The sequence below is a fragment of the Leuciscus leuciscus genome, assembly GCF_965113295.1.
Source record: "Leuciscus leuciscus genome assembly, chromosome: 1".
NCBI lineage: Eukaryota > Metazoa > Chordata > Actinopteri > Cypriniformes > Leuciscidae > Leuciscus > Leuciscus leuciscus.
In genome coordinates, this window is record NC_138725.1 from 18,850,511 (window position 1) to 18,978,912 (window position 128,402).

General features: G+C 40.6%; 2 protein-coding genes and 1 long non-coding RNA gene across 7 annotated transcripts in view; 2 read left to right on the plus strand and 1 right to left on the minus strand.

The window, feature by feature from the left end:
- The window catches only part of LOC309503622, a 2,058-nt gene extending 1,905 nt beyond the window's left edge, over nt 1-153 (plus strand). Inside the window, exon 2 of the long non-coding RNA XR_014207782.1 lies at nt 1-153. This exon is cut by the window's left edge and continues 734 nt beyond it. This is a non-coding gene — a long non-coding RNA (uncharacterized lncRNA).
- Nucleotides 154-14,043: 13,890 nt separating this feature from the next.
- LOC309501321 (uncharacterized protein) lies at nt 14,044-70,243 on the plus strand. 3 transcript variants are annotated; one of them, XM_082173359.1, is made up of 2 exons: nt 14,044-15,340; nt 70,050-70,243. In XM_082173359.1, exons 1-2 carry the CDS (start codon nt 14,165-14,167, stop codon nt 70,053-70,055), a joined length of 1,182 nt encoding a protein of 393 aa, XP_082029485.1. In that variant the 5' UTR covers nt 14,044-14,164; the 3' UTR covers nt 70,056-70,243. The 3 variants fall into 3 exon arrangements, with proteins under 3 accessions (XP_082029485.1, XP_082029486.1, XP_082029484.1); XM_082173360.1 differs by lacking the exon at nt 70,050-70,243 and adding an exon at nt 45,749-45,779; XM_082173358.1 differs by lacking the exon at nt 70,050-70,243 and adding an exon at nt 15,765-16,323.
- Nucleotides 70,244-97,603: 27,360 nt separating this feature from the next.
- Nucleotides 97,604-119,757, minus strand: LOC309499934 (uncharacterized protein). 3 transcript variants are annotated; one of them, XM_082171487.1, is made up of 3 exons: nt 119,427-119,757; nt 117,899-118,153; nt 97,604-99,719 (listed from the first exon to the last, which is right to left on the minus strand). In XM_082171487.1, exons 2-3 carry the CDS (start codon nt 117,954-117,956, stop codon nt 98,230-98,232), a joined length of 1,548 nt encoding a protein of 515 aa, XP_082027613.1. In that variant the 5' UTR covers nt 117,957-118,153; nt 119,427-119,757; the 3' UTR covers nt 97,604-98,229. The 3 variants fall into 3 exon arrangements, with proteins under 3 accessions (XP_082027613.1, XP_082027614.1, XP_082027612.1); XM_082171488.1 differs by lacking the exon at nt 119,427-119,757 and adding an exon at nt 119,216-119,405; XM_082171486.1 differs by lacking the exon at nt 119,427-119,757 and adding an exon at nt 118,433-119,073.
- Between the last annotated feature and the right edge of the window lie 8,645 nt (nt 119,758-128,402).

The following is a 128,402-nucleotide window of genomic DNA, read 5'->3' on the forward strand; positions in this document are numbered from 1 at the left end:
TATCTTATAACTGTACTTTCTGATATCTCATAAAATCCTACTGTGGTTTTGTAACAGAAATCTGCATTTTCTGTAAAGCTGCTTTGAAATATGTATTGTGAAAAGTGTTATACAAATGAATGTATGTATGAATTAAATTGAATTGACTTGAAAGAGCCATTGCATTGTTACTGTACATTTTAAAGTTATGGACCCAATCTGACAATACAGAAGAGTTATCACATTGTTGGCCCATTTGGGGGTGTTTCACTGATGCTTTATCCTGCATCTGTGCTTGAATATAATCATGCACAATTTCAGATATTTATACTGTAGAATTTTGAAATTATGGACCCATGAAAAAGGCCAAAATTACCCATTGCCCATTGGGGGATCTATATCTCAGCTGCCTTTGAGGGTGCGTTAAAAGTTGCCTCAATTATACCCATTGTGCTTGACTGTCACCATAAACAAATTTAGACATTTTTACTGTAGCATTGTGAAGTTAGTAGAGCTACTACTCTAACGAAATCCAAATTTTAAGCATTTTTTATTGTAGTATTATTTTTGTATGAATTTCTGAACTTAACATTTTAAAATGGAAAATAATCCGCCTATTGCATTTTCTGCACAATTCGCGGCGCTGTTTCTCGGCAACCTCAGAGGGTGCGTTAAATTGGACATTATCCCATTATAGTAGAGCTACAACTCTAACGAAATCCAAATTTTAAGCAGTTTTTACTGTAGAATTATTTTTGTATGAATTTTTAAACTTGGCACTTTACACAATGTATAATAATCCGCCTATTGCATTTTCTGCACAATTCGCGGCGCTGTTTCTCGGCAACTTCAGAGGGTGCATTAAATTGGACATTATCCCATTATAGTAGAGCTACAACTCTAACGAAATCCAAATTTTAAGCAGTTTTTACTGTGGAATAATTTTTTTATGAAGCTTTAAACTTGGCACTTTACACATTGCACAATGAGCCGCCTAATGTATTTTCTGCCCATTTCGCGGCGCTGTTTCTCAGCCGCCTCAGAGGGTGCGTTAAATTGGACACTGTCCCATTATAGTAGAGCTACTACTCCAACGATATGCAAATTTTAAGCAGTTTTTACTGTGGAATTATTTTTTTATGAAGCTTTAAACTTGGCACTTTACACAGTGCACAATGAGCCGCCTAATGTATTTTCTGCCCATTTCGCGGCGCTGGTTCTCAGCCGCCTCAGAGTGTGCGTTAAATTGGACAAGATCCCATTATAGTAGAGCTATTACTCTAACGAAATCCAAATTTTAAGCAGTTTTTACTGTGGAGTTATTTTTTTATAAAGCTTTAAACTTGGCACTTTACACAGTGCACAATGAGCCGCCTAATGTATTTTCTGCCCATTTCGCGGCGCTGGTTCTCAGCCACCTCAGAGGGTGCGTTAAATTGGACATGATCCCATTATAGTAGAGCTATCACTCTAACGGAATCCAAATTTTAAGCAGTTTTCACTGTGGAATTATTTTTTTATGAAGCTTTAAACTTGGCCCTTTACACAGTGCACAATGAGCCGCCTAATGTATTTTCTGCCCATTTCGCGGCGCTGTTTCTCAGCCGCCTCAGAGGGTGCGTTAAATTGGACACTGTCCCATTATAGTAGAGCTACTACTCCAACGATATGCAAATTTTAAGCAGTTTTTACTGTGGAATTATTTTTTTATGAAGCTTTAAACTTAGCACTTTACACAGTGCACAATGAGCCGCCTAATGTATTTTCTGCCCATTTCGCGGCGCTGGTTCTCAGCCGCCTCAGAGGGTGCGTTAAATCGGACATGATCCCATTATAGTAGAGCTATTACTCTAACGGAATCCAAATTTTAAGCAGTTTTTACTGTGGAATTATTTTTTTTATGAAGCTTTAAACTTGGCACTTTACACAGTGCACTGCACAATGAGCCGCCTAATGTATTTTCTGGCCATTTCGCGGTGCTGGTTCTCAGCCGCCTCAGAGGGTGCGTTAAATTGGAGGGGTTGGGCAATTGGACATTATACCATTATAGTAGAGCTACTACTCTAACAAAATCCAAATTTTAAGCAGTTTTTACTGTGGAATAATTTTTTTATGAAGCTTTAAACTTGGCACTTTACACAGTGCACAATGAGCTGCCTAATGTATTTTCTGCCCATTTTGCGGTGCTGTTTCTCGGCCGCCTCAGAGGGTGCGTTAAATCGGACATTATCCTCTTATAGGAAAGCTGTTCCTCTAATGAAATCCACATTTTGAGCAGTTTTTACTGTAGAATTTTTTTTTATGAATTTTTGAACTTGCCACTTTACACATGTACAATCCGCCTATTGCATTTTCTGCACAATTCGCGGCGCTGTTTCTCGGCAACCTCAGAGGGTGCGTTAAATTGGACATTGTCCCATTAGAGTAGAGCTACTCCTCTAACGAAATCCACATTTTGAGCAGTTTTTACTGTAGAATTTTTTTTTTATGAATTTTTGAACTTGGCACTTTACACAGTGCACAATGAGCCGCCTAATGTATTTTCTGCCCATTTCGCGGTGCTGTTTCTCGGCCGCCTCAGAGGGTGCGTTAAATTGGACTTTATCCTCTTATAGGACAGCTGTTCCTCTAATGAAATCCACATTGTGATTAGTTTTTACTGTAGAATTTTTTTTTTATGATTTTTTGAACTTGACACATTACACAATGTACAATAATCTGCCTGTTACATTTTCTGCACAATTCGCAGCGCTGTTTCTCGGCCGCCTCAGAGGGTGCGTTAAATTGGACATGATCCCATTATAGTAGAGCTACTACTCTAACGAAATACAAATTCTCAGCAGTTTTTACTGTAGAATTTTTTTTTAATGAATTTTCTAACTTGGCATTACAGTGCATAATAAGCCGCCTAATGCATTTTCTGCTCATTTCGCGGCCCTGTTTCACAGCCGCCTCAGAGGGTGCGTTAAATTGGACATTATCCCATTATAGTAGTGCTGTTCCTCTAATGAAATCGAAATTTTGAGCAGTTTTTACTGTAGAATTATTTTTTGATACATTTTCTAACTTGGATTACACAGTGCACAAGCCGCCTAATACATTTTCTGCACATTTCGCGATGCTGTTTCTCGGCCAACTCAGAGGGTGCGTTAAATTGGACATTATCCCATTATAGTAGAGCTACTACTCTAACGAAATCCAAATTTTAAGCAGTTTTTACTGTAGAATAATTTTTTTATGAATTTATGAACTTGACATTACACAATGCACAAAGAGCCGCCTATTGCATTTTCTGCACAATTCGCGGCGCTGTTTCTCGGCAACTTCAGAGGGTATGTTAAATTGGACATTATCCCGTTATAGGACAGCTGTTCCTCTAATGAAATCCAAATTTTGAGCAGTTTTTACTGTGGAATTATTATTTTATGAAGCTTTGAATTTGACATTTCACAATGCACAAAGAGCCGTATTGCTCCTTAGGCCCATTTGGCGACGCTGTTTCTCGGCCGCCTCAGAGGGTGCGTTAAAGTGGACATTATCCCGTTATAGGACTGCTGTTCCTCTAATGAAATCCAAATTTTGAGCAGTTTTTACTGTGGAATTATTGTTTTATGAAGCTTTGAACTTGACACTACACAATGCACAAAGAGCCGTATTGCGCCTTAGGCCCATTTCGCGGCGCTGTTTCTCGGCCGCCTCAGAGGGTGCGTTAAAGTGGACATTATCCCCTTATAGGAGTGCTGTTCCTCTAATAAAATCCAAATTTTGAGCAGTTTTTACTGTGGAATTATTATTTTATGAAGCTTTGAACCTGACACATTACACAATGCACAAAGAGCCGTATTGCGCCGTAAGGCCAATTTATACTTCTGCGTCGAGGGTACGCCGTAGTGTACGTCGTAGGCTACGCACGTAGGCGACGCCGTCGTGAGCATTTATACTTCTGCGAATGTCTGTGTTGCTCTGCAGTTACACCGCCGAAACGCTAGTTGGCGCGGGTGGGTTTTAATGTTCCAGTTCCACTGTGTTTACATTCCTCGCGGCTATTTTGAGTTTAGGTTTCTACGAGCAATGGCGACTGAAGGAGTCATACAGATGGCTGTATTTCCGCACTTCTTCAAGCAATCTCTCAGTCACTTGGTCTTTTTCCATGGCTCTTCACTGATCTTCGGAATTTAAAAATGGCGGGCGGGCGGTGCAGAGTGTAGGAGGAAACGCGATGCTATCCAGCCGACCAATCACAGATCTTGCGGTCCGCGTCGCCGCGACGCGTAGTTACATTTTTGAGGAGGTGCGCGTCAGGGTACGGCGAAGGGTACGACGTATGGTACACGTCAATGCGTATGCTACGCCGTACCTTCTACGCGCGACGCAGAAGTATAAATTGGCCTTTAGTCCCATTTCGCGGCGCTGTTTCTCACACGCCTCAGAGGGTGCGTTAAAGTGGACATTATCCCGTTATAGGACAGCTGTTCTTCTAATGAAATCCAAATCTTGACCAGTTTTTACTGTAGAATTAATGTTTTATGAAGCTTTGAACTTGACATAACAATGCACAAAGAGGCGTATGTGTGCATTGTGTAATGTGTCGTTAATTGATTGATTGGTTAATGAGTATGCTCCTAATTATTGTGGATTCCTCTCAGGTGTGTTTGTTATGTGTCCATGCCATGTGATGTTCTATTTAAGCTGCACCTGTACCAATAAATGATTGATTGTGTGTTCTCACTGCAACCTGTGTAAAGCATGTTTATTCTCTGTCTTTAGCTCTGTTTAACATGTCAAGTTCAAAAATTCATACAAAAAGAATTCCACAGTAAAAACTGGTCAAAATTTGTATTTCATTAGAGGAACAGCTGTCCTATAACGGGATAATGTCCACTTTAACGCACCCTCTGAGGCAGGCGAGAAACAGCGCCGCGAATTGGGCGGAAAATGCAATAGGCTGATTATTGTGCATTGTTTAATGTGTCAAATTCAAAGCTTCATAAAACAATAATTCCATAGTAAAAACTGGTGAAAATATGTATTTCATTAGAGGAACAGCTGTCCTATAACGGGATAATGTCCACTTTAACGCACCCTCTGAGGCGGGTGAGAAACAGCGCCACGAAATGGGCCTAAGGCGCAATACGGCTCTTTGTGCATTGTGTAATGTGTCAAGTTCAAAGCTTCATAAAACAATAATTTCACAGTAAAAACTGGTGAAAATTTGTATTTCATTAGAGGAACAGCTGTCCTATAACGGGATAATGTCCACTTTAACGCACCCTCTGAGGCAGGCGAGAAACAGCGCCGCGAATTGGGCAGAAAATGTATTAGGCGGCTTATTGTGCACTGTAATGCCAAGTTAGAAAATTCATAAAAAAATAATATTACAGTAAAAACTGCTTAGAATTTGGATTTCATTAGAGGAACAGCACTACTATAATGGGATAATATCCAATTTAACGCACCCTCTGAGGCGGCTGAGAACCAGCGCCGCGAAATGGGCAGAAAATATACATTAGGCGGCTCATTGTGCACTGTGTAAAGTGCCATGTTTAAAGCTTCATAAAAAAATAATTCCACAGTAAAAACTGCTTAAAATTTGGATTTCGTTAGAGTAGTAGCTCTACTATAATGGGATAATGTCCAATTTAACGCACCCTATGAGGTTGCCGAGAAACAGCGCCGCGAATTGTGCAGAAAATGCAATAGGCGGATTATTGTACATTGTGTAAAGTGCCAAGTTTAAAAATTCATACAAAAATAATTCTACAGTAAAAACTGCTTAAAATTTGGATTCCGTTAGAGTAATAGCTCTACTATAATGGGATAATGTCCAATTTAACGCACCCTATGAGGTTGCCGAGAAACAGCGCCGCGAATTGTGCAGAAAATACAATAGGCGGATTATTGTACATTGTGTAAAGTGCCAAGTTTAAGAATTCATACAAAAATAATTCTACAGTAAAAAATGCTTAAAATTTGGATTTCGTTAGAGTTGTAGCTCTACTATAATGGGATAATGTCCAATTTAACGCACCCTATGAGGTTGCCGAGAAACAGCGCCGCGAATTGTGCAGAAAATGCAATAGGCGGATTATTGTACATTGTGTAAAGTGCCAAGTTTAAAAATTCATACAAAAATAATTCTACAGTAAAAACTGCTTAAAATTTGGATTCCGTTAGAGTAATAGCTCTACTATAATGGGATAATGTCCAATTTAACGCACCCTCTGAGGTTGCCGAGAAACAGCGCCGCGAATTGTGCAGAAAATGCAATAGGCGGATTATTTTACATTGTGAAATGTCAAATTCAAAAATTCATACAAAAATAATTCTACAATAAAAAATGCTTAATTTGGATTTCGTTAGAGTAGTAGCTCTACTAACTTCACAATGCTACAGTAAAAATGTCTAAAGTTGTTTATGGTGACAGTCAAGCACAATGGGTATAAGGCCCCAGTGCAACTTTTAACGCACCCTAAAAGGCAGCTGAGATATAGATCCTCCCAATGGGTAATGGGTAATTTTGGCCTATTTCATGGGTCCATTATTGCAAAATTCTACAGTATAAATATCTGAAATTGTGCATGATTATATTCAAGCACAGATGCAGGATAAAGCATCAGTGAAACACCCCCAAATGGGTCAACAATGTTATAACTCTTCTGTATTGTCAGATTGGGTCCATAACTTTAAAATGTACAGTAACAATGCAATGGCTCTTTCAAGTCAATTCAATTTAATTCATGATACATACATTCATTTGTATAACACTTTTCACAATACATATTTCAAAGCAGCTTTACAGAAAATGCAGATTTCTGTTACAAAACCACAGTAGGATTTTATGAGATATCAGAAAGTACAGTTATAAGATAGAACAAATTAGTATTTACAAACGCATGAATTTTAAGCAAAATTAATGTGCAGTTTAAAGCAATGATAAAATGATAATTTATATATATGTATCATATAATCAGTCTTCATCAGGGCCTGGATCCAAGCTGGAGCATAATCTCTGGTTACCTTGTGAAATTTTTATTTGTAACAATAATAAAAATAAAAAATAAAAAGTATTCAATATATTTATTTTTAAATACATTCAAATTATGTTATTTGCAATATTGATGTATAGGCCTCATTATATTTTTTACAGTCATTTTATGTTATTATTATTTGTTATTTACCTTTCAAAATAATGTATTATTATTTTCTGAAAATAGATAGGCCTACAATATAAACAGGGTCCCCAAAAAGTGTAAATAAGAGAAAAACCACATGGTCCCTAAATTGAGCTGATGACATGTACAATTATTAAAGAATACTGTAGCCTAATTATGTGCCTTTATATTTTTACAGTCCATTTTCGCTGATATATCAGTGTTATTTGCATTTAAAAAAAATATTATTCTTTTCTTCTAAAAATAGACACAAAAGTAACACAATTCCGTTAAAAAACGCGAAAAAGAGAAAAACCGCACGGTCCCTAAGTTGAGCGTCAATAAGAAGCCAGCAAACGCGGAAGTTCGCGTCATTTAAGGTGGAACGGATAGCGTCAATAAGAAGCTGCGAATAAGAAGCTGGATTCAGCCTCGTAGAAATGTGTTTGGGATATGAGTGGACCGTTTTAGTGAAGTAATTTTCGTTAGGGTCTTTTTCTGATTTGGTTTGTAACGAGTTTGAAACGAGAGGGCAAAGTCCGGCAGAGTAACTGTCTAACTTACTGACAACGCACACATTACGTTAGAGAGCAAGTCAGCTCAACACACACACTTTCCCACGTGCATATGCACACGAAGATATTTTATGAGCTTGCAATGTTAACGAGTATTGTTTAGCTCACTGTATGTTAACTCCCCACCATCGGTTAAAAATGTTTTTTGCTCAATGATTTTAGACAAGAATGGTTACAGTTTAAAATGAGAAGTTAGGCTACACTTGGAGCACTTTATTAGTTGTGAGCATGATTTGCAGTACTGTATTGACGTGATACTGATAAAATACTGTGAATGAAAGTTTCAAAGTATCCTAACAATATCTGGTGAATATTACCATTGTCTTTACATTTCATTTTGATAAATAGTGTAAAATACAAGCACGAAGAGTGAACATGCATCTAAGTGAACATGCATTTGGTACTTAGAGATTTATTTTATTATGGATTTTGACACGGACACTGAAATTCATTGTAATGTTAAAAAGACACTGAATAATTAATGTGTGAAACATAAAATGACTCTTAACAATAGAGATGTATTTGCTGAAGAAAATTCTTAAATAAATTACTGCAGAGAGCTCGAACCTGACACACTGTCTCCTCGTTCCTCTCATGTGTTACAGGAGTCAGTCTGTTCACCACCAGTATAAAACAAACTCAGATATATTTTATTTTTTTTATTTTGGGCAAATAGTATATATATTTGGCAGAGAAGCTCCTCCCACTAAAATTTACCATAATTGACCCCCCCCCACCACCACAGTAATTACATCACCTCCCACTGTAATTCTCCAATAAATGCTGTAAATTCCCATCAGTTACAAGTGAAGACGAGCATCAGAGCATCAGGAAGAGCTGAAATCTGCAAAGACTGAGTTTATTAAAGAGGACAGTGAGAACATGAGTGATCCAGAACCCTGCAGAATGAAACACACTGAAGATCCTGAAGAACAAAGAGGTTGGTGTTTATTCTTCATTCATTCATGATGCTGAAGAACATTCATGTTAGAAACATTCAAGCACTTCATCACTTTTAGATAAACAGTTAAACTATGAAATGGGTACAAAAGTTTAATTTTTGGTTTCCAAACAATGGTCAGTAAAGAGAGGTTTGAGAACTGTTCATATTTATTGTCAACATCAGGTCAAACTAAATATAATTTTAGCTTTTATTTAATTTAACTTATATCTGGTTCACAAGTTTTTTAATATCAACTAAGTAACAGGGTTGAGTGACACATGTAGGACACAGATAATTCTCAAAAATAGTTCATTTAAAGCCGAGGTCAGCCTAGACTTTCAGAATATGACATTTCTACAGACATTGTCGTGATATGTCGCACTCAGTGTTGGGTAAGTTACTTTAAAGGTGCATTAAGCAACTTTTCATGTTAAAAATACCCGTTTTCTAACCCATACATGCTTAAACAATTGCCTGATGGGCTGAATGAGCCCTTCTCTGATCACTGAGATTGTCTCTATAATCCTGTAAAGTAAAATAAATAAGAGGGATTCGGGCCGGAATTTTAGACTGGGCGTGACGTCATGCGCGTTCACGGCACGCTCACCTGGCTATGTCTGGCAGGTTTGTGTATTCGCCGGCATTCTCCGTAGAAGATGGATTGTAAGAGACCTGCTTGTAGTTCATTTCAAACACCAACACAAACTCCACGTAAGATAAAAAAAAGAAAACTTTTGTCTAGTGAGCGTGCACATCTCTGGCTGCAGTTTCGCTTGCCGCCAGAGGGGGCATAGTTCTGCAAAAACTCAGAATCTTGCTTAATGCACCTTTAAAAAAGTAATTAGTTATAGTTACTAGCAGTGTTTCCCATACATTCATTAATTTGTGGCGGCCCGCCACATATCAACGCTGACCGCCACGGATTGATTCAGATTTTTTAACTATTTAATAATACTATAATAATTTTAAAACTATATAAAATTGTATTTTATTCGCGCTGCTTGCTCCCCCTCTCTCTCACGAACTGACAATGGAGGCACGACTAGCCCCTCCTTCTCTTACCGCACGATCTGAATCAAAACATGAGCATGTAGAGGGTGGATTGTTGCCGGTGCTTAATGCTTATTCCCCCAGCGAAGATTCCAGAATCAATCCGGAGTTGAATGGTTAGTATAATGAACACTGTTGATCAACATAACTCTGAGAAGTTGTCTAGATGTTAAGCGCGGTCGCGTTTCATTACAGATTCGCGCAAAACTTTTGCGATTTTTTTTTTTCTTTTTTTTCTAAATATCAATTAACGTTACAACTATTGCGAAATTACGGCGTTTCCATTAACCGATGTTATGCGACTAAAACTTAATTTGTTCCTCTCGCGATCAGTCATTCCAAAAATCATTGCAACGGACGTTGGTAGGTTCATATCACAGCCACCAGACTAGACATTATATTATTATTATCTCCAGGTTCAGGTTGGTGTGTGTTGGTTTTTGTCCACCTCAATCTCCAGGTGTGCGTGTGTGTGTGTCTGAGTCTGTGTGTGTCTGAGTCTGTGTGTGTCCACCTCCAGGTCCAGTTTGGTGTGTGAGCCTGTGCGTCTGAGTCTGTGTTTGGGTCTGAGTGTGTGTGAGTGTGTGTCTGTGTTTGAATCTGTGTGTGTGAGTCTTTTTGAATGTGTGAGTGTGTGTGAGCCTGTGTTTGAGTGTGTGAGCCTGTGTTTGAGTGTGTCAGTAAGTTTGTGAGTTTGTGTGTGTGTGTGTGTGTGTGTGTGTGTGTGTGTGTGTGTGTGTGTGTGTGTGTGTGTGTGTGTGTGTGTGTGTGTGTGTGTGTGTGTGTGTGTGTGTCCAGTTCCAGGTTTGTGTGTCAGCAAAATTTGCAACAAAAAGTCTGTGGAGCAGTCATAGCATAGAAATGTAGCAATGGCAAAGTCTTTAAGTTATCTGACACTAAGTGTTGGCAATGGGAATGTGTACTTGTCAATAAAAAATATATGATATATATATAAACATTATATATATATATATATATATATATATATATATATATATATATATATATATATATTTAACTTAATCTATCATTAAGTTAATGATTTCTATTTGCAGTATATTAAATCTTTTTTGACCTAATTATTTTGCACTGAAATGAGTCTGACACTCGAGTTTGTCAGCTCTGACAGCGCTGCATCACGTGCACCTGCGCAATATCATAGATAGCTTATGATTTCCGAAAATAGTACTATGTTGTCAACTAGTGATATCATCACAAGAACTGTTGAGGAATATGCAACATAATTTAGACAATTATTTTTGTCATATGTTATAATAATAAGTTATAACTGTCAAACACTATCATTTCACCGTGCATGTCCTCGCATCGAGCGAGGCTGAACATGAGCTCAGTTTTGCAGCTGAGACACGAATAGACTATTAACTTAAAGCTTTTACTCTTAATAAACACAAAAGGCACGTCCACTTTAATAAAAAAATTATATTTATTAAACAAACCAGATCAAGAGCAGAAACGAAATAAAGTGCTTAACTGAAAAATAAAGCATCCTAGGCTCAAAACTAACACAACCAACAGCACAGCGCAATTGCGCATTAGGCTCCAAATAAAATATAAAAAAGTTAGGTTATCACACTAAAACATTGAAATATGCAAATTCTGATATGTTCATATAGCCTAAGTTACTCAAAACAGACAGGGCAAGCTAACGCAGACAAGTGAGCTTACCACTTTTAGATGATATGTCATGTTTGTCGTCGAGCTGTGGAAAACTGTTGCATGCAAACTTTGCATTCAACCTTTTTCCTGTTATCAATTTTAACAAAATGCTGCCACACTGTCGATTTCTTTGTTGTTGACATGTTAGAAGAGGACTGACTATTAAACGCTCTCACAATTAAATAAATAATATTCAGCATCAAACCTTCTAGTTATCGCTCGACGCTCTCTCTTGGGTTGGGCTAATCCAAAAAAGGTGAAAACAAGGGGGGTGTTTTGAAGACAGACTGTTACAGTGAAACAAGGGTACTCTGAAAACACCCCCATTAGCAGTTAGTGCTTTATTCCACCTGATGAAATGAGCGCGCCTCAGCGCGGCAAAACTGATTAAATAAACGCGGCAGAAAATCGACCAATCAGAATTTTGGTCGAACCAGAACGTATCGACCAAATAATCGACTAATCGACTAGGACAGTACAGCCCTAATAAAAAATAATAATAAATACAAAATATGATAATAATAGACAGTCTGCTCAACTGGACTGCAAAAAGCTTGTGTTAATTCAACTAAGAGGCCACAGTGTGACGTTTCTGTGGCAAAAAGAGCGGGAATTGAGTTCGCCAAACTCGAACTGGAACACAGGGGAACTCGCTTTATTTAACTGTAATTAATAAAAATAAAAAATAAAAACAGCAAAACGGTAATATTTTATAGCAGTTGTCTACTTTAATGTTCTTTCACTTAATTGTTTTTCTCTTGTATTATTTTGATGAATAATAATATTTTTCTTTCACTTCAGACCTGATGGACGTGAAGGAGGAGAGTGAAGAACTGAGTGAAGTGAAGGAGGAACATCATATCAAACCTGGAGAAAAACCTTTGAGTCGCTCAAAGACTAAACAGACATTTTTAAAGAAAAGAAGAGCCAAAAAATCTTTCACCTGCACTCAGTGTGGAAAGAGTTTCACAACCAAACAAGGTCTTGAGCTTCACATGAGAGTTCACACTGGAGAGAAGCTGTTTAAGTGTGATCAGTGTGGAAATAGTTTCACTCGATCATCATCCCTTAAAGAACACATGAGGATCCACACCGGAGAGAAGCCGTTCTCATGTGATCAGTGTGGGAAAAAATGTATCTGTGCATCAAACCTGAAGACACACCTGAGAGTTCATACGAAGGAGAAGCCGCATTCATGTTCTGTGTGTGGAAAGAGTTTTTCACAGCTGTGCAATTTAAAATTACATGAGAAAATTCACACTGGTGTGAGAGAGTACATGTGCTTTGAGTGTGAGAAGACTTTTACTACAGTGGAGTGTTTAAACCTGCACCAGAGAATTCACACTGGAGAAAAACCTTACAACTGTTCACACTGTGACAAGAGATTCAGTCATTTAATAAGTCTGAAAACCCATGAGAGGATCCACAGCGGAGAGAAGCCGCACACATGTGATCAGTGTGGAAAGAGTTTCACAACCAAACAAGGTCTTGAGTTTCACATGAGAGTTCACACCGGAGAGAAGCCGTTTAAGTGTGATCAGTGTGGAAAGAGTTTCACAACCAAACAAGGTCTTGAGTTTCACATGAGGATCCACACCGGAGAGAAGCCGTTCTCATGTGATCAGTGTGGGAAAAAATTTATCTGTGCATCAAACCTGAAGACACACCTGAGAGTTCATACGAAGGAGAAGCCGCATTCATGTTCTGTGTGTGGAAAGAGTTTTTCACAGCAGGGAATTTTAAAATTACATGAGAAAATTCACACTGGTGTGAGAGAGTACATGTGCTTTGAGTGTGAGAAGACTTTTACTACAGCGGGCAATTTAAAACAGCACCAGATTATTCACACTGGAGAAAAACCTTACAACTGTTCACTCTGTGACAAGAGATTCAGTCAGTCATCACATCTGAAAAGACATGAGAGGATCCACACTGGAGAAAAGCCTTACAAGTGTTCACACTGTGACAAGAGATTCACTCAGTCAGCAGATTTGAAAACACATGAGAGGAACCACAGTAGAGAGAAGCCGCACACGTGTGTTCAGTGTGGAAACAGTTTCACAACCAAACATAGTCTTTTGCGTCACATGATGATCCACACCGGACTGAAGACGTTCACATGTGATCAATGCAGCAAAACATTTCTTAGAGCATCAGCCCTGAAGAGACACCTGAGAGTTCATACGAAGGAGAAGCCGCATTCATGTTCTGTGTGTGGAAAGAGTTTTTCACAGCAGGGAATTTTAAAATTACATGAGAAATTTCACACTGGTGTGAGAGAGTACATGTGCTTTGAGTGTGGGAAGACTTTTACTACAGCGAACAGTTTAAAACTGCACCAGAGAATTCACACTGGAGAAAAACCTTACAAGTGTTCACACTGTGACAAGAGATTCAGTCATTTAATAAGTCTGAAAACCCATGAGAGGATCCACAGCGGAGAGAAGCCGCACACATGTGATCAGTGTGGAAAGAGTTTCACAACCAAACAAGGTCTTGAGTATCACATGAGAGTTCACACTGGAGAGAAGCCGTTTAAGTGTGATCAGTGTGGAAAGAGTCTCACTCGATCATCATCCCTTAATGTTCACATGAGGATCCACACCGGAGAGAAGCCGTTCTCATGTGATCAGTGTGGGAAAAAATTTATCTGTGCATCAGTCCTGAAGAAACACCTGAGAGTTCATACGAAGGAGAAGCCGCATTCATGTTCTGTGTGTGGAAAGAGTTTTTCACAGCAGTGCAATTTAAAATTACATGAGAAAATTCACACTGGTGTGAGAGAGTACATGTGCTTTGAGTGTGAGAAGACTTTTACTAGAGCGGACCGTTTAAAACTGCACCAGAGAATTCACACTGGAGAAAAACCTTACAAGTGTTCACACTGTGACAAGAGATTCAGTCATTTAATAAGTCTGAAAACCCATGAGAGGATCCACAGCGGAGAGAAGCCGCACACATGTGATCAGTGTGGAAAGAGTTTCACTCGATCATCATCCCTTAATGTTCACATGAGGATCCACACCGGAGAGAAGCCGTTCTCATGTGATCAGTGTGGAAAGAGTTTCACAACCAAACAAGGTCTTGAGTTTCACATGAGAGTTCACACTGGAGAGAAGCCGCACACATGTGATCAGTGTGGAAAGAGTTTCACAACCAAACAAGGTCTTGAGTTTCACATGAGAGTTCACACTGGAGAGAAGCCGCACACATGTGATCAGTGTGGAAAGAGTTTCACAACCAAACAAGGTCTTGAGTTTCACATGAGAGTTCACACTGGAGAGAAGCCACACACATGTGATCAGTGTGGAAAGAGTTTCACAACCAAACAAGGTCTTGAGTTTCACATGAGAGTTCACACTGGAGAGAAGCCGTTTAAGTGTGATCAGTGTGGAAAGAGTTTCACTCGATCATCATCCCTTAATGTTCACATGAGGATCCACACTGGAGAGAAGCCGTTCTCATGTGATCAGTGTGGGAAAAAATTTATCTGTGCATCAGTCCTGAAGTCACACTTGAGAGTTCATACGAAGGAGAAGCCGCATTCATGTTCTGTGTGTGGAAAGAGTTTTTCACAGCGGCAACATTTACATACACATGAGAAATTTCACACTGGTGTGAGAGAGTACATGTGCTTTGAGTGTGAGAAGACTTTTATTACAGCGGACAGTTTAAAACTGCACCAGAGAATTCACACTGGAGAACAACCTTACAACTGTTCACACTGTGACAAGAGATTCAGTCAGTCAGGACATCTGAAAAGACATGAGAGGATCCACAGCAGAGAGAAGCCGCACACGTGTGATCAGTGTGGAACAAGTTTCTATTTTAAAAGTGACCTGAAGCGACACTTGAAGATCCATACAGTGGAGAAACCGGATCACCATGATCCATGTGGAGAGAGTTTCCTTCAGTTATCTTCAGTGACTCACTCAAATGGAAAACAATCACAGTCTGAGATCACAGTAAGTATAGTTCATCTTTATGTGCTGAGCATTAAAGTCTCTCCTGTCTAAGTTAGTTTCCTAACAGCCATGATGAGCAACAGGACATCTTGGTGGTTGCTTGCTATCTGATTCACATTTTTTTTACATTATTATGAGATATTGAGTTATAATTATAAGAAAGTATCTCATTATTACGTAAAATTATCTCATTATTATGACATTCTGATGTTCACCAGATTTACATTGTTTCATGACCAAACTAGTGACTTATAACACAAACATCTTCTTGACATTAAAATAGATCATAATCGTGCACAGCAGTTGTTGACCAGATTTGATGAGATTAAAATGACTGTTTAACTCATCAGGGATCTTGAGCTTCACTTTTCATTTCACGTTTGTCTCTCATTTGAAATCTCATTTGATTTAATGTTTCTTTTAGACCTGATGGACGTGAACAAGAAAGGGAAAACAGAAGCTAAAAATCAGTCACTGCGTCAGGTCTCCTGCCCTCAGTGTAAAAAACGCATATAATATCATTTCACATATAAATCAAGTCTGAAGATTCACATGAGAGTTCACACTGGGAAGAAGCAGCTCAGGCTTTCTCTCTGAAATCACGTCTTCTCATTTTGAAGAAAGACCATTTAACTGTGATCAGTGCGGTAAACCGTTTCATTGGGTGTCAGTCCTGAAGAAACACCTGAAGATTCACACAAAGGAGAAGATTAATTCGTAATATTACAGCAGAAAATAATGTTTAACTCGTTCTTCATTGTTTTTCATCAGAACATCTAGTTTCTCTTCCACTTCTACTCTTCCACGCAAATTCAAGATATACTTTCATGTATCTTTGAAACTGGACACTCTTCTTCTCTTGAGATGCTTTGGCTCTTATAAGTCAGTAAAGAGAGAGATCTGTCTCATTTGCTTTCACTTTTACTTAATGTTTGTATTTGCTTCATGTAATGATTGATTAAACTTTATAATTTTTATCAACACCTCATTGTAATTCTGTTTTTTTTTATTTTCTGCTGATTTTGCTTGAATCAGGAATAATTTTAGATCTGAAAGTTATGAAGTATCCTGATATGATTTCTTTTTGAGCTTTCCATTTTTTAATTTTCTCAAAATAGCTTTTAAATGGCTAATAAATTATATTTCACCCACACATGACTGACACTGAATGAGATTGCTGTCTGTCTACATTATTAACAGTTTCACCCTTGATATCCAGTACCATACATTTCATAGAGTTTGTTCTAGTCAGTTTGATGTTTCATTCACACCATGAGGCTTCATGAAGCCAGAACAATTACTATGAACTTGAAGGTAAAAAAGGTTGGGAACCACTGATCCTGATTCTGTTAATTTGTGATAAATAACGGTTTTGTCTTTCACTAGAGCAGTTTTACAGGTTTTTTTATTGTCTATCCTGACTCAAATAATGTGTTTCTAACAGCAAACACTCAGAATAAAGTGAGATGATCTGCTGATGATCCTGAATGGCTTGTTGAATGAGTGTTGATAGTCTGAAGCTCATCAATAACCGATCTGCTGAAAACACACTTTATTTCATGACAATAGTTCCTGTTTTCACCTCATTTATTATGCTGATGTCTTCAGATCTCCTGTACATTGACACTTTTTGAAATTGAACTGACTGCTGATAGTTCGTGAGCTTAGAATTATAAGGTTCTATCTCCACTTTTGATCGAAATTGAGTTTTTTACATAATCTGATCAATTAGGTGTTTATTAATGCCTGTGTGGTGTTATTTTTGTAAAAAAATTAATAAATTTAAAGTTATTAATAATTAATCAAATAAAAAGGTTCCATCTCACAAAAACAGAAACCGAGTTGGGATTATAAGGTTCTATCTCCAGTAGATTCAATATCCAATCAAAATCAAAAATCCAATCAAGCTGTGTGCTTGTATTATAAATATATAAATTGATTAAAATCAATGGTTATATACATTTATTCCTTGAAATGTGGGGTTTTATTTGTAAAAGTGGAGATAGAACCTTATAATTCCAAACAGAATCAGAGCTCTCAGAATTATAAGGTTCTATCTCCATTTGGGCCATCTTAAAAAATCCCATTTCCAAATGTGCCAGGATTTTGATATTCTATCCTCAAAGTACCTGTAGGGTGATGGTCTTGTTGAGCTATAATAGTAGATTATACTACATAACCGTTTTGCCAGCTGGGATGTAAAAACTTTGATGCTCAATATCTCAGAACTACCCTAAACGGAGATAGAACCTTATAATTCTAAGCTCACGAGTTGTAGTTTTGTTGGTGAAGAAGTTAGCAAAATCATCAGCAGTTAAAGAGAAGGTGGGTGGTGGTGGTGGTGGTGGAGGTGGACAGAGGAGAGAGTTGAATGTCTTGAAGAGTGATCGTGTGTTGGAGGAGCTGTTGATCTTGTGGAAATATGAAGATTTTGTGGCATGAACATCAACAGAAAAGGAAGAAAGAAGAGATTGATACATACTTAGGTCAGATGTGTAAGGCTAGTGCCAATATGTCTGATCGATTGGTACGCTTCACCCCTGAAAACGAACCTCAGGAACTTCTTGTGAGATGGAAGGATAGAAATGTGTTAGTATGTATCCTTTAGATCTATCGTGACAAACCAATCCTCGGGATTGAATTTGGTTCACGATGATATGAATGGTGAGCATCTTGAACCTGAACCTCCTTAGAGACTGGTTCAAGTGCCTGAGATCTATTATTGGACGTAAACCCCCATCCTTCTTGGGAACTATGAAGTAGCGGCTGTAAAACCTGGATTCCCTGTCTGGTGGAGGAATACGTTCTATAGCTTCCTTTACCAACAGGGAGTTTACTTCTTGTTCCAATACCCGACCCTGCTCTGGGTCGACTACTAACAGTCCAGACCACCCCGTTGAACTTCGGTGGGCGGAAACCAAACTGCAGTCTGTAACCGTTTTGAATGGTGGGGGGGGGGCACGAGCAGAAAAAAAAATAAAAAATCTGCGCCGCAAAGTGGTTTTCTATTATCTATCATTTCACTGTGTGGGGAATTGGCAAATTTGCCAGATTGGGGGGCGCTCGAAGGGGGTCTCGCCCAGGGTATAATTCAATGTAGAACCGCAAAAATGGTGACTCCACTTTTATTTACTCTATTCTCACTCATAAAACTAAAGTTTGGGGGATCTGACTCAATAAGAACAGCCGCATTATTACTGTGGTCCAACCATGTTTCAGTTAAAAGCATAAAATCAAGTTTGTGTTTGATAAGATCGTTGATTAAAAACGATTTTCCTGCTAAAGACCTGACGTTCAGTAGGGCTATTGTTGGTGTGTTAAAGGAATTATCTGCATCATTTGTTAGGACAGACTGTGGCTGACGGGGAATAGTTGTTAAGTTGACTGTCAAGTCAAGTATATTTGTATAGCGCTTTTCACAATACAGATTGTATCAAAGCAGCTTCACAGTATTAAATTAAAATAATACAACAAGGTTTGTTTCTAGTGGAATTTATTGATTGATAAAATTAAATTAAATATCCCCAAAATATCCCCAACTGAGCAAGCCAAAGGCAACAGTGGCAAGGAACCGAAAAACTCCATCAAATGACCTAATGGTGTCCTAAAACTCCATCAGGTGACCCAATGGAGAAAAAAAAAAAACCTTGGGAGAACCCAGGCTCAGTCGGGGGCCAGTTCTCCTCTGGCGTTTATTAACTAGAGGCCGGATTGTAATTTGAACTGTAAAATTAAAAATATTATATGAATGCCTGGCTGAAGAGATGCGACTTTAATCTAGTTTTAAACTGGAAGACTGTGTTTAAGTGTCTCTTATTATTGTTTTGCGAATTCACCACCTTGTGTGGTCTATTATTGATTGAACTGGAGTTACATAGTTGTTCTGTGGGCCGATCGTTGGTAGAGGACCCGACATAATGCAAGTTTTGCCCAGGTTCTCAACGGTAGAGGTCAGCAACTCAAACTCCTGCTGCAGTTTCAACGATTGTCTAGTCATTACGTCACACGTACCAGTGCGAAACGATCACGGTGTGCACAGAGGGATGACGCTCACATAGTAGTGGGAGAAAGTCAATTCAGTTTTTGACTTTATCGCCCGGAAAACTGTAAACTATGGCATTAGGAAGGTTGACAAAGCTCTGAGCGGGGACGTCGTGAGACTCGTCGGGGAAGGCCATCGGAGCCAACAACCGGGATCGCTTGTTTCATGGGCTGTTGGATATGGATGGCTCACCGGCAGGAGGTCCGTGATGCGGGGGGCTGATGCAGCAGGAGGAACGCTTCCTCTGTCTCCTGGGCCTTGAATGGACTTCTTCCTCGGATGTTGGTGTCACAATCATCTCTAGGCTTTCCTCAAGGTCATGGCCAGCGAGGGGGGCAAACCGGTTAAACAGCTGCAGGGTCCATCTGTGAGGGAAATTGATTCGATCTAAAGTATTGCTGCTACCGTTTTATTTCTACTCTTTTGACACATTCGGATTAAATTTGTTAGTTACTTTAAGGGACTGTTCGTTTTTTATTTAAGGGGCCACCGGAGGAGTTTTGAGATCTGTTGTCAAAAAAGACATGACCCTCCCTTCGCCAGCAATACATTTTTCTATGACCCTCCAAAATGATTGTGAAAAAAGGCATGACCCTCCCCGATAATTTATTGATTAGCCTACTTCTGTACTGGTTTGCGCTTGGCAAAGATGTTCAGATAGCCATTGTTTTTGTTTTTTAAACAATAAACTCTTGCTTTCTCATCTTACTAGGGCTGTAACGATAGACCAAACCTACGATTCGGTTCGTATCACGATTTTTGATTTTAGATTTGAAAAAAATCATGTTTTCGGTGCTGATGCGGTGTGACTCGATCAACATGTGGGTGGCGCTGCCAACCAAGCATCTAAAAGCTGTCACAAAGAACCGGCAAAAGTAATGATTATTAATAATGTCAAATATAGCAAGGAGACATTTTAATTGTTTATTAATAAACAAGTGTTTTCTGTGTCGACTGCAAAGATGAAGTTGACGATGCGTCGCGATCTTCTCAGAACGCGCCAGAGAGAAATGCACATTTCATAAGCAGAAAGCAGTCTGTTTTCCTTCATTTTGAATTGTTCTGTTTAAAAGTAGACATTTCAAGCTTTCTATATATTTCTCAGGTCTGTGAGGCAAGTAGCATACCTTACGCTGAGTTTCAGTTCATTTATGAGACAAGAGTCCAGTTCACTCGCCCGCGCCTCCGTGTCATGATTATCTATTTTCTACTATATTTACTTCTTATTTATTAAATCCAGATGAAACATTGATTAAAATTAAAAAAGAAAGGCTTGGTGCTGTCTGTTTGAGGTCTCTGTGAAATTTTTAAAGTCGCTTTCAGAGCAGTCATGTCCGTAATGGAGAACTGTCATGCCCGTAACATTTTTATTTATTTTTTCACATAAATGCGAACACAAAAAATAAAATAAAAATAATATTTTATGTTCTGTGGAGGCCGATCTTTATTCATCCGGTGGGTATATAACTTTTGGTTTGCACAGTGTAATTTATAGAATTACTAAAAAATATTTTGCCACCTAAAAGTTAAAGATTTTTTGTGTCACGTCACATGTGTATTTCCCTCATATTAAATATAAAACGCATGTGTAGACTGATATTTTTCTAATGTCTTGACTCCTTTCTTAAGGGAGTATGGATATATTAACAGACGTTTCAAAATATTGGTATTAAATGCATTTTCTGAGAATTTATATTTCAAGTTTTGACTGCAAATGTCACGTCCATAACACTGGAATCGCCCAATTTTAACAAATTTATCCTCAACTAGTTTTTGTGGTGTAGGTCTACGTATTTTATTATGTTTACTTAAATAATACTAATAGTAATTTAAAGATGTGGTAGCCCTACATCTTACACATCGTGGAAACAAAATAAGAATATGGTAGTATTGCGCTACAGCGCACATTCTATCAGCTGCAGTTCCAACACTATTCTGTTCTGACATGATGCACTTTTTCTGAGCGCGAACTGAAGTGCGTGTGCACTGTCAAACAGCGTCAAACTGGATTTTTGTTGGGTCAGACCCATCTGATATCGAAGGGGGGCTGATAACATGAGATCGACATGGAGCTAAATGGAAAAAAATAGCACCAAACAAGCCACTTTGAAATGTTGCTGTTTTCATGAATATAAAAGTTGGGTGACCCTCCCCCTAGACTAAAAAATGTTGGATGACCCTCCCCTCAACAAAGAATAAAAAGACATGACCCTCCCCTATTTTCCTCCGGTGGCCCCTTTCCATAAATACCGAACGGTCCCTAAATTGTTAAAATTAACTGCAACAGATACTGCTAAATCCTTTACATTGAGTATATAATGACTCACGTGAGACATTTTAAATATATACATAAATAATATTCTATCTATTACACTTGGAATAATGTTGCTTGTGGTGCTCTTTATTTGTAAAAGTTGTATGATCGTTTTCAGTTTCTGCACATTTTAATGAACTAATTACTTTATTGTGATGAATGTAGTTATCATAAAATCAAACTTTATCAAAGGCTTTTATCATCTATCCTGACTCAAATAATGTGTTTCTAACAGCAAACACTCAGAAAAAAGTGGTGGTGGTTGAGGAGAGTTCCCCTGATATGATTGTAAAGCGCTTTGGGTGTACAGTAGTGCCTCATTCATTCATTCAAAGTGAGATGATCTGCTGATGATCCTGAATGGCTTGTTGAATGAGTGTTGATAGTCTGAGGCTCATCAATATTAACAGATCTGCTGAAAACACTCTTTATTTCATGAAAATAGTTCCTGTTTTCACCTCATTTATTATGCTGATGTCTTCAGATCTCCTGTAGATTGACACTTAAAGTTAATTTCCTTGGTGTCAGACTGAGGGTATTTGTTGGTTACTATGTAGTCTACATTTATTCTTTAGTCTTTCTGCGTTGAACTGTTTTTCTTACCATTATTTAGATTTGGAATAATTTCATTACATTATTTATATTCTTTTACCAATAAGTATAAAACAAACTCAGTAACTTTTTTATTTTTATTTTGGGCAGATCAGCTCCTCCCACTAAAATTTACCACAATTTAAGCCCCTCCCATATCATTTACATCACCAGTGAAGCTCCACCCACACCAATTCACATCATCAGTGAAGCTCCTCCTACAACAATTACATCATCAGTGAAGCTCCCCCCATTGTAATTCCCCAATAAATGCTGTAAATTCCCATCGGCTACAAGTGAAGACGAGCATCAGAGCATCAGGAAGAGCTGAAATCTGCAAGACTGAGTTTATTAAAGAGGACAGTGAGAACATGAGTGATCCAGAACCCTGCAGAATGAATCACACTGAAGATCCTGAAGAACAAAGAGGTTGGTGTTTATTCTTCATTCATTCATGATGCTGAAGAACATTCATGTTAGAAACATTCAAGCACTTCATCACATTTAGATAAACAGTTAAACTATGAAATGGTACAGATTTTCAATAAATGTTCAGGAGAGAGAGGTTGGAGAAACTTTCATATTGATTGTCAACATCAAACCAAGTATAAGTTTATATTTGGTTCAATAGTTTATGCAACCATGTCACAAATGTTGGACATTTCTCAATATAGGTTACACTTTTTTAATTATATTTAAGCAATAAACAGTAAACTGTATCAAGTAAATTACATTTCCAGAATGACTGACAGGGTTGTAAGTGTAACTTAAGCAATATCTGATTTAAGTTGTGTTTATCATAAATTATATAATTTCTACAGTTATAGAGATCATTCTTCTAACATAACTTTGGTAACAGGGTTGATGAATACAGTCAATGCTACAGTTTGTGTAAAAACTGAGATTATTTTCTTGTCCTCCCATCATGCAGTAGAAAGAGTCCAGACGATGTCACTTACTGGGTGTTTCACAATTTTAGAAATGCTCTGTTTTTAAAGGTGCTCTAAGTGATGTTGGGTGACGTCACTTCTTGTTGACGTTCGAAGTATTGTCAAACAAAACGGAGGCTAGCTAGACCCTCCCTCCTCCTCATCCGCGCACTAACCCCCCAAACCCCACCCCCAAATCATTCTTGTCAGTTATTGGCTGGAACAGTTTGTTATGTTTCGTGGTGCGGGTGAGCCCAGTTTGTTTTTGTTGCTGTTTGTGGAGCCTGTGGTGTCTAGAGAGACCGCGTTTTTTTACAGTGTGTTCAGGGGACAGGCAGCTAGCGGATGGTGAGGAGATGTTTGCTGTATGCAGAGCCGGACAGTAACTGAGTACATTTACTTGAGTACAGTACTTAAGTACAATTTTGAGGGATCTGTACTTTACTCGAGTATCATTTTTGGGGAGTACTCATGACTTTACTCAAGTACATTTGAGAGGCAAATATTGTACTCTTTACTCCACTACATTTCTATCCATAACTGTGAGTACCCGTTACTACTTCTAAAAAAAAAAAAAAAAAAAAAGGAAAGGAAAGGAAAAAAGCAACATCTCGGAAAGCCTCTCAAATGTGATTGGATTGTGCAGGCGCCACTGATTGGGACAGCCTATCAGCAATCACCTTCAGCTTTCCGCCAAAGTCAACTCCATGGTCAGATTTAGATAAGAGACGAAACCATGGGCGAAACAATGGATGAAGACGCAGCAGGTCCATACCGGGAGCGATATTTTTTTTTCCTAGGATGGTAGGGGAAGACTCATGAATATTCATTAGGGAAGTCATCTATTTCAATTTTCTGAACAAGTTAATGACAAGTTAAGTTTTCGCGTCAAGTGTTTGCTGTGTTTACCAATGTAAGCACTGTGGCAGTAGTAATGCAATATTTAGAAAATGTACTCTTGTACTCTTGATCAGTGTTGGGCAAGTTACTTAAAAAATTTAATTAGTTATAGTTACTAGTTACTTCTCACAAAACGTAACTGAGTTAGTAACTGAGTTACATCATTACAAAAGTAACTAATTACCAGGGAAAGTAACTATTGCGTTACTTAAAAAAAAAAAGTTTAATGAATTAAATGGACACTAAATAGAATAAATTATTATTATAAAGTATTGTACACTAATTCACACTATTTTAATGTTAATTTGGTGTGGGACATTGTGAGAGACACCTATTACCTTAAATATTAAAATGTTATCTTTACTATAGAGGAACAACAAAACAATAGAAGGTTTAGAACTTTTAATATTTATTGCACAGTCAACAACTGGCCAAGAAATAGGTCTAAAAATAGATGATGCTTCTTAAGAAATGTACCAAAAATAAATAAACAGTAATAAAAAATATACATACACATACACTCTTTGTAGTGCAAATTAAAATGATAAAACTCACACACCTTTACAACTGGTAGACATACTGTATCCTACTTGAAGTATTTTCTTCCTCACGAAAGTAAGCAGTTTAACAAAATGTGCTCTCAATATAATACTGAACAATGTACCAAAATAAACAATAATAATAAAATATAATTTTGGGGGGGTTTATTTCTATAACCTATAGAGAACGTCACCATCAGAGGTTATTTAAGCCAAATTCTAGTCGTGTTTGCCGCACGTGTTCACAACCGGTCAGATGTGTTCTGGGAACGTTCTCTGCAGGTTATTTTGGAGTTTTGTTTCATAACCATGCAGGGCCGTAGCTAGAGGATTCGGGGCCCCCTGAAAAAATATTGATGTGGGCCCCTTCCACTACTGTAAATAGATGAGCATGGAGGAGAATACTTTTTGTGTGCAAAAACAAACAAAAATAACGACTTTATTCCACTATTCATTTCCTTCTCTCTGGACCTCTAGTTGGTTCGCGTAGTGTTTTTGCGTAGCGCGTCTGTGTTACACGTCACCACGTAGGCTCACTATTGGCCGACGCTGGTCATGTGTGTGATGCGTGATGACGTATAACACAGAAAAAACTCTAAGAGGCCCAGAGAGAAGGAAATGAATAGTGGAATAAAGTCGTTATTTTTGTTTGTTTTTGCGCACAAAAAGTATTCTCGTCGCTTGATATACTTAAGATTGAGCCACTGTAGTAACTTGGACTATATTAACGATCTCTTTAATAACTTTTCTGGGCCAGCAAGTTTGGGCCACCTAGCAGCCTATGGAGAAGTGAACCAGCACTCAGATTTCATCAAAAATATTTTAATTTGTGTTCGGAAGATGAACGAAGGTCTTACGCGGTTGGAACAACATGAGGGTGAGTAATTACTGACAGAATTTTCATTTTTGGGTGAACTAACCCTTTAAGAAAGATGGGGTCTGTTTTGTCGCAGGGGTCAGGTGACCTCTTGGTAGGGCCCTGAGCAGTACCATCTCTGAACCGATCCGTCTTGCAAAACTATCAAATGTTGACTACGTTCTTCCTTTAGTTAACCAATAAAAGGTCTTTGGTTAGCAGACTCTCTGGAGCCTGTGGGTGATTTATGGCTCTGGGTTTGGTGATTTGAGTCTGGGATGTGAAGACTCTGTGTGGGATTATGTTTGAACAAAATCACCTAGAAGCTTCAATTGTGTTTGATTATAGGTCAGTCAAGAATTGTTCTGGGATGAGTTTTATGGATTTTGATAGGTAACTTCTCTTTGTGTTTAAAGTTTATGGGGCTTAAGACAGCCCTGAGGTCATGGGTATGTCCTGCTGAAATCCGTTTTGTTCATCTCTCGTGGGACCTTAGTCTCTGTCATTCTCTTAACCAGTCAGTGTTTCGGCAACAAATCTAGCATTGTCCATTCATTATTTTGTTAGTGCTGGGGGGGCTCTTTTAAATAGCCAGAATGATGATGATCATGACACGTTCTGAACAAATCTTCCCCCCTCATTCGGTGAGAAGCGGAAAGGTTGAATTAATCTTCTGGAAGAAGATTAGTTTGTATTTGGTTCATCCTCGCAGTCGTTACACTTTTTTTTAACGCAGGTGCTGAGGGGGTGTTATATGGAAGTAGAATAATGTCAAATGTTTTTGAAATAAAAAGCCTGTTGAATTGCACTACTTGAAAAAAAATAGGCATTGCATTAACCATGCTTGCATTTTAATGCATTGTATTTTTAGTGCTTATATTTTTATGGGCTGAAATTCAACATGGTTGAATATTTAAGCTGTGAATATTTCAATTAAAAACATTTCAAACACCTTTTCATTATAAAAAATTCAATAATCCATATTCACCTTTCATATTTCACTTCCAAAATATTCAAACTCTTTAAAAATACAACCAATAATATTCAACAGGCAATTTTCGGTCCATTTTATTTCGCTTTGCAAATTCGCTTCCACAAATTCAGTGGTTCAAATTCGACAGTAAATTCAACATTGACGTCCAGGAACTGCAGGAAAAGCAGTAGATTGCCGAGCATACTCTCCATCTGCTGTTAGTCGACCTCACCAGCAGATGGTGCAAAAGCGCTTGTTGCTGACGAAGACATTCAAAAATGAAAATGATTATCTGTGTCAGTATATGCGGAAAAGATGATAAACACAAAAAAGCTGTGTTTATGTTTCATTCAATAACTTCATTGTTACTTTCCCTGTGTATTCTACATGTCATCAGCTTTCTCTACCATGAACAGGATTATAATCGGTTTCCCTCAATACCTCTCAAGGATTTCCCTTCCGTTTATAGTGATATGAAAGACCAATCTTGCACCTTATTAGGGAAGTAGGCTGTGTAGGCTATTATATAGGCTACAGGCAAGAAGATGGACTCAGAATATGAACTTAACGCGCAAAGTTTCATGCTGAGCGTTTCGTGATATACTGGCATAAAATCAACACATGATATAAGTATGCATACGTGTATTGCATTAGCTTAAACTGTCACAGCACTTGCATATTGTCCTCCTATTGTTAGTTTAACTGTAAATCGCTTTGGATAAAAGCGTCTGCTAAATGACTAAATGTAAAAATTGGCTTGATATTGGACATTAGCACATTTAGGGACCGTCTCTAAAGTTGCATACAACATTGGCATACACGTTTCTAACTTCAATAGCAAACTTACATTTATTTGAATAAATATAAAAAATCCAAAGGGTGCGCATTATGCCTGACACTAAATGAACACTTTACAGTTGGTTTTATGACTGTAAGTCGTTCTATTCAAATGCTATCGGAGTTAGAAACGTGTATACCAAAGTCGTATACACTTTAGAGACGGTCCCTAAATGTGCGAATGTCCAACGTCAAGCCAACTTTATGCCAGTCTATCACTGGGAAACGCTCAGCATTAAGCTTTGCGCGTTATTCTGAGTCCATCTGCTTGCCTGCGAGTTTGGTCTTTTACATCACTGTAGTCCATTAAGCTACGTTAAGCGTTGTATATGTCCAGCAGGGGAATCCTTAAGTATTGAGGGAAACCCTAATAGCCTGCATGCAGCAGCACATCGCCACAATATAAAGTTAAGGCAACTAAACAACCAAGAGAAATATATGTCAATCTCAAAAATGTAACATTGGATCTGTATCCGCATCGGGGAATAACATTATAATCTCGTTCACGGTAGAGAAAGATGCATGTAGGCTAAACAGGAAAAGTAACCGTGAAGACACTGAATTTAACATAAAACAGCCGTCATAATAATCACAAATACACTTACATTGCTGTAAATGAGTTTTATGAATGAATGACTTGTTCTAACTGTTGCTGGTCTTCAACAAGCGCTTTTGCACCCCCTGCTGGTGAGGTCGACTAACAGCAGATGGAGAGTATGCTCGGCAATCTACTGCTTTTCCTGCAGTTCCTGGACGTCAATGTTGAATTTACTGTCGAATTTGAACCACTGAATTTGTGGAAGCGAATTTGCAAAGCGAAATAAAATGGACCGAAAATTGCCTGTTGAATATTATTGGTTGTATTTTTAAAGAGTTTGAATATTTTGGAAGTGAAATATGAAAGGTGAATATGGATTATTGAATTTTTAATAATGAAAAGGTGTTTGAAATGTTTTTAATTGAAATATTCACAGCTTAAATATTCAACCATGTTGAATTTCAGCCCATAAAAATGTAAGCACTAAAAATACAATGCATTAAAATGCAAGCATGGTAGTAGTGCAATTCAACAGGCTTTTTATTTCAAAAACATTTGACATTATTTTACTTCCATAGTGTTAATAAATAGTATTAATAAATGAGCAAACCTAGGCCACTTAAAATGTAATATTCAATTATTTTAATTATCACAATTAAAGTATTAATTTTATTCAATTGAACAAGCACAACATTCAGCATTCAATCAAATATTCTTAAAGATTTATTATTATTAATAATGATAATTAATAATTAATTATTTCAACATCTTGTTATTACGTAATATGTACATAATATGTGTGCGTGCAACAAGCAAGATGTGCATTTGTAAATTCGGTGACGCGCGTGCATTGATTTTTATTAATAAACAGTGTTGGCTGCAAAGATGAAGTTGACGATCGCCATCTTCCTTGTGAACGCGCCTATAGAGAGAAATGCACATCATGGATTACATAATCAGAGAGTAGCCTATTTCTTTTCGTTTTAAATTGTTTCGTTTAAAGACATTTCAAGCCTTCTATATTTCTCATGTCTATGTGAGGCATACACTGAGTTTTGGTTAAGTTAGGATGAGATGCGCTCCAGTTAACGTGCAATGCAAGTGACCGCACGGGCGCCCGCCCCTCCATGATTATATTGTCTGTTATATTTGCTTCTTATTTATTAAATACAGGCAATTCGTTGATGAATAAATATTAAAATTAAGATACAATTTATACAAAATGAAATTCACTTTAAAGAAAGGTTTTCTACAAAACAAAACTTAATGAAGTGGTCAAAATCATGTCTGACCCGCTCCATATCTCTCGATATATTGCACATCCTATCTTACTTATGCTGTTCACTTTTTTATATTCAACATAGATTAAAAAAAACAACAACATTATAATATTTTAACAAATATGAAACTAAATGAGCTTATTTAATGGCTACAAACACGTATAGTAGGCCTACAGACTCTCTATTTGTACAAACTGCTGCACATTCATTTACTTCTGAATTCTGCACACATAAGTTGAAAGGCATTTGTTTGTGCATAGTAAAACATATCTGCAACATTTATCAAATTAACGGATAATTGTGCGTGCATTTATTAATTATTATCTTAAGGAATAATGCAACAAGGATGAAGCATGTAAACAGAGTTGTTTGTTTATTCAGAATGAAATGGATCACCGAATGAAGAAACATAATAAAATAAAATAAAAAGTGAACTCCCTCTGCATCAACAATGTGCCCTGAGACGATGAACATCAGCTAGCTTCAGGGTGAGTAGAGAGGGACATTGGAATCTGTTAACAGACCTGTTGTGGTTTAATTAGCAGCTAGTAAACGCATTATTTTTGATCTGTGATATCGTCGGAGACGAGTCATGATTTATACAGTTTATATGGTCGGAGTGGTGGCTAGCTTGTGGAGTTTGACAAAAGTGCTTCCAACGTGTTTAGCTGCTAGCTCTTTCCCTAGGTTGGATCGTTTGGTATCTAGCTTGGTTTTGTGACTCAATTTCAATTAATGCTGAGTGTCTCAGTTTTGTTGAACGCTATAAAGCCTAACGTTACACGTTATATGTGTGTGTAAGTGAATATGTACATGTGTTGTGTATGTGACAACGTTACATCCAGCACTTTGCTTAGTAACTTGCTATCATGATAGTTAACATACTTCTCTGTCCTCTGCCTGATTCAGCGCCCTGTCTCTGCGGTAACATAGATAGCACCTGTGGTGTTAGTACTTGCCATTGGTCTATCGGTCTGCCCTGTACTATAGCCTGAAAAGTTTAACATTGGCAAGGCAAGGCAAGTTTATTCATATAGCACATTTCATACACAATGGCAATTCAAAGTGCTTTACATAGAAGAAATTAAAATAATAAAAAGAAATAAGAATAATTAAAACAGTTTAGAAAAATAAAAAATAAAATACAGTACAGTACAGTCGGACGAACAGCGGCACAGTGCTCATTCAGTAAATGCATAGTTAAACAGATGTGTTTTGAGTCTGGATTTGAATGTGACTACTGTAGGAGCACGTCTGATCTCCTCTGGAAGCTGGTTCCAGCTGCGGCTGGCATAATAGCTAAAAGCGGACTCGCCATGCTTTGAGTGAACCCTTGGTATTTCTAGCTGATATGATCCTAGTGATCTGAGTGATCTGTTGGGTTTATATTCAGTGAGCATATCTGCAATGTATTGAGGTCCTAGGCCATTGAATGATTTAAATACCAGTAATAATACTTTAAAATCAATCCTAAATTTAACTGGGAGCCAGTGTAAAGACCTGAGGACTGGTGTGATATGTTCATATTTTCTGGTTCTGCTCAGAATCCTAGCGGCAGCGTTCTGTATGAGCTGCAACTGTCTTATGGTCTTTTTGGGAAGGCCAGTGAGGAGTCCATTACAATAATCCACCCTGCTGGTGATGAAAGCATGAACAAGTTTCTCTAAGTCTTGTCTGGAAACAAAGCATCTTATTCTTGCAATATTTTTCAGATGATAGTATGCTGATTTAGTTATTGCTTTGACATGACTACTGAAACTAAGGTCTGACTCTAGTGTCACACCAAGATTCCTGACTTGATTTTTAGTTGTTTGACCCCTAGAGTGAAGGTATACATTCACCTTGAGAACTTCATCTTTGTTTCCAAACACAATGACTTCAGCTTTGTCTTTGTTTAACTGAAGAAAGTTTTGACACATCCAACTGTTGACTTCATCAATGCATTGGCACAGGGAGTCAATGGGGCTGTAATCGTTTGGCGATAGGGCTAAGTAGAGCTGTGTGTCGTCTGCATATCTGGTATAAGCAATGGTAAGCAATTTGGTTCTTTCTCATTATTTGGCTCATTGGGAGCATATACAGGTTGAACAGGAGTGGCGCAAGAATTGAGCCTTGAGGGACTCCGCATGTCATGGATGTCCACTCAGACTTATGGTCTCCTATACTAACATAATAACCTCTCCCATCTAAGTATGACCTGAACCATTTTAGGACTATCCCAGAAAGCCCCAGCCAGTTTTCCAGCCTGTCAAGAAGTATGTTATGATCGACAGTGTCAAATGCAGCACTGAGGTCGAGTAGTACCAGCACTGATAATTTGCCTGAATCAGTATTTAAGCGAATATCATTTATTATCTTTATGAGCGCTGTCTCTGTGCTGTGGTGCGGTCGGCAACCAGATTTAAAATTGTCAAAGTATCCATTCGAGCATAAGAATTTGTTCAGCTGATTGAAGACAACTTTGACGAAATGGCCTCAGGTTTAACCCTCACCAGTAAACCTGTTGTATTGAAAGTACAACTCTCTAAATAGGTTATCGCTAAAAAATGCTCACTACAGACTCGAAATCCAGGGGCTGCATGCTATGGCTCCTCTGCTGTTGGTTAGCAACGGAGTAGCTTACCATGCCAGTGACGTAGCCGAATGTTTAAATCTAACGTGGCGACGCCCGTGTAACAACAACAACATTTTCAACGCATCATTTTATCCCTTTTAACAAATTCTGCCACTTTAATAATTGTACCAATGAAAATAAATAAAATACATCTGTTATATCACCTTTACTCAAAATTCCAATTCAGTTCATCTTTAAGGCTGAAATAACCTCAGATACTTTGATCTTCTGAGATACGCTTCTGTTTCACAGCCCACAGAGTGAAGATGCAGGGAAGCTTTTTCCTTCCGGTTCTTCCTTCTCATTTGTTCCTTCTCCCACTTCAGTCCTTTTACCCATTCTCCCCTTCACTCAGTTCACTCAGATAGATCATGGCAGAATATAATGTTTGCTGTCAATGCTAGTGAATTAACAGTCATGTTTGGTATTATTTGAAATGTCTCAGTGCGACTGGTACAATGCTCTAATTTCCAGAGAAACCGAACAAAATGAAATAGAAGAGAGTTTAGAGATGCTTTTTCCCTTTTCCATCCAAATGATCTCCTGTTCCTCAACAAGGTGTGAACTCCCCAGTCTGTGATCCCAATCAATGCAAACTGTGCATTATGTGTCTTTCAGATGTCAGGTATTTACGGCTTGCACGATTTGGGGAGAATAAATATAATTTAGATTTTAAGTTTATTTAGAAGAAACTGCAGCGCTCTTTATCACAGACACGGCAGAACATACAGACTTCATATTTCAACAGCAGTCTTTTTGAGATTTAATATTCACAGTCACTAGTCTGTATCTATATCTGATTATTTGTACAGACCTACTTTTGATTTATTCATCCCACAATTCTGTGACGTTCCGTTTTATACAGTAAGTTCCATTTGTGACTGGATTCTGTGATTCTGCATCTCGGGAATCAGTGTTAGTTTTGTGAGTTATTTATTGTTGTGTTATAAAGTTGTTAATATTAGTGTATGAAGGGTATGTATTTAATAGTGGTCCGCTCTCTACACACTCTACATAGCGCTCTTCATGACCATTGAATAGAGACAGCAGCTGTTTCTGCAACGCACCTGTATGAGTTTATGAAAAATACATATCGTCTCGAAATTGAAACCGGTTTACCGCCCAGTATTAGTCATAACCTCCGACTAATAATCAGACTTATGAGTTTGTGACCGTGAGATCAGCATTATTGGCCAGGGTGAAACTCTATGTGACACTGGAATCCAAATGAACCAGTAAAATAAAATGTATAGAGTTAAATAGAATAATTAAGAGTCTATTTAAACTATGTTATAAATGACCAATAATTAATTGGCGTTCCAACTTGAACTTGAACGCAGCGAAGCTTGTGTTTCTGGTTTCCCACGTTCACATGCGAATGAATGGGAGTCATTTGAATTAAAAGTCTAGTGTGACTGGACTGTAATAATTAAAAAGCTTTAAGTAAAATAAATTAAATATCAATCTAAACATTGGTATCAACATTATGAAACTATTGTATAATTTGTAGTGCTAATATTACATTAGATAATTGTGTCATTGATCAAATATATTTAATAGTTGTTTGCTACAGAAACATGTTATTTGTGTCAATAATGTTTTAAAAAATATTATTAGAAGATTAATGTACCTCATTTATGGAAAGTAGTTTTTGCTATTACATCGGAGCTCTTTTTTATGTCCTTTCACTTCATATTCCTCTCTTTGAATTATTTTTGTTGTATTGAAAATGAAATACATTTTTCTCTTTGATTTCAGACCTGAGTGAAGTGAAGGAGGAGAGTGAAGAACTGAGTGAAGTGAAGGAGGAGAGTGAAGAACTGAGTGAAGTGAAGGAGGAGAGTGAAGAACTGAGTGAAGTGGAGGAGGAGAGAGAAGAACTGAGTGAAGTGAAGGAGGAGAGTGAAGAACTGAGTGAAGTGGAGGAGGAGAGTGAAGAACTGAGTGAAGTGAAGGAGGAGAGTGAAGAACTGAGTGAAGTGAAGGAGGAGAGTGAAGAACTGAGTGAACTGAAGGAGGAGAGTGAAGAACTGAGTGAAGTGAAGGAGGAACATCATGTCAAACCTGGAGAAAAACCTTTGAGAATCCACTCTGGAGAGAAGCCGTTCACATGTGATGATTGCGGGAAGAGTTTCACACGCAAACAAAGTCTTAATGTTCACATGAGGATCCACACTGTAGAAAAGCCGTTCGCTTGTGATCTGTGTGGGAATAGATTCACAACCAAACCAAGTCTTCAGATCCACATGAGTGTTCATACAGGCGAGAAGCCGCACACCTGTGATCAGTGTGGAAAGAGCTTCACACAAAAACAACACCTTCAAGGACACATGAGGATCCACACTGGAGAAAAGCTGTACGCATGTGATCAGTGTGGAAAAAGTTTTGCACGATCATCATCTCTTAATCTTCACATGAGGGTCCACACTGGAGAAAAGCCGTTCATTTGTGATCAATGCAGCAAAACATTTCTCTGTGCGTCAAACCTGAAGAGACACCTGACAGTTCATACGAAGAAGAAGCCCCATTCATGTTCTGTGTGTGGAAAGAGTTTTTCACTGCGACAAACTTTACAAATACATCAGAAAATTCATACTGGTGTGAGAGAGTACGTGTGCTTTGAGTGTGAGAAGACTTTTAATTTAGCGAACAATTTAAAACGGCACCAGATTATTCACACTGGAGAAAAACCTCACAAGTGTTCACACTGTGACAAGAGATTCAGTCATACAGAAATTCTGAAAAGACATCAGAAAATTCACACTGGTGTGAGAGAGTACATGTGCTTTGAGTGTGAGAAGACTTTTACTACAGCGAACAGTTTAAAACGGCACCTAAGAATTCACACTGGAGAACAACTTTACAAGTGTTCACACTGTGACAAGAGATTCATTCAGTCATCAAATCTGAAAAGACATGAGAGGATACACAACAGAACTAGTCAATAGTTTGGAAAAATTTCTTTTTTTAATTTTTTGAAAGAAGCCCTTTTATGCTCATCAATGCTCCATTTATTTGATCAAAAACACAGAAAAAAACTTAATATTGTGAAATATTACTACAATTTAAAATAATAGTTTTCTATTGTAATAATTATAATAAAGACAATTTTCTATTTTAATTAAATGCTGTTCTTTTTAACCTTTTATTCATCAATGAATTCTGAATAAAGTATCACAGGTTCCAAAAAATCAGTAAGTAGCAACTGTTTCCAACATTGATAACCATTTTGCTGTTGTTGTCAGCCTGCACTTCACATAATAGGCCTATAGGTGAGTAAATGTCTGGGACTGTAATAAGAGGTGGGAGGTGAGAGGACGCTGGCACTGTCTGTTGCCGCTTCTCCCTTAAGAAAACATCTTTGTGTATAATTTTTTTTGCACTCTAGAACCTACTTTCTACAAAGTCACTATCTGCTATCTACCAGGTATTTTTTGGATTATATGGATGTATGGATTCTTGCATCATACCTGTTGTTGCTGGCAATCTTCTTCGTGCTGCCTGTACCTGAGCCGTTGCATGAAGAGTTTTTATTACTGCTTACTGGCCCTGTGGTCTTGATATCACTCATCGACACCAGCATCAATAGCATCTAAACGGACAACACTTCACTGCCAAGTTAGCCCTCACTGGATAAGGCAACATCTCCCCGGCTTAGCGAGTAGCCACTTGCCAGCCGGCTGGATAATCTTCGGATCTTCTCTTTAAAGCGACATGACGCTAAAGTACTCCATCCCGCAACTGCTTAAGTTAAGGAATAACATCAGTCCAATATACATTCCAGCCATTAAACAGCTTCAACTTCAAAGCCGACCCCGCTACATCCATAGAAGCTGCCGTAGAAAGTTTGTTTTTTCTCAGTCTGGTAACTCCATTCCATCACTTTGGTCAAGTGAGCGCATTGTCGCACGGCATCTACGTCATCAGAACGCCTCTCTACCTGGAACAAATAGCGGAACTACAAAGCGGAACATAAAACGTGGAGTGGATTTCAGTCTACTTCGTTCTCTACAGTACACTACTCCATCAAACATCAAAATAGAACTGTTTAACACACAGTCTCTCACAAATAAATCTTGTCTTATACACAGCCACATATTGGACAGGAATATTGATATCATGTGTCTTACTGAGACCTGGCATCAGCCAGAGGGATATTTTGCATTAAATGAAGCATGTCCTCCTGGTTATCAATACTTGGAGAAAGCCCGCCACTCCGGTCGCGGTGGTGGCCTAGCAGTACTACATCGCAGTGACTTAAAACTCACCACGCTGTCTCTGCCTGAACAGTCCACTTTTGAATACCTTGCCTTCAGATGTAAACCACCTCTCACTGTGACTATTCTTCTCATTTACCGGCCTCCTAAGCAAAATCCAGCTTTTATGTCAGAGATAAATGAATTTCTCTCTTCACTCTGTACCACATCTGCTAACATTGTTATACTTGGAGATTTTAATATTCACGTTGACACCCCCTCCTGTCATCCAGCAGTTGATTTTTTACAGCTATTGGACGGTCTAAATCTCAAACAGCATGTTGATGTCCCAACACACAACAGAGGACATACACTTGACCTGGTCATTACTGACTCTGCCCCAATTGAAAATCTACTGGTATATGATCTTGGAGTGTCCGATCACAAAGTCATCTCAATGGAGGTGAACTTTTCTCATTACATCAAACCAAAACGTCAAATCAATTTCAGAAACATAAAAAATATCAACCCAGACACTTTGGCTTTGGACCTCCTAAAAATCCCATCAGCAAATTTCACATCTGTAAATGAATCAGTGGACTTTTATAATAGCACTCTGAGCAGTATTTTGGACCTCCATGCACCTGAAAAAACACGAATAGTCACTTTCTCTCGTACATCCCCCTGGTTCACTCCAGAACTACGGAAAATGAAAACAGCGGGGCGTGTACTTGAGCGGCGTGTTTCAAAAACTGGACTTACTGTTCACAAAATAGCCTATCAAGAACATCAAAAGGCCTACTCAATGTCACTAAAAACAGCACGGACACAGTTCTATTCAAACATCATTAGTAAAAATCAGGGAAACTCCAAGCAGCTTTTCTCCACAATAAATCATCTTATCAAGCCACAAACTACTTCACACAATGACATATCAGAAGAGAAATGCAACAGCTTCATCACCTTCTTCAGGAAAAAAGTTGAGACCATCCGCTCCCTCCTTTCCAGCACCCCTGCTCTGTCTGTCCCCACTGCCGACCCACAGCCTGGGACCTTCCAGCCCTTCTGTTGTTTTCCTGAAATCTCTAAGCAACAAGTTGAGGACATCATCAGCAGGATGAAAGCTTCCACCTGTATGCTGGACCCTTTTCCTACAGCTTTGGTGAAAACACACATCAGCTCTCTTAGTCCCTTAATAACCAAAGTCATCAACCATTCTTTACACACTGGTCATGTTCCATCTGCTCTTAAAACTGCTATCATCAAACCCCTTATAAAAAACCCCACTTTAGACCCTGAAGTTCTTGCAAACTACAGGCCTATTTCCAACCTTCCATTCTTGTCCAAAGTTCTAGAAAAAGTTGTTGCTGCCCATCTTCAGGATCATCTAAATTCAAACTCCCTTTTTGAAAAATTTCAGTCCGGTTTCCGTTCCGCTCACAGTTCTGAAACAGCCCTGATCAGGGTCACAAATGACCTGTTGATGGCGGCTGATACCGGCACACCATCGCTCCTCATCCTACTGGATCTATCTGCAGCTTTTGACACGGTTGATCACAATATCCTCCTTCAGCGCCTCCATCATTCTATCCGACTCTCTGACACTGCTTTGAGCTGGTTCCAGTCTTACCTGTCTGGAAGAACAGAGTATGTTTCCTTGGGAGGTGTAAAGTCTCAGACGCATACAGTCACTTGTGGTGTCCCTCAAGGGTCGGTTCTCGGCCCGATTCTGTTCACAATCTACACTCTTCCCCTTGGCCACATAATCAACAGGCATGGAATATCATTTCATTGCTATGCCGATGACACTCAGCTATATATAAAAACCAACCTCACTTCATCTACAGCCACTCTGTCATCTCTGAGCTCCTGTCTTGAGGAGATTGAGGCATGGATGAAGGCAAACTTCCTACAGCTAAATAGCTCCAAAACAGAAGCTATTTTAGTTGGTACACCACATCAGGTCCAGTCATCACCTATAACGCACATCACCTTCTCTGGTCAAAACATTCCACTATCATCAACAGTCACCAACCTGGGAGTAAGATTTGATGCTCAACTCACATTTGACGCCCACATACAACATCTATGTAAAACCTCCTTCTATCATCTTAGGAACATTGCTAAACTCCGTCCCACACTTGGTCTGTCAGATGCTGAAAAACTTGTCCATGCTTTTGTATCCTCCAGGCTGGACTACAGCAACGCTCTCCTTTTTGGGATTCCTAGCAAAAGTCTACAAAAATTACAATACATTCAGAACAGTGCTGCCAGGATCCTAATGAGGATAAGGAAATATGACCATATCACACCCATCCTTCATTCACTCCACTGGCTCCCTGTCTCATACAGGATTAACTATAAAATCATCTTACTTACCAATCAATGCATCCACGGAAACGCACCCCCCTACTTAAAGGAACTACTTGCAACACAAAACTCTTCACGCAACCTCCGCTCTGGAAACAAAGCCCTTCTGCAAGCACCCAGAACTAAGCTCCGCACTATGGGGGATCGAGCCTTCTGCTCAGCCGCGCCGCGTCTCTGGAATTCCCTTCCAGAAAACCTAAGGGCTCCTCAAGCCATGGACTCTTTTAAGATAGAACTCAAAACATTTCTTTTTAAACAAGCATTTTTTACTTTTTTGCTAACTTTTTAAGTGTTCTTGCTGTTTTTTAATTTTGTTTATGTGTAGCACTTTGGGATTGTTTTTAACTATGAAAAGTGCTTTACAAATAAAATATATTATTATTATTATTATTATTATTATAGGTGGGGCCTGGGCTGCATTGAACCAACTATGATCGTTTTCAAATGGTGAACAGTGTATCAAAATACATTGGCTAAACACAAGTAACTTGAATACTACTTGCGGTCACCGTTATTTTGCCAAGCAAGACATGTTCCTGGATCAACATATTTTGTTCACCCTGGAATAACATTCCTGCCCCAAAATGTATCCCTACCCGTAAACCTAACCCTACCCAAACTTTTCCCTAAAATCAGAGGGAAATGATAGGTGAATGACACTGATGTTTAAGCACATCACCCTGGTTTTAAGCCTAAACTTGACATGAACTGTAAACTTGTTCCTCAAATCTGATTGGTTGATTGGAAAGTTGTTCCAGGATCAACAAAGATGTTGATCCAGGAACATGTGGTACTTGGTGAAATCACGTTCACCTACTACTTACCATTAATGTGAATTTTGGTGCTGGTTTTGTGCAGTGCTTTGTAGTCAATTAACATCCATTGTTTCAACGACGCAGATTCAGATCCTTCATAAATATAAATTTGTTTTTGTTTTTTTCAAACAATTTATGAATGACTGGAAAATTACCGCTTTAATTCACATTGTCCAATGAAATTTGAACTTCTTGTGCCGATGATGATTGATTGGTGTATTATACTTTTTACTATTTTTTATTGATTCGACACACTACCTTTGATTATTGAAAAAAAAAAGGTTAAAGCTACACTGTGCAATTTTTTTTGTTGATTCTTAGCAAAAAACACTTAGTTCTTTCCAAAATATATGTGCTCATTAATGTATATTTACTTCTTTCAAGTAATAAAGTATTCTCGTAAGTTTATAATCTGCCATTGAAAGTACATACGGGTGAGGGGTTCGAATGCCGGTCGCCATGTTGCCCCTCCATCTTGAAACTACATTAGCCAAAGAGGGACATGCCTGTAAATTCAAGCTTCGCCTTTCGCGCTTTACACTCAGTGACTCAGAGACAAATGCGAGTATAACTTGCGTTACTTTTCCTCACGTCAATGGTGAAAAAGTATTGTTTACCTTGTAACATAAATCTGTGCTGCGACGGATCACAGGTGATAGTTTTAAAGGCACAATTGGATGAAGTCGAACTGGAAGCCATGTTAATCTTGGAATAATACGGCCACCGTAGGAGTTAAAACGCCCTCGAAATTGAAAGGAACAGAAACTAATATTCACTGGGTAGTCATATACAATTTCACCGCTAGATGGGGGAAAATATCACACAGTGTAGCTTTAAAAAATGGATTGGTTTATTTTTTCCTGCCGTCGAGCCATAGGTAGGCTACTCACTGAAAGAGCCACATTTGGCTCGAGAGCATCAGTTCCCGAGCAGACTGTGGAATACCTACGTTTACACTAGTGCATTTTCATTTTAAAACGAATAACTTTAGCTACGGTTATGCCTGTCGTCCACACTAGGCTTCTCTGGAGTTTAGACCCTTGAAAACTGAGACTGACCCCTTCAGTCAAGTCCGAAGCAAGACAGCAAGTGTCGCAACCCATAGCAACGAGTCATGGTAACGGCACCTCAGACCATAGACTGTAAAAAAAGATGGACGACACCCCTTCATTCTCTTCCATTGATGAAAACTGAAGGTGCCAAAGTCCTAATATGGCGCTAACATCTTGCGAAGATTTGGGACCTGCTTCTGCGCAATAGTAACGCGGGACCTGTGTTTAAAAAAAATAATCAATATTCCGTTTCACTTAAACAAAGAGGTTTGTATTTAGCAATTTTATAGAAATGATTGTGATATTTGGATAACAGAAAAATATGGTTTATAAAAATAAATAGAATTTTTCTTTTCACATTCATGAAAGCCAAAAATTACATATCTATGTAAATAAAAAATGATAGGATTCACATAACATTTGATCAAATAAATCGCAAATGTCACACCAAAATGTTACTGTGTGAGATGTTCTCGACACAAGCTTCGAATCCTTTCTACTAGGCGTAATCACTTTTTTTTCTTTCTTTTTTTTATGATGGACACGCACATCTTACTACAAATTGAGATAGTTACAATTTAATAGAAAGAGAGTTATAATTTTTCTAATGAAGTTGCTAAACAACATGACAAGGACACAGACACTAGTTGTATTAATACAATAACACACATACATTAATACACTAGGAAAGCTTTTAAAAAACATAGATAAATATTTCTTCAGAATTTAAGGAATCTTAGTTTTATTCCATTATTTATATAATAAAGAGATTTAAGAATAGGGTTTAATTCAATTTTAAAGTGGGGATAGGATGGAATAGCATTTGCGAATCTTTAATTATGATTTAAAAAGTTGCCATATAAAAAATAACCATGTACTTGTTAGATCTAAGGTTCCATTACATCATATAGAAAAATAGATTGTACAACAAGTCCATATATGGTCAGTTCCCTTTCAGTCGAGAACGTCAGATGTAGTCGACGTCGACTGAATGGGGATCAAGCTTAGGGAGCCTGTCTTCTTCGTACTACTATTTAATCTAGCCAATTCCAAAAAGAAAAAGATGTCATTCCGCCAGTGCGTTTCTCAATGCATTTGTTCCCTGCCTTTTTGTAACGGTCACAATTGTTGGTCCATCCGTGCTGGTCCATCTGTAATAGTTGGACCGGCCGTTTCACCCGGGGCTCCCCCAGTGGACAGGATGCAGATTGCAGCACCGGAGGGTAAGCTGGCCTCTGGAGATGGACTCCACTGCATTGTCTCCTTCTGGGAGTGTAACGTTGCTTGAGCCGGATTCAGAACTGTCAGCTATGCTGATTTGGGCTGTCGGGCTCGAGTGGAACCCTCCACCGTGTCCCGCTTAGTCTCGGTTGGATGATTGGTATCTCAGGCCATGCTGGTTCTTAGCTCGCCGCCCCAGTGCCCTTCTTTCCCGAAGTGCATGCTTACTAGGTCGTGGATGGCACCTTTTACTGCTGAAAACTGCCTGAGGGGTTCTTCCCCCCTTGCTACCCTTGAGGCAGGAGCGGTGAAGAGTTATGAGGCTATACCTCCAGTGCAGTGGTCTTTTGCTACAACACGTGCACCTGTGTCCAACGGCCGCTGCTTCTGGGGGATCCTTGTCTCCCCTCGCAGGCCTGTAAGTTCGCGTCAGGTTTGACGATCAGAGCTTATAAAGCTTGCGGGCAAGCCGCCTCATCCTTGCATGGCATGGCATTGTTGTCGTCCCCCTGCGGCCGCCTCCACTCCCATCGGACCATCGCAGCTGCCACCACCCAGGTCTCGAAGTGGAGCCGGCCGTAGGAGGGCTGCCCAGCCTGTTCCAGGCCCTGCCAAGCCAGGTGGTAAGCGACAGCGGAAATGTTGAACCTGGATGGGCCACCCAGGAATAGAGAAGATGCTCTTGGAGTGGCCACCGATCCACTCCCTCCAGCCGGTGGAGAGCCAGTTGGAGTTTTTTGTTTTGTGTGGGTCTGTAAAAACGGGGCCAGCGGTACCCATATTCTCAGAAAAAGAGCAAACTTCTCTATTCCTGGATCCCAAGAGGGCCAGTCTGGCGGTGGGTGACCCTACATAGCCTTACACCCCTCAGCCCCCTCTTGGTTGCCAGCTGGCAGCTTGGTGCGGTTCGAGGACCCAGTCATCCGCCTTTTCATGCATCCACTGCTGTCCAGTGAAAAGTAAATATATGTATACACCAATCAGCGGATGGCGGGCGGGTGCGGTTTTGAAAATTGGTCAAAAACGTTGGTGCGGATGGATGGCGGACGGATGATGACTTTTGTGATGAGTTTTGTTGCGGATGAAATAATAGCCCATACGCGCATCTCTACTCTGTAACTCAGTTATACTCTGTATATTTTTCTTATAATTATATAATTATGAGGCATGGCTAAAACCATGGATATGCGCTGCACTCCTTTTGAAACCCGCTGCTTTCATTTTTACCTTTGAGTTTTTTAATACTTGTACATTTTATTAAAATATTAGGCTTGTTTGAGATGCGCTGATGTAGTCGAGAGTAGGCGCTGAGGAGAGGAGTGAAAACAGTTCAGGCAAGCCGGACAGATCTATCTTCTCATAGTGGATCTGACACCTACTGGAACAGATACTGATATATACTTTACATTGAACCTATAATGAGACATTTTAAATATATACATGATACATAATATTGTATAAGTACATAAGTTGTATAAGTACATAATTGTACATAAGTTGTATGATCGTTTTCAGTTTCTGCACATTTTAATGATCTAATTACTTTATTGTAATGAATGTAGTTATCATAAAATCTTTAAATAGAGCAGTTTTACAGGCTTTTATCATGTATCCTGACTCAAATAATGTGTTTCTAACAGCAAACACTCAGAATAAAGTGAGATGATCTGCTGATGATCCTGAATGGCTTGTTGACTGAGTGTTGATAGTTGATGTTTTCACCTCATTTATTATGCTGATGTCTTCAGATCTCCTGTAAAATGACACTTAAAGCTCATTTCATTGGTGTCAGCAGACTGAGGGGATTTGTTGCTTCTATGTAGGCTACATTTATTCTTTAGTCTTTATGTGTTGAACTCTTTTTCTTACCATTATTTATATTATGAATAATTTCAGTACATTATTTATATTCTGTAAATAAGTATAAAAACAAACTCAGTAACTGATATATTTTTTAGTTTGGGCAGATCAGCTCCTCCCACTAAAATTTACCATAATTGAAGCCCCTCCCATGTCAATCACATCATCAATCATCATCAGTGAAGCTCCTCCCACATAAATTCTCCAATAAATGCTCTAAACTCCCATCAGGTACAAGTGAAGACGAGATCAGAGCATCAGGAAGAGCTGAAATCTGCAAAGACTGAGTTTATTAAAGAGGACAGTGAGAACATGAGTGATCCAGAACCCTGCAGAATGAAACACACTGAAGATCCTGAAGAACAAAGAGGTTGGTGTTTATTCTTCATTCATTCATGATGCTGAAGAACATTCATGTTAGAAACATTCAAGCACTTCATCACTTTTAGATAAACAGTTAAACTATGAAATGGGTACAAAAGTAAAATTTTTGGTTTCCAAAAAATGGTCAGTAAAGCGAGGTTTGAGAAATGTTCATATTTATTGTCAACATCAGGTCAAACTAAATATAATTTTAGCTTTTATTTAATTTAACTTATATCTGGTTCACAAGTTTTTCAAAATCAACTAAGTATCAGGGTTGAGTGACACATGTAGGACACAGATAATTCTCAAAAATAGTTAATTTAAAACTAGTTAAAGCCGCAGGCAGTCTAGATTATTTTATAGTAGTTGTCTACTTTAATGTCTCTGCTGTGTCTTTTACAAAGATAAATTCAATGTAGAAAATATAACAATAAATCCAAAATATAATAATAATATACAATCTGCTCCACTGGACTGCAAAAAGCTTCTGTTCTTGTAATTAAACTAAGAGGACACAGTGTGACGTTTCTGTGGCAAGCAGAGCGGGAATTGAGTTCGCCAAACTCGAACTGGAACACAGGGGAACTCGCTTTATTTAACTTTATTTAATTAATCTATTAAAAAAAACAGCAAAATGTTAATATTTTATAGCAGTTTTCTACTTTAATGTTCTTTCACTTAATTTTTTTTTTATTTTGATGAATAACAATATTTTTGTTTCACTTCAGACCTGATAGAAGTGAAGGAGGAGAGTGAAGAACTGAGTGAAGTGGAGGAGGAACATCATGTCAAACCTGGAGAAAAACCTTTGAGTCGCTCAAAGACTAAAATCACATTTTTAAAGAAAAGAAGAGCCCAGAAATCTTTCACCTGCACTCAGTGTGGAAAGAGTTTCACAACCAAACAAAGTCTTGAGATTCACATTAGAATTCACACTGGAGAGAAGCCGTTCTCATGTGATCAATGCGGGACGAGCTTTACACAAAAACAACATCTTAATACTCACATGAGGATCCACTCTGGAGAAAAGTCACATATGTGTGTTCAGTGTGGAAACAGTTTCACAACCAAACAAAGTCTTGAGATTCACATGAGAGTTCACACTGGAGAGAAGCCGTTCTCATGTGATCAATGCGGGACGAGCTTTACACAAAAACAACATCTTAATACTCACATGAGGATCCACTCTGGAGAAAAGTCACATATGTGTGTTCAGTGTGGAAACAGTTTCACAACCAAACAAAGTCTTGAGATTCACATGAGAGTTCACACTGGAGAGAAGCCGTTCTCATGTGATCAATGCGGGACGAGTTTCACACGAAAACAACATCTTAATGGTCACATGAGGATCCACACTGGAGAGAAGCCGTTCACGTGTGATCAGTGCGGGAAGAGTTTCACACAATCATCATCCCTTAATCTTCACATGATGATCCACACCGGAGAGAAGCCGTTCTCATGTGATCAGTGTGGAAAAACATTTCATTGTGGATCAACCCTGAAGAGACACCTGAGAATTCATTCGAAGGAGAAGCCGCATTCATGTTCTGTGTGTGGAAAGACTTTTTTAATGCTGTGCAATTTAAAAGCACATGAGAAAATTCACACTGGTGTGAGAGAGTACATGTGCTTTGAGTGTGAGTCGACTTTTACTACAGCGGGCAATTTAAAACAGCACCAGAGAATTCACACTGGAGAACAACCTTACAAGTGTTCACACTGTGACAAGAGATTCAGTCGATCAGGACATCTGAAAGCACATGAGATGATCCACAGCAGAGAGAAGCCGCACACGTGTGATCAGTGTGGAAAGAGTTTCTCTTTTAAAAGTCACCTGAAGCGACACATGAAGATCCATACAGTGGAGAAACCACATCACCATGATCCATGTGGAGAGAGGTTCCTTCAGCTTTCTTCTTTACTCACTCAGTGATTTATAACACAAACATCTTCATGACATTAAAATAGATCATAATCGTGCACAGCAGTTGTTGACCAGATTTGATGAGATTAAAAGGACTATTGAACTCATCAGTGATCTTGACTTTGAGCTTCACTTTTCATTTCACGTTTGTCTCTCATTTGAAATCTCATTTGATTTAATGCTTCTTTTAGACCTGATGGACGTGAACAAGAAAGGAAAAACAGAAGCCAAAAAAAAACTGTCTCCTACACATATAAATCAAGTCTGAAGATTCACATGAGAGTTCACACTGGGAAGAAGCAGCTCAGGCTTTCGCTCTGAAATCACTTCTTCTCACTCTGAAGAAAGACCATTTAACTGTGATCAGTGTGGTAAACAGTTTCATTGTGCGTCAGTCCTGAAGATTCACACAAAGGAGAAGATTCATTAGTAATATTACAGCAGAAAAGACACGGTGGTGTGTGTTTCAGTGCTGAAGTCCTTTACTACAGAAGATGAACTGAAATAGTGGCAGAAAATTCACACTGGAAAATAAAAACCTTTGAAGGCAAAAGTTCAGGAGCTGAAGAAGAGGCCATAACACTTTTAAGAGAGACATGAATCTGATATTCATTTTTAACTCGTTCTTCGTTGTTTTTCATCAGAACAAACATTGTTTCTCTTCCACTTCTACTCTTCAATGGAAATGCAAGATACATTTTCATATATCTTTGAAACTGGACACTTTTCTTCTCTTTTTCTCTTGAGATGCTTTGGCTCTTATAAGTCAGTAAAGAGAGAGATCTGTCTCATTCTCCTTCACTTTTACTTAATGTTTGTATTTGCTTAAAGTAATGATTTTACCAACACCACATTGTTATTGTATGTTTTTATTTTCTGATGATTCTGCTTGAATCAGGAATAATTTTATTAATAATTTCATTAAGTCATGAAGTAGCCTGGTATGATTTTCTTTTTGAGCTTTCCATGTTTTAATTTTCTCAAAATAGCTTTTAAATGCTTAAATTATATTTCACCCACACATGACTGACATTGAATGAGATTGCTGTGTGTCTACATTATTATCCGTTTCACCCTTTTCTAGTTTGTTCTAGTCCAGTGGTTCTCAAAGTGTGGTACTCCATCTAGTGGTACGCAGAGGAATCACTGAATTTCGCACGTAAGATCAAACCGGTGTGATCTTTTACTGTCTATTGTGTGATCAGTCTTGGCTGGTCCCTGGAGCGTACGATACGATTACACCGGTGTGAGTAGAACAGTCAGTGCATCACGTGATCAACTGCTAAATTCAAATGTGCTTTCGCAGTTGGCTGGCGCTGAGCCAGAGATGGACGCGTGCCACTCAGGCGCTGTCAAATATCACAGTTATTCAGTGTTTTTAACCACATAATGTTTATTTAAGGTTTCAGACATTTAAATTCACCCAAGAACTAAAAAAAACACAATACATTTAGAATTTGTAAAATACACACTGATGTCTATGGAAGCGGAAATAATAATCATTTCCATTATAATTAGACGACACGTTGTATTCATATCAGATTGTGCAAGTTACACATTGTGTAAGTTAACTCTATTCTTCTCCAAGTTCACCGGCCACTTGCTTTCATGTATTTCGGGAGAAGTGAATTCACGTGCTGTAAATCCAACAGATCCGATTCTCTGAACAGTGGCACAAACTAACATGACGGCGCATATAGCTCAACTAACGCGATCGTTTTAAAGGTGTTTAAACAACATAACACTTCCACTTGCATATATTTGACAATCGGAATATCAAATATTTCATGCCATAGCTAACAAATTTGTAAATATTTTGAATTAAAAAATGAAATAAAAGCAGATCATTAGTCATTCAGCGCTATTGTGGCTGCGGTGTGTCACGTGACAAGCAATGACCCGTTACCATGGAAACAATAAAGTGATCAGTTCTAAATAATGATCACCTTAAAAAACTCACAGGGGTCAGCCAGAATATTTTAAATGTACGTTTAAAAGGGTTAAATATGAATACACAGCCTGATTTTTTTTTTTAATTAAGAACAGTACTTTTTTTACTTAATATTTTAAGTACAGTAGGCTACAGTTTTTATTTAACTTTTACAGCACACTGCAGTATTAATGTTCAAACTGTGTTTTTACAATGTTTAAAGTGGTTGACAATAATAAATATTCTTATTAGAAATTAAGCTGCCTCATTTTTGAGCTGTATCTGAATAGTTAGGCCTACTACGCTACTGTATTTTCATATTGGTCATTATGGTGGTACTTGGAGAGCCAAATATTTTCTGAGGTGGTACTTGGTGTAAAAAGTTTGAGAACCACTGTTCTAGTCAGTTTGATTTTTCATTCACACCATGAGGCTTCATGAAGTCGGAAAAATCACACTGTAAAACAAAAAGTTGAGTAAACAAAAAAATAAAGTAACCAGCTTCTAAAGCATTTTTGAGTTTACTCTACTTCAGTGGTCGAAGTTGTCCATCCATTCATCACCTTCCGCTTATACGGGCTGGGTCGCGGGGGCAGCAGTCTAAGCAGAGATGCCCAGACTTCCCTCTCCCTAGACACTTCCTCCAGCTCTTCCGGGGGAATACCGAGGTGTTCCCAGGCGCCAGCCGGGAGGCATAATCCCTCCAGCGTGTCCTAGGGCTTCCCCGGGGTCTCCTCCCGGTGGGATGCGCCCGGAACACCTCCCCGGGAAGGTGTCCAGGAGGCATCCGGAACAGATGCCCGAGGCTGACCCCTCTCGATGTGGAGGAGCAGTGGCTCTACTCTGAGCTCCTCCCGAGTGACCGAGCTTCTCACCCTATCTCTAAGGGATCGCCCAGCCACCCTGTGGAGAAAGCTTATTTTGGCCGCCTGCATCCGGGATCTTGTCCTTTCGATCATGACCCACAGCTCATGACCATAGGTGAGAGTAGGAACGTAGATCGACGGGTAAATCGAGAGCTTCTCCTTGCAGCTCAGCTCCTTCTTCAACACGACAGACTGGTACAGCGACCGCATTACTGCAGAAGCTGCACCGATCCATCTGTCGATCTCCTGTTCCATCCTTCCCTCACTCGTGAACAAGACCCCAAGATACTTGAACTCCTCCACTTGAGGCAGAAACTCTCCACCAACCTGAAGCGGGCAAGCCACCCTTTTCCGACTGAGAACCATGGCCTCAGACATGGAGGTGCTGATTCTCATCCCAGCCGCTTCACACTCGGCTGCAAATCGTCCTGGTGCATGCTGAAGTTCCTGGTCTGAAGGGGCCAGCACGACAACATCATCCCCAAAGACAAGAGATGAAATCATGTGGTCCCCAAACCGGACCCTTTCCGGCCCCTGGCTGTGCCTCGAAATTCTGTCCATAAAAATTATGAACAGAACCGGTGACAAAGGGCAGCCCTGCCAGAGTCCAATGTACACCGGGAATAAGTCTGACTTACTGCTGGCAATGCGAACCAAGCTCCTGCTCCTGTAGTACAGGGACTGGACAGCCCATTGCAGAGGGCCCCGGACCCTATACTCCCGGAGCACCCTTCACAGGATGCCACGAGGGACACAGTCGAATGCCTTCTCCAAATCCACAAAGCACATGTGGATTGGTTGGGCAAACTCCCATGAACCCTCCAGCACCCTAGAGAGGGTATAAAGTTGGTCCAGTGTTCCACCACCGGGACAAAAACCGCACTGTGCCTTCTGAATCCGAGGTTCGACAATCGGCCGAATTCTCCTTTCCAGTACCCTGGCATAGGCTTTCCCAGAGAGGCTGAGGGGTGTGATCCCCCTGTAGTGAGAACACACCCTCCAGTCCCCCTTCTTGAAAAGAGGGACCACCACCCCGGTCTGCCAGTCCAGAGGTACTGTCCCCCGACTGCCACGCGATGTTGCAGAGGTGTGTCAGCCAAAATTTGGGGATTGCTGCCTCAACAGACACCATCATTGTCTGCTGTCATCATTGAATTGTCCATCATTGGACTGATTGTCCTTAAGCTTGAACATGGTGTTCGTTATGGACAAGCTGTCACTAGCACAGAAGTCCAATAACAGAACACCACTTGGGTTCAGATCAGGGGGGCCGTTCCTCCCAATCACGCCCCTCCAGGTGTCACTGTCGCTGCCCAAATGGCCGTTGAAGTCTTTCAGTAGAACGACAGAGTAGTCGGAGCACTTTCCAGCACCTTTCCCAGAGACCCCAAGAGGGCCGGGTACTCTGCACTGCCGTTCGGCCCGTAGGCACACACGACAGTGAGAGACCCGTCCCCGACCCGAAGGCACAGGGAAGCGACACTCTCATTTACCAGGGTAAACTCCAACACATTTGCCATCCGCGGCATATGCTCAAGATGGCGCCGCGGATGGCTGCCTCGGTGTGGAGCTCTCCAGTTATTGTGTTGTTTTTGTTGGTTTGTTCTGCGTTTAGTCATTCTTTTCCTATCAGTTTCACCAAAGACGAACTACTGGACATTAGGAAACACACACCAGACAACTTTTCTACAGATTTTGATTACTCAGACGTTTTACTGGACATTCTCGTCGGAGGGGCAGCGGTGTTGTTCAAACGCGCGGTCAGACGCAAACGCGGGAAGCGCGCTGGCGCGCTGGTGAAACTCCGCGAGCGCGGCCTCCGCACTGCACTCCCCAGTATTCATCTTGCAAATCTCCGATCTCTTCCTAACAAAATGGACGAACTTCTTCTCCTCACCCGCACTAACAAGGATTTTTTAAACTCCGCTGCTCTGTGCTTCACTGAAACCTGGCTGAGTGAAGCCATACCGGACAACGCACTACATCTGCCGGGCTTTCAGCTGTTCCGAGCGGATCGCATCGCGGAACTAACGGGGAAAACGAGAGGTGGTGGATTGTGTTTCTACATTAACGAAAGTTGGTGTTCAGATGTAACAACACTGAAGAAGATGTGCTCTCCTAACTTAGAGGTGCATTTCATGAACTGTAAACCTTTCTACTCGCCACGGGAGTTTTCCTCATTCATTCTCGCGAATGTTTACATTCCTCCAGACGCGTGTGTGAGCGCGGCGATACAACAGCTGGCTGAACATATAGCTGAAATGGAACAAAGGTACCCAGACTCTCTTTTAATCATTCTTGGGGATTTTAACAAAGCAAATCTCTCCCGTGAACTGCCAAAATACAGACAGCATGTTACATGTCCTACCAGAGACAGTAATATATTGGACCACTGTTACACCACGATAAAGAATGCGTATCACTCCGTCCCACGGGCAGCTTTGGGGCTCTCTGATCACTGTTTGGTTCATCTTATACCGACCTACAGGCAGAAACTGAAATCAGCTAAACCTGTAATAAGGACTGTAAAAAGATGGACCAATGAAGCAGAGCAGGATCTACAGGCCTGCTTCGATTGCACTGATTGGACTGTTTTTGAAGCTGCAGCCACCGATCTGGATGAGCTCACAGATACTGTAACATCATATATCAGTTTCTGTGAGGATACATGCATTCCTACCAGGACATTCTTATCATTCACTAATGATAAACCATGGTTTACTGGGAAACTCAAACAGCTTCGTCATGCCAAAGAGGATGCTTACAGAAGTGGGGATAAAATCTTGTATAACCAGGCCAGAAACAGACTGACAAAGGAGATCAGAGTTGCTAAAAGAAGCTACTCTGAAAAGCTGAAAACCCAGTTTTCAGCCAACGACCCGGCATCAGTCTGGAGAGGCCTGAGGAACATCACCAACTACAAATCACCATCCCCCCCATCTGTGGAGAATCAACAACTGGCTGACACTCTCAATGCATTTTATTGCAGGTTTGAGAAGCCCAGACTCACACCTCACACCCGCTCTGATGTGCACTTCACACATCCACCATCACCTCCTGCAACCCCTCTCCTCCCCCCTTCTGCCATCCAACCTGAGCTTAATGTCTGTGTGGAGGACGTGAGCCGAGTCTTCAAAAAACAGAAGACTAGGAAAGCTTCAGGCCCAGACGGCATCTCATCTGCTTGTCTAAAAGCCTGCGCTGACCAACTGGCCCCAGTCTTCACGCAGATCTTCAACAGATCATTGGAGCAGTGTGAAGTTCCCTGCTGCTTCAAACGCTCCACTATCATTCCGGTTCCCAAAAAAACTAAAATCACTGGACTTAATGACTACAGACCTGTCGCTCTCACGTCTGTGGTCATGAAGTCGTTTGAAAGACTGGTGTTGGCCTATCTGAAGGACATCACTGGACCCCTGCTGGATCCCTTTCAGTTTGCTTACAGAGCAAACAGGTCTGTGGATGATGCAGTCAACATGGGACTGCACTATATCCTGCAACATCTTGACAGACCTGGGACTTATGCACGGATCTTATTTGTGGACTTCAGTTCGGCCTTCAATACCATCATCCCTGATCTTCTCACAGCCAAACTGACTCAGCTCTCCATGCCATCCTCAATCTGTCAGTGGATCTCCAGCTTCCTGACGGACCGGCAGCAGCGAGTGAGACTGGGGAAGCTCACATCCAGGACCCTCACCATCAGCACTGGCGCCCCCCAAGGGTGCGTTCTCTCCCCACTGCTCTTCTCCCTGTACACTAATGACTGCACTTCTAAAGACCCCTCTGTCAAGCTCCTGAAATTTGCAGATGACACCACCGTCATCGGTCTCATCCAAAATGGTGACGAGTCTGCTTACAGACTGGGGGTTGAACAGCTGGCTGTCTGGTGCAGCTATAACAACCTTGAGCTGAACACGCTCAAAACAGTGGAGATGATTGTGGACTTCAGGAGAAAATCCCCAGCACTCCCCCCTCTCACCATCATGAACAGCACTGTGGAAGCAGTGGAGTCATTCAGGTTCCTGGGCTCTACCATCTCTCAGGACCTGAAGTGGGCAAATCACATTGACTCCATTGTGAAAAAGGCCCAGCAGAGACTGTACTTCCTTCGCCAGCTGAAGAAGTTCAATCTGCCACAGGAGCTGCTGATCCAGTTCTACTCAGCTGTCATTGAGTCTGTTTTAAGCACTTCCATCACTGTCTGGTTTGGTTCAGCTACCAAATCGGACATCAGGAGACTACAACGGACAGTCCGGACTGCAGAGAGGATTATTGGTGCCCCCTTGCCAACCCTCCAGGACCTGTACTCTTCCAGAGTGAGGAAGAGAGCAGGTAAAATCATCACAGACTCCACTCACCCTGGTCACCCCCTGTTTGAACTGTTACCGTCAGGACGGCGACACAGATCACTGGCCACAAGAACATCCAGGCACAGGAACAGTTTCTTTCCACAGGCCATTTCCCTTCTGTGGTGAGATCTGGTATTGCTCTCACGTTCCTGATTAACCCCTAGTATCACTGTGTCTAGGTGATCTTTTGCTGTCAGGTCAGAATAGGAATTATTCCCTCAACTTGCTTGTTTATCATTTATACCAGTAAATCTAGGTGTAGTCCCTACACTCCCAAGGAAACAATAATAGACATTACTAACCAGACATATGAATTAAATTCATGCTTACCTTCCAGCCGAATCGCTCTTGGAACCCTTGTTATCTTCGATTAATAAGGATTAATGTTTTGCTCTGTCTTTTGCTATTAGAACTGTTTGTAAAAGCTGAAGTAAGACTTAACAGTGATTGTCTTTAGAAATAAAAGTTTATTTATACAAAAGATTAAAACACTGGTAGTACAAAAATTAATACTTGTAGCAAATCAAAAAGTAAATGTTACAGGATATAAAACTTCAGCTTATTCAATCTCAACAGGGCAGTCCTGTATGAGTGAATATTACAAAGACTAATTACCTTATCAGCAGTTCAAGCAATTTCGAGTAAATATGAACTCGTTCCCATCCGAGATTTATCAAGTTACAATATTATAGCAGAGCAGTTCAAACCAAAAGAAATTCAGCCAGGATTATACTAGAAGAGATTCGATTCCTCTCTAGGGATGCAATCCGACATCAAAATAAAAAATGCAGCAACGTACAGTCAAAATGCAGTCATATTTATACGGAACTGGGTTACATTGTTCTAATACAGTTTCTTGGGTTTTTTCCAGAGGAACTCAGTCTCATGACTGAGCCTTGCAACATCAATCGTCTCTTGCTTCAGACGGGGGTTTTCGCTGATATCTCTGTTTCCCATATATGGGTATTCTTGTGTCCTTTCCGTCCTCTGTGCTTTGGGCTTCTATGTAAGTGTGTGCGTGCATATGTATCTGGAAGTGTGTTTGTAGGTTCATAATATCTATCAAAATTCAAATATTTCACTACACCCCCTCCTGGACGTACAAGCGCACTGTCATATATAACTCTTCATTGTTACCATGCCGATCATACACAAAATTTCCACGGATAAATCACATCTAGTTCATCAAGCTTAATCTTAAAAAACATAAACACTGGGCATTACAAAATCCCAACAACACTCATCACACCTATATCCCATATCAATTTCTTTACACGAAAACTCAATTGTGAATAATTTCCCGTGCTGTTTCATCAGACTTTCCAAGCTTTGACGAAACCACCGTCAGCACACAGGTAACCACCTGCAGAAGTCCCGATTCCTCGGGGCTTGATCCATTCTCATTAGATCTTCTGGATACAGAGCCAGTTCGGTACCATTGTCCGTCAGGCTCTCGTCCGACACTCTCGGTTCCAACCGGATCTGTGTCAGGCACTTCAGACAGATCTATTTGATCAAAAGACCAGCACATAAACAACTTGGCCGTCAGTCCGTGCCTGTTTAGTGCAAAAAGCCAATAGGTCTGAATACCAACACAGCACGAAATCTTAGTCACATGTTCTCTGTTGCCAATTAGCAGTTCTATTGCGTCATCTAAATCGATGATCAGCCATCTCATTGCAATGACAAATCTCATTGCGTCATAGGTTAAGTAATGAGTGCAGCCTGGACCTGTATACTTGGCCCCTCGTTCATAAAAAGCAAAAGTCCTCATTTCGGCCATGTAATAACCCTTGGAAAGTATACACGAGTGACAGAAGTTTTTAAACTCAAAATAACCCTGTTTGTATGCTTCAATCTTCAACGGGTAACATTTAACCGCTAGACAGTCATCACACAATTTATACATCCCATGTCCGTTGGTAAGTCTCTTCTCTTCCGGACCCTATCACAATAACACAAGATAAAACAATAACGAATCAACTTTCGTTATCACTTATAGATACAGTAACCCCAAAAGTCTCAAAAAAAAAAAGGAAGTACCACACTTGCTATCCTTATTTCAAAAACAAATTTTTCCTTCTTATTCATAACAAAAGAAAAGAAAATAAACAACAATGAAATAATTCAATTTAAACATAAATGAGAAATTATCATACATTTTTCAACTAGCAACAGTAACATCTTCTGGATACATTAATAAGAAACATTAATAGAACTGCTAACAGTAACATTCGATTGCAACAGTTTGCTCTTTCTTTTCTTCTAAGCAAAAAATTTGTATCAACAAGAAACAAGAAAATCAACACGATAAAGAAGAACTTAAGAAAGAGAGAGAAGAACATAAAAAATAATAATCCAGTAATTAAAATTGTCCATGCCTCTCATCTTCAAGACTATTGTCAACGATTGTTGTACACCAGGGGGCCCTCCTGGTATACAGCAATGTCAATGTGCGGACATATCAAACCTCATCTCCAATGATCTTGTACAGAACTTGGTCGTGTACTTGGTTGTAAAATTTTTGCAATTCAAAACAACATTAAACGAGAGAGAAGAAAATAAAAGAGTAAAAGAAAAAAAAAAATCCCTTGACAATATCAAACATAGATAAATATCAAGAATAATCTTCTTCTTTTTTTTTGTTTTTTTTTGTTTGTCTGACAAAAATAAAATTCAAATAAGGTCAGAAATATGTGTCATATCTTCAACATCGTCGATCAAACACGAAATAAAACAAATAAAACAAAATAGCGATGAATCAATTGTTTCAAAAATTAGAACAAAGTGAATAAATCTCTTTAAATTCTATATGGTCTATATAATTACACTCAGTGTTCCATCGTATATCAATAACACTTTAATTTATTAAAGAAATTTGTCAAAAATCTGTCAAAAATCTAGAACATAAATTAATCATTTATGCTAACAAAATAGCAAGAGGAAATAACTTTGGTTCGTTCACAAATGTGAAAGTCCCCGCCATTAATAAGACAATGAAATACAGTACTGCCAATTTTTTCACCAATGGTCTTAAGACTGTATTTCTACTATAACTAATAATAATCAAAAACATGTAGGTAAGGAACGCAAGTCCGAAACCAACATATACTTGAGTCAAATCATTCCAATATAGCACTGTGTAAATTTATACACAGCGATGGCAATGGAAAATATCATTACTTCGATAATTTCTCATTCGCCAAATAATCTTATTTGCGCACTCCTCAACAGCTAAGACACTAAATTCAGTAATAACGAATAATCGTTCAATACATTATACTGGCCAAGGCTTAAACACATAAAAACGATTTGTTCGGGCATGCGAATGGTTGATATTCCAGATATCCAATAAGAAATCAACCGTAAATTTATAGAGATAATACACACTATCTCCTTTTGGCGGTTCATCGCAATGCCATGTAGAATTGGTGCCATTGCCTGCCAACGTCTTCAGCTGTTGTTGCGCCCAAAGTTTATCAAGGGATTACACTTCGATCCTTTCCCCATTACCAACTTTGTCTTCAAATGTCCGTAAACTTGCCACGCCATGTGACCCCCTTATAGCCCCTGTCGCTATAATAGGTCACACCTCCGTTTCTGACTCACTGTCAGTTAGTGGAAGCGAGGTCTTCCTGTTCATCACTGAACCAGACACATCCGAAAGTTTCTTGCAAACCAGCCACATTTTGGACGATTTAATAATCATTACCTTTATTACAATTATTGCTATGATAATTGTTAGGCAGATTATACCCATTTTTAGAAAATACCATGATTATACTATTAGGTCCCAAACAGAAAGCGCAAACTCTCTCACGTTATCTACGACCCATAAAATAGCTTTTACTGTATCTCCAATTAACGTAAAAAAGATCCCACACATTTGGTTTGAGTAGTTGCAAATTGTAATCCGATACGTTAATTAACGTCGGTGCCGCCGAAATTCCTTTTGAGAAAATTGTTGACCGGAAAGAAAAAATCCTTTCAATTCAGATTCGCTATCAACTATCCTGATTAGAGAACATTTATATTGTCATAATTTGATTCTTTGCAATTAACATTAATGGAGCATCACTAGTAATTGAACTAATGTCACTCCATTCTTCACTGCTGCCAACCTTCTTTGATCCTATTCTCCTTAGATTTTTTTTCCAAAATACATGTTCCTTATCATACATCCAAGTAATATTCGGACTTTCCATAAGTCAAACATCTCAGAGCTTCAATATTGCTCCTCAGTTGGAAACCACAAATATTTGATTTCCTTATCTCGTCTGAATCAAACCTGCCCCAAACCAAAATTCCATCAACTCGACTTTAATCTTTTCTTGATCATTATCTAAATTCTCTGGTCTCAAGCTGTTTCTTGAAAATGGACTAGAAGATCTAACATTAAATTTTAAAGAGGCCATCATTACCCTGTAATTACCATACCTTTGTTCCAATTGTTTCAACATTGGTAGATAATACTTGGTACTCTAAAATCCATGAGCTAAATTGTGACTATTTAGACCCATAGTTTAGTTCTTCTTATACGAGATTGAGATTTGGAATATATCCTCATTAGCTCTATACTCAAATTAAACAACCTGCATGTTATCTTACGATTACTGGTTCTATCCAACCCTAATCGCATCACTATGGTTATTCCAGATGCCTTGATTAGTATGGGTAACTCAGACAACACTAGACCAGCCCATACAATACAAAACAATAGCCGATCTACATTGCCGTTCAGTTATATTTTTTAAACATATTCAATAATACCTGAATGATTCGCTAGCTCCAAAGACAAACCTGGCCGGGGTGCATAACTTAAGGTTATTTGATGAAGTCTACTTCTACCTACCCCGTTGGCCCACAAGGTGTCATTGATAGTCCATGTCGTACGTTTGCCTTCTGCTTTCACCATGTCATTATCTGGGTCCTGTAATCCCATCCATTCATGCCATAGCTTAATAATATTAGCACCATGCCCCTAAAAAATTTTATCATCCCAAATCGAGGTATCATTCAAGTACACCCATGCGGATGCTGTTTCATAAGCAGACATACATTGCTTGTCAATGTCTCGACATTTCTCGTGATTTTCACACATTCCAATGGGCATAATCAGTTTTTCACATGTCACCCATTCTAATTCCACATAAGCTGGTTTAGGTCTATTTTTGTATACACCTATTATCAATACATATGGGTTTAGGCCCTTAGGCCAATAACTTAGTTGCAATGGGTTCCGGTTATCCACCGTTTATCCCATTTATTCTTACTAATTATAAACTTCGAGCCTGTCGAGGCAGATTTTCCACTCTGCCTACTGCTCTTTCTTTTATCGTCTATTGACAGGGCAATTGATTTTTAATAACTACCCTTGCCTAGCCAAGATCTCTATACCATTGGGACAATTTGTTTAGTTAAACAATCCCAATCATTCATTTTTGATATCCGTAGCAATGGAGTATTCCATAATCGATATATGACCATAGTAGACGTCAAATTAAAAACATCCGAAAGATTATACTTAAGGCCCTGTAATTTGACGTGCGTCCGATTATATCCTTTTAAGTAATTCCATTGTAACCTAGTTTTATTATTAACAATCTTGTCTCCATAAATACTAGGCACCATTGTGGCACTAATACGTTTAGTACCTGTGCAGTTCCAAAATGACTTATCTATATCCTTTATAAATCCTTTAAACATATTCTTTATCATTTTTGGTCCATATTTAGTACCATCAAAATTCACCGTCTGCTTATAACAGATTTTTCTTACAACTTTCTCAACAACAGAACAGGAGGCTACTCCTACCTCATTTGTTTGATTCTCTACTGTGATGCCAAATCCAACTATAAAGAGACAGACAACCAGAACCATCATTAGGGCCAACAGTAACAGTCCTACTTCACTCCGGTCATGAGGCAATTCCTGATACTTCCCCTTTAGTCCGGTTCCTCTTTTCACCATCCTGTTGCTGAAAAACACAAAAAGATATAGATGCACAAAAACCTCCTAAGCTTTCCCTATCTGATCTATAATCCATGCGGTCATTCTGCTCAGTTTGTTAGGTTTTCTGATAATTGTCCTTTCAACTTTGACCCCCTCTATTGATTTGCCTATACTTAGGTAATCAGAGGTCATGGTGATAGAAACTTTCACCTGCCATAATTCACTGGTCCTATGTGAATCTAGCTTGACTTTTATTCTTTCTGTCCCTGAGAATGTCTGTTGTGACCTTGCTCTGACAGTCAGTGAGGTTTCCCGTACAAAATGACTATATTCTCTAGCCATGTATATCGGATATTACTCCTGAAAAGACATTTTTGTTATCAATTCAACCAGTAAGTCATTCATATTTATTTCTTTATACATTCCTTCCTCTTTAAACTGAATTGAGTAATCATTGTCATGAAATGGATCCCTTACAACCTTTTTCCAAAGGTTCAAGTCAGTATCTCTTTTCAGTGTTTCCTCTAAAACACTGCCCCTCAACATTGGATCAGAGTCCAATGGCATCGGGCCACCTGAGCTTAGCAGCCTTCCCCACAGAAAGGCTTTCTCGCTATCACAGACTAAAGCCAGGGGATTTATGTCCCATTTACACATAATTTTATCATCAATTAAGCAGCCTAGACTTGTTTCAGTTTTTCTAGACTGCCAAAATTCTTTCAGACTTGTAAGTATTAACAATCGTTTTCCGATCATTAACTTACACCTAGGGCACTTACTTAGTTGCCCTTGGTTGTCTAGAGTGCATCTACACTCTTGACCTCTAAGACTGTACTTTATCTTACAGTCTATGCAAGCTTTACAACCACAATTCCCCGTGGTTAATTCATATTGCCAGACTGACCAGCGTTGTCTGGACAACCGGCACAATCCACAAATGCTCACATCTCCGCCCGCGCACGATCCCATTGATCTGCCGGAAAATACCACTCAGGTATAATTGTCATTTGGCTTCTAAGCCAATGCTGACTCCGACCTCCCTAGGTCCTTCCCTCCGAGAGGAGCTGACAAATCTCCTGTTTGCCACAGATCACACAGTCAGTAGGTTTCCTACGGATTGTCGCAGTTCCTGCTTCACAATCCTTATGTCACATCTTCACTAAGAAAGAGTCACTAAAGTCTTTACACACTACAACAGTGCCCTCTGCTGGACACTTAGCGTCTGACTGGAAACTTACTTTTGGTCTGTATACCTTACTCATCGTGAATATTAATCTTTGCTCCCCACAAGATTCCTAATTGACCAAATTCGCTTCAAGCCTAACGGTTGTGCTTGAAGTTAATTCAACTAGGCCTACTTTTTCGGTTCTCGTTTTACCACGAAAACGTACTTGTTTTTGTTTTAATATAACTAAAACCTGTTTTGCCCTTTCGACTTAGGGCTTTTGCTTTTGTCGGTCGATTTAGGAATATGATCAGTCTTCGAAATCCTACAATTAAGGAAATAAGTTCATAAATCTAAATCCCTAAATCTCCTAGATTTAGATTTTTCAAAAAATCAGTCCTTAAACAAAGGTATTGCACGTACAACCAATCCGCTACCCTGTATTTATCCGCTACTCGGATGGTCGGTTTTCAACCGCCTTAATTAAAATAATACCCTGCTTTTTGCAAAAGGTCTCCACTTCATGGCCAGTTAAGTTATGTCTGTTATCGCCTCGAACTCATTCGTGCGAACCCTGCTATGTTATCAACCTGTTAAGGCTGTTCAGGACAACAGTAGCCTACCTGTCGCCTGTTAAAATTATCCACAATAACTAGGAAGTAAGCGTTTTTTCCTTTTTTGTTTTAGAACTAAACTAGTCTAGCGAAATCTGAATTAATTTCAACGTTCTATTTCTCAGTTTTGATTTTTCCCATAATCAATATAAATACTGGTTATAACCTTCCTACAATCAGGGCAATTTAACTTAATTTTCTGATCATTAGTTTTTAAGTTCTGAAATATGTAAGCCCATCTGCTGACAATATTTCGCAACATACGTCGTTGGAGGGTGAAACAGTTTATCATGCAGTTTCTGAAGTAAGTCCCCCTCGCTCTGTTTAGTGATCGCTCGTATGCGGATGTATTGGTCAAATTCCTTGTTCCCAACTGCCGCAGGCGTTGTCCTGTATTCTGTGGCTAGACTTATGCAATACTTTCGGTTTCACAACCTTGTAATTTCCGCTTATGCTCCTCCACAGTTCCACCTGACGGTTTGCCTTTAGCGTTATAGAAACTATTCTGTTCCCACCTATCCAGGTGTTCAACCAATCATAGCTAAACAAAACCACTGTCCGTTATTAACAAACAGTCCATGTGGTTATTTTCTTCAATAAATAACAATGCCTTCGCTACCGCTGTGACTTCAGCTTCCTGTGCACTTTTGTCATCTTCTATCTTCCTTTTTCTCTGTGGATAATTTGACCTCTCTGCTCAACAAGGAAGCCCCACCATGTTTGTCCTTTATCTGAACTTCCGTCAGTAAAGTAGCACAAATGTGCTTGATTTATTATGGTCTTTTTCTCCTTTTTAGGAGTTTTAACATGTCTAAATTCTATCTGATTGTCACAGATTTAGCCTCATTTAGTCCATTTAGACCAGGTAAAAGTGTGAATGCGCTTATTTTCATTCACTAAATTATTTTGCTAATAATTCTATTCCTTCACGTTTAGCAATGACTATTACTAATTTTTCTGCAGCCAATGATTTAATAATCAGCAAATTTCTAGCTACCATAGCTAATATATCTACAGGTAACACATTTTCCTGTCTTTTTTGGTTATCTGTTTTTTTTTTTTTTTTTTTTTTTTTATGAGATCCTCTTTAGTTGATTTTAGCCAAAATCTTATCATCATTTAAACCATTTGTCGCGTTTCTTGCATTAATTAAATATCTGTTTAATAAAGCCTCTATTAATTAAATATTACCCCTTTTCTAGATAATTCTCTTTATTGTTTCTTTTATCTCTTCATACACGGATTTATTTATCAGATATTGATTTTGCAGAACCTGAATTCCTCCCATTACGGTATATTCATATTTATCTGATAGTTTTCCACAATCATTATTGCTTATATTTTTCAAGTAATTTTTCTAACTAGTTTTTGTCAATAGGGTCTTGTTTTATAACCCTATTATTTCCTGAATCCAGGCCGACTTTTTTAGGCCATCTGATTGTTTCATCATTATCAGTATCTTTTTCCTTAATTTATTTAATTAGAATGTTGTCATTTAGACGCATTAAAGTTGTGCTGTCAACTATACACTGCAATCCTTCCCAGGAATATCTATCTCTGGTCACTGATTTCATTTTATTACTGAAACCTTAATCATTATATTCACCTTCAAATTGTATCGCTCCGTTAGGAACTTTCGTTACACTGGATACCTTTTCTAGGTTATCTAACATAAATTTGATTCCCTTTTATTGGACATATAATCCTTATTTTTTGTCTCCCCATGTCAGAGGCAGTGGGATTATACTTCCCTACTTCTAGTTTTCGGTTCTGCTATTTTGTTTCGTTTGTTTATGTGGGCTTGTTTCTGCTCTTCAGTCAGTTTTGCCCATTCTTTAGGCTCTATAAATTTAGTTCCTTTTCCGGTCTTCTTAGCTGGCCTAACCTGGGGTTTTAACTTTTTATATAAAGTTTCAGGATGTTCATACCTTACTGTCCTAGCCTCATTTTTATCCTTCGATTTACTTTTAGTTTTCTGATAGGCAGTTTCCCGTTTCATCCTATCCCCCTCTATTGGTTTATTTATGTTTTGGCCTAAGCTTTCTCTGGTCCTATTACTTCTAACCGTTTCCCTGTCATATAGGTCCGCTAAACTAGACATTTCTGACCAGTTGGTAACTGTGGCTAGCCTTTTAAGTCTAGCTAAATCTCCTCCATTTGTCCACCCTTGGGGGGCTTTCTCGGAAAGACATGGCCATCAGCCTCTGGTTTTAACCACTTCTGTCTTTTTCCGTAATTCAGTCTCCTTATCTATACCTATCCCTTTGGAGTGGCATGCATTAAGGTTTTCTAGTTTCATGGATATTCCTGTATGATATTTAATCATCAGTCTTACCAGGCTAGTTGAGGCACCTAGGGTTTTCCCCAGATCAGCCACCATTTTTGCCTTAATCATATTGTTATCTTTTGCCCCTTTGAATTTCATATTTTGTAGGAGCTGGATGACTGTAAAACGGACTTCCTTAATCTGTCTAGCTGGACCGCGCCTAGGTTTAGAGACCACTTTTTCTTCATATTCAAATTCTGACTGTGTCCTCTCCTTTTTAACTGACAAGGGCTTCTTAGAGCACCTGCTTTCTTTTCTCTTTATCAGAGTCTGAGGTGTATGAGCTGGAGGAAGAATCAGAAGGTTCCCCTCCCTTTTTCAACCTCTCGTCTATACTCTTTCCTTGCTAGATCTCTGTTACTAAAAGGGGAAGGTGATACTTCCTTTTTTTCTTTTAGGTGCTTTCTACGGTTTTCTTGGAACTCTACCCTTATTGATGGGAGGAAACCTTGCTATGCGTGGCCTCCCATAATTTTCACAAGCCTTTCATCATTGGTACATATCTAATAAAATATAACACAATGTGTTTTGCATTTGATCTAGCTGTTCTGCTAACATGTGACATTTTACTTTTTTGCTGGTTCCCGGCATATTTAGGATATCATTAGCAGTAAGTTCATAAACAAACTGCATTACTTCTGCTCTGGCCCCTTGAGTGCTGTTGAATGTGAATTCACTGAATTAAGCACTTGACCAGTGCAAGTTAGAAATGTTCTACCGCCCCTGGTATTATTTTCTCTTTTATGCGAGCTGTTTTTCCATTCTTTAGACGGGCTTCCAGATTTTGTTAGCACTATCTCTGCGAGGTATTTTCTCGTCTTCTGTACTTTCTGAGCCGAAACTATGATCAGGCTCTCTACCTATCTGCACTTTGGGTTTATTATCGTTTAACTCTCTCCCTGTTGAAGCTTTGTACCATCTAAACCCTGTCTCTCTTATTTCCCCTGATATTTCCCCTGTCATCAGGGATCTGAACCCGGTTACGACATCTTTGTGTTTAGGAATCGTTCCCGTTTCTAAGAGCATTTTTTCATAGTTTTTATCTATTTGACCATAGTCACATCCTGAGGCCCCTTCCATTTCAGTGTACTCTGAAGGGGTGGGGGATTCAACTGTGATCAGAGCTTACTGATCAGTAACGCCGTTTCTAGTTACTCTTATGTCTATTCCTTTAACAATTGGTACGGTGGTATCACTGTCCCCAATTTCTACAGTAACCTTTTTACTTCGACTTTTACTGCTAACGACTTGGACTAATTTACTTAATCCAGCTTCATTAGAAGTGTATAAAGTATCGTCAGTAGCCAGTAGTTCTTTATTGCCTACTTGCCCTGCGTTTTTTTTTTTTTTTTGTCTTGTTTAGTTGATCTTGTGGGAGCAAAATTATATTAGTTATTCTCTCCATGACTGTGTGAATCTGGCTTCTCCTCTGAGGATTTTGGTAACTATCTCTTTATATGAGGTTTCTAAATGGGTACTCTATGGTCCCACAGCGCTGCCCTCGAGATCTCTTGTTACCTCTGTCGTGCCTAACCATAGAACTTTATCTCAGGCGTCCCCGTGATACTTTCTATGGTTAGGAGGAAGTATCTGTTCCTGTAACTTCCTCAATACACTATGGAGACATTATTTTGCATTTGGATTTAGCCGTCGTCTTAGTACTTAAACTATTATTCCCTTAGGTTCTTGTGGGTATTATTGGGCAATTAGAAATTGACCCAATCCCGGACGAGCCCCCATGTGGTGAGATCTGGTATTGCTCTCACGTTCCTGATTAACCCCTAGTATCACTGTGTCTAGGTGATCTTTTGCTGTCAGGTCAGAATAGGAATTATTCCCTCAACTTGCTTGTTTATCATTTATACCAGTAAATCTAGGTGTAGTCCCTACACTCCCAAGGAAACAATAATAGACATTACTAACCAGACATATGAATTAAATTCATGCTTACCTTCCAGCCGAATCGCTCTTGGAACCCTTGTTATCTTCGATTAATAAGGATTAATGTTTTGCTCTGTCTTTTGCTATTAGAACTGTTTGTAAAAGCTGAAGTAAGACTTAACAGTGATTGTCTTTAGAAATAAAAGTTTATTTATACAAAAGATTAAAACACTGGTAGTACAAAAATTAATACTTGTAGCAAATCAAAAAGTAAATGTTACAGGATATAAAACTTCAGCTTATTCAATCTCAACAGGGCAGTCCTGTATGAGTGAATATTACAAAGACTAATTACCTTATCAGCAGTTCAAGCAATTTCGAGTAAATATGAACTCGTTCCCATCCGAGATTTATCAAGTTACAATATTATAGCAGAGCAGTTCAAACCAAAAGAAATTCAGCCAGGATTATACTAGAAGAGATTCGATTCCTCTCTAGGGATGCAATCCGACATCAAAATAAAAAATGCAGCAACGTACAGTCAAAATGCAGTCATATTTATACGGAACTGGGTTACATTGTTCTAATACAGTTTCTTGGGTTTTTTCCAGAGGAACTCAGTCTCATGACTGAGCCTTGCAACATCAATCGTCTCTTGCTTCAGACGGGGGTTTTCGCTGATATCTCTGTTTCCCATATATGGGTATTCTTGTGTCCTTTCCGTCCTCTGTGCTTTGGGCTTCTATGTAAGTGTGTGCGTGCATATGTATCTGGAAGTGTGTTTGTAGGTTCATAATATCTATCAAAATTCAAATATTTCACTACACTTCTGAACACTTAACATGCCCCCCAATGCATATGCCTGTAAGTGCAATACTCCCACTGTCTAGTGCAATATTCTCTAAGTCAGGTGATATTTATATTTATATTATTCATACTACTCAAAATACTGTAAATATGTTCATAATCTGTAACATGCACTAGACTCCCACTGTCTAGTGTAATATTCTCTAACTCAGGTGATATTTATATTTATATTATAATTCATTCTACTCAACATACTGTAAATATGTTCATAATCTGTAAATGTTTATTCAGACTAAACCCAACTGTGACCCCTTTTTTTACTTTTTATACTATTTTTTATTTTTTTTTAATATATTTTATTCTTAGAATTTGTATTACTATGTTTCTTGTTGTATTTGTATTTGTATATGTGCACTGGAAGCTTCAGTACCAAGAAAAATTCCTTGTGGGTGCAAGCACACTTGGCAATAAAGCTCTTTCTGATTCTGATTCTGATTCTGACATGGTGGCTGAGCTGGGGGTTATAAGCAAACCCACACCAGCCCGCCACCTCTCACCATAGGCAACTCCAGAGTGGTAGAGAGTCCAGCCTCTCTCGAGGAGGATGGTTCCAGAGCCCAAGCTGTGCGTGGCCCAACCCCGGAAAAGTCGAAGTTGTGCCAAATAATTGTTTGAAGTTTACTAAACTTATTTGATTAAGTAAACTATACCTTCCTCAGTTTATCTAACTACCAGTCCAACTCAAAGAAACAAGTAAGCACAACTACAGAGGTTCTGAAGTTCAATAAACACAAAGCTTTGCAGCTGGTTGCTTTCTTTTTTTATTTGATTTTCAACTACTTCAAATATCTCACCCAGATACATGTATAGCCTTCACATTAACCATACTGTAAATACAACACAATACAAAAGACATTCCCATCATTATAGAAATTATTTATTGACAATTCTGCAAAACAGCACATTTGATGTCTGCGTGAGGTATTAGAAGGTGATGAAGTTCTATTCCACTCTTCATGATTTATATATAAATTATATATAAAAAGTATACTAAGTATACTTGAAGTTGTTCCACTTTAGCAGCAAACACTCAGAATAAAGTGAGATGATCTGCTGATGATCCTGAATGGCTTGTTGAATGAGTGTTGATAGTCTGAGGCTCATCAATATTAACAGATCTGCTGAAAACACTCTTTATTTCATGACAATAGTTCCTGTTTTCACCTCATTTATTATGCTGATGTCTTCAGATCTCCTGTAAATTGACACTTAAAGCTCATTTCATTGGTGTCAGCAGACTGAGGGGATTTGATGATTACTATATGAATGTTTATTTCTGTATTTTATGCTTTTATAAAATTTTCTTACAGTTCTTTACTACTATTCTAGATATCTGCCATTATTTAATCGAAGAAACAGAATAATGTTAGTATTAGAAATGCAAATTGATTTATGATAGACAGACAGATATAAATGTTTAAAGGTGCAAATTAGTATATGGTTAAATACAAAAGGGGTTTATATAGCAAAAACAACAAATACAATCTCTCTCTCTCTATCTTTATTTTCAGTCATATTTAGAACAATAATCATTTGATGACTTATTCAAACACTGTATATTAGGATCATAGTGCAGCCCCACAATACTCATTAATTTTCATTTAAATTATACTTATTCTTCTCCCACTATCCTTCAAACCACTTTTTTGTCAGCAAGAAGCTTTTAATCATTTAAAAAAAAAAAATGAAATTAAGTATTATCTCTTATTCTTGAACTCTTGGTCTCTAGAAACATTCAAGCACTTCATCACATTTAGATAAACAGTTAAAGGAGAACTCTGTAACTCTAGCGAACTCTAGTCACTTCTTCGCTGATTTTCCCTTTTGTTGTCGCATGTTTTCCCCACGAGCTCCCCCTACAGCTGTGGGGGGGCGTATATTTCACAACACAGTCGTAAAAAACTCACTTGCGGCGGCCTCCTCCCCCTCTCTACCGCTGCTCATGTGCGTTTGTTTTGATCGGAGCAAGCCAACTGTATCGCGTGGAGCTATGTCTACCGAGGTGGGTAATCTGGTAATACATCATACATGCGTGTGTGTTTATGTCGAATTGCCGTAAAGCAATTTGTGTTTCGCGCTCGTTCTCGTTCTAGTTCTCGCTTCTCACGAGACTTCCAATTTCACTTTGCCGGGACGGCAGTGCGCAAGTTGCAAGGTTGGTTTTCCGCCTGGGAACGCTGGGGGGGAGCGGGGAAAGTCACCAATATCACCAGAACAGGTTGTTTAACCATCCAAATGATTTCTAGACAGTTTTATTAAGTTAAAAAAGTTACCAAGTTCTCCTTTAAACTATGAAATGGTACAGATTTTCAACAAATGTTCAGTAGAGGGAGGTTTGAGAAACTTTCATATTGATTGTCAACATCAAACCAAGTATAATTTTAGCTCTGGTTTATATTTGGTTTGCAAGTTTTTGCAGCCATGTTACAGAAATGTTGGACATTTCTCAATATAGTTTACACTTTTTTTATTATATTTTTCAAGCAATAAACAGTAAAATGTATCAAGTAAATTACATTTCCAGAATGACTGACAGGTTTGTAAGTGTAACTTAAGCAATATCTTAAGTTGTATTTATCATAAATGATATAAGTTCTACAGTTATAGAGATCATTCTTCTTACAGTAACTTTGGCAACAGGGTTGATGAATACAGTCAATGCTACAGTGTGTGTAAAAACTGAGACAATGGATTGAGATTATTTTCTTGTCCTCCCATCATGCATTAGAAAGAGTCCAGATGATGTCACTTCCTGAGTGTTTCACAATTTTAGAAATGCTCTGTTTTTAAAAGAGGAAAATCATGTCAGAAGTAACAGTTTAAGGCTGAAATAACCTCAGATACTTTGATCTTCTGAGATACGGACAACACAAACACACACAGCTTCTGTTTCACAGCCGAAGATGCAGGAAAGCTTTTTCCCTCTGGTCCTTCCTTCTCATTTGTTCCTTCTCCCACTTCAGTCCTTTTACCCATTCTCCCCTTCACTCAGTTCACTCAGATAGATCATAGCAGAATATAATGTTCGCTGTCAATGCTAGTGAATTAACAGTCATGTTTGGTATCATTTGAAATGTCTCAGTGCGACTGGTACAATGCTCTAATTTCCAGAGAAACAGAACAAAATGAAATAGAAGAGAGTTTAGAGATGCTTTTTCCCTTTTCCATCCAAATTATCTCCTGTTCCTCAACAAGGTGTGATATCCATCAGTCTGTGATCCCAATCAATGCAAACTGTGCATTATGTGTCTTTCAGATGACAGGTATTTACGGCTTGCACTTTTTGGGGAGAATAAATATAATTTAGATTTTAAGTTTCTTTAGAAGAAACTGCAGCGCTCTTTATCACAGACACGGCAGAACATACAGACTTCATATTTCAACAGCAGTCTTTTTGAGATTTAATATTCACAGTCACTAGTCTGTATCTATATCTGATTATTTGTACAGACCTACTTTTGATTTATTCATCCCACAATTCTGTGACGTTCCGTTTTATACAGTAAGTTCCATTAGTGACTGGATTCTGTGATTCTGCATCTCGGGAATCAAATGCTCTACATGGTATTTGCAGTATTAAAGAGAGTTCGTTTTTGTGTTATTTATTGTTGTGTTATAAAGTTGTTAATATTAAGAGGGGTATGTATTTAATAGCGGTCCACTCTCTACACACTCTACATAGCGCTCTTCATGGCCATTGAATAGAGACAGCAGCTGTTTCAGCAACGCACCGGTATGAGTTTATGAAAAATACATATCGTCTCGAAATTGAAACCGGTTTACCGCCCAGTATTAGTCATAACCTCCGACTAATAATCAGACTTATGAGTTTGTGACCGTGAGATCAGCATTATTGGCCGGGGTGAAACTCTAAGTGACACTGGAATCCAAATGAACCAGTAAAATATAATGTAAAGAGTTTAATAGAATAATCAAATGTCTATTTAAATTATGATATAAATGACCAATAATTAATTGGCGTTCCAACTTGAACTTGAACGCAGCAAAACTTGTGTTTCTGGTTTCCCACGTTCACATGCGAATGAATGGGAGTCATTGGAATTAAAAGTCTTGTGTGACTGGACTGTAATAATTAAAAAGTTTTACGTAAAATAAATTAAATATCAACCTAAATATTGGTATCAACATTATGACACTATTGTATAATTCTTAATGCTTACATTATATTAGATAATTGTTTCATTGATCAAATATATGTAATAGTTGTTCCTACAGAAACATGGGATTTGTGTCTATAATGTTTTAAAAATAATTATTAGAAGATCAATGTACCTCATTTATGGAAAGTACTTTTTGCTATTACATCAGAGCTCTTTTTATGTCCTTTCACTTCATATTCCTCTCTTTGAATAATTTTTGTTGTACTGAAAATTAAATAACTTTTTCTCTTTGATTTCAGACCTGATGGAGTGAAGGAGGAGAGCGAAGAACTGAGTGAAGTGGAGGAGGAGAGCGAAGAACTGAGTGAAGTGAAGGAGGAGAGTGAAGAACTGAGTGAAGTGAAGGAGGAGAGAGAAGAACTGAGTGAAGTGAAGGAGGAGAGTGAAGAACTGAGTGAAGTGGAGGAGGAAAATCATGTCAAACCTGGAGAAAAACCTTTGAGTCACTCAAAGACTAAAAATACATTTTTAAAGAAAAGAAGAGCCAAGAAATCTTTCACCTGCACTCAGTGTGGAAAGAGTTTCTCAGGCAAACCAAATCTTGGGATTCACATGAGAGTTCACACCGGAGAGAAGCCGCATGCGTGTGATCAGTGCGGGAAGAGCTTCACACAAAAACAACACATTCAAGGACATATGAGGATCCACACTGTAGAAAAGCCGTACGCATGTGATCAATGCAGCAAAACATTTAATGGGGCATCAAACCTGAAGAGACACCTGACAGTTCATACGAAGGAGAAGCCGCATTCATGTTCTGAATGTGTTCATGTTCTGTGTTCCAACACTGCGGCAAACTTTACAAATACATCAGAAATTCATACTGATGTGAGAGAGTACATGTGCTTTGAGTGTGAGAAGACTTTACTTCAGCGAACAGTTTAAAACTGCACCAGAGAATTCACACTGGAGAAAAACTTTACAAGTGTTCACACTGTGACAAGAGATTCACTCAGTCATCAAAACTGAAAAGACATGAGAGAATCCACAACAGAACTAGTCAATAGTTTGGAAACATTTCTATTTTTAATGTTTTTGAAAGAATTATGCTCATCAATGCTCCATTTATTTGATCAAAAACACACAAAAAAAATAAAAATAAATAAATAAAAATAATATTGTGAAATATTACTACAATTTAAAATAATAGTTTTCTATTGTAATATAATAAAGACAAATTTCTATATTAATTAAATGCTGTTCTTTTTAACCTTTTATTCATCAATGAATCCTGAAAAGTATCACAGGTTCCAAAAAAACATTAGGCAGCAACTGTTTCCAACATTAATAACGTCTCAGGTTACGTATGTAACCCTGGTTCCCTGAGAGGGAACGAGACGCTGCGTCGAGACGCGGTGGGAACGCTCTGCGTTCAGTCCAATCAGTCCAATGGAAAGACGAGACGTCATAGGCGGGTGACGTCATCGACCAGGAAGCTATAAAGCACCCCTGCGACAGACCGCGGCAGCTTCTGTAAGCCGAAGCAAGTCGATCACAGGCATGCAGGGAGTATGGCAAGGCGATGCAGCGTCTCGTTCCCTCTCAGGGAACCAGGGTTACATACGTAACCTGAGACGTTCCCTTTCAAGGGAACTTCGAGCTGCGTCGAGACGCGGTGGGAACCCTATACCCACGATGCCATATGACAAATGCCTGTTCTGTATGAAGACCATGCGCATACTAGGAAACAAGCACCCTAGACCCTGGAGTGGAGCCTAGGTCCAAGTCATAAAATCTAACAAATGTATGCGGTGAGGACCTGCCTGCCGCATTACAGATGTCAGAGTGAAACTCCTGATAATAAAGCCTTAGAGGCAGCCATACTCCTGGTAGAATGGGCCGGGACAGCCAAAGGTGAAGGCTGTCCGGCCGCTTCATAAGCAAGTGAGATAGCCTCAACTACTCACTTGCTCATTATCTGTTTAGATGCAGGGCAACCTATCTTAGGTAACCTGAAGCAGACAAATAACTGCTCTTATATATATGCCACAGGTTGCAGCTCTGTGGACATAAGCATCCAAGAGCCCGGACAGGGCAAAACAGATTAAGTTCTTCCTGATCTGGCTTGTATTAAGGTGGAGGACAGAAGGCCTGCAGCACAAATGACCCACAAATTTAGTAGGAATACAACCCGGCAAGGGGTGAGGAAGACTATCACCATACCAGGTGCAAATCCAAGTACGTGCAGGCCCCAGCCTCAAGAACCACGGAGAAGATGAAATAAGGATCTCTCCTCAGAGATAACCCAGCAAAGAAACATTCATTGCAGAAATCAAGTACTGTACCATAGGGCAGATAGCAAGATTCAGAAGGCATTCTCCACACCAGGCAGAGAACAGTTTCCATTTCAATGCATATTCAGTCTTCTCGTGGAGGGAGCTCTAGACTGGAGTATGGTCTCCACGACCTCAGTCGAGAGACCTGAATCTATGAGCTGGGCCCCCTCAGAGGCCGAGCCCATAGTATCCATAACTCCGGAAGAGAGTAACTCCCAGGAGCAAAGATATCAGGAAATGCGTACAGGTGTAGCCTCAACCACACCTAATACGTTGCATCCAGTTCAAGCAGAGCTGGATGCATCAGGGAGAACCAAATGGGCAATGCGAAAGGTAGACTTGAGTTTTGACCGAAGTTCTCCTAAAGGAGCTCCACCACCTTGGGGTGAAGTCCCCATTCCCCGGGCCTCAGCCCCTGCCTCAACAGGATATCTGCTCTGATATACGAGACCATCAGTGTGTTGTCCGGAAGGACAAGCACATGGTGACCTCTCAGGTCTGGCAGGAAGTATTTGAGAGCTCGAAATACCGCCATCATTTCTAGCCGATTTATGTGGCAAGAACGTTGATGGTCCTGCAAAAGACCTTTCGCTGAGCGGCCACTCATGACCGCCCCCCATCCCGTGAGGGAAGCATCCGTCGAAAGCGTTACGCGTCGACAAGAAGCCCCCAGCACTGGGCCCTGGGCGAGGAACCAAGGTTTCTTCCACATGACCAAGGCACGAAGGCATCGCCGCGTGACCTTGATCGTGCGAAATGGATTTCCCCTCGGAGAAAACCCCTTGATCCTGAGCCACTGCAAAGGTCTCATGTACAAAAGGCCAAAAGTGATTCCGTTGGACGCAGCTGCCATGAGCCCCAACAGTCTCTGAAACTGTTTCACAGTGAGTGACTGGCCTAGTTTTATCCCCTTTACGGCTGTGAGAATCGCAGAAATACGTGCAGGAGACAGACGTGCTTGCATTATTGTCGAATCCCATAAAACACCCAGAAAAGTGGTCCTCTGAGCTGGGAGGAGCACACTCTTCTTGGCGTTGAGCCACAACCCCAACCTCTTTATGTGAGACAGAACGACATCTCGATGCCGAACCGCCAACTGCTCGGACTGAGCTAAAATCAACCAATCGTCGATAAAGTATAATACGCGAATGCCCTGGAGTCTCAAAGGAGCCAGAGTTGCATCCACGCATTTTGTAAAGATGCGGGGTGATAAACCTAGGCCGAAGGGAAGAACCCAATACTGGTATGCTTCGCCCCCGAAAGCAAACCTCAGGAACCTCCTGTGATATGAGGATGGATAGATAAGTAAGCGTCCTTCAAGTCTATTGTGACAAACCAGTCCTCGGACTGAATCTGTGACAATCATTTTAGCGTATAGCATACTTGAACTTGAGATTCTGAAACCTGCTGTTTAATTGACGCAGGTCTAGAATAGGACGCAACCCCTCATCCTCTTTCGGAACAATGAAGTAACGGCTGTAAAACCCTGACTGTCTGCTGGGAGGAGAAACCCCTTCTATAGCTCCTTTTGCAGAAGTGTCAGTACTTCCTGCTCCATAACCAGAGCCTGCTCGGGGTCCACCACTGTGGGGAGGACCTCTAGAAATCTGTGCGGACGAGAACCGAACTGAATTCTGAAACCCTTTTCTAAAGTGTGCAGGACCCACTGAGAAATATATGGCAGTAGTTTCCACACTGCCAGAAATTCTACTAAGAGAACCAGTCTCTCGAGACTGGCCTCTGGATTTGGTTGAACAGTCACTTTGGTGCCCTGAAGCGGCGAACCGGCAGGGAACAACCAAACTGACCGTTCTACGCCCCTCCTCGGAGGATCGTATGGGGACGCTGACACCTCGGTGCCCTGAACGGAGAACCGGCAGGGAACAACCGAACTGGCAGCGCTGCGACCCTCCTCAGAGAGTCGCACCCCAGAGGGTGCCGAGGAGAAACGATTTCTCAAAACCGTCCCTGCCCCGGGGAAACCTTCAGAAGCCTGATAGCCTCAGCGTCAGGACTTCTTGTCTAAGTTTTAATAGAGATAACGACAGTCCTCAGATCTTGCCTACCTCTAACTAGCTTTGTTCCGACGACCCTCCTCGGAGGATCGCTGGAAAAAAGCAGGCACCTCGGCGCCCTGAAACGGCGAACCGGCAGGGAAACCGAAATGACTGCTCTACGACCCTCCTCGGAGGATCGTTTGGGGACGCTGACACCTCGGTGTCCTGAAACGGCGAACCGGCAGAAAAACCGAACAGCCAGCGTTGCGACCCTCCTCAGAGAGTCGCACCCCAGAGGGCGCCGAGGAGAAACGATTTCTCAAAACCGTCCCTACCCCGGAGGGGACCACCCTCAGAAGCCTGCAGCCTCGGCGTGTTTTACCGCACTCTATGCTGCGAGGAGCTTAAGTATGCTGAGACTGCTCCCGCCCAGCAGTCTCAGGAACGTTAGATCGGTGAGGAAGAAACCTTTGGAACGCCACTGAAGAGTTTATTTCTTCGTCTTCGAGCGTCCAGAAGAAAAGACATATTTTATCTTAATTTTTCTTTACATCAGAAAAACTATATATATATATATATATATATATATATATATATATATATATATATATATATATATATATAAATATAACACTCCGTGGCCACCAGCAGGAAACAACCGAACTGGCAGCGCTGCGACCCTCCTCAGAGAGTCGCCCCAAGAGGACGCCGAGGAGAAACGATTTCTCGAAACCGTCCCTCCCCGGTATAGTTTATCTGTTGCGCGACGCAATTCTCAAATAGCGTCAGTGCTGTTACATCCTCACATTAATCCATGCTTATACATTTTACCTACCAGTGCTGCCTAATAATATTTATCTATTATTTATGGTGGCTGGTGGGTAACGTCGGGGTTATTATGACACCAACACGGGAGAGAGATAGCTCGCAAGCGTCTCTTTAACCCGAGGCACTGTCATACCATGATACTTAATACCCATAACATTACTATAGTAGAAGTTTAGGGATAAAATACATAAACAGAAACCGGTTTATTCCACGATCTCGACACCTCAGTGTGGAGATAGGGAAAAAACGGCACTCCCCGACGAGGAGGCTGAGATATAGAGTTTTCCTTATACTTTCACTCTCATATATATATGTTCGGCTGGCCAGTAATATTTAACTTAGCAACAGCATTATATAAAACCTCCTTTTATAAGCTCCTCTCTATTCAACAGAGTTATGAGCTGACTTATTTATTTATTTATTGAAATCTCATAAACATCTGCCTTATTTTCTTTTATTTATTTATTTATTTTTTAAACAAAAACACTAACGATACCAATTCCTCGGAACTGGAAATCGCAGCATGAGTGCCTCATCCCGGGGAGGAGAAACCGCAGAGCGTGCTTCTCCCCGAGATAAGGCACGTGGATCGAACAGGTGTTTGTTAGAACCATTTGCGATCCCCAAGATGCGCGTCGACGCCGTGCCTCGGAAGCAGCGGGACCCGCGCCTCGGGGCGCGCGCACCGAACCGTCCTCCTCGAAGAACGGCCGGCGGGAGCGGAGCGTCCTCACGGACAGCTTCTCGCAATGCTCACAGTCAGCCCCCTCGAGAACTGACTGTTGGCATGCTCCACTCCCAAACAAGCAACACAAAGCTGAAGTGTGTGTCCCCACCCGTGATATAACGTGGGGAGGGAACAACACAACACTTGCTTGCTCTCTTTTGCCATAATAAATATATATATTGCAACTTGACAGACAACAATAAATATGACAAGGACAGAATACACAGATCGCTTGCTGAAGGCACAGAAAGCTGCCGCGGTCTGTCGCAGGGGTGCTTTATAGCTTCCTGGTCGATGACGTCACCCGCCTATGACGTCTCGTCTTTCCATTGGACTGATTATACACGTGCTTCACGACGCAATCACGCAGAGCGTTCCCACCGCGTCTCGACGCAGCTCGAAGTTCCCTTGAAAGGGAACCATTTCGAGTGTTGTTGTCAGCCTACACTTAACTTAATAGGCCTATAGGTGGCGCCTGGGCTTCATTGAACCAACTATGATAGTTTTTAAATGGTAAACAGTGTATCAATAGCCTGGTTAAAACCAGACCATTCTCAGTAGGAGGTATGGTCTGGCAAAGCTTCATTAATAACTTATTTCCAAAGGGGCGTCACCAACGGATGTCGCTCAAATGCCTCTGTGCGCAATTGGATGGACCTAAAACCAATCAGAGCGATCGTCATCGTGTAAAGCCATATGCTGCGTCCCAATTCGCCTAAGTTACACTACGCCATAAAAGTATGTACTCTTTTTGTGAAGAAAATGTATTTACTTTTGAATGTGTAGCAAAAAAGTAGGCAAGCTTTGGGACATACTACTTCGTCATCTTTATCGGACGGATCTGTCGCGTGCATCCTGTCACGTAAACTGCCCTGTCAATCATCTTGTCACAGTTAAAATCCTCTATTAAATCGAATTTAATTTCCTACCGTTTCGGAGAGAAATGTAGTCACACGTTCATCTGCCAGTTGGTCTTTCAAAGGAGACTGTCCTCATGTGTTTGCAATTTGAATATAATAATGCATTTAAAAGTTGGTGCACTTCACCAACGGACGTCGCTCAAATGCCTCTGGGTGCAATTGGATAGACCTAAAACCAATCAGAACGATCGTCATCGAGTAAAGCCCACCCCAACGTTTCTGATTGGTGCCGCGATTTCGATGGCATGAAAATGGACTTGAATGAGCTCTTTGCCAGACTACTTGCAGAGCAAATCTAAATTTGCCGGAAATTTGTCTGGGTTTTCCCAGGCTAGTGTATCAAAATACATAGGCTGAACACAAGTGACTTGAATACTACTTACCATTAATGCGAATTTTGGTGCTGGTTTTGTGCAGTGCTTTGTAGTCAATTAACATCCATTATTTCAACGACGCAGATTCAGATCCTTCATAATTTTCAAACAATTTATGAATGACTGGAAAATTACCGCTTTACTTCACATTGTTCAAATATACTGCAGGGAGCCCACTGCTTCTCGTGGGCTCCCTTCTCATGAAGCCAGTTTCACTCGAGCCTGGTTCGAAGTGTCGGCTTGCTGTGCAATTCCCCTCCTATGGACTGGATACGTGCACCATTTTTGTTTCAGTTGAGTTCCCTTTAACCAAACCCAGTCAAGTTCCTCCATACTCTCCGGCGACGGACGCGGCGGAGCATCCGAAGTCAGGCCTACCACTCATATGCACTAGTGGAACTTGTGCTAGACTGGGTCCATATGTTGCGTAAAGTCCATATGTTTCCTAAAGGCCTGTCCCTTCTCTGCCTTAATTCGCGGGGGGGATCAGGAGGCTTCTGTCTAGGCACTGGGAATGTGGCAGTACTAGTGACGCTTTCAGTAGATCCCCATTCAGTCGATGTCAACTACGTCTGACGTTCTCGACTGAAAGGGAATGTCCCGGTTGCGTATGCAACCCACCATTCCCTGAAGAAGGGAATGGAGGATGTAGTCCCCTCGCCACTATTGCTGGATCACCGCTGACTCCGGGGGCCGCTCGGCTCCTCAGCGAAAAAGCAACTGGTGCGTGCGTCCACTTCCGTGTTTATACCCGCGCTGCGGGGCGGAGTGTGTAATCACGCTCGCCAATGTTGAATTGGCTTGATGAAATAGTAGTACGAATTTCTAATGCTATTTCATGCATACTGAGTTTTTTACACTGTTAAAGAGTTGGATTCCCATGCTAAACATGGACAAAGTTTCAAAAATTAAGTTGTACGTTTGATGGAGTATTTCTGTGCGAAAAATACTCCTTCCGGTTTGTCACAAGTTTCGGAAAGTTTTTTTCGAGTATGGGCCTGTGTGACGTCAGATGGAGCGGAATTTCCTTATACGGGTCCTAAGGGCACTTCTCCCGGAAGGGCGCGCGTGCACCCGTAGACCACCAGAGCGAGAGAGCGAAAGCAGTACGCCCATCAAAGCGCTGTGCTCGCAATGTCAAAGAAAGAAGTGTGTTTTTGGTTGCCAGGGCAAGACAACCCTGCACAGATTCCCGAAGAACCCAGCGTTAAGGGACCAGTGGATGGAGTTTGTTTTTCCAGAGCATCAACGGAGTTCCCTGTTCCCTGCATTTCGACGTTGATTGTTTTTGGGGGAACTTTGGGGGACCGAGCCTTCGCCATCGCTGCCCCCACCCTTTGGAACTCACTCCCCATCCACATCAGAAACTCGGACTCACTGACCACCTACAAAAAACTGCTCAAAACTCACCTGTTTCAGCTCGCCTACAATCTATAATAGCACTCTCGTCTTTGTTTGTTTGTTTTCATTTGTAAAGCGTCTTTGAGTTCCTTGAAAAGCGCTATATAAGACCTATGTATTATTATTATTATTATTATTGTTTTATAAACAAGGCCCAGTTCGACGCCGGATTTGCAGAACGTCTAATGCTTAAGATTGGGGCAGTCCCAACGATAAAAGTTAACGGTCGTGCGTTGGAACCGCTGGCAGTGAGTAAAACTGCTTCAAATGTCTGTGTGTTGTTAGCTATCGGCGCGTAAGCACAGCACGTAAACAGCGCTCGTGATTCTTTAGCTCCGCCCACACGGCACGCCTCCAGCCGCTCATTTTTTTCCGGAAAGACTCGGTACAGCCAGAGAATGTCTAATATGGCGAGAAGTTTCACTCTCAGTACACTTCCGGCTTCTGAACTGGTTGCAGTTCCTCTCTGATTCCATATGAGGGCGCTCACAGGACGAGTGCAGAATGAATGGAGGTCTATGGCACTATACCCCTCAAAATCCACTTTTCTCAGGATATAATTTTTTGTCTAGTAATTTGAATATTGTATTCGAAAGGAGATGCAAAGAAATTACACATTGCTGGGTGTTAGATTTTTTAGAGTCACTTATTTGCTTTAAAAAGTCTTTTAAAGTGTCAATGACATCATACACATCGTACGACCAGAGCTACTGCTTTATGGCAATCCTTCAGTTGCTTTGGTGCTTTCGCGCTCTGCACTTTCTTTTCTCTGGAGGCATCGACAATACAGCTGACACAGGTAAATACACGTGCTAGATGAGTTTTTGTTTTGTTTGTTTCTGGTCCCGGTTCGGATGCCACGATGCCATCAAGCTGTATCTCTGGTCGTAATCAGTCCTTCACTGACCAATCAGTGTTCATTAGCAGAATGCTAGTGTGTTATGGGCAACAACAACTTAACCTGTAAGAAATCGAAAGGACATAAGTACCCGTTCATTCAACTTTCGACCTATAACCCATGTTGAACTTGCAAAACCTACAATCAAATCTGAGATTTCTCAACGGCAATCGGGTGAAAGAGACAAATTTAGCCGCCTAGCCCCATAGACTCCCATTCATTTTGCACTCATGGGCGATCGCCCCCAGTGGAACTCTGGTGGAACTACAACCAAAATTCGGTACAATAGGACTTAATAGGGAATGGGCAGGCTCTCCGTAGACGGGCTCTGGTACAGCCTATCTTTCTTTTATAAATATAATAAAACCAAAGACTTTTTGGAGATATGAAAGATACTCTATAGGTCCTCAAGATTAACATGAGATTGACTGAAACTGAGTGTTTCACCCCCCTTTAAATGTTTCCCATATCTCTCCGCGGTCTTCTTTCTCTCTCACAAACGCGCGGAACAGATAAGTAACGCAATCTAACAGCACCACCTTGAAACAAAAAGCGGGATAATATACTGAATTTGCGCTGGGATTATATTATATTTTTATAATAACCCTAACACATGAGTTAAGACTTAACGTAGCTAAAAGTATACATATCCTCTGTTTAACAATTTTGTTTTTAACCTTACAAAATAACTATGTGTCTAATAACACACCGTCAGCTCGGGAATATGAAAATCTTTGCATGCATAATATTAAAAGTAATATTAATACTCACCTACAGCCATATGCCAATATTTAGATTAAGAATCAGGATGAGCGATAAGATGAGGAGCTAAAGCAAGCACAAAATGGAGAAGGAAACCCTGTGCAATGCGCAAACTATTTAGATCTTACATGTTAGTTCAACATGGAAAAAGTTTGTCCAGAAAACTTAAACATGTAGCTGTGACATTTTGGAGAATTTTGTTGGACTAACATGTATTTTTACGTAGATTCACAGTTATTCACAATTCCTAATTTATGTTTTCAAAAAGCACAGTATGCTGGACAAATGGTAATTAAATTTTTTACAGTGTAGTTATCATAAAATCAAACTTTATCAAGTTTTCCTATAGAGTTTTACAGGCTTTTATCATGTATCCTGACTCAAATAATGTGTTTCTAACAGCAAACACTCAGAATAAAGTGAGATGATCTGCTGATGATCCTGAATGGCTTGTTGAATGAGTGTTGATAGTCTGAGGCTCATCAATATTAACAGATCTGCTGAAAACACTCTTTATTTCATGACAATAGTTCCTGTTTTCACCTCATTTATTATGCTGATGTCTTCAGATCTCCTGTAAATTGACACTTAAAGCTCATTTCATTGCTGTCAGACTGAGGGGATTTGATGATTACTATGTAGGCTACATTTATTCTTTAGTCTTTATGCGTTGAACTCTTATTCTTACAATTATTTATTTTCAGAATAATTTCATTACATTATTTATATTCTGTTACCAATAAGTATAAAACAAACTCAGTAACTGATATATATTTTTTATTTATTTTGGGCAGATCAGCTCCTCCCACTAAAATTTACCATAATTGAAGCCCCTCCCATGTCAATCACATCATCAGTGAAGCTCCTCCCACAGCAGTTCTCCAATAAATGCTGTAAATTCCCATCAGCTGCAGGGACGTGCACAGACATTTTGAGGGGCAGGGGCTCAAGTGAAAAAAAAGGGCACTTCTCATAATGACGTTTTTTTTTTTTTTTTTTACAAAAAAGTGCATATTATATTAACGCAACTCTGACTTCCTTTTTAAAAAATTTATTTAAAAAGTTAATTAATTTTATCTTCCTCAAACTCACGCAATTGTTTCATTTTCAAAAGATGCAACTAGTTTCAAGTATATATTTAGAATAACCTAAATAACTGCATCAAGCAGAGGGGCGTGTTTTACTAATAATTTGTTTATTTTTGCACAAGGCATTACATCATTTTAATTATTTTGGTGTTATCAGAATACATAACACTTTAAAATCAACACAAATATTCACTCTAAACTGAAGAGGGCTGTTGCTGCTATTTTGTTAACTTTACTGAAAAAAATCACTGCAAAAATGATTGACAAAATACAAAAATACAGCAATTTAATAAAATTATTACAAAAAAAAGGTCTTCTACTTCAAAATAAAATCTGTTACTTCCATTCCCTGGTTGTCTCTCCTTCCTCCCTTACAGCGGCAACCTTCTGGGGCCATGTCCCTGTAGATGTTTATGCATGTCAAGTCAAGTCAAGTCAAGTTTATTTGTATAGCGCTTTTCACAATACAGATTGTATCAAAGCAGCTTCACAGTATTAAATTAAAATAATACAACAAAGTTTGTTTCAAGAGGAATTTATTGATTGATAAAATTAAATTAAATATCCCCAAAATATCCCCAACTGAGCAAGCCAAAGGCAACAGTGGCAAGGAACCGAAAAACTTCATCAAGTGACCTAATGGTGTTCTAAAACTCCATCAGGTGACCTAACATGTACGCATGTACACACACACACACACACACACACACACACACATACACAATAACTGATGGTGACTGACATGGACTTAGTTTCACATTTGAGGGAGGACTGTATCATCATCATCAAATAAAACCTTCAAAATCCACATTTAGATGGAGTTTGTTTTAAACCTACTACACTCTAAAAAATATTCTGTGGCTTAGTAAATATTACAGAAATATTTAACTTTATTAAAATCTCTGAAAATCTTACTTGATTGTTTGAATTAAACTTACCAAAATAATTGAGTAAAAATTCAATAAAAGCCAATGTCATGTATGTGGTTGTATGGAATACTATTTTATAAAGGTTTAGAAGAAATAAAAAAAGTTAAATTGCTCATAAATAAAAAGTTAATTTATAAATATTATTTTTAATGTTTAATGTTAACTTATTTCTACTCAGTTTTATGTATTAATGTACCAGATGCAGTTACTCAGATTTACTACATTTTTTAGAGTGTATCCTCCATCTGTTTGCATCTGTAGATTTCTTCTAAATTCACCAATTTAGATTTCTAAATTTCAGGGGGAAAGACTCTTGATGTAAGTCATTAACTGGGGACGTTCTGTATGCAAATTAGGCGTCAACTAGTGATAGTTCACTTTGAAATAAAATGTTGTTATGTTTTAGCTTACCTCAAGGGCATCCAAGATGTCTTTTTTTCCGCAGTAGTTTAAATTTTGATATTTTTAGGTCAAACCGTTCTTGTCTGTCAGTCATATAATGATGGTCACGGTCTCAAAGAGGATAGAGTCCAAATTAAAACAATTCCCCATCGTCCAAATTAAACAATTCCCCATTGTAAGTACACATTGATGGCCTACGACACGAAACGAGCGGTTTGTGTGAGAAAACAAACAGTATTTATATCGTTTTTAGCTCTTATAAACAGCCACGTCCAAGTGATCTGAGGGCGCGCGCGCATCCTGGTGTGTGACGTGTACGCAGACTGGTGCATAGATATATATACACTAGATGTCGCCTTAAAGACATTCGTTCCAATGACCTGCCGTAGACAAGGCGACATCTAGTGTATATATCTATGCACCAGTCTGCGCACACGTCACACACCAGGATGCGCGCGCGCCCTCAGATCACTTGGACGGACCTGATATTTAGATATACTATTCTTCAATAAATATATTTGTTTGACAGGGAAGCTGTGCGCAAACAGGAATATATATTATTTTTCAAAAATAGAAAAAAAGCACTCCAGAAAAAAGGGCACTTTCTCTCCAGTAATAAAAAGGGCAGGTGCTCAAGCCCCCTTTGATGTCTATGTGTGCACGTGCCTGATCAGCTGCAAGTGAAGACGAGCATCAGAGCATCAGGAGGAGCTGAAATCTGCAAAGACTGAGTTTATTAAAGAGGACAGTGAGAACATGAGTGATCCAGAACCCTGCAGAATGAAACACACTGAAGATCCTGAAGAACAAAGAGGTTGGTGTTTATTCTTCATTCATGTTAGAAATTCATGTCTAGATTATTTTGTAGCATTTGTCTACTTCAATGTCCTTTCACTCATTTTTTTTTCTCTTATTTTGATAAATAATAATATTTTTCTTTTATGTCAGACCTGAGTGAAGTGAAGGAGGAGAGTGAAGAACTGAGTGAAGTGGAGGAGGAACATCATGTCAAACCTGAAGATAAACCTTTGAGTCGCTCAAAGACTGAAAATAATTTTTTAAAGAAAAGAAGAGCCAAGAAATCTACAGCCTGCACTCAGTGTGGAAAGAGTTACACAACCAAACAAAGTCTTGAGTTTCACATGAGATTTCATACAGGAGAGAAGCTGCACACCTGTGATCAATGTGGAAAGAGATTCCCAATCAAACAACATCTTAATGTTCACATGAGGATCCACACTGGAGAAAAGCCGTACGCATGCGATCAGTGCGGGACGAGCTTCACACAATCATCAACCCTTAAGATTCACATGAGGATCCACACCGGAGAGAAGCCGTTCACATGTGATCAATGCAGCAAAACTTTTCTTAGGGCATCAGAGCTGAAGACACACCTGAGAGTTCATACGAAGGAGAAGCCGCATTCATGTTCTGTGTGTGGAAAGAGTTTTTCACAGCTGTGCAGTTTAAAAGTACATCAGAAAATTCACACTGGTGTGAGAGAGTACATGTGCTTTGAGTGTGAGAAGACTTTTACTACAGCGGAGTGTTTAAAGCTGCACAAGAGAATTCACACTGGAGAAAAACCTTACAAGTGTTCACACTGTGACAAGAGATTCAATCAGTCAGCAGATTTGAAAAGACATGAGAGGATCCACAGCAGAGAGAAGCCGCACACGTGTGATCAGTGTGGAACAAGTTTCTCTTTTAAAAGTGAACTGAATCGACACATGAAGATCCATACAGTGGAGAAACCACATCACCATGATCCATCTTCTTTACTCACTCGAATGGAAAACAATCACAGTCTGAGATCACAGTAAGTAGTTCATCTTTATGTGCTGAGCATTAAAGTCTCTCCTGTGTAAGTTAGTTTCCTAATGAGCAACAGGACATCTTGGTGGTTGCTTGCATTCTGCTTCACATTTTTCACATTATTATTATTAGAATTTATTAGGATTAACCCCTTGAGATGTATCATCTCGTTTTCGAGGGGGTCCTTACAATGAAACACAATTACAACTTAAAGAACATAACAAGATTACAATTAACAAAACATCAACAAACAGACAACAATAAAACACCACCCCAGAAAAAAAGAAAAAAAAGCAACAGTACACATAACAACAACGACAGTTTCAATGATAGCACGTGCAATCTACTTTAAAATAAGATAATAAAGATTGTTTGAACAACCGAAAAGAAGTAATGGATCTAATATCTACAGGCAAATTATTCCAGTCTAGTACAGCTTTAAACATAAATGCTCTCTTACCAATTGTTTTTTTAACACGAGGAGCGAGAAAGTAAGTCTGGACAGAATGCCTAACTTGGTAGTTTGAAGAAAAGAGTACAAAGTATTGTTGTAGATAACTAGGATAATCAAAGTAAATAGATTTAAATATAAATTGGAGCCAGTGAGTCTGCCTTCTCACATTCAAAGATGGCCACTGAAGTGCATCATACATTGTACAGTGTTGAGTGGAAAAAGAACATCCGAAAACGAATCTACAAATTCTATTATATGCCGAATTAAGTGAGACAAGATCAGATTTTAATGCTGTCTGATAAACCACATCACAGTAATCAAAAAACGGAAATATTAATTGAACAACTAGTTTCTTACGAACACTATAAGAGAAGCAATTTAGAGATCGATGCAAAATACTCATTCCAACATTGACTTTTCGTAAAACATGATTAATGTGTGGTTTAAAGGAGAGTTTAGAATCAAGCCATAAACCAAGATATTTAATAGTGTCAACTCTATGCAGGGGAGTACTGTCTTTACATGATATAACACAAGAACAGGTTTTAGAATTAAGTTTATGTCTAGAGCCAAAAATCATAGTATATGACTTGGTTTTATTAAGCACTAATTTGTTAGCCAAAAGCCAGTCTTGTAAACTATTAAAATCCGATTGAAGAGATAATTGAATTTGTATAGGATCAGAATTACATGTAAATATGAGATATTGAGTTATAATTATAAGAAAGTATCTCATTATTACATAAAATTTTCATTATGAGATGTTTAGTCCTTACTATGAGAAAGCATCTTGTTATAATGCAATGTTAAGTTATTACGAGAAAGTTTCTAATTATTATAAGATACTAAGTCTTAATTATGACAACGTTTCTCATTATTGTGACTTCCATATTTACATTATTTGTGCAACTGTGATGGAAACAAGCTTCCATACTTTGTCCCCCGGACATCATGTGACTAAACAGATGAATGTAAATCAGCTTTCTGTTTCTAACATCTGCTTGTTATTAATAATTTCATGAATTAGTTGCAGCCCTAGTTCATTTAAGTTGGTTTTGATCATTAAAAACAATTGAAGAAAAATTGTTTGTTGCTGTGGCTTCGACAAAACCTGATTATCATGTTATACTGCGCGATTTGAAGATCTTGAGTTACAGATGTCACAGCTCTGTTCAGTTAGTTTCAGTTTCATGGACTTTTAGTTTGTTTTCTCGGTCACATGTTCACCTTTGTCTTAGTTTTCCCGCCACTTATCTGTCGTCATGGTCATTAATTTGTTCTGCACAGGTGTTTGTCATTTTACCCTCATTTGCCTTGTATTTAAGTGGCAGTCTTTTCAGTTCTCATTTGTCAAGTCACTTTTCTGCAGAGCGGTTGGTTTCATTTGCCTATCTTGTTTGTATTACCTTCTGAGTGGAAGACGTTATACCTGATCTTCATCTTCATCTTGTGTTCCTTGCAACTGTTGGTGTTTAATGTAACAATATCTAGTGTAAATGATAAATCATGTTTAACATTTGTGCTGGCTAATGGGCACCAGGGCACCATACAGACTTTATCAAAGAATTTGCTGACTTTCTATCAGAGTTAGTACTGGGTGCAGATAAAGTCCTTATTGTTGGTGATTTTAATATTAATGTAGATAACGTTAAGATGCATTGTATGTATTACCTTCTGGGTGGATTATTAAAGACGTTATACCTGATCTTCATCTTCATCGTGTGTTCCTTGCAACCGTTGGTGACACAGGATTAGTGTCACAATTATTATTGTGATTTATAGAAATATTTATTGATCATCTCTCATCACGTATATTATAATTTTTAGCAGAACTGCCAGAAAGCATCTGGAAGGAGAGGACAGAGAGAACGCCAGTGATCCAGAACCTGCAGAATGAAACATCATGATACTGAAGAACAAAGAGGTTGGTGTTTATTCTTGATTCCTCATTCATTATTCATGATGAAGAACATGCTGATGCTCACCAGATTTACATTGTTTCATGACCAAACTAGTGATTTATAACACAAATCATCTTCATGACATTAAAATAATCATAATCGTGCACAGCAGTGGTTGACCAGATTTGATGAGATTAAAATGACTGTTGAACCAGTGGCGGAACTAGAGTTTTATACATGGGGTGGCCAGGGGGTGGCCACTGCTACTTTCGGGGGTACACAGTACACACACACACACACACAGTGGAAAAGCTTATGGAAGGAATTGGGTCACTCTGTTTGTGTCTATAAGTGTTGAACATCCAAAATATTTGCAGAAAACAAAGCTTAAGCACCAAGGAGATAAGATACCGTAGCATGTGTCTGTTATGTACTGCTGCGTTTATTTACAAAAAAAACTCACATTTACAAAAAAACCCCCTGTTTTTTTAATTGTAGCCTACTTGAAAAATGTAAACAATTGTATTGCCCATCAATATAAAATCTTATCCTAGGAAGATTTAATACAACATAATTCACAATTCACTTTCATTGCTATGCGGACGACACCCAGCTCTACCTTTCCTCTAACCCCAACTCCTCCCTCCCTCCCTCCTCCCTCCCTCCCACCTCCCTCTGTGACTGCCTCCAAGAAATCAAAACTTGGTTTTCCTCCAACTTTCTCAAACTGAACAGTGATAAAACTGAGGTTCTTCTCATTGGTTCTAAATCCACCCTCGCCAAAGCTAACAGTTTCACCATCACCATCGATAACTCCTCTGTCTCTCCCTCCCCTCAAGTTAAGAGTCTGGGTGTCGTCCTGGACGGCACTTTGTCTTTCCATTCTCACATTAACAACATTACCCGTTCTGCATATTTCCATCTCCGCAATATCAACCGTCTCCGCCCGTCCCTCACTGCCGATAATACCGCCATCCTGGTCCATTCCCTCGTCACCTCCCGCTTGGATTATTGCAACTCACTTCTCACTGGTCTCCCCCTCAAGTCCCTCCGTAAACTACAACTTGTTCAAAATGCTGCTGCCCGGATCATCACCAGGACCCCGTCTTCTCATCACATCACCCCTGTTCTCCAGCAGCTTCACTGGCTTCCCATCACACACCGCATCACCTATAAAATCCTTCTATTAACATTCAAAGCCCTCCACAACCTCGCCCCTCCTTACATAACTGAACTTCTCCACGTTAACACACCCAGTCGGACTCTTAGATCATCTTCATCTATCAGCCTCACTGTCCCCCCTGCCCGTGTGACCACCATGGGTTCCAGAGCCTTCAGCCGTTCCACCCCCCGCCTCTGGAATTCCCTACCACCCAACATCCGAAACATTGATACATTGACAATTTTCAAATCACATCTCAAAACCCACCTTTTTCTGCAATGTTACCCTCCCTGACTGTCACGCTCTCCAGATCTTTTATTTTTACTAAACCAAACTTTTTTTCCTTTTTGAGTATCTTTTTGTATCTTTTAGTATGTTAACTGCTTTTGCTATCTGATATGTTTTTAAACCCTGTTTTATTTGTACGGTGACCTTGGGTGTTTTGAAAGGCGCCTTTAAATAAAATGTATTATTATTATTATTCATAATATTTTATAATTATTCTTTCTAAATATAATTATTTTTTTGTGTTCATTTTTGGGTGAACTATCCTTTTAATCTGGCAAAACCTTCTCAACTTAAATTCCTGAATTGGGTATGTGATTGACTGCCTGTGTCTGGTAGATGCTCTGACCTGTTGCTGGTCCTGAAGTCTGACCACACTGACTCTGACTAGCCAGTGGTGATGCAAGGGCTTGGGTCTGTTTGCACCTGATCTGCCTGTTAGTCATTTTAAGCCAAAATGGGGGTCAACCTTGAACAAATTGCAACAGAAGCAAACTCAACAGAAGCAAGAGATTGGTTTTGGGACTGGGTCTGTGACACTCATCTTCATCATCCACTACAGCTAAATAACTACAGCAGCATATTATCACTTCTGTCTAATTCTGACCATAATACTGTTCACTTGATCCCTATTTCCAAGACCGCCCTAAAGAGCTGCAAACCCCTGGTTAAATCTATCAATGTATGGTCAGAAGACAGCGTAGAAACACTGAAAGACTGTTTTTATGCACAGACTGGGACATTTCTTTAGTGAGCGAAGCCTGGACCTTTCCTCAGAAGTTCCCACAGATTACATACAATTCTGTTCTGATGCTGTGATCCCAAAACGGAATCTAAAAGTCTTCCCAATAATAAGCCTTATATTACAAAGGAGGTAAAGGGTTGTATAAAAAAAAAAAACATAAAAAAATAAATAAAAAAACAATCAGGCATTTAGGATCAATGACCACTTAAAACTTAAAGGGACACTTCACTCATTTGCATTAAGCTTTGTATCGTTAGAAACCCAGTCATATTTTTGAATGGTCTTGCATTATTCCCTCATTTTACCCTGGGACGGGAGAAATACGTATTTCAGTGTTCCAGTTCCTGTTTACAATGATGTAAAAATCCCATATCTTTGTAGAGGAACATACACTCATTCCTCATTTTTCCAGGGGGTGGGACCCGTCTGCAGCAAAGAATTTCAATGCCTATTTCTCCTGGACGAAATCTCTGAATCAGACGAGGACACGGACGTTTGTGTTGGGAACCATCCTAGTTTCGCACCACATATGGACAGCGGCGTCCTGGAGACATATTTCAGAATCCGGTGTTCTAGATTAGTGGGAGTGGCTTGCGGATCTGTGCAATGTGGTGCATTGTGGGAGTTGTTGTCTTCCATACAAATGCACCCTAAAGTTACTTTCTGTCTTTCCTCGGTCAAGAAATTTATGTTACATTTCGACTACATATATGACCAACTTTCAATAAAGATTAATGTTCCCACGGGTGAAATACTCCTTTAAAACTGTACAAAAGGAGTTGACCCAAAAGCTCAAAGAAGCAAAGGAACATCATAGGGAGTTGATAGAGAAAAACTTCAAAACTATGAACTCTAAAAAACTGTGAGACTCAATGAGGATAGCAACAAATATGAAACATTGCATGTCATAGATGAACTGACAAAAGCAAATTAGTTGAATTATTTTTACAAGAGGTTTGACAATCATGTTTTCTCGGTTGAATGTGATATGGTGCTTGACAGTATTGTTACTGATGATGCTGATAGGTTTGAGATTGACCCTAAATCCAACAACAAGGTCTTCAAGCAAATCAGTGTAAACAAGGCCACAGGTCCAGACGGCATCTCTGCTTTTCTACTAAAACATGTGCAGATGAACTGGTGCCCCATTATCCAGAGGTCCCTACAGTCTCACACTGTACCAACACAATGGAGAAAGGCCATTATTATACCTGTCCCTTAGAAGCCCTGCCCACAGGAGAGTAATGATCTTATCTTGGGATGAAGTGCATAGAAAAGCTTATTATGAGCAAAGTAAAGCTACTGTAGATGTAGGCCCACAGTTAGATCCTTATCAGTTCGCATACAAAAATCGGAGAGGCACTGATGATGCAATCAACTGTTTAGTTCACCTAGTTACTAAACATCTTGAGAATTCGAGGGTCTATGCTAGATTGTTGTATATTTTAGTTGGGCCTTTATCACTCTGCAGCCTCACATTCATTTGGAAACGCTGCACCAGATGAATGTCAACCCCATTGCTATTAAGAGATTCATTCACTCATTTCTGACCAGATGTAGTCAGTGAATGTACATGCAGTTCTGTTGATAATTATATGTTTAAGTTCTCTGATGATACAGCTATCCTGTGTCTCATATTTGACACATCAGATGTAGTTAAATATAAATGTGAGGTTCAGAATTTTGTCCAGTGGTGTGACACCCATTTTCTTAGCATTAATATGAAGAAAACAGTGGAGATGGTGTTTAATCCCAAGTCTATTGGAGACCATTCACCAGTGGTCATTAACAATCAAAATATAGCCCAGGTGGACTTTTACAGATATCTGGGCATCTACATTAATAATAGACTGACATGGAGTGTTTAGGTACAAACGTCTGTACTAGGGTCCTATACTACAGTAGTTCTTCATAGGCTTGGGGGTCTTTAGTGTTAACCAGAAAGTGCTGCTTCTCTTCTACCATGCTGTAATTGAAAGCATTCTGCTGTATGGTATTTCAGTCTGGTTTGGCAATCTCAGTGTACAACTGAAAGCTCAGTTTACACGGATAACACAAAGAGCCATACAAATGATGGGAGTCAAGCAGCATCCCACACTTCAGACTCTTTTTGACAAAACAATTATTAGACAGGCTCAGAAAGTTATTTCAAACCCTACTCATGTCCTTCACCCTGAGTACCAGCTTCTTTCCTCAGGCAGACGCTTCAGAGTCTCTTAGTGCAGGCTCAATGGCTTTAAGAAATCCTTTGTCCCTCTGTCTATTAAGCTAGTGAATGCCTGAACTAGTTGATGCACAAAATCAATACCCCGATAAAGAGGTTGACTGGCAAAAAGTATTTTATGTATTTTAAAAATACAAAAATACTCATCTTAAACATATTTAAATACAAATTGCATTTGTTTTTTTTCCAAAGGCTTTAAAATACAAGATCATATTTTGTATTTCAAATACCTATATTTAAATACATGTATCTGAAATACTGCCAATCCCTGCTGGCAACACTGTTGCCAGTAGTTTACTGTAAACTTTAGTTTTTTGGGTCACCGTTGTGCTGAAGAGTAGAACCTGTGATTCAGTCCAGGAGAAGATCTAGAAACATTGATGATTTGCTGCATGCTGCTTTATTTAACAGGCAGTGACTGTGTAGTTGCTGGTCCAGTGGAAATCTTTTTATGTTCAATAGTTTTTTAGTGGCCTCAAATGAAATAATTTCACAGTAATACTTTGCTCACATTATTTATGCATTAAATATATAATACATTTAAATGACAGTTGGTCAATTTAAGGCAGTTGGTTTCTCCAAGTGAAATTAGTAAACTTGAGCTTTAATTTAGTGCATTTTTACAGTAACATACTATAGATTACAGTAAAGAACTGTACAATTAACAGTATATTACTGGTAACACTGTTGCCAGTATTTTACTGTAAAAAAAAAAAAAAAAACCTGGTAAGGTCTAACAGTGTATTGTGTTTTCAATTGTGATTCATTTATGACAAGAGAGCACCTCAAAAAATCTAAATCATACCAGGAGTTCTGGCCTTTGTTACAAAAAGTCGACGCACACACTTTTAATAATGGAAACTTTGGTTCCCTTTCATCCTGGGAACTCTGACGTGTTGTCGGGGGAGTTCCCTGATGAATTGGGATCCCGCTAGCGAGCCAATTGCCTTCGAGAGAATTAAAACAAGCCAATGGACATTGGCATGCAAGATTTGCATTCCAGAGTCCGCCTACCAGCGCGGGAATTAAATGCGGAAGTAAACCTTGCGTCAATGCTTTTTGCTTCGGAGCCATCCAGTGTCTCTGCTGAGCTGCTGTTTGCCGAAGAGTGTTTTCAAAACGAGTCTTAACAAGCGGAAGAAGAAGAAGAGGCTGAAATCTCTGGTGCTGGTGTGACGGCGCTCTAAGCGATCATCGCGTCCCCGCTGCTGACTGAGTACATTTCTCTCTGAAAAAAAGAGCCGTTTTCACGACTGGTAACGGGTGGGTGCAGCACACGGGCTTGCAGTTTCCCCGTTGTGTCTGCCACGTGGTCTCTTGGCGCTTCGGCGTGGAAAGAGTATTTCTTTTTTTCTCTTCTCTCTTCTTTCTTTCTAAAAGAGCTTGCGGGTATTTAAAAAATGCGTCCTTTTCAGGATGTCATTTCACCCGTGCGTTTCTGGATGCGGTCGACTTCTCCCTCAGGAAGATGGCCATAAACACTGCTTCTCGTCTATGGGCTGAAGACACGCTGAGGCAGCGTTTGTGGATGAGTGGATGAGCCTCGTGCGGTTCCGGTTGTCTCCTTCGGGGCGCCGCCTGAGGACCAGATGTCGATCGCGGCATCGAAGCGTTCCTGAGACAGGCGACATGAACGAGGACACGGATGCTGCTCCACGGGAGGGTGCTCCTGCACACCTCCTTCCCCTGGGGGAGGGCCGGGCGGAGAATCCTTTGTTGGTTTTTCTTTCTGTTCTGGTACCTACATATTCAATAAAAGAGCAGTTTCTACTTCCTCCTCCAAGTCATCCATGGCCAAAACTGGTGGGCACACAGTCTCCCCCGTCCAAGAGGGCCAGAATGGCAGTGTGTGCCGCCCCCAAGCGGCACCACTCCCGTTACCCTCTTCCCAGCTTGCGGATAGCAGTAACACAGCCTTGGCTGCGTCGCTCCGGTCTGCAGCTGGGCCTGGAGGCGCAGAGACCAGGACACGAGGAGTCAGGGCCTCGTTCCTCGTCTCTCCCCCTCCCCTCGCCACGGGACAGCCCACAGCAGAATGTCCACGGGCCTTCTCTGCCGTCTCCCCCCCGGAGGAGGCAGGTGACCCCACCCTCGGTCGCGACAATGCCACCGGAGCCAGGTCCCTGTCCTCCACCTCGCTGCCCCTCCGCGGGTACGCTGGTGGTTTGGGTGGGTTTGTTGGGATGGTATCTAGAAGCCTGGCTAGCGCTTTCGGGTCCGTCCCGATGGCTCATCCGCACCATTCGGTTCGGCTATGCAATTCAGTTTGCAAGCCGGCCTCCCAAGTTCAGGGGCATCCACTTCACCCGTGTGCGGTCACTGGATGCCCCTGTCTTGCGGAAAGAGATCGATGTCCTGCTGGCGAAGGACGCGATCGAGCCGGTCCCTCCCCAAGAAAGGCAGTGGGTTACAGCCAATCCTGGATCTGCGAGTTTTGAATCGGGCCCTGCACAAACTCCCGTTCAAAATGCTCATGCAGAAGCGCATCTCCGAATGCATCCGTACCCAGAAATGGTTTGCTGTGATCGACCTGAAGGACGCATACTTTCATGTCTCGATTCTTCCTCGACACAGACCGTTTCTACGGTTTGCTTTCGAGGGTCGAACGTATCAGTACAAAGTCCTACACTTAGGGCTGGCCCTGTCGCCCCGTGTCTTCACGAAAGTCGTGGAGGCGGCCATTGTTCCCATGAGAGAACAAGGCGTGTTCAAGTGGCTCATTCTAGCTCACTTGCGAGATGTGTTCTGCGATCACAGGGACATGGTGCTTCGGCATCTCAGCCGGTTGGGGCTTCAGGTCAACTGGGACAAGAGCAAACTCTGCCTCGTGCAGATGATCTCTTATCTCGGTATGGAACTGGACTCGGTCGCCTGGACTGCATGCCTCACGGAGGAACGCGTCCAGTCAGTGCTCACCTGCCTCACGTCCTTTCGAGGCAGGACAGCGGTTCCACTGAAACAATTTCAGAGGCTTCTGGGGCATATGGCAGCCACAGTCGCAGTAACGCCGCTCGGCCTGTTACATATGAGACCGCTTCAGCGCTGGCTTCATGATCGAGTCCCGAAGTGGGCGTGGCAGAGCGGCACGTTCCGGGTCAAAGTGACCCCGCACTGTCGCCAAACCTTCTCCCCATGGTCGGATCCTGCGTTTCTTTGGGCCGGAGTGCCCTTAGTCCAGGTTTCCAGGCATGCTGGGGTTTTCACAGATGCCTCTGCCATAGGTTGGGGGGCCACATACAAAGGGCATGCAGTCTCGGGTCTGTGGACAGGGCCCCAGCTGCATTGGCTCATCAACTGCCTAGAGTTGCAAGTAGCACGCCTAGCTTTGTGTCACCTCAAGGGGTTTCTCAGATACAAGCACGTACTGGTCCGTATGGACAGCACTGCGACCGTTGCGTACATCAACCATCAAGGTGGTCTACGCTCCCGTTGTATGTCACGACTCGCCTCCCCCTCCTCCTATGGAGTCAGAAGCATCTGAGGTCGCTTCGTGCCGTTCATATTCCAGGGGCGCTCAACCGTGTGGCAGACAAGCTTTCACGGCAGCCTCCCCTGCCAGGAGAATGGTGACTCCATCCCCAGACGGTCCAGCTGATTTGGAGTGTCTTTGGAGTCGCACAGGTAGAACTGTTTGCCTCTCCAGACACGACCCATTGCCAGTGGTTTTACTCCCTGACCGAGGGGACCCTCGACACGGACGCCCTGGCTCACAGCTGGCCCCGGGACCTGCGCAAGTATGCATTTCCCCCAGTGAGCCTTCTTGCACAGACCCTGTGCAAGGTCAGGGAGGACAAGGAGCAGGTCCTTCTAGTGGCGCCGTATGATATGATGCAGAGGAGGAACATTGATATCCTCTGCCTTCAAGAGACAAGATGGAAAGGAGGGAAGTCAGGAGGTAAAGAGATTAATCTAGGATAAGGGTACAAATTGTACTACAGCGGAGGGCTAAGACCACGGAACGGCGTGGGAATATGCTTGAGTGAGGAATGGCAGGATAAAGTGATAGAAACAACCAGGAAATCAGACAGAATAATGGCAATGAGGCTGGTAATGCAGGACAAGACATATAACATAGTGACATCGTATGCACCACAACAGGGCCGTGAGGAAGAAGAGAAACAGAAATTCTGGAACCAACTGGCACAGGCTATCAACAACATCCCACACACAGAAGAACTGATCCTGGCAGGTGACCTAAACAGACATGTCAGCACAGATAGAGAGGAGTATGTAAGATGGCACGGAGGAAAGACAAGAGGGCAGATAAATGAAGGGGGAAAGACAATATTGGACTTTATGAGAATAACAGTCCTTGTGTTGGTGAACACCTTCTTCGTCCATGGAGAAGAGCAGACCTATACATTCAAGAGTGGACCAAATCAAACGGTGATTGACTACATCACTGTGAGAAGAGAAAACCTGAGGACCATCAAAAACTGCAAAGTGATACCCGGGGAGACAATAGCACCACAACACAGACTGCTAGTCATGAACATGTATGTACAGCAGAGGAAGAGCAAAAGAAGGAAAAGAACAAATAAAACGAACTGGTGGAAACTAAAGACAGAGAAGGGCGGCGAACTGACAACAAAGTTAATCGGAGATGCTAGAGGAGAAGATGACCGGTGGTGACTTGAGATGGGAGGACACGTATCCCAAGGTAATGGAAATGGCAAAGGATGTACTTGGAGAGAGCCGAGGAGGGCAGTACCTGGAGAAAGAGTCATGGTGGTGGAATGAAGTGGTACAAGTAGCAGTAAAAAACAAAAAGGAAGCATTCAAGTTGTGGAAAAGAACTAGAGACGAGCATGATAGGGAGGTGTATACCAATCTGAACATGATATCAAAATCAGAAGTAGCTAAGGCAAAAGTGCGCGCTCACTCTACTGGAGGTGTTGCCGCTTCCTGGGCTTTGGCTCAAGGGGCCTTACTGACAGACATCTATAGAGCTGCGGGCTGGGCGACACCGAACACGTTCGCTAGATTCTATAGCCTACGTGTGGAACCTGTTTCCTCCCGAGTACTCGCTACGGCCAGTGGTGCAAGGGAATAGGTTGTGCTATGCTACACCATTCCGCCTCTCAGCCGGATACGTGCGTCCTTTGCTCCATATGGCACCCAACGTCTGTGAGCCTTGTGAGTTCCTCCTTCACTCCTCTGGTGCCAGGTGTGGCGGACCGCCCGACGCCAGGTCTGCTACCTCTAGTAGGAGTTGCTAGTAGACTGGGTGTTTTTCCAGTGGTCTCTACGGTGACCCATGATGCCATGTGCAGTTCAGCCGTGTCTTCCCCTTGACAGACTCGTTCTGTCGTCCCTGTTGAGTACGCTCCCACTTCCCTCGGTTTGGGACCACCTCAGGGACTGCCATATGTTTCATTATCCCACTGGGCTAGTACATATGTGTATTCCAGGCCCCCAACTGGGCTGGGCGCTGGAAGGGGCCAGCACCATGGCGTTTTATATATATATATATATATATATATATATATATATATAATCCTCTAAAATATAATATTATCTTTTTTAATACAGTACATCACATATTTTAGTAGTTATCATAAATTAGGTATCATTCGAAAGCTTACGAGCTCAGAATTCATCCTGTGAAACCCGATTTGAAATTGGACGTTGCGTTACCATAGAAACGGTAATCTAAATTATTTTAAGCATTTGATTGCCCCAAAAGGGCGACGTATCCTGGGGGATGCAAAATTAGAAATAAAAGTCATGAAATTGTACTATTTGTGATGGAAAATAGCAATAAACTAATTTCCTGATGCCTTTTTAGGGTTAAATTAGCCTACATATTATTATTACGTTCTTAAAATAGCATTAAAATAATAATTTTTCAATGAAACAATTGGGTTATAATTATTTTTAAAGTATTTAAATGGTGGCTGTCATTTAACAGATTTATTCAAACATACATTAAATATGGAAGAACAGATTAAGTAAAAATAATAATAATGATGATGATATTCAATACAGTGCATATATTTAGCAAAATGTACTTCTAAGTTCACTTTTCTTGCTGACTATTGAATGATTGGTCATTGAATAGCTTTTCTGAGGTGTGACGTTATGTGACATTATTTACACGCTAAGTAATCTTTCAACATACTTTCTGATGGTTATTCCCGTTTATTTTGTACTGTAACTAGTAGTAAAGAGGAAAAAATGACCGGTTCATGTATGCTGCAACTTCGCCACATTAACTCTTTCCCGCCACTGAGAAAACAAGTTTATGTTTATTTTTTGTGTGTGTGAAACATACATACATTCAAGTGTTGATAAAAAAAGAATGCTTGAAGTTACCAAATTTTTACAAATATATTTTTAAACAATATTAAACAAATTTTTTTTTACAAAAGTTGTACAATATATTCTGGGGGCCATGGACATTTAGTGAAAATGACCAAAAATGCTAGCGGTACCTGGCAACTTTTTCAGTGACATGGAAAGATCTACGACTGCCAAAAAAAAGGTTGTGACAGCTCGAGAGACGTCTAGTCTCAGTCCAGTCTATAGGAAATACCCCCCTCTTCGGATCTACACTGCAGATATGACATGTGTATCGTCTATATCAGGTCATAGGTTTATGATCTATACTGCATCCAGCCACCAGAGGGCGATCAAAATTTGGCCTCACTTTCAGGACATGTGCAGTGTTGATTTAAAAATCTTGCTTCCCCCTGTTGTTTGATTTCATGGAAGCAGACACCAGTGATTTTGCCAAGAGATCTCTTATTTATTTTATATAAGACATAGGAAGAAGAGACAATGGATAAAACGAAGGTCTTGATTCAGCAGCCTTTCCATCTCTTCCTGATTTTCAAACAGAAGGGCTTGGTTTTTATACCATTAGCCAACATCTCGTCATCTCTCTGCCATAGACAATCAGTTATTGTCTTATGACTATAATGTAACTAAAACAGTACATCACCAGAGAAACGTGGTTCCCATTAACAATGTATCTCCTTATGCTATGCCCGGTGAAAACACTGCACATACATTTCAGTCTAACTTCAACACACTCAAAGTCTCTCCTCCATGATTCACAAAATACAGTGATTACAAATGATTATAAATGTATATAAAAATTATAACACAGATACATAATACTACTGATTATGAATATTAATAAAATGTAATAATAATACTAAAACAATATTAAATAATGATGAGATTTGAGTCTTCATGCAGCACAATTTTTCTGAACAGACAAATCGCATGTGAAAATCAAACTGAACTAGATACCAATCAACCGACAAAATCTACTGTCGCTCAACGTGGCTGTTAGCAAACTAACTTAGAAGAGATTCTGTTGCTCAGCACATAAAGATGGACTAGTTACTGTGACTTCAGACTGTGATGATGTGGTTTCTCCACTGTATGGATCTTCATGTGTCGCTTCAGGTGAGTTTTAAAATAGAAACTTGTTCCACACTGATCACACGTGTGCGGCTTCTCTCTGCTGTGGATCCTCTCATGTGTTTTCAGATTTGCTAACTGACTGAATCTCTTGTCACAGTGTGAACACTTGTAAGGTTTTTCTCCAGTGTGAATTCTCTGGTGCTGTTTTAAACTGTCCGCTCTAGTAAAAGTCTTCTCACACTCAAAGCACATGTACTCTCTCACACCAGTGTGAATTTTCTGATGTATTTTTAAACTGCACAGCTGTAAAAAACTCTTTCCACACACAGAATATGAATGCGGCTTCTCCTTCGTATGAACTGTCAGGTGTGTCTTCAGGGCTGATGCGAAAATAAATGTTTTTCCACATTGATCACATGTGAATGGCTTCTCTCCGGTGTGGATCCTCATGTGACTCTTAAGGTATGCTGAATCTGTGAAAGTCTTTCCACATTGATCACATGTGAACGGCTTCTCTCCGGTGTGGATCCTCTTATGTGATTTCAGAGATGATGACTGACTGAATCTCTTGTCACAGTGTGAACACTTGTAAGGTTTTTCTCCAGTGTGAATTCTCTGGTGCAGTTTTAAAAGTTGAGCTGTAATAAAAGTCTTCTCACACTCAAAGCACATGTACTCTCTCACACCAGTATGTATTTTCTGATGTGCATGTAAATTTTGCCGCAGTGAAAAACTCTTTCCACACACAGAACATGAATGCGGCTTCTCCTTCGAATGAACTGTCAGGTGTGTCTTCAGGACTGATGCCTTCATAAATGTTTTTCCACATTGATCACATGTGAACGGCTTCTCTCCGGTGTGAACTCTCATGTGAGTCTTAAGATGTGCTGATCGTGTATAACTCTTCCTACATTGATCACATGTGAACGGCCTCTCTCCAGTGTGGATCATCATGTGAAAATTTAACTCATATTTGGATATGAAATATTTTCCACACTGACTGCATTCATGTGGTTTCTCTCCAGTGTGGATTTGCATGTGCCTAGTGTGATGATGTTTTTGTTTGAAACTCTTCCCACATTGATCACATGTGAACGGTCTCTCTCCAGTGTGGATTCTCATGTGAATCTCAAGATTTCGTTTGGTTGTGAAACTGTTTCCACACTGAGTGCAGGTGAAAGATTTCTTGGCTCTTGTTTTCTTTACAAATGTATTTTTAGTCTTTGAGCGACTCAAAGGTTTTTCTTCAGTTTTGACATGATGTTCCTCCTCCACTTCACTCAGTTCTTCACTCTCCTCCTCCACTTCACTCAGTTCTTCACTCTCCTCCTTCACTTCACTCAGTTCTTCTCTCTCCTCCTTCACTTCACTCAGTTCTTCACTCTCCTCCTCCACTTCACTCAGTTCTTCACTCTCCTCCTCCACTTCACTCAGTTCTTCACTCTCCTCATTTTCGTCCATCAGGTCTGACATGAAAGAAAAAAGGTGTAATTACATTTTCAGTACATCAAAATAATTCAAAGAGAGAAATATGAAGTGAAAGGACATAAAAATGAGCCCAATGTAATAGAAAAAGGTAGACTAATTTTAAATGCAAAGTCTCCGCGTTCAGCGCAAATCCCGCCCTGCAGCTGATTCTTAAAGTCCCTGTAAAGGCAATTCTAAAATAAAATTCTAAACACATTAGAAATGTTAGAAATGTTTTGCTAAAACATATTACAAAGACTGTGAACTGTGAAGTACTGAATTGTGGAGTTAGACCGTTAAACAGTTTTTCACCATTGCTGTGTTCCGGATTTTTGGGGCGGGGCTAAAACGGGGGCTCGATGACGCACTGAAGCCCCTGAGCTCCTGGACACGCCCCTACTTGATGACGCACTGGAGCCCCTGACGCTGTCCCCTCCCCTAACAATATATAAATATAGCACATTCACATCAATTTGCCGATCGCGAGTTACTGTCAGTACTGTTAGCCTACCATAGATATCATATAAAGGCTTTATATGCTATAGTTACTACAGCCTACAGTTTGCTAGCTAGCTAACGTTATGCCTCATCACAGAAATGCATGTAACCTGGATGCGATCACGTACAAAACAGATAATTTAAATTTACGAAAAACTAATGTATCACATCAACAAGAGGTGGATTAATTTTGTGAAGAGCCACCTTGATGGAGAGCTGAGGATCACCGCCAAAACCTGCCTCTGCCATTTTACACGGGATAGTTTTATAAACTTTAGTCGGAGACAACTGGGATTCACTGACAATCCGCTGTTACTGCGGCCGAGCCGACTATCTCCCGCCTCAGCCTTCATCCTCCCGTCACGCCGACAACTGGTGCCATCGTTGGCAGTGCGTGCCCACCAATGAGTGTAAGTTGCCTTGTGTGCTTATGTTATAATTATAGTAGGTAGTCCAGGCTCGAACATGTATGGCTTTGTAAAAACAATTAAGCTGCTAGGAGCATCCATTCTGGCTGTAGCGGTGACAGACAGTTGAGTGTGAGGGCGTGGTTTCAGCGCAGCCAGTGGACACGCCCCCAGCGTTTGAGAGCAGAGACTCCTGCTCATTTTTTCAAGATTTTGATAGCTTATTTTATGTACTTGTCGGCTCTTTTTTCCATTCAAATTTGGCTGGGTGACTAATAACTAGGGTTGGGTACCGAAACCCGGTTCCAATAGAGAACCGGTTCCGACGTAAACGGTAGTATCGAGACCGAATAAGAACGCAACTTTCGGTGCCTGATTTCGGTGCCTGACTTTTTTCACCGCCCCCTATAAAACATCTCGCGGCATGAATGATCCAATAACAAAACATCTCCAGTTAACCAGCAGAGCATTCATTTAGTTCGTTTGTTAAATAAGAGACGATCTAGCGCTCTGATCTAGCGATCTGCGATCAGTGGCGCGGATTATTGTGGCTCGCGCACACCGCACTTTCTTCACGCGCGCTTCAATACGTTGGACGCGGACGTGCTTCAATACGTTGCAGAGATCGATCTATTTATGAGGCGTCGTCTGGTATGTGCGCGGAGAGTTTGTGTGTGCGTGCTCGCGTCTCAGATGAGTATGTGCGCAAGTGTGTGTGTGTGTGTGTGTGTGTGCTCGCGTCTCAGATGTATGTGCGTGAGTTTGTGTGTGTGTGTGTGTGTGTGTGTGTGCTCGCGTCTCAGATGAGTATGTGCGTGAGTTTGTGTGTGTGTGTGAGCTCGCGTCTCAGATGAGTATGTGCGCGAGTTTGTGTGTGTGTGTGTGTGTGTGTGTGTGTGTGCTCGCGTCTCAGATGAGTGTGTGTGTGTGTGTGTGTGTGTGTGTGTGTGTGTGTGTGTGTGTGTGTGTGTGTGTGTGTGTGCTCGCGTCTCAGATGAGTATGTGCGCGGAGAGTTCTGGTGAAATCAAAAAATATAGCCTAATGCACACAAAGTGTCCCTGCTTGATTTACAACCACTGATGAGAATAATCGGTTTAAAAAAACAACAACAACAAACAAAAAACTACGAAGGCGGATTAGAACCCAAAACCTCTGACATTCTTGACTAAAGTTCAAGTTCAGCTGCAGTGTTCCTCTAAGTCTAGTATTTTAATGCCAACTGCAAATCTTGCATATCAAGTATGAAGTATATCAAGTATATTTATATGAGGCTATACTATGTGTGTTAAATATTTCTGCTCAGTGTCAGATATTTCTCTGTTTTGTAAAAGTCTATAATATATAATACGTAATATAATATATAATATATATAAATAATATGAGAAGACATTTTTTTTATCTTAACTTAAGTGTTTTCGGCTACATCAGTAGCCTTTTAAACGGCACAATTTTTTATTTAATCAGAAATCAGAAAATCTTTTTCAGAAAACACACACAGGTATTATTTTTTTGATAAAGTGTGTGCGGTTTCGTTTTCTTAAGTACCGGTTTAAGAACCGTTTAAGCACCGGAACCGTTTGAAAAATACCGAGTAAGTACTGGTATCGGATAAAACCCAACCGATACCCAACCCTACTAATAACACATTTTTCTGTGGTGTGACAAACTCAGAACACATACTTAATTTTGACTTTACAGGGACTTTAAGTTTTATCCGTCGTCACTGTAACCTAAACCAATGAAATCGACTGCAGGACAAAAAAAAAAAAAAAAAAAAAAAAAAAAAAAAAAAAAAAAAATCACACACCGCGCGCTGTACAACAACATACATGGCACGCTTTAGCCCAGCCTCTCGCTAGCTAGCGTCATGACCAATGCAGACAAGGCCATAGACAGTATGGAAAAGCTGGAGCTTGAAGAGCCACCCTTTACTCTTTGGAAAAGTTATATATATATATATATATATATATTAGTGGTGGGCCGTTATCGGCGTTAACGTGCTGCGTTAACGCGAGACTCTTATCGCACGATAAAAAAAATATCGCCGTTAATCTATTCTCCAAGTTGGGTTGGGAGATGGCTCTATACTACACAAGCTATGATGACGCAATCTACCCGCGGCCGCGAGGTAAACCCGGCTGCAACGCATATTCGTCGTCATCTTAAGTAAACACGGCTGAAAGTGAAAGCTGGTGAAAAAGATCGGTGCAACATCCATTATTTGGACTTGGTTCGGGTTTAAGCCGTCAGACGAGCAGCAGCAAACTAAATACAGAGTGTGTGGGGTAACAGTTCGGTAAGTTAACACACGACTAATCCGTTCGACCACCTCAAATTCAAAACGAAACATGATATCACTGAATACCAGCGCGCGCGTATTATTCACATTCCAATATATCTTAGTGGTGTAGCACATAATCTCGATTTTAAGAATCGTTGTTGTGTTTCTTTTTAACTGAAAAGACATCAGTTAGACAATATTCTAATTTTAAATTTGGGGTTTCATAAGCTCCAAGCCATAATAAACATTAGACCTACTTAAGTCTCTGCAGCTAGTGTACTTAAATTTTATTTATCTGCAAAATAATGTTGTATACTTACAGTTTTGCACAATATATGTTCTCAAAACTACATACACCCTTTAAAAAAAAATGCATTTAGCAGATGTTTAGCATGGGTCTGTGTAATCTGTTCTGAAATGGTTTTATTATAATATACTGTATATCGTTATCGCAAGAGGCTGCAATGTATATCACAATATAGATTTTAGGCCATATCGCCCATCCCTAATTGATAGCCTATAGTAGTTGATAATAACATAGGCCTACCTAATGTTGCCTACGGACGGTAACAGTACAGTAGTAACCTTTTACAGTCTATGAGTAGAACAGCTTTCTCAAGCAGTTTGTGATGCATTTTGGAAACAGGAGATGAGCCCCTGGTCTAATGCGCCACCTGGCTTGAGAAACCCGTTCTCAAAGACTTACTTTTATAGTCATTATTTGGGTAGCACACATATTCTGAATGCCTTCGGCAGAATTCAAATGAGCCATTTTAATCTAGATTAATCTAGATTAATTTCAAAATTAATCTAGATTAAAAAAATTAATCTATGCCCACCTCTAATATATATATATATATATATATATATATATATATTAGGGCTGGGGGAATTAACGCGTTAATCTGTGCGATTAATTTGAAATGTTTAACGCGTTAAAAAAAAATAACGCATTTAACGCAGCACTTTTTTTTTTTTATTGCCTCGTTTTAATGATTTCCTGTTGCGGCTGCTATTGAAAAGCCGAAAATATGTGCATCAGGTTTCATTCTCGCGCAGCTTTCATGAGCGGGTCTTTTCCGCTCCGTGTGCGCCGCCGCACTCTCCGTTCCGTGTGTGTGTGTGTGTGTGTGTGTGTGTGTCGGCCATAGGTGTAGGCGGCTGCGCTCTCTGCTCAATGTTCGACTCCGTGTTTGCGCTGCGCGTTCTGTTCTGTCGTTCACGGCCCAAACGCTTCAATCATGTACCGAGCACTGGAAAAGCAAAGTCCGCTCAAATAAGGTGAAATTTCTCTTTAGACTTCTGTTTGCTGAGCTGGTATAGTAGGATATTGCTGGGCAACAATGTTAAAGGGATAGTTCACCCAAAAATGAAAATTCTGTCATTTACTCTCCCTCAAGTTGTTCCAAACCTGTATGATTTCCTTTCTTCTGCTAAACACAAAACAAGATATTTTAAAGAAGGTTGGTAATTAAACAGTTGCTGGTCCCCATTAAACAGTTGCTGGTCCCCATTGACTTCCATAGTATATTTTTTTCCTACTATGGAATCAATGGGGTCCATCAGTCGTTTGGTTACCGACTTTCTTCAAAATATCTTCTTTTGTGTTCAGCAGAAGAAAGAAAGATATAAAGGTTTGGAACAACTTGAGGGAGAGTAAATGATAATCATACATGCTCTGGTAATAATAGCTTTTTTAGGACTATAGTTTATTTTTATAATTAGTTAAAAAAATTGGGAAAAAAAATCTTAAATTGATTGTTGATTGATTATTGAAAAAGAATAATACATTGATATATTGATGTTTAATATTATTTTAATATAGGGCTATTTTCTGTTCCTTTTTTTCCAGTGATTCTAAGTTTAATTATTGATGATTACAAGCTTGGAGGAAATGCAATTAATTGCAATTAATTACAGCAAATTGTGCAATTAATTAGTTAATTTTTTTTAATCGATTCCCAGCCCTAATATATATATATATATATATATATATATATATTTTTTTTTTTTTTAAATATGAGCAGGCCTACAAGCTGGGATTGGTAATGCTGCACTGTAATCATAGTTATTTATTTATATTTTTCATTATATTTTAGTATGTGATATTGGTTTGAGACTGAGAGTATTTTATTTAGTGGAGAACTTTGCAGCAGTATTTTATTTCTTCTTATTTTTATTTTTTTTATATATATATTTTATTAAAAAGTGTTTAAAAAAGTGTAAACAAATTGTTAAAAAAAAGTTTATAGTAATAAACAACCTACAGTTTAATGTTTGCTTTTCTTTCCCTTACTGTACCGAAAATGAACCGAACCGTGACTTTAAAACCGAGGTACGTACCGAACCGTGATTTTTGCGTACCGTTACACCCCCTAATATATACACACACTCTATATTTATTTTATTCGATATTTAATAAATTATAAATTAATTAGAAAACAAATCCTTCAAATAAACATATGCTTATACTTTAGATGGCTTCTTGAATCTGCATATTTATGATTCCAAGGATCCAAAGACAGGACACGCAGTATTCCAAAGAATGGGGTAATATGTCAGGAAAGAATAACTTATCAAGATAATTTATCAGTATACACAACAGAGCTGGTTGCAATTTTGTTGGCCTTGGAATTGGGTAGATTTAAATAACTCAGTGATTATATCTTTGTATGGTTTTGTTCAGATTTAATTCAGGTTTCTTTGGGTACCTGCACATGTTGGAGTGAATGGGGATGAGGAGGTTGATAAACTTTCAAAACAAACACTGAAACACAACAGAATATTACAAGTTCCATATGTGACCCTGGACCACAAAACCAGTCTTATGGGTAATTTTTTTTTTATTGAGATTTATACATCATCTGAAAGCTGAATACATAATCTTTCCATTGATGTATAGTTTGTTAGGATAGGACAATATTTGGCCGAGATACAACTATTTGAAAATCTGGAATCTGAGGGTACAGAAAAATCGAAATGTTGAGAAAATCGCCTTTAAAGTTGTCAATTTTTTATTGGCGATAGTGCTGCATCCATTCACAAAAATAAATGTTTTTTTATATTTAAGGTGGGAAATTTACAAAATATTTTCATGGAACATGATCTTTACTTAATATCCTAATGATTTTTGGCATAAAAGAAAAATCTATAATTTTGACCCATACAATGTTTTGTTGGCTATTGCCACAAATATACCCGTGCAACATAAGACTGGTTTTGTGATCCAGGGTCACATATAGCAAATCTGTTTCAGGCAAGAATGTAGTTGTTTAAAGTTAAAATCTGTGGTTTATTAATAAAGATAGCGCCCAGGGCTTGACATTAACACCCGCCAACCCGCCAAATGCGGGTGGATTTTGCTCGTGGCGGGTAACATAGTCACTCCAACTAGCCACTGTGGCGGGTTAAATAATTGTAGTCTTTTCAAAAGGCATCTGAAATAAGTGTGACACTACGACACTACAACTCCCATAGGGCTGTCAACGAATATTCTAAATTCGAATATATATTCGAATAGTTTTAAAAAACAGAATTTCGAAGGTGAAAATGAATATTCGAATGTGGAAAAACGCCCGAGGTAGCAGAGGCACGGCTGTCTGCTTTGCGAGTGGCCGCGCTGCCTGAGGGGTCAGGGACAGGTAACAGGAAGAAGCGTTATAACGTTAAACAGAAACATTACTAAAGTGTAGGCTACTGTAATGACTGAATAGATATTGCATGAATAAGGTAGGTTAGATACAGCAGTTTCATGCACTACAGGCTTTCACTGGTTTGATTATTTACCGTTTCATGTCAAGGAAAAGTTCCATGTTTACCACAGCACAGCTCGCTCGGAGCGTTCAATGTCGGTTCTATATAGGCTAAAAACTTCAATTATTGTTAATAATATTTGTTTCAATCACTGAATGAAGCCTGCTAAGAGTCGCGACCTTAAATTGCTTGCACAAAACTCTTGATCAGCACTCAACATTTGCTTATTGTTGTTGTTCATTTAAGCCGTTATGCACAGAGAGCGTGACGCCTCATTCGCGCCGCGTAAACGCGTCTTTACACTCGCGCCAGACGCTCTATTCGCGTTTGGTGTGAACGCAGCATGAGGGTGAGGGTGAGAGAGAGAAAGAGTGCCTGCGAGTGAGCGAGCGAGAGTGAGCGAGGTCTGCGGTCTTGGCCATTAGTTGATTTACTTGTTTTTGTGTAGGTAATACGTTGTCAAATGTGTTTAAACTTAAATAAACTACCTATACAAGTAGTTATGTCTCTTTGTATTAATTTGCCCTGTTATTGACGTAATGCGAGTCATTGACAAAATGCGCAACCATGTTCGAATAGTTCGAATATAGGCTATGTGTTTTTTTTTTTTAGAGAGAATATTCGAACGTCATTTTTGAGCAATTGTGACAGCCCAAATGAGTATTACATGCACACAGTGTATGCCGGTGGAGCTATGTGGCGATATGTGATATAATACATGGTTTTATTTTTAAAAAATGAGCTTTACACACAACCTTATCAGAGCTAATGATAATGACCTGTTTTGTGTAGTCTTGATTTGGGTGTGTACAGTGGTTTTACATTTAAAAGGGTTGTAAATCTAGCTCAAGTAAATTTTAGCACGCCATAGTAGACTTTTAAAAGGTAATTTCACAAAAACAAAAATGTGGCTAGTAAAAATGCTGTGTGGCTAGTAACTTTGGAAAACCACTAGCCACATTGGCTAGTGAGCAAAAAAGTTAATGTCAAGCCCTGATAGCGCCTATTTGAAAAATGCATCTGACGTTTTTGGAGTTGTGAGATCCAGGCGAACACTGGGCGTTCAACGCTCTTTAACCACGACTGGAACAGCTTTTCCTCGGCTAGTCCTTCTGATGTTTGCCGCCGGCTCTGATGTCTCTAGTCTATTGGTTAAACATGAGATATAATTCGTCTTGTGTATAAATTGATCTTTGGTCTCATTAAAGGGGGGGTGAAATGCTATTTCATGCATACTGAGTTTTTTTACACTGTTAAAGAGTTGGATTCCCAATGCTAAACATGGACAAAGTTTCAAAAATTTAATTGTACGTTTGAAGGAGTATTTCTGTGCCAAAAATTGTCCTTCCGGTTTGTCACAAGTTTCGGAAAGTTTTTTTCGAGTATGGGTCTGTGTGACGTCAGCTGGGGCGGAATTTCCTTATACGGGTCTTAAGGGCACTTCTCCGCCGGCGCGCGCGCACTCGTAGACCAGACAGAGAGAGAAGAGAGCAAAGCAGCGCTCTGCTCAGCTTTTGGGAAGTCAATGTCACCAAAGATGTGTGTTCTTGGTTGCCAGGGCAAGACAACCCTGCACATATTCTCAAAGAACCCAGCGTTAAGGGACCCGTGGATGGAGTTTGTTTTCCTGAGCATAAACGGAGTTGTGTAAGACTGTTTGTTCCCTGCATTTCGACGATGATTGTTTTATAAACAAAGCCCAGATCGACGGATTTGCAGATCGTCTAATGCTTAAGGATCGAGCAGTCGCAATGATAAAGGTTTGTGGTCGTGATTGGAACCGGGCGGTGAGTAAAACTGGTAAAACTGCTTCAAATGTCTCTGTGTTGTTAGTGTAGCGCGTTAGCACACAGCTTTAGCTTCGCCCGCCCCCAGCCGCTCATTTTTTTCCGGAAAGACTCGGTGCAGCCTTTCTGTCTTTTATAAATATAATAAAACTAAATACTTTTTGGAGATATGAAGGATGCAATACTACTCTATAGGTACTCAAGATTAACAGGAGATTGAGTGAAAATGAGCATTTCACCCCCCCTTTAAACTTAGCGCCATTAGCTCACCTCTCTCTGTTCTGAACACAACTGACACAATCTTTACACGTCATCGACTCAGAATGCATTGTGCACGCAAAAAATAATGACTGCCTCCGTAGTTCAAATTCTGCAAAACACTGAACATTTTTTACATAACGAAAATATTTTATGTATTTATAACTATGTACTTTTATAGGAGAGAGCAATTATAGCATATTTAGGCCTACGTGTCTTAATAGTCAGGGTTCCTTTTAATACTGTGAACTTCAATTCAACTGTCTCTTCTTAAAGTGAACCAAAAAAAAAAAAAACTAAAACAATTTTAACTCAATTAAGTAGCCAATCACTGCATCGGCAACTACACTTAACTGCTTTTAAAGAAAGCAACATGCAGCAAATCATCAGTGTTTCTTGGTCTTTTGAAGCACAGGCTCTACTCTCAGACAACAGAAACCCTTTAAATTCTGGCATTAAACACAAACACATCAACCCCTATATAATCATGATATAAATCTTAATGGTAATCACAATATGTCAAACATTTTGGTGACATGGATGCAAAAAATGTCAAACCAGAAATATAATAAGTGTAAAAGAAAGCAGCTAATCTGACCTGATTTTTAGTTTGACCTTATATTGACAATCTATATGAAAGTTTCTCAAACCTCCCTTTACTGACCTTTTGTTGAAATTCTGTACTCATTTCATAGTTTAAATGGGTCATGAGATGAGAAATCAAATTTCCCTTGATCTTTTGGTATATAAGAGGTCTTTGTACCATTAAAACTTCCTGCAAGTTTCATAGCTTTAGACGCCCTCCCCATTATAAACGAATCATTTATTTAATCAAGCTCTAAATACAGCTCGTTCTGGATCCATGGTAAGAAGTGACGTCACGGTACGAAGTGACGCACCAGTCGTTTGCATAATACCGCCTCCAGCACAAGACTACTGTGCCTCATAGTCATTTCGCATCGTCGCATGATTCGTTGTCACGCGCCCCACAGGAGTTCAGTCGTCGATGTGCAGCGAGTGGGTCTCTTTACAAGATTGCTATGGGGCCACCAAAGCCTTATTTGATCGGTGAGTGATGTGTAGAGACGATTGTGACAGGGCGCATGTTACTGAACGAGCAGAGCAGAGAGAGCGAGCGGAGCGAGAGCGCCCCGGCCGCGCGCGCGCACTCTCAAGCCTTGTTTATACTCGACGCAGCCGCAAGATCGCGAGGCGCGCGCGGCAAAAATGACGTCATTGCGTAGTGGGCGGTCTCGCGCGTTGGGTTCGCAAGACCCAATTTCGCCTGGCGGTGTGCACGGCACTTTTTGTAACATCGCGCGCGGCGCCGCATCCGAAGATGAACGATTTCGAGGCGACTTTGTCCGAGCTGGTACGTCTGTACCAGCATGTTTATGATCCTTCCATGCGGGACCATAGAGACAGTCAGATGGCACAGAATTCCTGGAGGGAAATTGCGAAGACGTTGGGGAAGGAAGACGTATTTTGTCGAAAAGTTTGGAAAAATCTTCGAGACAAATTTGTCAAAGCCAAGTTTTAGCTGACATGCTTGCAAAAGTGGACCCAAGGAAGAAGCTTGATGTAAAGTTCAAGCTGAATCAGGTCCTTTTTGATGCACTGAGGGACAACGATGCATAGACTTTGTTTGCCATTACACACATTACAAAGTACTTAGAATTTTAAATAATACACAATAGATAAAAAAAATTTAATTCATTTACAAAAGAGATTTGTATTTATAGTTTGCTGTGAAATAAAAACAAAAACTAAAGATTTTATTTTGTGTTTGCATTTATAAATGTCTTCATAAATAAAAGTGAGGCAGTACACTGATGGTAACAGACAGTGATTAACCTCATTCTTTTGTCTCTATACACATAGAAACATTTACATTGATGGCGACCAATAAAAGCCTCTCATTTTGTGAATAGAAACACATTTCTATTAAGCACCCAGTTTGCACTTGTCTAAAGTAACTGCTTACATTTACAGTAGCAGAAGTTTGCCCTGCTGATAAAATTAAAGTTTAAACACTCTTCAATAAGGCTTCAGCTTGTAGTTTTGTATTACAAACTCAGTTACTGTAAATGCTATATTAACAAAAAATAAAAACTTATATTTTTATTAACATTGCCAAAGAGTAAAAAGGTAACGCATGTTCCCTTTCGTGGTCACTCCGAGTTACGTCGGATGACGACGATTGGGGTTTCGCTTAGAAGCCTATCACCTTCGAGTATATAAAACGAGCCAATGGCAATGAAATGCCATGGGTCTGCGGAATTTGCATAGCGTAACTCCGCCCGCCGCAGGGGGTATATAAGGAAGTACGCTGGCACAATGCAGATATGTTTTCGCTTCGGAGCCGAGAACTTCTCCACTCCTGCAAGCCAAATATTCTGAGTTAGTCTTCTCTTACCTTCGAGACGAGCGAACTCTCCGGTGTTGGTGTGACGGCGTTTTCAGCGAGTGCTCACTACCCTGCTGATCTTGTCAGTGATCTGACAGATAGTGTGTTTCTCCCTGTTCGCTTCAGCATCCGCGGAGTTTTTCCTCTCACAAAAAGAGCATTGCACGTGGCACGTCTTTTTAAAGATGCCTCGCCCGTGCACTTCTGGTTGCGGTGGCGAGATATTTTTCTCTGATGGGCACGATCGCTGCTTAACGTGTTTGGGCGTTGATCACGCTAAAGCAGCGTTCGTGGATGACTCATGTTCTCATTGCGGGAACATGACCATCTCTATGCTGCGGTCGAGACTCAATGAGCTCACTAGAGCGAGAGTCCCCCTACCCACACCCCGATCTACTGGTCCCGAGAGGGCTAGTACTTCGGCTGGTGGCCGGGGTGACCTGAGGGTGACTGTGTGGGACATACCGCCGACACGTCCACGGTCCACACACCCCTCTCCAGCATCAGCACCCGCGAGTGTTCAAACTGAGACCGCTGGTCCCTCTTCGGAGCCCCAGCGCGTCTCGTTTGGAGCTCCAGAGGAAGATACTATGTCCATCGCTGCATCACAAGGTGGGCGCGAGTCCTCGGGAAGTGAGGATTCGGCTGTGTTGCCGCCCTCGGGCGTGCCAGCATTGCCCGAGTCTGATCCCGAGCTGACCGCCATGCTTTCCCGGGCAGCCGCGGCCATTGGTATTGAGTGGTCCCCGCCACCTGATCCAGTGCGCTCGCGGCTGGATGATTGGTTTTTGGGAGCGGCCGCTGACACCCGTCGCCGCCCAACCCCAATACCATTCTTCCCGGAAGTGCATGAGGAAGTCACGCGGTCCTGGAAGGCTCCCATGTCTTCCCGTGATCGTTCGACGGCTTTCTCCGCCTTTCCTCCCCTCGATAGAGCTGATGCTTGTGGGTACACTGGGATTCCCACGGTTGAACGTTCTGTCGCGATGCAGCTGTGTCCGACAAGCGCTTCATCACGTGGTGATCCTAAGCACCCGTCCAAAGCCTGTAGATTCTCGTCTACCATGGTGGCGAAATCTTACAGAGCGGCGGGACAGGCAGCTGCCTCTTTGCATGCCATGGCCATCTTACAGGTCTACCAGGCCAAGATGCTTCGTGACATGCACGAGGGTAGGACAGACCCAGGGCTCTTTGATGAGCTGCGCGCCGCCACCGACCTCGCTCTCCGGGCGACGAAGGTGACCGCGCGCTCCCTGGGTTTGGTGATGTCCACAGCTGTGGTCCAGGAGAGACATCTCTGGCTGAACCTGGCTGATATGCGTGAGCCCGAGCGGACTCGTCTGCTGGACGCTCCCATATCCCAGGCCGGCCTTTTCGGCGGTGCAGTCGAGGACTTTGCCCAACAGTTCTCGACTGCTCAGAAGCAGACTGAGGCGATTAAGCACATTCTGCCCCGACGCTCTGCTGCTCAGCCGTCGGTACAGAATCCTCAGCCTGCTCGCCGCCGAGGGCGCCCTCCCGCGGCTCCCGCCCCTCCCGCACGGCCCCAGCAGCAGCCTTCATCTGGGCCGCGTCGTGGAGGAAGCCGTAGGAAGGCGCCACAGCCCTCTCCAGCCCCGCAGCCCGCTAAACGCCAGGCTAAGCGGCGCTCCTGAGACGGGCAGCTCAGGATTGGCTTTCTTTTCGCTACAGGAGGTGGTAGCAGGGCCACTCCTTCCCCCGGTGGAGGGCCGGGGGAGAATCTTTTGTTCTCCACTCCCCGCTGCTCGTCTCACGACGGGCAGCACCCTAATGTGGTTAAAGAAAGAATCGAAATCCCCAATCCTGAGCCTACAGACCCAGAGGGCCGCAGTGCGCGCCACCCTCGGGTCCCGCCACTGCCGCCCTCCTCTGTCCCAGAGGTCTGGGATGACAGCACGCGCCGCCCACGGGCCACGCTCCTCTCATCCCCCTCTGTCGCCAGACCCCTGCCAGAGCACGCCCCCGTGGGACGCGCGCCCTCCCCTGGCCTCCTCTGGCAGGACGCGGTTAATGACCGTGCCCCCGCACAGGGCCGCGATGCCACCCTCGCCGGTGCCGGTCATTCCGCCTCGCTGCCCCACCGACGGTACGTCTGTGGTTCGTATGACCCCGCTGGTGCACTTTCTGGAGGCCTGGCTAGAGCTTCCCAGACTGTCCCGCTGGGTCGCGAGAACCATCAGGCTCGGCTACGCGATTCAGTTCGCGCGATCTCCTCCCCGCTTCAGCGGAGTCCGCTTCACTATGGTCGGTGGCAATGCCCCTGTCATGAGAGCGGAGGTCGTCACCCTGCTGGCGAAGGGTGCGATCGAGATTGTCCCTCCAGCCGAAATGAAGTCCGGCTTCTACAGCCCTTACTTCATTGTACCCAAGAAGTCCGGTGGGTTACGGCCAATCCTCGACCTGCGCGTCTTGAACCGCTCCCTTCACAGGCTGCCGTTCAAGATGCTAACGGCCAAACACATCCTCCAGTGTGTGCGGCCGCAGGATTGGTTTGCAGCGATCGACCTGAAGGACGCCTACTTCCATGTCTCCATTTTACCTCGACACAGACCGTTTCTACGGTTTGCTTTCGAGGGGCAGGCATACCAGTACGCGGTTCTCCCTTTCGGGCTAGCCCTGTCTCCTCGCGTCTTTACGAAGGTCGTCGAGGCAGCCCTTGTTCCCCTTCGGGAACACGGGGTTCGCATCCTGAACTATCTCGACGACTGGCTTATCCTAGCTCACTCTCGAGACCAGGTTTGCGAACACAGGGACCTAGTGCTCCGGCACCTAGTCCGTCTGGGCCTTCGGGTCAACTGGGAGAAGAGCAAACTCTGCCCCGTGCAGAGGATCTCTTTTCTCGGTATGGAGATCGACTCGGTCGCCATGTGCGCGCAGCTTACGAGCGAGCGCGCGCAGTCACTGCTGACTTGTCTTCGTCAGTTCGAGGACAAGAGTGCGGTTCCACTGAAACTTTTTCAGAGGCTCCTGGGGCATATGGCATCCGCAGCCGCAGTAACGCCGCTGGGATTGCTTCATATGAGACCGCTTCAGCTTTGGCTTCGCGATCGAGTCCCGAGGTGGGCATGGCAACACGGCACGCTCCGAGTCCCAGTGACTCCAGCCTGCCGTCAGACCTTCACCCCGTGGGCGAAGCTCAATTTTCTACGGGCCGGAGTGCCCTTAGAACGAGTTTCCCGGCATGTTGTTGTGTCAACAGATGCCTCCAACACGGGCTGGGGCGCCATGTGCAATGGTCATGCTGCCGCGGGCTTCTGGACAGGACCCCAGCGCCTTTGGCATGTCAATTGCCTCGAGTTGCTGGCTGTACGTCTCGCCCTGCACCGCTTCCATGCGCTGCTCAGGGGCCAGCACGTACTAGTCCGATCAGACAATACCGCAACAGTAGCGTACATCAACCACCAGGGTGGTCTACGCTCCCGCCGTATGTCGCAACTCGCTCGCCACCTCCTCATATGGAGTCAGAAGCATCTGAGGTCGCTTCGAGCCATTTATATCCCGGGACACCTGAACCAGGCGGCCGACGAGCTGTCTCGAGTTCGGCCTCTCGCTGGAGAATGGCGACTCCATCCCCAGACGGCCCAGCTGATTTGGGGTCAGTTCGGCGACGCACAGGTAGACCTGTTTGCCTCCCACGACTCGTCCCATTGCGACCTGTTTTACTCCCTGACCGAGGGCACGCTCGGCACGGATGCACTGGCGCACAGCTGGCCGTGGGGCCTACGCAAGTATGCGTTTCCCCCAGTGAGCCTTCTTGCGCAGACCTTGCGCAAGATCAGGGAGGACGAGGAGCAGGTCATTTTGGTTGCCCCGTATTGGCCCAACCGGACCTGGTTCTCCGAACTAGTACTCCTCGCGACAGCACCTCCCTGGCCAATTCCTCTGAGGAAGGACCTCCTTTCTCAGGGACGGGGCACCTTATGGCACCCTCGTCCCGATCTTTGGAACCTCCACGTGTGGCTCCTGGACGGGACGAGGCAGGTTTGAGTACCCTACCACCTGCGGTGGTGGCTACCATCACTTCCGCTAGAGCATCGTCCACGAGACATGCCTATGCGTTGAAGTGGAACCTCTTCGTCAACTGGTGTTCTTCTAAACATCAAGAACCCACGAAATGCCCGATCAGTGTCGTGCTTTCCTTCCTGCAAGAAGGGTTGGAGCGAAGGCTGTCTCCCTCCACCCTGAAAGTGTATGTTGCCGCCATTGCCGCACATCACGAAGCAGTTGATGGTAAGTCTCTGGGAAAGCACGACCTGATCGTCAGGTTCCTGAGGGGAGCGAGGAGACTAAATCCTCCTCGTCCTCCCTTCGTACCCTCTTGGGACCTCTCAGTGGTTCTAACTGCCCTGCAGAGTGCTCCATTTGAGCCTTTACAGTCAGTGGAGCTTAAGTTCCTGTCAATGAAGACAGCGCTCCTGGTTGCATTGGCCTCCATCAAGAGGGTAGGGGACCTGCAGGCATTTTCGGTTGACGAAGCGTGCCTGGAATTCGGGCCGGCTAACTCTCACGTGATCCTGAGACCCCGGCTTGGATACGTGCCCAAGGTTCCTACCACACCCTTTCGAGACCAGGTAGTGAACCTGCAAGCGCTGCCCTTGGAGGAGGCAGACCCAGCCTTGGCACTGCTCTGTCCAGTACGCGCCCTCCGTGCTTACGTAGACAGAACGCGGTGTTTCAGAACCTCAGACCAGCTCTTTGTCTGTCATGGTGGGAAGCTGAAGGGAAAGGCTCTCTCAAAGCAAAGGTTATCCCACTGGATAGTGGATACCATTGCTTTGGCATACCAGCAGCAAGGTCGTCCGTGCCCCCTTGGTGTGAAAGCCCACTCCACACGTAGTGTGGCTTCCTCTTGGGCTCTAGCGCATGGCGCCTCGCTAACAGACATTTGTAGAGCTGCAGGCTGGGCGACACCCAACACATTCGCGAGATTCTATAATCTCCGAGTAGAGCCAGTTTCTTCTCATGTACTCGCTTCAACCAGCCGGTGCTAGATTCTGCTCAGGTGTCTTCGCTTGCTCGCCATTCCTCTCCACGGACGGGATACGTGCGATATTTCTCTCAGGTGAGTCTGATAAGCGCTGAGTTTCCTCCAGCACTGGTTACGTCAACGCCTGAGTTATGCCAATCTGCCATAACGCAGCTTTTGCGCTTGACTAGGTGCCTCCATGTGCATGGTTCCCCCTCTGGGCGACCCCCACATGTGTATTCCACTGTAAGTCTCCTTGTGAGCGTGTGTCTTTCCCTTGGCAAGCCACCTTGCCACCCCTGGGGTTTAAAATTCCACCTGCGGCTGGACACCCCAGTGATTTTCCATATGCAGCCCTTTGGGTCATATGTGTATTCTAAGTCCCCCCCATCAATGGCTGGGCATAATTGCATATTTCTCTCTGGAGATATGCTTCCCAGTGTACCTTGGTATCCCTGTGTTAAGTAGGACTCCTTCGTTCGTGCTAGTCTCACAACAGGGAGCTCAGACTTACGCAGGGCACTGGTAGACAGCCGAGGTGGCGTGATTAGACTGGAACCCCAATCGTCGTCATCCGACGTAACTCGGAGTGACCACGAAAGGGAACGTCTCGGTTACGGATGTAACCCTCGTTCCCTGAGTGGGAACGGAGACGTTACGTCTTCCTGCCACTTCCGCTGTACCGCTGAAAAACGCCTGGGGCTAGTCTCGGCTCCTCAGCGAAGACATATCTGCATTGTGCCAGCGTACTTCCTTATATACCCCCTGCGGCGGGCGGAGTTACGCTATGCAAATTCCGCAGACCCATGGCATTTCATTGCCATTGGCTCGTTTTATATACTCGAAGGTGATAGGCTTCTAAGCGAAACCCCAATCGTCGTCATCCGACGTAACGTCTCCGTTCCCACTCAGGGAACGAGGGTTACATCCGTAACCGAGACGTTTTTATGTTAGTTAATGCCACATGACTACATTAGTCAACATTTTAAGTGGATCTTAAAAGTTTATCAAAGTTGTCTTAAGACAGCAACAGGTATCATTCAAAAATAATTGTAGAATTTTGATGAAAGGTTTTGATCCACGCAAACTACTTCTTCACTGCTGTTTCCCGGTGGTTTAGAGGTAAATTACTCCGAGTCGCCCCCTGTCGTTTCAAAGAATAACACAACAGTGCGCGCGTCAAGTATAAATGCCTCGTCCGTCTGGAGAGGTGTGCACGCGGTCTGCGGTGACTCGCGCTCTTGCGGCTGCGTCGAGTATAAACAAGGCTTCACTGTCTTTCTCTCTCTCTCTCCCTCCCTCCCTCGCGCATATGCATCAAAATAACCCGTATTCAAGTGTTTCTGGTTACAAATCTGACATATTCATTCAAAATAGCTTCACACTGTCCATGTGGACACGGGGTAATCTATTCTTAGTTGTTAGTGGTGGACAGATGGTTCATTTTCTGGCTTTCTATATCTATGTTAATAACTGATGCATAAGCACTGACGTTAGCCAATCATAACAGTGGGCGTTAACACTGAACTCTTAAAGGGGAAACACCCCTAAAACAGACTGTTTGAATCAGAGGATGAGAAACAGGATGGGAAATGATCATAAATCACTACATTTTAAAGTTTTTTTTTGTCCAAAAAACTATAGTAATAATATAATTGTACCTAAGGCAACATAATAAAACAAAACAAAAAACCATGTCATGACCCCTTTAACTGTTTATCTAAATGTGATGAAGTGCTTGAATGTTTCTAACATCAATGTTCTTCAGCATCATGAATGAATGAAGAATAAACACCAACCTCTTTGTTCTTCAGGATCTTCAGTGTGTTTCATTCTGCAGGGTTCTGGATCACTCATGTTCTCACTGTCCTCTTTAATAAACTCAGTCTTTGCAGATTTCAGCTCTTCATGATGCTCTGATGCTCGTCTTCTCTTGTAGCTGATGGGGATTTACAGCATTTATTGGAGAATTACTGTGGGAGGAGCTTATCTGATGATGTAATTGCTGTGGGAGGAGCTTCACTGATGATGTAATTGCTGTGGGAGGAGCGGATCTGCCAAAATCAAAAATATATCAGTTACCGAGTTTGTTACTAATCGACACTTATAAGCATTTATGTTGGTCTATCAGAAATTAACTGATGCTCATTCAACTGGATCTGTCACTTCTTTAAAAATCGTCTTGAAAATAAACTTTATTAACCAAGTAACAAAGCCAAGCACTTTTGAAAAAGCAAATCCAGAGTCCAGTCTCAAACATACAGTATAGCCTACACCTCAAATGTAATCAATACGTGCGTTTTAAGCAGTGAACATGAGACTAAGGGCTTCACCTTATTTGAGCATTTCCATCCCTGAAATAGGCAGCCGGAAGTGTTGTACATATAACCAGCAGGATAGCAGTGATGTGTGAACTGAATTTGGTGTGTTACAGTGAAGTTATTAGTTATAGTATAAAATATGCAAAAGCACATTTTATCAAACTAAGTCTTGTAGTATGACCAGACGGAGGCCAATGATGTCTAAACTGAATTTGGTGACTCTACAGTGTTTAACATTGAAGTTAATGACTATTTTTGGGTTTTGCACTTTGCAGACTTTACCTAAGGACGTGTCTCTCCGCTGCTCATAGAGATAATTTGAAAGTAGCTGGCATTTGTGTTTGAACAAAGTTTAGCTCAAGAGCTGTTGATCCGGGAAGTTCAGATTGGCGAATATATTGCCAACTTTACTGAACTTCATGAACGGTGCATTGTTAACGTACGGATCTCTGAAACACTGCCAGCGGGACATTAAACATGACGTGTTTGTCCGAGCTCACAACAGGTGTTGGAGGGAACGTAAAAGTTTTGCAAGGGAATGAAGAAGTTTTGACTTTTTTTCCCTCCCATGCCAAATATTTTCCACCAACATTGTCTGATTTTCTCAAAGCTGCATTAATTGCAATACAATTATTAATCATCATTAGATCAGTTCTCATTAAAGGATTAATATTGAGTATTTAGAGGTAGCATATTGCTAGACAACGTAATCTGCCAATAAATGTCAGGAGAGATAAGGTAAGTTAACTCTTGACATTCAGTAACAGTTCCCACTCCAAACATCGAGACACTCACACAAACGAACACAAAATCGCTCAGGTCTGAATGAACTCCACATATTCTCCTCATGCTCGCTGCTGCTGCACTAAATGTTTATTTCAGAAGGAAGACGCCAGGAAAGACGCACAAGTATCGCTGTGATCGATGAAAACAATACAGAAATGAGTCTGTCACTTAATCAAACTGTATAAAGTGTGTGTGATGTTTGTGTAAATATGAGAAATACCGTGTTCTTCTTCTTCTTCTTCTTCTTCTTCTTTGTTTTTAAGGACGGTTGGCAACCAGCTTTTGGTGCATTACCGCCACCTTCTGCCCCGGAGTGTGAATCAGATAATAAGCCATTTCTCAAAGCAAACCTCGGACTTGCGTCGTTGGTAGTTCGGACTTTCCAAGTTCGACTCAGGAGAACGAACTCCCGAGGACGAGAGGACGCAAGTCCGGTTACTCTGCAAATGGAACAGCTGCGTTCTTGATCGCGTCACTCAGCTCGCTCTGGCTACTCCGGTCATCTCTTTAAATGTGTATTTTAGGCAACAATAAAACGAAATATGGTATAAAATACAACTCTGCCTCTTTTCGTCAACAATTAAACGAAATATGTTATAAAACACGACTCTACCTCTTTTCATTTAAAAAAATCTTAAACAAATTTATGGCCACATAAATGTGGTTCAGGCAAACATATTGATTATCTTCACTGCATATTTTACAACACGAACTATATAACACAACCCTGCTTCTTTTGTTTTCATTTTAAAAATATGAAACATATTGATCAACTGACATTTAACAAACAGAGACAGGGTTGTATAATTTTATTTTATTATACATGTGCATACAGTGAAGAGATTGTAGCCTAAGTCAAGTCAAGTCAAGTCAAGTTTATTTGTATAGCGCTTTTCACAATACAGATTGCATCAAAGCAGCTTCACAGTATTTAATTAAAATAATACAACAAAGTTTGTTTCAAGAGGAATTTATTGATTGATAAAATTAAATTAAATATCCCCAAAATATCCCCAACTGAGCAAGCCAAAGGCAACAGTGGCAAGGAACCGAAAAACTCCATCAAGTGACCTAATGGTGTCCTAAAACTCCATCAGGTGCCTTAATGGAGAAAAAAAAAACCTTGGGAGAACCCAGGCTCAGTCGGGGGCCAGTTCTCCTCTGGCATTGGATAGAGGCCGGATTGTAGTTTGAACTGTAGGATTATATGAATGCCTGGCTGAAGAGATGCGACTTTAATCTAGTTTTAAACTGGGAGAGCGAGTCTGAGCAACGAACAGTATCAGGAAGACTATTCCAGAGTTTTGGAGCCAAATGTGAAAATGCTCTCCCTCCTTTGGTGGTTCTGGATATCCTAGGTATGACCAAAAGCCTTGAATTTAGTGATCTCAAAGAGCGCGATGGATTATAGGGCGATAGAAGATCCGTTAAATAGACTGGAGCTAAGCCGTTTAGGGCTTTATAAGTCAGTAGCAATACCTTGTAATTAATACGGAACTTTATAGGTAACCAATGCAGTGATGATAAAATCGGTGTTATATGATCATATTTTCTTGATCTCGTAAGAACTCTAGCGGCGGCATTTTGGACTAACTGTAGCTTGTTTATTGAGGATGCAGGACAACCAGCTAATAAAGCATTACAGTAATCCAGTCTAGAGGTCATGAATGCATGAACTAACTTTTCTGCATCAGAAACTGATAGCATATTACGTAGCTTAGCAATGTTTCTAAGGTGGAAAAAGGCTGTTTTTGTAACATAAGAAATATGATTTTCAAAAGACAGGTTGCAATCGAGTATAACACCCAGGTCTTTTACTGTAGAGGATAAAGTAACAGGACATCCTATGATGTTAAAGTTGTATTGTGCGAGGTTTTGTGGGCGGTTTTTTGAACCGATAAGTATTACCTCTGTCTTGTCTGGATTTAATAAAAGAAAATTACGCGTCATCCAATCTTTTATATCTTTAACACACTCTGTCAATTTGGAAAATGTAGCGTTTTCATCCGGCCGTGATGAAATATATATTTGAGTGTCATCAGCATAACAATGGAAACTAATTCCATGTTTCCTTATAATATTTCCAAGTGGCATCATATATATTGAAAATAACAGAGGGCCTAATACAGATCCCTGCGGCACTCCATAGTTTACTGGAGTTATGATCGATTTTTCTCCATTTAAATAGACAAAATGGTAGCGGTCAGATAGGTATGATTTGAACCAGCTTAGTGCTTGTCCTTGAACACCAGTATAATTTTGTAGTCGATCTAAGAGTATTGTGTGATCTATAGTATCGAACGCAGCACTAAGATCAAGTAAAACTAGTATTGAGATACAGCCTTGGTCAGAAGCTAAAAGTAAATCATTTGTGATTTTAACGAGCGCAGTTTCAGTGCTATGATGCGGTCTGAATCCAGACTGAAACTTTTCATAGATATCATTTTGTTGCAAGAAAGAGCCCAGTTGAGCGGACACCACTTTTTCTAATATTTTAGACATAAATGGAAGATTTGAAATGGGTCTATAATTTGCTAGATTATTATGATCTAATTGTGGTTTCTTAATGAGAGGTTTTATAACTGCCAGTTTAAATGTTCTTGGAACATGACCTAAAGATAAAGACGAGTTAATAATATTGAGGAGAGGCTCTTCCACTACAGATAACACTTCTTTCAGTAGTTTAGTTGGTATAGGATCTAATAAACATGTTGTTGTTTTAGATGAAGTGATAAGTTTATTTAACTCTTTTTGTTCTATAGTTGTAAAGCACTGTAATTGTTCTTTCGGGGTGATAATTGAAGCTGAATTGTAAGGCGCGATTGAAGATTGAACGTTTATAATTGTGGTTCTGATGCTTTCTATTTTCTCAGTGAAGAAGTTCATGAAATCATTACTACTGAACTGTAACGGGATATTTTGTTCGGGTGACGTCTGTTTATTTGTTAGTCTAGCCACGGTGTTAAATAGAAACCTTGGATTGTTTTGGTTGTTTTCTATTAGTTTGCGGAGGTGCTCAGCCCTGGCAGCTTTTAGGGCCTTTTTATAACGTGACATACTGTCTTTCCACGCGATTCTAAAGACCTCTAAATTAGTTTGTTTCCATTTACGCTCTAAAATACGGGTTTCTCTCTTTAAAACATGCGTAGTATTGTTATACCATGGTGCTTTATTTTTCTCTCTGACCTTTTTTAATTTAATAGGTGCAACCACATCCAATGTTCTAGAGAGAATGGTGCTCATAGTGCTAGTTAGTTCTTCTAGTTCATCTGTTTGTTTGGGTTCAGGCAGCAGCTGAGACAGATTAGATAAGCAATTTGAGAAATTATCTATGGTGGATGGGAGGATTGTTCTGCCTGGTTGATAACGCGACGCCGCATGACATATTACAGCAGTACGTAATATGCAAGTTACCATGTAGTGATCAGTGACTTCATCACTTTGTGGAATGATATCTATATCGGTTGGATCGGTTCCGTGTGATATAATTCTATAATCCTAAAATAAATATAAAAAATATTCTATATATTTAAAAATATATAAAATAAAATTACACAACCCTGTCTTTTTTTTTGTTTTGTTTTTTTTTGTTAAATGTCAGTTTTAATGATCAATAATATCTAGTATAAAAGTATAAGTAGCCTAAAAGGTATAAGAAGCTATACGATGAGAAATAAAGGAAACCATTCAGTCAAACATAAGTCAGTTCTCTAATAGGCTACAAAGTTAAAGTTAAAGGAGAACTCCGGTCATTTTTTTGTCAATTTGGATTTTGGAGTGCTGTCAATACAGAGAACAACGACAAAAATCGGTGTTGCCTACACTGTGTTATTCTCTTTTTAAAATTTGCACCCTGTTGACTTCAATGGGGCAATATTTAAACCTGCTTTTAGCCTCTTAACATCCTTGATGTGTCATTACAAGTGATTCCTTCAGAGTGAACGCGGGTGAATCTGACTGCAGTAGATGTGAAAGATATGGATAAAAATTATGTTATTTAAACCAGCGCAAATACCTGTATTTACATCCTGTTTTCGGTTGAAGTCCAAATAGTCGATTGTCGAGTTCACGCGCATAGGTTTAGTTACCTATGTTATCTATGATCCATTTCCACTTGCATAGAAGACACTGGGGATGTTTTAAAAGATCCACTACATATCCTTAGAGCCTGAGCTTGCATGACATCCAATGCTTTGATATTAGACTCTGCTGATGACATACAGTATATGCTATACACCCATAATCAAAGACAGACCTCATTAGTGCCCAATTTTGTAAAGATGCCCTGCTTGCTCCCCATGCTTGTCCTGATAGACAGCGTTGGATATTAACAATCTTTTTATATTTATTAACCATTTTTTCCAAATTAATCTTCCATGTCAATTTTTCATCAAACCACATCCCAAGAAACCTAATAATCTTCATTTGCTCAAGGGGCTGACTGTACAATTTTAAAGATACAGGTGTGATCTTATGCTTTTTTGAAAAACATATGTGTTTTAGACACTGATAATCTAAATGGCCATTTATTTGCCCATTTTCCCACTTCATTAATTGAATCTGTCTCTCTCACAAACGTGTGGAACAGATAAATAACGCAATCTAACAGCGCCACCTTGAAACAAAAAGCGGGATAATATACAGAATTTGCGCTGGGATCCTAAACACATAATTGAAAAGATTGAAATAAATGATCTAATTTACGATAATATATGTTTAGAGAACTTTAAACCCTCTGGGTTAAGGAGCTAACGTTAATCTTTTTCTGACCAGTGACACAAACATAAAAAAAAATTAGGCCACAAGCCGTTTTTTTGTGGATTTGCCCAAACGTAAAACATTTTTGTTGATGGCAACAGTGCTTCAATGATATGTCTTTTAATGTATGATTATAATAACAACTGATTCGGCCTGGCTTGGCTGTGGACGAAAGGTCTTTGGCCCTCTTTCACAAAGGCGATGGTGCTCAGCAGTGGTCTCACTGTGATAAGCGTCAGAGAGAGCCTCCTGTTGGCTCTGGCACAAGAGAGAGGGCACAAGCTGGAAGCCTGGAGGAGAGGGGCAGTGACCTGGCCTGGTCTCACTTTGGCTGGTTGTTTTTTCCTCCTTTCTTGCTCCAGGATGTCTGCGAGCACTGCCAACACCTTGTCATGGCGCCACCTGTATCTTCCCTGTGTCAATGCAATCTTACACCCTGACAGAATGTGTGCCATTGTTCCTTTCCCACCACACAACCTGCACAGTGGCAGTGGCGTATCCAGGACATTTTTACTGGGGTGGCCAAGATGGGACACAAAACTAGAGTGGGGTGGCCATATATACTATAAAATAATGTTATGTAAACCTTTAAACTCTTATGAACAATAGAGGATTTTAATAATAGTAACAAAGTGCAAACTTTATTTTTAAATAATGGTACTATTTCATAAAATGTAAGATACAGTCACAGGCCTATTTAGGAAATGTGTTTACTATAGTCTGTTATTAATTGCCATAGTGGGGGATATGATTTACTCAATTAACTTGGCCATTAACTTGTCCGAAAATGCATTTGTGTTTATCTGCAAAAAGGTTTACATACACTAGATTGCAGCCTAGGCTACTGTTAATGTAAATATAATGTTAGTGGTTTGTTTTTAAAGTCTACATTAGAGACCTGCGCAGGACGGATTTCTCACTTAATAATTCCTAAAAAGCTGACATCTCAGTTCATCGCCATCTCACAAATCTCTGTTATTATCAATGAAACTGGCTGCATAATTAATCTTTCATATTATCTACACTTTGTTTGATATAATAGATGATTTGCCAGTATGCAGAATTCAGCACTGAACAAAAAGTCCATTTTGAGTGGTGAGGGGATTCTATCTTAAATGCATCTGATTGGCCATTGCGTTCAAGAAATCAACACATATGTCTGTGATTGGCTACATTGTTCAACGCTGCAAACATGTTATAAATAGAGACTCTGGCCTGTAAATCGTTTCTATTTTGTTTTAGTTGTTCTTGTTGCTTTTGTGCAACAGATGAATGACAATTTATTCGTTTTTATTTGTTCAATTTATAGATAATTCTATTTTGCGGGAGTACCGACTCCCGCGAATCGACACACGAGTGCATTACCGCCCGCGCCCGCACTCGGCCATCAGATCTATATTCCCGTGCCGCACTCTGTTGCGTTGGATCCCGACCATACCTCTCAATCGACTGATTCCAGCGTTTTTATCGTTGTTGTATTGTTGCAACTGTGTGACCGTCCTCTTGTTTCACGGACCAGCAGCAGCAGGTGCACCGTGCAGCGCGCGTGCTCTTATCTCATGGGTCATCTGACCTGCATGGCCAAACGTCCGCTGAGCAGAAATCAGCTCTCACAGTCTCAGTACGACCGTTACTGTGTTAGTTAAAAATGTGAAACTGGCCCTAAATCAGTTGATCAGCTGTCATCACTGATTGACAACATTTCTCGTTTCTTGTGTTGACGAACTTGACCTACCTATCAGATCTGGGGTGGCCACAGGGGTGGCCAATGAGCTTTCAGGGGTGGCCCCGGCCACCCCAGGCCACCCCCTAGAATCGCCATTGCACAGTGGGTCCTCCCTCATCCCCCACCAGTGCAAATTGACTGGGGTTGGTAAGGTGTCATACACTGCTCGTAGTAGAAAGGATATACGGAAGGGCTCCAGCCACCACAGTTCACTCCATGTGATCGTTCTCTTGGCAAGGTACCACCTCATCCATGCACCTTGGGTTGCAAGCCCGATTAATTTTGCTCTTCTCCCTTCTTCCTCAAGATTTCAGACTTCATCCTGGATCATGGTTCTCTTCTCTCTAAGGGTGGACTTTGACCACTGCTGGAAATGTGCTGTTCCTAGACCCTGTCTTCCAGTGCAAGGGTTTCCGATGATATCTTTGGTTATGAGAGAACATTCTGCCTGGTTAATTGCCGTACTTTAAACTCCTCCACCACTGAAGACAGGGGAAGCTGGAGCTGGCCCGAACTTAAGTAGAGCCCCAAGGATGTAAAGCTTGAGGGTATTCCCAACCATCTTCTAAGGTGCCTGTTGAACTTCCTCTTCATTTCTTTAACAGTTGATAGAAGCACCTCATAAACTGAAAAGCCACATGAGTCTCGGGAGCAGGCCATGTTGGTAGATCCAGCACTTGTATTTCCCAGGCAGACCAGACTTGTCAATCTTTTTCAGCCATTCTTTAACTTGTTTTCCGGTGCTGGAGACGCTGTTCCTGTCTGACAGGGAATCATCATACCACTTTCCATGGCATCTAATTGGGTTCCCCTGGATGTTCGGGATCACTTCCCCTTGAACAAGTATTGAACCTTCCAGTTGTTTTGCCCTTTTGGATCACCAAATCATCTTGAGGTGAATCAAGTAAGCATATTTACAACAGAGAATAAACAGTGTCAGGGCCACAATATGAATAGCGTTTAACTCTTGGAACAATAGTGCTTTGTGGTGCTCTTATTTTTAAAAGTTTTATGATCATTTTCATTTTCTGCAAACATATAAAATGTTATTATTTTATTGCACATATAAATGTTATCTAACTTTATAGTGATTAATGTAGTTATCATAAGATCAAACTTAATTTGGACACATTATGCTGCTGTCATTATTTATCTGTTGATGAAGAGTGTCATTAGTGATTGTTTTTGTATTACTGATGTTTTATCCATGTCATGTTGTGAGAAATAACAGTATTGTCTTCCAATGGAGAAGTTTTATAGGCTTTTATCATGTATCCTGACTCGAATAATGTGTTTCTAACAGCAAACACTCAGAATAAAGTGAGATGATCTGCTGATGATCCTGAATGGCTTGTTGAATGAGTGTTGATAGTCTGAGGCTCATCAATATTAACAGATCTGCTGAAAACACTCTTTATTTCATGACAATAGTTCCTGTTTTCACCTCATTTATTATGCTGATGTCTTCAGATCTCCTGTAAATTGACACTTAAAGCTCATTTCATTGGTGTCAGCAGACTGAGGGTAATTGTTGGTTACTATATGTACATGTATTTCTGTGTTTATGATTTTAACTGTTTTTCTTACCATTATTTATATTTGGAAGAATTTAAATTATTTATATTATTTTCTACATTTCTAGATACCTGTATTTTAATGAAGCAGCAGAATAATGTTAGGATTAACGAAAAATAATAATTAAAAATAATCAGTTACTGTACGATGAATAGATGGACAGACATACATGTTTAGAAATGTTATTTACTATAAAAACAAACTCAGTAATTGATAGAGTCACCAAATTCAGTTTAGACATCATTGGCCTCCGTCTGGTCATACTACAACACTTAGTTTGATAAAATGTGCTTTTGCATATTTTATACTATAACTAATAACTAATAACTTCACTGTAACACACCAAATTCAGTTCACACATCACTGCTATCCTGCTGGTTATACGTACAACACTTCCGGCTGCCTATTTCAGGGATGGAAATGCTCAAATAAGGTGAAGCCCTTAGTCTCATGTACACTGCTTAAAACGCACGTATTGATTACATTTGAGGTGTAGGCTATACTGTATGTTTGAGACTGGACTCTGGATTTGCTTTTTCAAAAGTGCTTGGCTTTGTTACTTGGTTAATAAAGTTTATTTTCAAGACGATTTTTAAAGAAGTGACAGATCCAGTTGAATGAGCATCAGTTAATTTCTGATAGACCAACATAAATGCTTATAAGTGTCGATTAGTAACAAACTCGGTAACTGAGATATTTTTGATTTTGGCAGATCAGCTCCCCCAACTCTGGAATTCATCATCAGTGAAGCTCCTCCCACTGCAATTACATCATCAGTGAAGCTCCTCCCACTGTAATTCTCCAATAAATGCAGTAAATTCCCATCAGCTACAAGTGAAGACGAGCATCAGAGCATCAGGAAGAGCTGAAATCTGCAAAGACTGAGTTTATTAAAGAGGACAGTGAGAACATGAGTGATCCAGAACCCTGCAGAATGAAACACACTGAAGATCCTGAAGAACAAAAAGGTTGTTTTAACTGTTTTATTTTACATTTATTTGATATCTGGTTCCCAATTTGCAACAACGTTACCAGAATTTTTTAAGAATAATCAGTAAACCTCAAGTTACTGATAAAGTTGTATTTGTCAAATATCAAAGTTATTCATAGTTATAGAGATTCTTCTTACAGTAACTT

Bases quoted from the DNA above. Each gene is read 5' to 3' on its own strand.
- LOC309501321 (XM_082173359.1), top strand. From the start codon at position 14,165: ATGTGCTTTGAGTGTGAGAAGACTTTTACTAGAGCGGACCGTTTAAAA.
- LOC309499934 (XM_082171487.1), bottom strand. From the start codon at position 117,956: ATGAGTGATCCAGAACCCTGCAGAATGAAACACACTGAAGATCCTGAA. The intron at 99,720-117,898 runs GTTGGTGTTTAT...CTTTCATGTCAG, and splicing joins AGATCCTGAAGAACAAAGAG to ACCTGATGGACGAAAATGAG.